Source organism: Dicentrarchus labrax, unplaced genomic scaffold (assembly GCF_905237075.1).
Source record: "Dicentrarchus labrax unplaced genomic scaffold, dlabrax2021, whole genome shotgun sequence".
Classification (NCBI taxonomy): Eukaryota; Metazoa; Chordata; class Actinopteri; family Moronidae; genus Dicentrarchus; species Dicentrarchus labrax.
Window position 1 is genome coordinate 14,143,645 of NW_026136716.1, and position 142,313 is coordinate 14,285,957.

General features: G+C 39.8%; 10 protein-coding genes, 1 long non-coding RNA gene and 1 other non-coding gene across 19 annotated transcripts in view; 8 read left to right on the forward strand and 4 right to left on the reverse strand.

The window, feature by feature from the left end:
• The first annotated feature begins 13,894 nt into the window (after positions 1 to 13,894).
• On the forward strand, positions 13,895 to 36,493 carry LOC127378872 (ATP-dependent RNA helicase DDX3X). 5 transcript variants are annotated; one of them, XM_051428192.1, is made up of 20 exons: positions 13,895 to 14,222; positions 15,563 to 15,614; positions 15,910 to 15,954; positions 16,438 to 16,497; positions 18,122 to 18,325; positions 18,719 to 18,821; positions 19,067 to 19,189; positions 19,770 to 19,869; positions 19,975 to 20,110; positions 20,240 to 20,337; positions 20,613 to 20,711; positions 20,871 to 21,031; positions 21,132 to 21,276; positions 22,846 to 22,990; positions 23,282 to 23,332; positions 25,082 to 25,263; positions 25,370 to 25,487; positions 25,868 to 26,021; positions 26,151 to 26,275; positions 27,277 to 36,493. In XM_051428192.1, the coding sequence occupies exons 1-20, from the start codon at positions 14,178 to 14,180 to the stop codon at positions 27,354 to 27,356; spliced, it is 2,226 nt and encodes a 741-aa protein (XP_051284152.1). In that variant the 5' UTR covers positions 13,895 to 14,177; the 3' UTR covers positions 27,357 to 36,493. The 5 variants fall into 5 exon arrangements, with proteins under 5 accessions (XP_051284152.1, XP_051284154.1, XP_051284157.1 ...); XM_051428194.1 differs by having other exon boundaries at positions 16,441 to 16,497; XM_051428197.1 differs by lacking the exon at positions 23,282 to 23,332.
• A 67-nt stretch (positions 36,494 to 36,560) lies between these two features.
• Positions 36,561 to 42,647, reverse strand: LOC127378961 (dTDP-D-glucose 4,6-dehydratase). Its single transcript, XM_051428342.1, has 12 exons — positions 42,615 to 42,647; positions 42,413 to 42,550; positions 42,208 to 42,276; positions 42,023 to 42,113; positions 41,748 to 41,896; positions 41,568 to 41,666; positions 41,292 to 41,351; positions 40,948 to 40,991; positions 40,189 to 40,354; positions 40,015 to 40,070; positions 39,495 to 39,592; positions 36,561 to 39,279 (listed from the first exon to the last, which is right to left on the reverse strand). Exons 1-12 carry the CDS (start codon positions 42,645 to 42,647, stop codon positions 39,185 to 39,187), a joined length of 1,098 nt encoding a protein of 365 aa, XP_051284302.1. The 3' UTR covers positions 36,561 to 39,184.
• Positions 42,648 to 43,011: 364 nt separating this feature from the next.
• Positions 43,012 to 44,624, reverse strand: LOC127378877 (uncharacterized). Its single transcript, XR_007888210.1, has 4 exons — positions 44,234 to 44,624; positions 43,915 to 44,083; positions 43,660 to 43,744; positions 43,012 to 43,196 (listed from the first exon to the last, which is right to left on the reverse strand). It is a non-coding gene; the product is annotated as an uncharacterized LOC127378877 (long non-coding RNA).
• Positions 44,625 to 45,208: 584 nt separating this feature from the next.
• On the forward strand, positions 45,209 to 53,560 carry gpr180 (G protein-coupled receptor 180). The gene is made up of 10 exons (XM_051428198.1): positions 45,209 to 45,445; positions 46,970 to 47,113; positions 47,260 to 47,354; positions 47,824 to 47,929; positions 48,756 to 48,936; positions 49,316 to 49,365; positions 49,501 to 49,658; positions 49,774 to 49,971; positions 50,059 to 50,136; positions 50,558 to 53,560. The coding sequence occupies exons 1-10, from the start codon at positions 45,307 to 45,309 to the stop codon at positions 50,711 to 50,713; spliced, it is 1,305 nt and encodes a 434-aa protein (XP_051284158.1). The 5' UTR covers positions 45,209 to 45,306; the 3' UTR covers positions 50,714 to 53,560.
• A 3,559-nt stretch (positions 53,561 to 57,119) lies between these two features.
• Positions 57,120 to 57,201, reverse strand: trnas-cga (transfer RNA serine (anticodon CGA)). The gene has a single exon. It is a non-coding gene; the product is annotated as a tRNA-Ser (tRNA).
• Positions 57,202 to 57,922: 721 nt separating this feature from the next.
• Positions 57,923 to 63,307, forward strand: LOC127378876 (small integral membrane protein 11-like). The gene is made up of 3 exons (XM_051428201.1): positions 57,923 to 58,073; positions 58,934 to 59,149; positions 62,531 to 63,307. The coding sequence occupies exons 1-2, from the start codon at positions 58,059 to 58,061 to the stop codon at positions 59,120 to 59,122; spliced, it is 204 nt and encodes a 67-aa protein (XP_051284161.1). The 5' UTR covers positions 57,923 to 58,058; the 3' UTR covers positions 59,123 to 59,149; positions 62,531 to 63,307.
• Positions 63,308 to 66,192: 2,885 nt separating this feature from the next.
• On the forward strand, positions 66,193 to 77,700 carry LOC127378875 (uncharacterized). Of its 2 annotated transcripts, none has more exons than XM_051428199.1 (9): positions 66,193 to 66,301; positions 66,986 to 67,074; positions 69,196 to 69,368; positions 70,643 to 70,808; positions 72,326 to 72,471; positions 74,286 to 74,434; positions 74,958 to 75,034; positions 75,224 to 75,385; positions 76,216 to 77,700. In XM_051428199.1, the coding sequence occupies exons 2-9, from the start codon at positions 67,014 to 67,016 to the stop codon at positions 76,353 to 76,355; spliced, it is 1,074 nt and encodes a 357-aa protein (XP_051284159.1). In that variant the 5' UTR covers positions 66,193 to 66,301; positions 66,986 to 67,013; the 3' UTR covers positions 76,356 to 77,700. The 2 variants fall into 2 exon arrangements, with proteins under 2 accessions (XP_051284159.1, XP_051284160.1); XM_051428200.1 differs by having other exon boundaries at positions 66,208 to 66,301; positions 66,994 to 67,074.
• Positions 77,701 to 84,342: 6,642 nt separating this feature from the next.
• Positions 84,343 to 96,089, forward strand: LOC127378439 (carnitine O-acetyltransferase-like). Its single transcript, XM_051427268.1, has 14 exons — positions 84,343 to 84,490; positions 85,364 to 85,642; positions 85,979 to 86,100; positions 87,808 to 87,861; positions 88,048 to 88,213; positions 88,728 to 88,902; positions 90,717 to 90,886; positions 91,774 to 91,874; positions 92,396 to 92,518; positions 93,007 to 93,129; positions 93,551 to 93,686; positions 94,016 to 94,078; positions 94,175 to 94,312; positions 94,577 to 96,089. Exons 1-14 carry the CDS (start codon positions 84,464 to 84,466, stop codon positions 94,799 to 94,801), a joined length of 1,902 nt encoding a protein of 633 aa, XP_051283228.1. The 5' UTR covers positions 84,343 to 84,463; the 3' UTR covers positions 94,802 to 96,089.
• Positions 96,090 to 98,513: 2,424 nt separating this feature from the next.
• carm1l (coactivator-associated arginine methyltransferase 1, like) lies at positions 98,514 to 111,060 on the forward strand. 2 transcript variants are annotated; one of them, XM_051427286.1, is made up of 15 exons: positions 98,514 to 98,656; positions 100,367 to 100,493; positions 101,141 to 101,266; positions 101,381 to 101,556; positions 101,650 to 101,754; positions 102,305 to 102,415; positions 104,230 to 104,407; positions 105,411 to 105,501; positions 106,736 to 106,817; positions 107,297 to 107,382; positions 108,147 to 108,236; positions 108,962 to 109,099; positions 109,273 to 109,362; positions 109,753 to 109,934; positions 110,778 to 111,060. In XM_051427286.1, the coding sequence occupies exons 1-14, from the start codon at positions 98,555 to 98,557 to the stop codon at positions 109,754 to 109,756; spliced, it is 1,506 nt and encodes a 501-aa protein (XP_051283246.1). In that variant the 5' UTR covers positions 98,514 to 98,554; the 3' UTR covers positions 109,757 to 109,934; positions 110,778 to 111,060. The 2 variants fall into 2 exon arrangements, with proteins under 2 accessions (XP_051283246.1, XP_051283248.1); XM_051427288.1 differs by having other exon boundaries at positions 109,753 to 109,919.
• Positions 111,061 to 111,419: 359 nt separating this feature from the next.
• On the forward strand, positions 111,420 to 116,093 carry cnot9 (CCR4-NOT transcription complex subunit 9). The gene is made up of 8 exons (XM_051427304.1): positions 111,420 to 111,608; positions 112,079 to 112,258; positions 112,692 to 112,807; positions 112,923 to 113,032; positions 114,092 to 114,201; positions 114,359 to 114,457; positions 114,549 to 114,640; positions 115,489 to 116,093. Exons 1-8 carry the CDS (start codon positions 111,591 to 111,593, stop codon positions 115,655 to 115,657), a joined length of 894 nt encoding a protein of 297 aa, XP_051283264.1. The 5' UTR covers positions 111,420 to 111,590; the 3' UTR covers positions 115,658 to 116,093.
• Positions 116,094 to 118,636: 2,543 nt separating this feature from the next.
• plcd4a (phospholipase C, delta 4a) lies at positions 118,637 to 138,490 on the forward strand. 2 transcript variants are annotated; one of them, XM_051427257.1, is made up of 16 exons: positions 118,637 to 118,755; positions 120,902 to 120,952; positions 121,924 to 122,082; positions 122,539 to 122,767; positions 123,591 to 123,720; positions 123,885 to 124,116; positions 124,300 to 124,501; positions 125,150 to 125,294; positions 126,277 to 126,429; positions 127,294 to 127,461; positions 132,522 to 132,678; positions 132,939 to 133,055; positions 133,898 to 134,076; positions 134,175 to 134,307; positions 134,474 to 134,623; positions 136,420 to 138,490. In XM_051427257.1, the coding sequence occupies exons 2-16, from the start codon at positions 120,928 to 120,930 to the stop codon at positions 136,509 to 136,511; spliced, it is 2,271 nt and encodes a 756-aa protein (XP_051283217.1). In that variant the 5' UTR covers positions 118,637 to 118,755; positions 120,902 to 120,927; the 3' UTR covers positions 136,512 to 138,490. The 2 variants fall into 2 exon arrangements, with proteins under 2 accessions (XP_051283217.1, XP_051283218.1); XM_051427258.1 differs by lacking the exon at positions 132,939 to 133,055.
• A 3,712-nt stretch (positions 138,491 to 142,202) lies between these two features.
• cep70 (centrosomal protein 70) overlaps positions 142,203 to 142,313 on the reverse strand; it is a 7,042-nt gene continuing 6,931 nt past the window's right edge. Inside the window, exon 16 of the mRNA XM_051427281.1 lies at positions 142,203 to 142,313. This exon is cut by the window's right edge and continues 39 nt beyond it. Within this exon, the coding sequence (XP_051283241.1) occupies positions 142,291 to 142,313 (23 nt within the window). The 3' untranslated portion in view covers positions 142,203 to 142,290.

A 142,313-nucleotide genomic window follows, 5' to 3' on the forward strand; every position in this document is an offset into this window, starting at 1 on the left:
CCTTATTGCACACATCTGTCCTGTAATACAAACAATAAACAACTTTTATTTTTATTTAATATTTGGATCTCAAATATGACACCAGAGGGTCATCAACATAAACTTAAACTCATCTTGTTTCTGTTCAGTGCTGTTATTCTTTAAAAACAAGTATGATTGCAGAAACGGCTTGTGTCACACATCCGTTGAACTGGTTTGTTTTTCTGAGAATTTGCTCACTAAATGAATTATAATAATAAATATAGAACACAAGAGTGGAAACTGTCATTTATATTTTCCACCACAAGTGGGAAGACTTTCCAAAACCCACTCACAACCACAGACAATCCTGAGATCCTCACATGAACAGGGAGTTTCCATCCAGAAACTGCACTATGCTGAGCTATAGATAGATACTAACAGCGGTGGAGGAACTATTCAGATCCTTTCTCTTAAGTAAAAGTACTAATACTACACACTCCACTACAAGTCCTGCATTCAAAATCTTAAAAAGTATTAAAAGTAGTCATTGTGCAGTAAAATGGTCCCTGATTTAATATTACTGCTCTATAATATTGCATTTTACTGCTGTAGATATTTCTTGAGCTACTATACTGTTGGCATGTGGTATACTATTTTGTAGTTTAATCTACATGATGTGCTATAAAAGTGATTGTTGATACACATCAGGCCGCGGACCTGTGTTTGATAAGATGCATTCTCAGGGATATGAAACATATGAACAGAATAGTAATTCTTAGACACTCTCTCATTGGGCAAAATTGTGAAATTAAGATTTTCCCCTATTTTTCTGGGGACCCCCAGAACCCCCTGAATGAAGGGCCAAGAGGAGAGGGAGAGACCCCGGCGCTGTTGGCAATTACTCTGCAGCATTAGAATTAATTACAATATCATTTTTGAAGCTTTTTACATCCTATTTTGATAGGGAGAGCTGAAGATAGACAGTCCGGCAGAGATGCAAAGCCCAACTTCATTATCATCAATTAACACTCAATTCCTTACATTTGCTCAAAATCAAGCTGATGTTACTGGTTTATGTCAAGGCCAAAGAATAAGACCAGGGCAGAATGACACCCACACATACCAAAACACATACAAACAGAAAAAGTTTATGGCGCACTGAATAACCACCACCATGTGCAGGTAAGGGGAAAACCACATCCAACCAGGAAACCAATGACACCAGGCAGCAACCGTCTTTCCACATTTAACACACAAATCTACACGGCCTCAAATTTTATTTGTATAGCACCAAATCATAACAGAAGTTATCTCATAAGACATCTCAGGAGACTTTTCAAAATAGAGCAGGTCTAGACCGTACTCCTTATAAAATTATTTACCGAGACCCAACAGTTCCCACCATGAGCAAGCACTTGGCGATGGCGGCAAGGAAAAACTTCCTTTTAAGAGGCAGAAACCTCGGATAGACCCCGGCTCTAGGTGGGTGGCCATCTGAGAGAGAGAGAGAGAGAGAGAGAGAGAGAGAGAGAGAGAAGCAGTGATTATATTAATAATAAATATAATATCAGTAATATTAGCAATGGGAGTCAAGCAGGACCATGGCAGGAGGCACCACCAGGATCAATGAGAACCTGCGCGACGAGAAAGCACAAGAATTCCGGGGAAGAAGTGAAGTTAGTAGCATGCATTAATGGGACATGAATGAGTGCAGAAAGAGGGAGAGAGGATGAGAGCAGCTCAGAGCATCATGGAAAATCCCCTGATAGTCTAGACCTATAGCAGCATAACTAAGGGATGGTTCAGGACTCACCTGATCCAGCCCTAACTATAAGCTTTCTCATAGAGGAACGTCTTAAGCCTACTCTTAAATGTGGAGAGGGTGTCTGCCTCCTGAACCAAAACTGGAAGCTGGTTCCACAGGAGAGGAGCTTGGTAGCTGAAGGCTCTGGCTCCTGTTCTACTTTTAGAGACTATAGGAACCACAAGTAGCCCTGCATTCAGAGAACGCAGTGTTCTAGTGGGGTAATAGGGTACTATGAGCTCTTTAAGATATGAAGGGGCCTGACCATGAAGAGCTTTATAGGTGAAGAGGAGGAATTTAAATTCTATTCTGAATTTTACAGGGAGCCAGTGCAGAGAAGCTAATACAGGAGAGATATGATCTATTTTCCTAGTTCCTGTCAGTTCTCATGCTGCAGCGTTCTGAATTAATTGGAGTGCCTTGATGGACTTATTGGGGAAACCTGATAATAAGGAATTGCAGTAATCCAGCCTAGAAGTAACAAATGCATGGATTAGTTTTTCTGCATCCGTCTGTGACAGGATGTGTCTAATTTTTGTAATGTTATGTAAATGAAAAAAAGGCAGTCCTGGAGGTCTGCTTTATGTGGGAATTAAAGGACATGTCCTGATCAAAGATAACTCCAAGATTCCTGACAGTGGTGCTTGAGGCCAAGGTAATACCATCTTGAGTAACTATATCTTTAGACAGTGAGTCTTGGATGTGTTTGACAAGAATTTACACAACAAGAATTTGTTTATGAAGTTTAGCATCATTATGTCCTTAAGACATGTTTGTAACTTTGCTAACTGATTAATTTCATCGGGCTTGATCGACAGATATAACTGGGTATCATCTGCATAACAGTGAAAGTTAATGGAGTGATTCTTAATAATATTGCCTAAGAGAGGCATATATAAAGTAAATAGAATTAGTCCAAGCACAGAATCTTGTGGAACTTCATGACTAACTTTAGTGTTTATGGATGATTCATCATTAATAAATATGACTTAAACCAGTTTAGGGTGGTTCTGTTCATGCCAATTTGATGTTAAAGTCTCTGTTAAAGAATATTGTGGTCAATGGTTTCAAATGCAGCACTAAGATCTAATAATACAAGTACAAGGACAAGTCCATTGTCGGAAGCAATTAAAAGGTCGTTATTAACCTTAACCAGTGCTGTCTCTGTGCTGTGATGAACTCTAAATCCTGACTGAAAATCCTCAAATAAGCTGTTGCTATGTAGAAAGTTAGACAACTGCTTGGTGACTACTTTCTCCACAATTTTACAGAGGAAGGGGAAGTTAGAAATAGGTCTATAGTTGGCTAAAACCCCTGGGGTTCACTTTGCACTTGGAGCTGTATTTGAATTCAGAAATTCAAAGAAACAAGTGAAAGGCACTGAGAAATACTAGTAGAGTGTTTCAGATGAAACAATGCAGTTGATTAGAAGAGTGGTCAGGAAGTAAGAGATTGTGTATTTGATTCCTTATGAGGCTGAATGATTACTGTAGTCCAGCGCTCAAAATGTAGAATTAAAAGCGCTGAGAGAGAAGGTTCCAGTGTGAAGGGAGCTTGGTGATGTAGTGGGGTTGGCCAGCTTGGTCGTGACCAGAAGGCAGAAGTGTCTGGTTTGAGTCCTGCTCAGTGCTGGCTCCTGGAGCCTTGATCCTGCTGCAGAGGGAGAGGAGAGGGCAATATAGCCTACAACAGTGGTTTTACACAAACATCCTGTCGAGGTTATGGTGTTCACTGTTTGGATCCATCATACATTTTCAGCTGTTCTGTACTGTTATTGTTATGCACTAAATATAATATGAAATACCAAAGAAATATGTCACTTGGTCAAGGGTCCTCAGTTTATGAGAAAGGGGGTCCCTTAACAAAAAAATCGAAAATGGGATTCTCATTAGAAATCTGTTGCAAACAAAATAGCCCAGATAGCTATGTTCATGTCACCTGGCACTCCACACCCTTTTAACACTTTTAGAAAAAATTAAAAATAAATCACAGCATCAGTGTCCCACTTCTTGGGCTGCCACCAGGCGTGGAGCCGCTGACTCATTGCAGGGGGGGCGAGGACCTCTAGTGGGCCCTTATAAAACCTAAACCTAAAGGCTGGGAGGGCAGAATGGAGAGAAATGTGGATTACAATCACTTATTTTCATTTAGTATATTAGAATATTTCTCCACACTGGAGTCCATAAACAATATTGCAATTGCATAAGTTGGGAGTGACTGGAAAACTCACACATAATTCATAGTACCCTATATAGCCTACATTATCAAGCCACATAATCACCCCACACGACAACTGTCACAAACCGGGCCATACGGCCATGACAAACAAAGCAGGGAGACGCACACAACAAAGCCAATTAACAAATTATTTATTAAGGAAAGAATACTTAAACTAAATTAACAGTATTATATGAAATCAGTAGGATCAGTGGCGTAAGTGAGTGCATGAGTGAAAAAATGTATGAGTGCTGTGTTGTGATAAGATGCAGCAACACAATAAAACCATCAAACCCAAAAACCAGACTGTTGTCTCAGGGAGGAGAGAGGGAGCACTGAGCTCCCAGAGGGTTTTTAAAAGGCGCATGGCACACAGGCCTCAGGTGTGTCTGATTTGCTGACGACCCACGCCCACTCAAAGTACCTGCACAGAAAAACAAGACAGGCCACGCAACCAGGAACAGGAAGAGAAGGTGCATTGGGTCGTCACAACAACAAATTAGCCTACAAGTCTGCTAGAAGCATGTGTTATGGGTAAGTGTACTTTGCGGCCAATGGATTTTTGTTTGAACTAAGAAAACCAAAATCAGGAAACAAACTGTTTCCCAACTACTGTTTTCTTATTTGCAAAACAAAAAACTGAAAATGGGTCATTTTTAGTTTTCTGTCTTTTCATCATCATCATCACATCATCATCATCATCATCAATCATCATCATCATCATCATCATCATCATCATCATCATCATCATCATCATCATCATCGTCATCGTCTTACTGGAGGATCAGATGGACTTTCAGGGACTGCCGTTAGCGTGCAACCGAACGGGGCTCAGCAGCCTCCCAGTGAACACAACCTCTGGGACAGACATAGGGTAGTTTGACGACAGTTTCCAGATGGAAATGTAAATATGAAGAAGCGAACAACTCTTTGCTTCCTGTTTCATATGTTAAACAGTGACAATGTCTTGTGTTCTGATCCTCTTAAACTCTCAGACTCTGAACTTTACACACTTGCTGATTTAAGTTTATTTTTCTGTAAATCTGCTGGTTTGTCACTTTTATAGCTTCACCACTTCAAAGTAAAACACTGACAATAATCTGGCGGTGGCAGAGTGACGGTTGTCTGTCGTACAGAAATGGAGCCATAATGGAGGGTTTGTGGCTGCTGGTGTTATACTCAAGTCTGCTCTCTGCGGTATTTTGTGCCCAGCGCTATACTTTTCCCACAACACACAGACTTTAACAGTTTCTATGTCCTTTTTAAAATGATTCTGAACTGGCTTTCAGATGAACCTGGTGTTTACCTCCATGTGAACATATATTAGCACCTGAAGAGGACACTAAACACTGTACTCAACTCTAACTGCACTGTACTTCAGACATTTATTAAATGTGCTAAATAAAGTATATAGTATATAATAAATATACAATTATTTCCAACAATAATGAATATTCACATGGATTTTTATCACCAGTGGGAAGTAACAATGTACAAAGATGTTCTCTATTTTATTGATGTCAATAATGTTTTAAAACTTTGTGGTCTCTGGCTCATAGCTGATCCAAATATGAAACAAACAGGAGGACACCTAGTGGAGAGGATGGGTGGTAACACTCCACATTTGTTCTTTGAACTGCTGTTACAGCATCTGTGTTATAACTGAATGAATCCAATGAGTCCTCTCCAAAGCAGGAACGGATTCAAGTAAATCTGCTCTTTATGGAAAAAGTCAGCTCGAAAAGTTCAAGTTGTATTTTAATGATTTACTATGCAAAAAAAAAACTGGATGAAAAATACACAAAAAATTAAACATGCATTAAAAATATGAAAAATAGGCTTTTAAAAAATACACTAAATATAGACCAAAGATACACTAAAAATGAGACAAAAACACATAAAAAGATGACAAATACACTAAAAATAGACCAAAAACATGAAAATGATCATATCCAAAAATAATTTCTTAATTTATTTTCTCTCCAAATACGGTCCTTATTACACAGCCAAAGAACTTCCAGATCCTCTTCATCCAGGTCTTCTCCACTTTGGCAGTTGGCCCTTCATGAGGTGACCCATCAGTGGCTGATGTGTCCTCAGCAGGACTGGCTGCACATTCGCTGACAGCTGATTCCTCAGCTGATCCAGTTGCATTCACAACTACAGCAGCTGCTGGTCCTTCATTTGAGCGTGACAGGTTTATGACGCCATCACAGGAGGCAGGAGTGGCTGAGCCTGCACCATTTGTACATGGTGAGGCTGAAGGCGCTTTGGTTTCTTCATCAGCCCCACCATCAGGAGGAAGTTCCTCTTCTGGGTCATCCACTGGACATACCAGCATCTTCTCAAAGGCCTCGTCAGCACTGAATTAAACATGACAATCAATCAATCAGAGTACCAATGTGTCCGTTGATCCAATGGTGTGTTTGTTTGTTTGTTTGTTTGTTTATTAAGATCCCCATTAGCTTCTGTATGACAGTCGCTATTCCTCGTGGGGTCCACACAGTTTATATGGTGACAATTCTATACAAATATACACACTCACATTATTCATCACAATACACTGACACAACACATCGTAACGCACATATACTGTAGATAAGACAATAACAATTAACTATTAACTATTTTTTTAAAACCATAAATATTGTGTTGTTGAATAATATGATTAGAAACTGACTTCCACTGTAGCATTGCTCTGTATATTACTGTATGCTGAACTGATGTGGTTTTGGATTTTGGTAAAGTAAAACAACCTCCAGCAGCGTGCCTTGTAAAATAACTATGTGTATAACATCAGTATAACAACAAAGACTCAAATTTCTTTGTTGTTATGACATTCCTAATAAAAATCCATCAGTGAATACAGTAATCTATTTTTCACTTCAAGCCAAGAAAGACATTCATGCATTCTAAAAATGTTTGTTCTCATTCAACAAGAAAGAGCTGAACCAACTGTAATTTTCTCATATTACCCAGTAAAGTATTGGACCTAACTATTTAGCAATAATCCAGGTTACTCAAAACCAAGGCTTGAGTTACTTGTTGGACAGTTTGTTGTGTCAGATATCTTACACATCTTTTAATTACAGATCAAATATTTCACATTTTACTTACTACTTTCTGTATGTTTGTCCTATAACAATTTATTATCTATGATAACTCCCAAAAGTTTGGTTTCTTCCACCTGCTTTATTAATATGTCATCTATACTGAGCTCAAGCTTTGGTTTTCAACATGAAGAATAATTTGTTCCTATTACAACACTGGTGGTTTTCGACACATTCAAAATAAGTTTATTACTGTTTGTCCAATCTACTACTAGCTTTAAATCCTGATCTAGATGTGCCTTTAAATCAGTTATTGTTGTTCTTGCTAAGTATATTGTGGAGTCATCCGCATACATTGAAATACATTACTTTTTTAAAACTAAAGGAAGATCATTGCATTGCCATTTGCCTTCTGTCGCTCAAGTAGCTTTTGTGTGGGTCCAACCGTATTGATAGCAGACCCATGGTCACTTACTACATGCTGGTGTTCCTCTCAGCCTCCAAGTGTGCCATTGTGACGAAGGGGTGCTGGAGAGCCTTCTCAGGACTGATCCTCTTCTCAGGGTCCATGTGCAGAAGACATTTCAGGAGGCTCACAAATATCCTCTGATCCTCCAGTTCAATGGACTCCTGCATCTCTGGGTAGAGCTGGATTTAAAACACAGTTGATGGTAGTTTAGTTGATCTGCTTCCTGTCTCTGAATGACACAAACTGCCGTGAGTTTATTCTTTACTCATGAATGAACCACTTACTGTTATCAGGTCATCCAGACTCCTTAAAGACCTCCTCCATCTTTTAGGTGCAGTGCCGGTGTCCACCTGGTATTGCTTTGGGGTCTACAGGAACAAAATACACAAGTCAGATATTTCTTCCTTAGTCTAAACCTTTTCCAAGAGTAGTTGTCTGACTCAGAGACTAAAATGAAAGGGTAGAGGAGAAGCAGTTAAAATACCTTCATCCACCACTTTGGGTGGTCCCAGTGCTGGTTCAGCTTGAAAAATTTGTGGGTGCTGATGCCAGCAGAGAGGAGGTGGTCGGCTGGTTGGCCCAGTGTGCCAACAATGTCGCTCATCTGCAGAGAGAATATAAAGAATCACATCAAGTTGCCTGTTGGGTTTGGAGCAGTATTTGTTTAAATCTGGACAGATCTATTCACTTACCATCTGGTACTCGCCGTGTATCGAGAACAGGTGGTTCCCAAGGTACAAGAAGGCGAGCACACAGCCAAGACCCCACATGTCTATGGCCTCGGAGAAGGGGAGACCCAGGATGACTTCGGGTGCCCTGTGTGTTGCGTACAAGAATTACAAGTACATGTGAATACTGAAGGTTGATCTGTTGGATCATTTCCATCTTAAACGTGTGAGAAGATGCAGAGTGAACCTACATGTAACCCAGAGGTTGAACCTCCATCCCACGTCTCACTTCTGAGGTAGTGAAGGACACCCCGAAGTCTATGAGTTTCACCCTGAAGGGTTTATCCAGGTGGTTTGCCAGCATTATATTGTCGGGCTTCAGGTCCGCGTGGATGACTCCAATGCCCTTCAGAGCGTCAAAGGCCGTCAGCAACTGCAGAGACAAAGGAGGAAATGTAGACGATTAAAGACACCATTGATCAGGTTCTGCTTAATTGATTTAATTGATTGCTTCTTCCTCAACTGGCAGAGTATATTGTCATTACTTGTTAACAGACAGTCTTTACCTGCTGTGCAATTGGCCGTATCTCACTGAGAGACAGTGGTTCAGAGTCCCTGTCCTTGAATCAGCTTAAACAGACTCCTGTCTAACATTTCAAAAGCTAGACAGGAACATCCTTCATGCTCAAACTTCTCAAGGAACTGAACCACGTTCTTCTTGACCGGGTCAAGAACGGTCACTAATTCGAGCATTTTGATCTGTGGAGAAAAGAGAAAGAATTACACTTTAAAGGCATACTATGCAGTTTTCCAGTTTTGTCAAACAGCTACCCCTACAGTCGCTGCGGAGTACTTGTATTTAATGTTAACTGTCGTAAATACCACTCACCAGAGCCGTCTCTATATACGGCTCTGCGTCTCTGCACTCACGGCCTGATCCCCTCCCCCCTGTATACCGGTACATGTTCAGTAGGATGGAAGCTCGGACATCGAACAGGCAAAGATAGACTCCGAAGATGTCTACTGACCAGGTAACGTCTGAGTGAATGCCTGCTAGTGTCTTCCATTGAGGCTGTTTCTTATGTCGCTGATGTATGTGACGTTGCGCCATAAAGCAATTTGTGATTCTCGCGAGATTTGGCGGGGCGCCACCTTTCAGACTTGCATTGCTGGTTCTGCCAGCGGCGTACCTCTCCTGCTTTGCTATCGGGATGATTCGCTATACTACGAGTTTGTTTACCATCGGAATGACTTCGAAGCTGTTATATTAAGGTAAAAATCTTGCATAGTGTGCCTTTAAATGACACAGCAAAGTATCAACAGTTTGTTGAATTAGTCCAAAAGAAATAAATGATCTACCTCTCTGTTAGCAACCGCGTTATCCTCAGTCTTTAGGATCTTCAGGGCCACTGCCTGTGATGTGTTTAGGTTCACACATTTGGCAACTTGGCCAAAGCGTCCATCACCGATGGAGCCCTGAAGGAGGTAGCGACTTGAGTCGCTGCTCACAGCATCGCTCTTCTTTTCTTCTGCGACTGGAGACGGAGACAAAGACAACATGAAGATCACAACATGGACTCAGCAGTGCTAAATTAAAGCATTGCAATTACTGGTGGATTATGATGAAGCAGTATTTTAATAGTTTCCTTACCTGTTGTATTTGCTGTTGAACAGCTGGCTGAACTTGAACTTTCTGGCATTTTACAACTCTTAAGGTTTTTCCAAACTTGCCACATCCTAACGTCTTCGTATGAACTGTCCAACTCTGGTTTGTAGGTGTTGTTTTCAGCTGAAGATAAACTGACCAGTTCTAAACACAATAAGATTCTTTATCAACATCAGTTCCGTTCCAAATGACTGCTTCACTTTCTGTGGAATTCTCTTTTTATTGAGTTGTTTGTTCTTAAACACTGTGTTACCTTTACACCTGATTTTGATTCAGTGCCAATCTTTCAACTAAAATCTATTTATCCATACCCTGACTTGTAGTACTGATGTATATTGACTTCAAATACAATACATAAATGCCAAATTTCATGAAGTATTCTCTGGTCTGTTTTAGCCATCTTATTGTTAAACATACTGTGAGCCACTACTAACAAGGAATATGTAGATAACTTGCAGGGAAAGGATTACTCTGGACAAGGAATATAACATTTCTCTTCTTTTACTATGGAGGATGGAAACCTTACATTTCATTAACATTACCATAACACATTATCATTTATATACTGTTATATACTGTAATCTCAACATGACTGACCTACTACTAATAACATGGGGCAATGGAGCAAAATTAGTACCATTACAAGTCCCAACTGATGTAAAACAGTAAATTATACAATCAACCTTCAGGACTGACAGCACCTAAACTGAACTGAGCTAAACTTGGTGTTATAGTTTCTTACTATTCCTGAACTGTGTGATATTTCTTGCTTACAGGGACAGTCATTCATTTCAGCTTTCCCGATACTGAGCTGGGGTCCCTATTTCTCGTCCCTTAACAGTTTTCCTTGTAGGTGGTCTTTTGTCGTCTGAGTCAAGGAACCTCCTCCTTGTGTTGTGCAGGCTGTCCCTAACCAGATGTCCTGTGGCTGGTGGACTTGGATCTGAAGTCTCTTGGGAGCTGTTGGGCCTGCTGACCCAATAGCATTTTCAGACACGCTGGACTCTTTATTATTCTTGATTACTGCTGTATTTTTGCAGTCACTTTACTATGATTTATTCTTGTATGTCATATTCTCAGACGATAGTGACTATCTCTTGGGCTCCTGTTCTGTAACCCACCAATACCTATATGTTTTTGTACACTTTAAGACTATCGTCCAGTGTCACATAAGTTCCTGTATTCCTGCCAAGTTTTGTGTATATGATCCTTTTGTAACACTTTTAAACACTCCTAATGGCATTTTAAAGCATCCACTGGGCCTGGACGAAAACAACCAATCAGAGCAGTGAAGATATAAAAATGCTTTGGGTTGAAGATGGTTAATTGAGTCTCATTCAAAGGGTTAAAAAGCATCCGTATTTAACGCCCTGGGAATGAGGCTCAACAATCACCAGTCTTTCTCGCCTCTGACTGTTTTCATTCAGGCCTGTTGGATTCTTGCAAATGTGATTAGGAGCCAGAAAAACTTTTTTTTTGTTGTTTCTAAACTGTCGTCATATTGTGAAAGTATCTGCAAATATCACCAAAGTATGTTTTTTTTTTTTTTAATTACCTACTGCAGCTTTAACTTTTATATAGGACAAATAAAACTGAATTTGTTCAAATGTTTTCAAAGCTATTCTGAAGAAGGCAATGCTTTAGATTTTGAATCAAATTTTCTAAATTGGATTTAGCATTGGTGCCTAAAAACAAGGGTCGATGATTTTGCATTCCTTATTTGTTGTGTGGTGGTCTACGCTTTCTGTTATCTTGTAATTATAAGTGTCATAAACTGCCTCTCACACTTTCAAACTTCCACAAACAAGCTCTTGAAGCTTGGAAGATTACTTTGAAACATAATTTATCTCCACATTCATGCATATACAGAACAACCAGCATGCACTGTCGAGGAACTACTGTCTAGTCTTGTGCACGTGTGTCTCTCTCTCTCTCTCGCTCTCACTCTCTCTCTCCCCCCCCAACTGGTCAAGACAGACGACCACCCACCTAGAGCCGAAGGATCTGTCCTAGGTTTCTGCCTTTTAACAGGCAGTTTTTCCTTGCCCTTGTCTCCAAGGTCTTGCTCATGGTGGTACTGTTGGGTCTCTGTAAATAATGTTATAAGGAGTTCGGTCTAGACCTGCTCTATTTGAAAAGTGTCCTGAGATAACTTCTGTTATGAATTGGCGCTATACAAATAAAATAAAATTGAATTGAATAGTCTAGATCCATGGAAGAATGGATTGATAAGGGTGTTGTCTTTGTTTTTGATGTACTTACTGACAGAGGCAACATCTGTAAATATGAAGACTGTTCAGAATAATAGCTTGGATATTTTTTGAAAGGCTATAACAATGGTATAAAAAACATCACCAAAGTTACTATTCATCATCCAAAGTGCATTGTTATATGGCCATTTGATTTGGGGAAATTATGTGGCTTTTAATTGGTGGGAAGGACCTTTCTGACTTTCCGATTAATCACCATATCAGAAAAATACTAGTGCAGTGATTTTCCCAAACTGACTTTTATTTCCCTGAAATCTTGGTAGAGAAAATTCAATTCAGTTCAATTCAATTCAATTTTATTTGTATAGCGCCAATTCATAACAGAAGTTATCTCAGGACACTTTTCAAATAGAGCAGGTCTAGACCGAACTCTTTATAACATTAATTACAGAGACCCAACAGTACCACCATGAGCAAGCACTTAAAACCTAGGACAGATCCTTCGGCTCTAGGTGGGTGGTCATCTATCTCGACCAGTTGGGGTGAGGGTGAGAGAGAGAGAGAGACAGACAGACAGACAGGTTCACAACAACAGTATTGGCAATGGCAAGGATCGATAAGAAAAATATGGTGAGACTCCAATATATTCCTCATTAGAAATAATAGGATTAAAGAAGTTCACATGAAAGTATTAGAACATTTTTAAATAAATGTAAAACAAAATTCTCCATTATGTTCTTTCTGTAAAATAGAATTTAAATCCATTTCTCATCCATTCTTCAAATGTTGCTTTATTGATTTTTTTTTTAAAAGGTATGACACACATACAGAAGACATAGCTTTGTTTCTGAATTGTAACACTGATTTACAATCCACTAACATAGCTCTTAAACGTATGTGCCTTGTTATAAATAATAAATATCTAATTTAACCACATCTAATATTCATCTTTGTGTGTTGAACTACAACATCTCTTTGACTCAGCTTCTAAATTATTAACAAATAAGAATGGTATTAAAACCTCTACAGTAATTGGGAAATTACTTTGCTATGTCTAATTGCTTAATATTGGTGGGTTAAAGTTATATTTTTTAAATGTTTCCATTGAAATACTTGTACAATGTAATGCAATGTTTGTACATTGTAAGTCTGAATTAAAAAGAAAAAAAAAATCAAGACACACAAACTTTTTTCAGAATATTTAATTCAACAACAACAAAAAATATATATTAGTATAAAGTGATGAAACACATTTTACAAACTTCTTAGAGGCAATTGAAAGTGTGAAGATGGAGAGAAGACATCAGGCTATATATATATACATATTTATTTTACTGTAGTAGCGATATCGCGAGAAACTGTGATTAAACTCTCGCGGTGTCTGGATTAACTTTTATTTGCGTCCGTCAAGCTCGCTAGTGTTAGCCAGTGGCTGCCCGGAAGTAGGGAAATAAAGTCGCACTTTAGATTAAAGTTTTGGAATATTTTTTTATTTTATATGAAACACTTGTTATCTGATTATAGCTCCCCATAACCGTGTGTGAAATATGCAACATTTGGTAACAACATGCATTCGCGTTTAGTAAATATCCCTTGAAATGGATTCGTGTTTAGAGTTTTGAACACATTTTAGTTATCAAGTATTCAAGTTACCATGATTTTGCACATACAGGAAAATATTCTGTCATAAAAGAATTAAAATATTACCAAATATTAATTCAAAAATACAGATTGAGTTATATTTGGATTGCTTATATAGCAAAATATTACAATGACTCATCTTTGTTTCACTTTTATTTTGGCGTTGCCGGATGTTTTTTCTGTGTTGCTCAACCTCGCTTAACTGGTGCATGACGGCTTGAGCTCAGCTTCAGCTGAAGAGCAAGCCGACATCAGCTGAGTTGGCACGAAGTACCATCCTTGTACCTAAAATACAGGACTTTATCAGCACGTAAAATTTAACAATAGCATTTTTCAAACTTGCGTTTAACTGTTAAGTCAAGGAAATAACTGCCATCTGTCGTAACCAGAGAAACAAGCGAGAAGCAAAGGAGAAATAACAGTGCATCAAACCCGGCAAACAAAGAGGTCCTTTTTTCAACGACAACATTTTTCCTCCATATTCTATAGTTATGAGTCATGTGGCCGTCGAAAATGTCCACGGTCTAGAGCAGCAGGTAAGCCGAGTCCGTTTATTGTGTCTTGCGGGGTCAGTTGATGAAACGTTATAACGCCAGGGAGAAATGTTAGCTTTCCGGCTAGCCGAGAAACACCGCTAACGAGATGCTATCGTGCTAGCCAGCGTTGGGTGCGCTTCAATTGCACACCCGCGTGACCGAGAGCGGCTGCGTAGAGGGGGACGAAGTGTACGACGTTAAAAACAGTTTGAGCTCCTCTGCCCTTTGACTGTTGTTTAATAGCTATATGTGTTACACCAAATAGTTGTTGAAAATGCTTTAAGAAACCCATAGCCTTGCAGTTAATGTGATAGTTAGCTTATACTGCGGACAAACTGTTCGTTACAACTGAGAGCGAAATGACCAATTACGTCGGAGTGCTTCTGTCGGTTTTCCCGTGTAAGCATATGAAACGCACCCTTTAACTATTCTCTTCACTGCGTTTGTGTTGCAGCTTGATACAAAAAAAAAAATGGAGGTATGCGGTGATGGAGCTAGCGGGACTGACACACAAACAATGCGGTGTTAGGCAGTTTAGCCCACCGGCTTTCAGATAATGCGCAGTATTGCACAGTTTTCAAGCTTCTCTTGACTGCGTCCCGCTTTGAGAAAAATGCTCATTTCTTCTGCGTCACCAGCAACGTAGTCTAGCTGTGTCTGACTGGTCAGACAGTTGGATGGCAACACAAAGTACTGTATGTTCTCAATTGATATTTTGGACGGGTTTAATTGACAAAATGTCTACGGGAGTGTTGCAGGGTGCGCAACACTGACCTCATTTAAATAAATTACACTTCCTCCTTTTGAGTCAGGGGGCAGAGAAATCTGCACTGGGAAGATTTTTTATGTAGAGTCAATCCCTCTCATTAGCCCAGTTCATTGAATGTGATGCAGTGTTGAAGAGCCCTAAAAATTCAATATCTGGAAATGGATTGTCTGCTCGGAGAAAGCCGGTCGCCCCAACATCAGATCTTTTGCATCATCACTTTGCTATCCTTTGTTGTAAAGTATCTCAGAGCAGCTGTGTGCAGTTTGCTGACCTCGCCATAATAGGATTGGTGAACTGGTGTGTGTGCCGAAATAAAAAAAAAAGCAAAAAAACCCATTTCTGTGTTCTATTCTCTTCAATCTGGACAGTTCGGCTACTGTCTGTGAGCAACGCTTTCACAGCTCATTCTGACGGATAAACAAAAACAGGTTGTCTACTTTAGTTTTCAAGTAGGCGGCAGGTTTTGCTGTCACCTGCAGCAAGAAGAGGCGCTCCGAAGCCTCAAACATGTCCAACAAAGCTAGACCCTTTTGTTCCTTTGAAAATAACTCGTGTGTTTCTGTTTCTCCAGCTCGCTGTCCTAGACTTGAGTGCAGCGGACGGACAAGGTGGAGGCACTAACAGTAAGCAGCCAACGTGTTTGTGTTAAAAATGTTCAAACGTTCCATTTTCTCTTGCCAGTGAGTGACACTCACACACCTCCACAAGTAGTAAACCACGGTAATAACACTGGGTCATAAAGACAGCAAATGAGGAAGTGCTCCATAGAGAATAAATTGGGAAGGACAGGAAAGTTGACCGCAAGGCAACCGAGGGAATATCTTTTATTTCCTATATTTATTTAATTTAAAATCAAGTCCTTTTTAAAGTTTTATAATTCACTAAATGATGTTGGACACTGTCTCTCTCTGTCTGCAGGGCGATACATTCCTCCACATTTACGGAACGACGCTTCCAAAAATGGTGTGTAGCATCAAGTTAAAGCTGTCCTGTGGAGTTTTCTTGTAAACAAACAAACACAAGTTATGTTTACATTTAGCGTTACTCACCAAAATGCATTGTGTGAATAATGTATTCCCGTCTTCATAAAACTTTATCAAAGCGGACTTGTATATGCAATACTTTGTATTGTTTACATCCATGTTAGCTAGCTAGCAGTCTTCCCTGCCTTTTGCTGGCGCATCGCTACGTGTCCATGCACATTACATTACTGCTGTCAGCTGTTGGTCAGGGTCAGTGTAGTGCAGTGCAGTGGTATGAATCAGGTCGTGCCCCCCCCATGCTTGTGTGTCTTAGTATGCATGCACGATTCCAATGAAATGGGGACCCACTTGTTAAAACATTGCTCCATAATAAAACCAGTGGTCTAAAACTCCACAGGGTATCTTTATTAACTGCAGTTGTTACTGATTAAAAGCACAACTGAAACACTGTCTTCCTGTCCAGTAGGAAATGCCTTCGCTGCTGGTCGACAAGGTGGCTACACCATTGCGCCCGCAGCCAACTGTAAGTTCCTCTCTGAACTTCTATAAAACTTCTAATTCTAAAAAAAACCTCTACTGTTCTTAAACTCCATAACATTCATTGCTGTAGCATCTCTCATTAGTATGTTTTCTGCTTTCTTACCTCCTCTCTGTGAAGTGAATAAGGGGTATTAAAGGCATACTATGCAGTATTTTTTCAGTGATGGTAGAACAAAGTGGACAGTAAATTGGAGTGAGGGGGCGCCGTTACTGAAGACAAAGCTGCGAATCAGAAATAAAAGGTTAATTTCTGATTGTTTCAGTTTCCTCCGCACAATCCTGCAGAAGGTACACAAGGCTGCACTTACCCCCGGTCAAACAGACACACAGACCGCAGCAGTTGGTCATACGTGATGATTGAGAGGGATTATGTGTGTATGAGTCTATACATTGTTCTTTTTACGAAAATACCACCTAGTATGCCTTGAAGTAGGTTTAAAAAATCTGTTTTCTGATTCATCATTTAAATGACGCAATATTGATTCATAAAATCCAGAAATTTAGCTTTTAAAATGTGTGCCTTTTCCTGAAGATGTGAGGCTTTTACCCTGTTAGTCTCGCCTGGCAACCTTTAGTTCTTTAATCCTTTGACACTCTACAAGACTTTCAAAGTTATGAGATCTCTGTACTGTACTGGAGTACTGGAAGTTGTTGTGATTTTCACACTACGTGACTGATCAGCAACAGGGTTCACATACAACAAGATCTTTCCCAACCAGTCTGACTGATCTCCAAACTACATTTCAACAGGAGTCATTAATAACAGCACATCATGTTTAATTAGCAAAGTAGTTTATAAACATGCACAAAGGGCACCCATTTACAGCATACCGCCATTAGATACTGAGTAAAAAACGTATAATTAGTCTGAGCAGCCAGCGTCACAATCTAAAGGCTGTTATTTGACAGTCTTCTTGTCAATTGGTTATCTATAAACTTCATAAAGAAACTGTATTGAGCTGTGCTCTTTCAGTGGGCAAAGAGAATGGGAATGAATGGCGGACAGTTTCAAAAGTTACTATTTCTCACAAAATTCAAACATTTCGTAACAAGATCTGGCCTCAAAGTATAGTTGGTTGTGTTTGTGGATCTGAAGGCATACAGAGAGCGTTACTTACTCAACACTTTAACATGAGAAAATGAGCTGAAACAGCAAGATAACTGGTGTTGGAAGATAGGGCGTCTCTGACTGTGGTTGAGGTGCTTTAAAGAGGCTATGTAGGCCACGGCGGATCGCAGCTGTCTATTTACAATGTAGCCTGGATCATCTGACCTGCTCAGCATGTACCTGTTGCCAGTAAACACTGCAGGGTTAAATCCTCATGTAAACATGAATATTTTTAATAATCCACCAGGTTTTACAATTTACAGCAGTAGTTATCTGAAAATCTCTCTGAGAATCAGAAGTCTAATGGAATTGGGACTTGTGCATCGGAATTTAAATTGATTTGGGAAATCTGTGGCGATACCCAGCCCTATGAAGTAATCTGTGGTTTCAGTCCACCGCTTATGGGTTACCAATAAGAACCGAAACGATAATGTCATAATCCTGCACACATTGGATACCAGGATCATTGTTTCATTATTGCCCTCTTCTCCCTCTGTAGATGGTTGGGACGGGGGGCGCAACAACTTTGTAAATGGCTACCATGACAACCGCATGACTGCTGGCAACACATTTAACCGTGGCCCACCCCGCATGGAGCGGGGCCGAGGTGGCGTCGGAGGAGGTTACCGCGGCAACAGGGGCGGCTCCTTCAACCCCATCAACCCAGCGCAGCCAATGGGCTTCGCTGGCTACGAAAATAAAGGTGGGGGTTGCTGCATCAAACCTTTGCTAATGTTATGTGCTCTCCTTTAAAGAAAATCTACAATAACTAAAAAGGTCCCAAAATATGAATTGTTTATCCAAAGCTAGAACTGAAACACTACTGAACACACTTTATAAAGCTGCTCCACTGACAGGGAATTGGAGACGTAAGGGATCCAAAAGAAAACCAGAAAACCCTTTTTCAAAGCTTCACAAGCCCTGGTTCTCTTGAAATTGTCAGTGTCTTTAGACATCAAATAAATACTGTTTCATAGCAAACCTCTCCCATATATGAGTCCAAAGACCAGCTGTGGTTGTCTCCACACTCTGAATACTGATAACACTGTATGTATGAAACTGTCTTCTAATAGTTTTGTGCTCATTCTCCTATAAGACGCCGGTGGCTGGAACACTGCCAAGGACGCCTATAGCAGTTTTGGTAACAACCGAGGGAAGTCTGCGTTCTTCAATGACAGAGGCAACGCTAATAGAGGGAGGTAAGGAGACGAGACACAGAGTGAATATCTGCTGCTACAGTCACAGTGAAACAAGTTCAGGTTAAGGAACCACGTTCAATATGAAAGTAGGGCTGTGTATTTACAAGAATCTGGCAATATTTATCATTATACAGGAATTACGATTCAATATATTGTGATATATAAAAAAATTAAAATTGTGTGATTTGTAGAGTTTCTAAAATATCGTATCATACATCTTGTACCGTCATTGTCTTTGTGTTCAGGTTTGATCATGGTGGATTTGGTGGTGGCGGTGGAGGAGGAGGAGGAAACAGCCGCTGGGTGGAAGAGTCCAGAGAGGAAGGAGACTGGTCCAAACCAACACCACGTAATGAACGCCTTGAACAGTGAGTCTGCACTTTTATCGGTCATAATGGGAGGTGTACTCAAGACGAGTAAAGTCTGATAATTGGACTAATTTTGTTACAAGACCAGGAAATATCAGGGAACGGTTCATGAAAGATGCTCGCCATTATCAGCTTTATACTGGAAGTACGGATCATGACTGAATGAATGGATTCTAAAATCAACATTAGACAATTTGTTTTGTTGGGGTTCATTGGTTGTTGTGTAATAGAATAACACAAACACATAACACATAACAGACCGTTATCCTTTCAAAGCATTATTGTACAGTAACAAAACTCCCAGGCAGATGTTTAGCCTTAGGTCACAATATTAACAGCATACCAGTATGGAAGTGTCACTCAACTTATGTCTAATATCATTAGTTTAAAAAATGTGCCAAATAATTAAAATGCAGTGATTTACTCAAGATCACAAAAACTAGCAAAGAAAACACGAGGTGTGTTCGTAGACAAAAGTGTTTAACACAAGGGTCATTATTTCAAATCATTGTTAAATGTTTTTGCGTGTCTTTTCTGAACATTAGACTAACTCTGTTTCTCCTGCTTTGCTCCTGTATAGTGAGTTGTTCTCAGGCAGTAACACTGGGATCAACTTCGAGAAATACGATGACATTCCTGTCGAGGCCACAGGACAAAACTGCCCTCACCACATCGAGAGTGTAAGCTATTGTTGTTTACTAGGGATCCATCAAGGGTAAATTATGTATCAAATTACTTTCTACTGCTCTTTTTTTTGTGTGTTTGACTGTGTGTGCGCTTTGCAGTTCCAAGATGTGGACATGGGTGAGATTGTCATGGGTAATATTGCCCTAAGTCGCTACACTAGACCAACCCCTGTCCAGAAATATGCCATTCCTATTGTCAAGGCAAAGCGAGACCTTATGGCCTGTGCACAGACAGGTAGGTTGACACACTCACCCACATACTGGGCATCATATTTCCAGAAACAGAGCAAAGTCATAAATATCTTTAAACGATGATCCTGCTGAATGCACTTGGAGATGAATGAGGTTGACTTTGTGTATTCAGGTTCTGGGAAGACTGCTGCGTTCCTGCTGCCAATTCTCAGCCAGATCTACACTGAAGGACCAGGAGAAGCTCTTAACGCAGCTAAAGCATCTGGACAGGTAAGGGGAAAGTCAAAAGATATCTTGCAGCCCCTTAGAATATAAATTGTTGACCCCTTCAAGGGGTCTCACCTCCCAGTTTGGGAACCACTGGTCTCCTGAGTCCTGATAAGTGGTGACTTGAACTGTGAACTTTGGAGCTCACATTTGAGTTGAACATGGTTCTCAGCCATCTGAAACCTTTTGTGGTTTCTTAACTTCACTTAACTGGAAAAACAACTTCATCAACATCAACTGTTGTTCGACTGAGATGTTGTGTTGTCATTGTATTACAGGAGAATGGAAAGTATGGGCGCCGTAAGCAATACCCCATCTCACTGGTATTGGCTCCAACCAGAGAACTGGCACTACAGATATATGATGAAGCCAGGAAGGTACGCACGCACGCACACACACACACACACACACACACACACACACACACACACACACACACACACAGAAACACACAAGTATGAATTCTTTAAAAAAAAAAAAAAAAAGGAGAAATATTTATCCATGTATCTCATCAACCATTTTGTTTTTCTTTGTAGTTTTCCTACCGGTCCAGAGTGCGTCCCTGTGTTGTGTATGGCGGAGCAGACATTGGCCAGCAGATCAGAGATCTGGAGAGAGGCTGCCACCTGCTGGTGGCAACACCAGGAAGACTGGTGGACATGATGGAAAGGGGCAAGATTGGACTGGATTACTGCAAGTAAGACTTGAACTGAGGGAGGGAGTGATGGACAAAATTTCTTCAACGGTTCTTATTATATACATTTTAAACCTCTTCCTTTGTGTCTTTTTCATTGCAGCTACCTGGTGCTGGATGAAGCAGATCGTATGTTGGACATGGGATTTGAACCACAGATAAGACGCATCGTTGAACAGGACACCATGCCGCATAAAGGAATCCGACAAACCATGATGTTTAGCGCAACCTTTCCTAAAGAGATCCAGGTACATTTACAGTAGTTGTCTGATGTGTATGCTGTATGTGTATGTATGTTAGAAAAAAACTAGACAAATTCAGCAATCACATTGACAATAAATTGAATATTAGAGCTTTGATGGTTTAAAGCTGGAATTGTGCTTCTCCAAAGATATCGCATGGAAAATCAAATGGGCCTGTACAGGGCTCCAGACTAACTTTTTGCATTGGTTGCACTGGTGCGCCCAACTTTTTTTTTTTTAGGTGCACCAGCATAAATAAAATAAAATAAAACATCTCCAAATAAAAGAGGACCTGATTACTACTACCTGCCGCTGAAATGCAGCTGGGAGAGGGGCCACTTTCTCTACACACTTGTCACGGCATATCGTGTGTTTTTTAGACATGTTATGTTTTTTTAAAGTTTCAATACGAAACGTTGTTGACCCTCTTAGGAATGCACTATTTCCGTCCATATTCTGACCGCACTCCTGACAGTACACGCAGTGCATTGCGTTACGTCCTTTGTTGTACCTCAGTCAGGGAAATTGTTTCAGCCAGTCCTGTCTGAAGGAATATATTTTGGCCTTTTTAATTTGGGTCTCGGAGCCGGGCTCTATCCCAGACTCGGTTGTCTCCTCCTCTGGTTCCAAGTCTGATGCTGTCGCCGAAGGACTGGGGCTTGGTATCTCACCAGGGACCGAGGGCTCCGTGTCTTGACAGGATGGACTCTCAGTAGTGGGGATGGATGGGATTATAGTAGTAGGCTTGGTTTTCTTAATGACAAAACTTTCAATATTTCTGCCTCTCTTCATTTTTCCTTGTTTGTCGCGTTTATTTTATTTTTCCGTTTGTTAGTCAGCTATTCTGGTGCTCAGGTCGCGCGCAATTTTTAAACACACACAATTTAGCGCGATGAACAGGACCACAACCAATCAGAGGCAAAGACCCGCCCGAGCTCTGTCTCTTATTAGTTTAGAACACAATATGATCCTACCATGAGTGTGAGTTCGGTCACAGGAGAACACAGAGAGACGATGCGCTTGCGAAATGTATGTTTTCAGCCGGGCAGCGTCAGGTGCACCAGTGCGACCTAGAAAAACTACTAGTCGCACTCTTAAAAATTGGTCGCACTCTGGAGCCCTGTTGTGTGTCAAGCATGTTAATTTGTGGATTCAACTGTCGTCAGGATGGAAATAGAGACCCGGGCAATCCAAGTACACGTTTGCCTATGTGCAGCCCAGAGAGGCATAATTCCAGGCAGTCATGTATAATGATGAAGATTTTTCATTAGACCTGTTTCAGGGTTCCCACACATCCTTTCCAGTCATTGAAACACCTGGAAATTGATTGCAATGAGCAAATATCCTGGAAATAATTTTAGCCCTGCAGGCAGATCTACGCCTCAGATCGCCTGCGTATTTTGTTTGAAACTTGACTAGGAGAACCTCTCAGTTTTTCTTTGTTTTGCTATAGCCCTACTATGTAAGCATCACTTATGGTGGAGTCTTACTGAAAGAGAAAAGCAAAACGGGGTTATAAGTAGGGATACTGCTTAAAAATCTACTAATAAGCACATTCTCTTCCTGCCCTTCTAGATCCTGGCCAGGGATTTCCTGGAGGAGTACATCTTCCTGGCAGTGGGCAGAGTTGGTTCCACCTCAGAGAACATCACTCAGAAAGTGGTGTGGGTAGAGGAGAGCGATAAGAGGTCGTTCCTCCTGGACCTGCTCAGTGCCACAGGTGAGACCATCATATAGCAACTCATAACCTTCAGATGTGTCCTAACACTGCAGGTCTGCGACACATTCAACATAAACTACAGCCTGAACGGTTTAGATCTATTGCTAACACACACTGTGCAGTTCTATTTCCCCCAATCCTTTCGCCATTATCATAATGTCGTCCTCCCATCCCAGCCAATACATTACTGTGTGTCTCTTTGGTACATCAGGAACATTAAACATATACAGAGTTGGTTTTCTACTGGTGATTGAGTTACATGTTGGTGGTTTGGTGTGGTTCTATTCCAAGTCATCCCCAGCGAGGTACAGGACAATACGGGAGACAACATAGAGAAACCTGGTAAGATCCTCGATGGTGAAACTTGTATCCGTCATTTCACATTTTAAATAATTTTGCTTGCCCTTTAATGTTCTTCTCAGTGGATGGAGAGTCCTTTGTTTATTCAGTTATTTTTGGTTCTGTGTATCATTTCATTGGTCAAGTTTGCTAAGCTTACATCAGACATGCCGTTTATATTTATATTTTTATTCTTAGTTCAAGAGTTTTTTGTGGCATCTTTATGTACAGTATGTTGCTGTGGTGTCTTCATGTCAGACCCAAAGCCTTGATAGAGAGAGTCTGGTTATGTTGTAGTCTCAACAGCTAGCTAGCAGTGGATATAAATGTGGGCCAATGCCTTTCACTGATCAGGTAGTAATGTTGAAGGAGCATTGCGGAAGAACTATGACCAAACTCTTTCCATCAGTGGTTCTATTCACTAGCTGCTGATTCTGTTAACTCTTTTTTTTCTCGTGATTATGTTTTCTTTTTATCCACACTGCACTCCCTGCTGCCTGTTGCACTTTTCTGTTCATAGAAAAACATCTATTGTAATGTGTTTTATACAAATTAAGGTGCATGTAATTAAGAGTTATGTATCATATGAGCCATAGCAGCACACGTATAGCCTGTCCATAGGGCTGAAAGAGTAACTGATATGATTCCATTATACACTGAAGGATTTTCATCTCAAGATTGTCAGTATGATGCAACATATTTTGTACCTACAGCTCTTTTTAAAAGAATGAATAAATAAGATACAGTAAAATAGTGCATTGCCACTCAAATATTATATTTTGTCATTTAACAAATAGTCAATTAATTGATTTGTTGATTGGAAGAAAATTAGTTGCCAACTATTTAGATAATCGATTAAACGTTTCAATGATTTTTCAAGCAAAAATTTGGGTTAGGGTTAGGTAATTTTTTTTCTGGTTTTACTTAGAAGTCTAAGGAGTTTTTGTTTTTCTTTGTGATTTATAATTGTAAATGAATAAGTCTTTGGTTTTGGGACTGGTTGGACAAAAGAAGCAGTGAAGATGTCATTTTGGGCTCTGTGACATTGTAATGAGCATTTTTCTGATTTTCTGACATTTTACAGACTAAACGATTACTGGTGAAAATAATGTGCAGATTAATTGATAAATAAAATAATCCTTAGTTGCAATCTTAGTAGAAATTAAGATATTATGTTTCCTGAAAATAATGCAAGTTTAAGCTCCCTGAAAAATGACTGAAAAGTGACTTTTGTGTCAAACATTTCCAGATGTGTCACATCATTGTTTGACATGTTGACATTGATGTTTTGTTGAGTATAAATTATCTTCCAGATGTGGTTAATTTACATAGTCTGACATTGCTGTTCATGCTACCACAATCCATTAGTTACAAGTCAGATCCACAACATGTAGTAAAATGAGAAATCTAAAACTTTGTCAGCGAGCTGTGAGGATTGCATGGTCATCTGGCTGTTTATTTCTTAGGTTCAGAGCAAGATACCCCTGCAACAAAAAACAACAGTGCGTTTCTTGTGTTAATTAAAAATCATTCCACATGATTTGGTGACCCCCTGAATTTTGTACTAGTGCAGATTAAAAAAACCCACTGGCCCTCATTCATAAAATGCAATGGCTGCAGTTTTGCTGTATTCAAAATCTGAGGTTTGAAAACAGAAATTACAGCTTTTTGTGTTAAAAATGTAGTATCCACCATGATTATCCGCTCACCTTTAATGATTAACCTCAGATGTTATTTCTTTCTGTTCATCAGGTAAGGACTCGTTGACTCTGGTTTTTGTGGAGACCAAGAAAGGCGCTGACGCCTTGGAGGACTTCCTGTATCGGGAGGGCTACGCCTGCACCAGTATCCATGGCGACCGCTCCCAGAGAGACCGAGAAGAGGCCCTGAGCCAGTTCAGATCAGGAAAATGCCCCATTCTGGTGGCCACAGCGGTCAGTAAACTACTGATTACATAAGTGTATGGTATCACTGGATGTGTGTGAGAGCTTTTTTCCTTCTGTACTTTTTAATGTTTCTGCTCTTTTTGTACATATTCAGGTAGCAGCTCGGGGTCTGGACATCTCCAATGTGAAACATGTTATTAACTTTGACCTGCCCAGTGATATAGAGGAGTATGTCCACCGTATTGGACGTACCGGACGAGTCGGAAACCTGGGTAAGCCTACAACTAATCAGTAATATGTAACACGTGTCTTGTGTGTTGCATGATATAACAAATGAAGATAGACTTACTACTATTGTCTCGCATAGCCCAACCAATCTTTATACTTCGTTTTAGCGCTGTGCCAGAGTCCATTACCATTCTGATATAGAACAACCGTCTGGCTTGTTTGTATTTTTTTAAACCAGTCACAATCTTCTGGGGCGGCGCTGAGCCCAGGATTCAGCGACAGTGCTCTTGCAAAGCAGCAGCACATAGTTGAAGGGGAGGAGAATTCCCACTGAAACAGTCAGCCAATGACAGGCTTAAACCCACAGCCTACTTACTGTGAGTCTGACTATTGATAGTATTACTTACTACTATTGTACTTGTAGGACTGGCCACATCGTTCTTCAATGATAAAAATGGGAACATTACTAAGGACTTGCTGGACATCCTGGTTGAGGCCAAACAGGAGGTTCCCTCATGGCTTGAGAGCTTGGCGTATGAACACCAGCACAAGAGCAGCAACAGAGGACGCTCAAAGAGGTATACATACACACTGTCACCTCTTAAACAATAAATGTGTTTTCTATGGATGTTAAATTCCATTGAAGGTTTGTTCAAATGCAGTGAAGTTTACTTGGATTTAAATCATGAATTTGTTTTACCCACCAGGTTTTCTGGAGGTTTTGGAGCGCGTGATTATCGCCAGACAGCTGCAGGAGGCACCGCTGGAGGGTTTGGAGGACGTGGAGGTCGCAACCAGGCAGGACATGGAGGCCCCCGTGGCTTTGGAGGAGGTGAGGATAGTGTTGGTTTCTGGTATTCCCAGCCTGGTTTGTGTATGAGTTTAAACCAGTTTGATTGGATGCAAAGTGACTAAATCTGAATTTTTCATCAGGAGCCATTCTGGCAAATTTAAAAAGAGATAAGAAGCAGCTCTCAGTAATATTTGCCCATTTTCAATATAACCCTGTCCCTGACAACCATCATGTCACTCAAGCTTATCACATCTGTTTGCTATGCTAGCAAGGTAGCAAGCCAGCTATAGTTTGTCAGTACAGTGAGTAACTTAGTAGATTGAAAGGTCAAAGCCCCGTTTTAGTCCACTCCTGTTTGCTGCATTATGCTGTTAATACAAACTCAACACTTCCTGTATCCGTTTTAAATTGAAGTCCTCTGGTGCCCTCAGTGGACAGAAAACTGTCATTTCTTAACAAGGCTTTTACTGTGAAACATTTGCAGGAATGTGTTGTTGAAAACTCAAGTCATGTGGTAAAATTCTTTATTACTGGTCTGGTATTTTGTTTAATATCAACCTGTTTTGAACCTTTCTACATTGGCCCAACCCTAGATCTGGTCTTAGGATGTGTGATATAGTTATTCTGCTTGTAGCAAGATTTTTTCTAGAACTGTTTAAGACTGCATGTATGCATTATAGAAGAGCATAAACCTTTGATGCTCTCAGTTGAGAACTAATTGAACGTTATGGCATTATAAATGGACATATCCTGTATGCTATATAACACAGTCCGTTATGAGTCATTACTCAAAATTGCTATCGCTCTCACTACTGCAATTAGAAAAGCTTTGATGTTCATCAGAGACGTTTAGCAGGAATAGGCTTACACATGTTTTCATTCATATAACATATTTAATAACCATACCACCACATTACAGGATAGGTTGTATAGGTTTATAGGTTAGGATAGGAACTTCTGGAATGAACTGCAACATGGTTCATGGGGAACAACTTTACTTTGTTAACCTTGAATTTTCTCCTCTGTTTCCTCCCTGTCAGGTGGTTTTGGCAACTTCTACACCAGTGACGGCTACGGAGGCAACTACTCGCACTCTCAAGTTGACTGGTGGGGCAACTAGGTTACTCCATTTCCTCAAACACTCATCCTTCTTTCTTCTTCTCTTTCATCCTCCTTTCTCTCTCCACACTGTTGTCTGCACCACATCTGCCCCCCCCATTAACCCCAACAGCCCATGTGCATGTTATTAAACTATTTATGCTCATTTATATAGCCCCCCTTCCATCCCTGTGCACTCAGATCTTTTAATTCATCCTTAGATATTTCTTGTCCTTTCCATCTCCACCCTCGTCCTTACAGTCCCCATCCTTTCTTCTTTTGATTTCTTAATTTCTTTCTTTCTTAAACAAGGTCACATTATAAAGGGATTGTTCAATTTGTGTTGGTTATTTCTCAACACTCGCCACAGATTTACTTGTTAGCTTCCAGCTAGCAACAGCTTTTGGTTTCAGTGAGGACATTTTGAACTATTTTCCCTCTGTGGCAAGTGCTTGAAGAAAATTAACCATGTAAATTAAAGTTCTGAGAGTTCATTTAACCCCCTAAGATTAGATGGACATGGATCTACAGTGAGTAAAGTCTTACAAAACAGCTGTAGAAGACAAGGGGGAAATCCATTTTTTTTCCTTCACTTTCGGCTTCATTGTGTTTTTGTCTGCGTTCACCCAAAGCCAGCCAGGCGTCCTGTCTACCTTCACATGTCATCTTTGTATGTATCGCATGGCCATATTGTAAATCACCTGCCAAAAACTTTTCTTAAATATAGCGCAGAGAAAGGCAAGATGTCAAATCTGAGCAAAATATGTCTGCATATAAATTCAAAAATGGGAACTGGCTGAAGCTTCTTCACTTGACGACATGACAGATACTTAAAAGCAGCCACAGAAACAGAAATGTTTTTTTTATTTTTTCACCTTTTTAAAAACATATTGAAGTATTGATTTACCGGGATCTGAGAAAGGTGTCTAACAGAGACAGAAGGGACAAGGGGCTGGATAAACTGAAACATCCAGTCAGTGGGACGCCAGCAGATGTCGTCGCCCATTAGCAATGATGCTAGCAAATAGTCTTTGGACTTGTGGTTGTTAATGTCACAACTACAAACAGCATTTTCTTTGTTTGAAACAAAAAATGGAGGGTCATTTGTTTCTGTACTGTGCCTTTAAGAATTTGAACTTTGTCTCTTATTTCCGTTGTTTTTATTGCCATAATAAGTAACTGGCTACAAGTATTGGCCAACTGTGACTAAAAAATGAGTATTTAATGTCATGTATGGGTTAAAACATGTTTTTCTTTATTTCTATTTGGATGGAAACAAACTAGGCTTGAACTAAATCAAACCTTGGCAAAAAAAAAATAAAAACTAAACAAAAACTGCGATGAGGAAACTCAAAGCAATTTCTTATCCGTCTATTGGATTTCAAATTTCTCAGAAGGTCTCTAATGAGCTGATTCCAAAAAGCATAATACCACTGTAATCATATTTAAAGATTCTTTTGATATACCCTCATCCAAAGTGACTAAAATGGGTCAATAAGAGAACACTTTTGCCTCGTTCAAAGTTGCATTAATTACTAAATAATACCTCCTATCTTTACTAGCGGAGATAACTGCTGTGGTTTTATGCTTTTTGAAAACCAAGTCCTACTAATTGACCTATAAGTCACATCTACAGCTCTGGTTTGAGCTCGAGTCTGGGTTTCTCAAGGCCATCTTGTCACTAATTGTTGGGTCACATTATGTCCGTCACAGAGCCACTGAGAAAGAATTGGGTGTATCCGTGCAGCAGCAATCATGTTATATTACAGCTACTAATCAATCAGATATGCGATTGCAAATGTAGGTATGTTCCTGAAACCTTGCAATCATAACAGTTTCAGTGTCAGTTCTCTAGGGTAATATTAGCCAAAATGAAATATATTCACAGCCTGATAATTATCTATGCTTGTGCTCTTTTGTACTTGTGACCACATCTAGCAGTGGTGTCAAAGCAAGGAGTAGCAACATTTTTGGGGTGTAAAAATTAAAACCACTATATGGCTGCTGCTAAAACAACAGTTACCAAATTGTATCACTGGATGTGGCTGTTCCACTGACTCTTAGTGCCACCATGCTCTTGGGAAACTGGCTCCGCTTCCACCTCAAACATTGAAACCCTTGTTTGCCAAAAGCTTCTTTCAAGGGGGATACACAACTAAAAGGCTAAAAGAGTTCAAAATGTTCTTGCTCACTCTATCCTGGAGAGTTACATGAAGAGTCTTCTCTAAAATAAGTCATTCCAGTTTATTCGTTGGGTCTTTAAGATCTGTCGAGGTCAGGGATAAAAGTAAAGAATTGGATAATCTATAAGCCTAACCTATCACAGCAGGGACAGCTGGGGCTTTCTAGAGGATATGCCACTCCTTCATAGCACATTTTAACCATGTCCTGTCTTACAGTACTTTGAGAAAATCAGGCACTATTCCAGCCGTGTCCATAGGACAGGACCGGCTGGAAAAGGCACTACTTCCTTGGATTATGTGTTGGAGGTTTAAGATGTGCCCAAACTTTGCTCTTCTCACTCACGGACGAAATGGAACTAGTCAGCTCCTGCTTAAGCTTGCTGGTGCATACATTCCTATTCTTCCTAGTGATTCAACATATACAAGCTTCATTGTTTTCTGTTTCTCAATGGCTTTGTAATGAAGTCCATTTCTCTGTTGCAATGTTTCAAAGTACTCAGATGACACAAAAAGCACAGACATTTCCAACTTTTAAAGGCAGCATGCCACATTTTTCCAAGTAAGCTTTTTACTCCAGCAGGCTCTTGACACGTGGAGTTGTGGACTGATGCTGTTATTCTCTTTCTTATTATGAACTTGCGACAGCACCACAGAAAAAGCACGACACTTTCCGCCTACTATACCTCGACTACTACTTCTGTATGTATGTGTTGTCAAATGACGCCTTGGCTTGCATCGTTTCAGTTAAGCCCGGCTAGGAATGTTAAAAAGATACTTAGCTCAGCATAGTTGTAAGATATAGGACAGGTAAAGTGTGCTAGTGTTAAAGTGGCATAACAGAACTGTATATCGTGTTCCAACATATTTTTTTGACGTAATCCTTGGTTAGCCCTGCCTGGCACTGCTGTGGAACCAGGCTCCAAGGGGCAGTTGACCTGCACCCAGGATGTCCATGTTTCACCCCTGATTGATCTCCTAAAAGGAACTCCACTGTACATTTGGACAGTTCAGTGGCAGAGCTCCAATCCCCCACTGTGTTAATTAGCAGCAGCAGAATAATTAAAAATAAAAAAATGCTCTGTTGCTACCTGGTGGGGGGGGGGGATCGTTATTTTTCATCAGGATCTTAATTTGTTTTGTTTACTTGAACAACTTTAGTGAAATAAAAATATAGATTCAATGTAAATAGTTCAACTCTTCTTAAAACCAAAAGAGAAGAATCTCCACTGAAAAAGAATGTGAATTGTAAATGAGAATAATTAAATGTGAATTATAAGTGGAACAACACTTGATGTGTAAAATATTTTGTTTGATCACTCTACGTTGGACCAGGCAGTGTCTGGTTAGCTTAGTTCAGTGGGCAATTTGATTGGCAGATTTATTCTTTAAAGATATTATTTAAGGAAACTGCATGTTTACACATACATAAACCAGTAAAGCCAATTTATTTACCAATTAATGCTCACAAGGAAGATCTCAAATTGCCCACTGGCTTTGGCTTTGACAAATGACAAGGCTGGACCAAGACAATAAAACATATGCAAGTGTTGTTGTTTTTTGGTCAAGGAGTTAAAAAGAAAACGCCAAGCAAATAAATACAATTCTACAGCAGGCTTCAGTTATGTTAGAACTCTCTGATATTTCCCGTCTTCTATGATTTTTAGACTACTTTTTGATCACAGGTCATGTTTGGGTCAAACGTATTTCCCTTGAGTACAGTTAAGGTTTTAGGAAACTAGTTGGCTTTTGAAGAGTTTCAGGCTGAGTGAGTGATGCTGGAGGACTCGGGATTCAAGCAGACAGCAGGTCACGTGCAAACTAGCCTTTTGGTATCTTAGTGAAAATCCACCAACTTATTGCGTTTGTTCACCTTGTAGTGGTTAAAATGATGGGCCAGTAAAATGGCATTTAAAGGGATGTTGCTACGTTTAAGGACAGTTGTCAGTGTTAGAAAAAAATGGGCAGACGCAGCACACTGTCCAACTGCTCCCCATGGCCACTTCAAAATGAACCAAAAACAGAAAATTATTTTGCATTTTCTTTCGTTAAAGTGTGGTTCAGCATTGTATAATTCAGGCTAAACTACAATGAGCACCAGTTAAAACATTAAATAAATTGTTGACCAGAACTGTGTTTTAGGTGTCCCAATAGATAATTTTAGCCATTTAACCAATCAAACATTTCGGTGGGCATGATTTGAATAACACTTTAATTTCTCCTGCAGCAATGGTGGATAGTCTCCATCTTAGATTTATTACATGAACTGTTGAAGACAATAAGTTAAAGATAACCGTGCAAAAGACAATCAATTATGAAGGATTTTTTTTTTACTCACTTTAGTTGCACTTTTTTAATAGTCTTGGGGACACCTTTACATGTAGCAATTTTCTTAACCAGCTGTCAAATTGGCAGTTTTTTTGAGAACTGTCAAATTTTAATGCACATCCAACTACTGTCCTCCATCATGGGGGAGAAGGATCTGCAGAGGCAGATAAATGCCAAACTGAAGCTCATTACCTTCCAGATGAAGATACACTCTGCTTTTATTACAGCAACCAGTGGTGTCCTTCAATCTCAAAGTTTCCACCCAGATATTTGTTGTTTTGGAGCTCAAAGCAGATGAATACATTCGTGAGGCACTGTTACAAAATCAGTCTATCTTTACATATTGACTAAATAACACAATTTTAATGCCTGAATTGTCAACTGACATTGTCATATATTCCCTCTGTGAGAGGTGATATTGTCAGCATTTGTTACTTGAATCCATGACAAATGCCTACCACAAACTTAGTATGCAGTCTTTTGTGTTTTATAAGTATGCGATAATGCCTTTCCTGCAGCCTAAACTCAAATGCACACTTATAAGAAGGATATACAGTGAGAGGCGAAGCCACTTGAATGAATCTGGTTCAGTGTGTAGACGTTGCTGTGCCTTCTAACAGCCACTAGGGGGCAGATAGAATAATTTGAATAAATGAAGGAATTACTTTTTTTGTTCCTAGCATTGTTAAGAATTGCTGATGGGATACAAGATATGAGCTAATTGTTGACTGCTGATAGGAATTGAGGAGTTACACAGCAGGGAATCAAGGAAGGTCAAACTGAAGTTTACCTCACTTTTCATCTTGTTTATAGAGCAATCTCATCAAGTAGTGTTGTTCAGAGTACACACATGTATATATGCAATGTATTTAAATCTTTTTCTAGGGCAGCTCTATCTGTCAGCTCTAATTACTATTGAACTGTGTTGGAGCAAAACTTTACTACCACTGTGCCCCAAACCCCCATCCCACCTCATCAAAATGCCCCCTGGGCACTGAACTTCCTGCAGTAAGTCCGATCAATATCACTTACTTGTGGCTTGCTTTCACTTCACTTCTTCTGTTCTGTTGAGGCCGTTTTCTGTCTGTGCTCCGTTAGGATTTGAGCACAAACTGGCACAAAAGGAATTCAGCCCAAATTCTGACATGTGCGCGGTGCCTTGAAATGACTGAATCTTGTTAGTTAGGGCTGGGTATTTTTCAATACAGATGAAAATATAGTAACAGATAAAAGTAAATGACATAGTGGGCGTGCATGTGACATCGCCGTACATGGAAGTCACCGCGGTCATTCACCCCAGAATGACAAACACACATGTTCAGCATAGCAGTGATAACCCAATTGAAACATTGCTTAAAGCACTGTGTTAATGTTTTAAGAGCTGTTGTGTCGATCAATGCCACAAACCGATTCAGAAACAACTCAGGCAGAAGTTTTTACTGACTGACAAAGGCTGAGAAGACATGACACCTGGATTCCTGGTGCTGAAACTTGGATTCCTATGTAGTTGCCATTTTGTATCGTCATTGTTACTAGAGTAAAATTCCCTGTCAATTCTGTTGGCCTTTTTTTTTAGCAATGCTAGCAGCAGGGCTCTATGGCTGTAGGTCAGTCACTTGGTCTACTACAGACTGAAATTTGTAAGAGGATGAATCTTAATGACCCCCGATGTTCCTTCTATCGCCATCATTAGGCATAATTTAAATTTGTCCAATGCCATTACCATCAGCCTCATCTGTAGTTTGTTTTACCGCTAGTTAGCATATGTTAGCGTGCTACCATGCTAAACTAAGATTGTTAACATGGTAAACATTACCAGCTAAATACCAGCATGGTAACATTGTCATTGTGAGCATGTTAGCATGCTGGTGTTAGACTATAGTCTGAAACAGCTCGCATGGCTATAGATGCTCTTGCTGTAAGTCTTGTTCAAGGTGATTTGTTTTTCTCACTGTATTGCAGCGCTTCCATTCATTGAAGCTATACCAGTTTATTTTTGCCACTCAGCAGTGTAGGGGGGTATCATGTGAATAAATACATACCCTCTACAGTAAATGAGTTTAAATGTAACATTTGTTTTAACCATCAGCTTTACTTAAATCAGAAGTAGACTGCTCAGTTTACTTCATCTGAAAGAAAATCAAAGTTCTCATTTAGAAATCCAGCACTTTAGTTTTTGGTTTTTGAATATTTTCAAAACCTTTCGATGCCTTAAATTCAAGGGTGATACCCAGCCCTAATGGAGCAGATAGTGAAGTTGGTTACACTGTATACAGCATTATCATGGAAAATGATTCTGCATCACTACAGTAACTAACTTACCAGCAGGAGTGCTTCGATTGTCAGTGAACAATTAATGGTGCTATGCTCCCATTGCTGCGGCCTGCAGGGCCCTCTTCTGTAGAAAGACTTCAAATCCCACCGAGTTTTACAGAAAATACTTTGGTTACTTAGTTTAATGTTCAATTTAAGTCTTCTCTAATACATTTCCTTCAAAACCTCTGAGAGGTATGAAGGAGTGAGTGAGTGTGTTTGAAGTGTAGTGTAGCCAGGGTTCAAAGAGAGGCTTCTCCACAGTTTTGTGTGTGTGTGTTTGTATGTTTTATGGAAAGGTTCTTCCAGATATGAAACAGTTTTTTTGTTTTTTTTTGTTTTTGGGACCAGGTGGAGTTCTAGTTAACAGCAACCGTAAACTTCAGCTGAAATTCAGCTGTTTGCACACAGAGTTCTCGAGTCTACTTTCGCTGCTAGTTTGTGTAATTTATCAAGCCTTTTTGGGAAATATTTATTTTTATAAGCTTAATACGAAAGTTGATATTTTACAAAGTGACTTGACCAAAAGACAGTAAACAAAAACACTGGCACTTGAATGTTGAATGTCATTGGTATGAGTGAAAATTTATATTTTTCTGGGGTAGTGTGAGCTTTTTAATGTTAAAGATGCAACGTGTAGGGATTTCTCTTAAAATATGTCACTGTAAGAAGCTGTGATTACATGAAAATGCAAAAAGGTCAAAAATCAAACCGCACTAGTGCTCCAGATATCTGCAAGTCAGAAATCCAAATACGCCAATCCTCTGTGTAAGGCCAACGCAAAGCAAGCCAGATCCCCTGACTTTTCAAGTTGCGATGGCAAAAATGATTTCCAATTCACCCAATCCCGGCAACATCGCATTTATTCCGCAAATCTGATCAATCACTGTAGTTTCCGACCAATTTTACCAATCATAGCAATCCCGTGATTTTCACTTTCTCCCGCAATTCCATTGCAAAAAAATGCCTAAAAACATCGCAGCATGCATCGCATCTTTCTTTAGAAATCAGGTACACAACAATCCCCCCAAAAAGGCCTGCGAAACCTTGGCGAGACTCTTCATCAGGTGAAAAGTGCCGATTATCCCGTATTTTGGCTTTCATTTCAAATATCGCAATACTCAAGTGTATCAATATTTTCTTACACCCCTAATGGTGTTGCATGACGCCACAGAGTGAAGCACTGACAGCAACCGTGACATATTACGAGAAACATCCTACACGGGTTACCTTTAAAGTCACATTGGACTCAGTATCAGATCCACAAACCTGTTTGTGCGACAGGTTCCATTGCCAATAATGATAATCAACCGCAAACAGCCATTTTTAATTGGCAAACAAAATTTGAGACAATACCACCATATATGCCAAGGTTTGGATTAAAAAATAATGTAAACGTCAACGATCAAAGACCATTTTGTAAAAAAAAGAAACATGCAGTACAAAAAACAAGTGTCCAGATTCTCTCCAAGTCTGTTGTTGTTTTTTATTTTAACTTTTTCATTTGAGTCTTTACACTTTTTTCCTTCCCGGTAATACCCTTGTTGTGAATGTCTGGCAAGTGGTGATCTTTAAAGTCTTCATAACACAGAATTAACTGTGGTTCTACTGCTATGTTGTTGTGATTTGCATATTTTCAGGCGTCAGTGTGTTGATGCTCATTTGGGGGAGCTTCTGGCCAATCAGAAATGGGGAAAAGACCACCTGATGACGTCCGTCCAGGTGTCTTTACATTAGTCTTTATCTGTCTCTTGCATGAGAATATGATATTGCAGCTGTTTGTATAGTCACTTGTATTTTTACTGTAGGTTCACTTAGCACAGACATTCTGCAGTTATACTGGCACAACAAATCTGTGTCCAACAGTAGTAGCCTCAATGGACCAGAATGCAATGCAATCCCAGCAAAGCCAATGACAGATCATAGATATGGTACATCATGATCATGACTTTACTGCCTTTTGTATGCAGACACTTAACTTTGCGACAGTAAGTTTATTGCTGCATTCTGGGAAACAAATAAAACACTGACTTCATTTTACATGTGATTCAATAAACTTAAGAGGGTTATTACAAAAAAAGTGTGTAGTCGTATTTAGGAATGATTGCTGTTTAGTAATTGAGTTAATATGAAATGAAGCCCAGTGTTGTTGCCATTACTGACTGGCCAGACCCCTGAATGTGGACACGCAGCACCTCCAGCCTGGTAGTTAGTATTTGCTTTATGTATTAGTTTAGCAGTTGTGCACGAAGAGGAGCACTGCACGAAGAAAAGAAAAAAAATGTGCATCTATTCTGATTTTACCACAAATAAAGGTTTGAATTTGCAAATGTAATAAGTGTTTTAATCTGTGTCTTACTCTGTGTATGTGTGACCTTAAAAAGTGTAGAAAAGCAGAAACAGTGTCAAATATGAAATAACTTTATTTGCAGTTTAATGCATGCTACAGAATCGTATGAAAATATCTCTATAGAATGTGTAGAAAACACGAGATGAATGGACTTTAAGCTAACTACAGTTCCCTTCTCATCCTTTTCTTCTAAGGCTACTCTAACAAAATCAAAGTATTTTAAAACTTAGCAGAATGGTTATACTGTAAAAGGTTAAACATACATTTGAAACCTTGCAGAACGTGAGCAGGAGTAACCTTGTATTTGAGTGTATGTAAAACGTGTATTCCCTGTTTTCAGTCTACCATCATAATTTGATTTTATGTATCATAATGAAGATTTTTAAAAAGATCAGTCACAACGCCAACAATTGCACATAAACCCTGGAACATACACAAATGTCAACGCCAATCAAAGTCGTTTCTGCCTGTGTTGCCCCTCAGGGAGGGACCAACACAGTAGCTGCATCAGAATGAACCCTTTATAAATCCCTCCCCTTTTTGCTCTGTGCTCCAATAACCATTGAGCAAGCCTCAGTCAGAACCTGTCAACTTCCTCCTTTCCTGTACTTATATATGCTACGTGCTAGGCTAATCTATGTTCAAAAGACAACCACATTTTGGTTTTGGCGACATACTGTCACATCTTAAGTTAACTAATGTTATCAGAATGCTAACTAACACTTCATGTAAATTGGTTAGCTAGTTAGCTTGTGTTTTAGCAAAACACAAAGTAACTAGCTAGCTAATGATTGGTGTAACTAGGCTATTAATTAGCTAGTGTTTTGCTACAGAGCAGAATTCTAGCTAACTAATTTATATCAACTTGCTAACTTAACTTGCCAGGCAGTAGATCCCCATTGTGACCCCGGAAACGTGGAGTACCCCAAGGTTTGATGTTAGAAATGTAATGTATGGGTCCCCAGCATACAGAAACTGCTGAATGCTAATTTACAGATGTTGGGCAATTTGCATAATTAGCATTAAATAGCATAATCGCCTATTTGGACAATATAGGAGTGGTTTTGGGGTTATTGGGGATGCTGAATCCATTTCTGACATTTCAACCAGCCTCATATTTTGATACATTTTTAGGTCATTTATATGCCTAATAAATAGGTCTTGCATTTTACAATTAAGTCTTATTATTATATTAAGATATTTCTATATGTTGCTTTTATCTTTTAACCATTATCAAAATTTGGTTACCATGTAGTTGACTGAGGCTTGCTAAACTGTTATTGGAGCACAGAGCTAAAAATGGCACTGCGTTTCAATTGTTGTAGCCTTTCCTAATTCAGTCTCTTATCAATACAAATGAAACATGCTATTCAAATTTCGCGGGTCCTAGGGTAACTTAGTACGCGTTGGTTAATTGTTTAATGGAGCTTTCAGATTCTTACATACTTCATTAGTGTGTGTTTCAGACTTAAAAATAAACTTAAACATTGTGCATAAAAAGCCCAAGTGGAGCAAAATAAGACCACTTGTAAACATTAGCTGAATCAGTAATGAATATCATATGGAAGCCCATTTCCGCCAATGTGACAGGGAAAAAAGGATTCTGTAAGTCATTATAATTTACCTTTTACTTTCACAAAATATTGTTTTAGTCTCTCAAAATGAGAATCTCAGTATTTAGATTTTTTCATTATTTTGAGATCTCATCTTCATCCGCTTATCCGGGATCGGGTCGCGGGGCAAGTCCAGCAGAGGACCCCAAACTTCCCTATTTTGAGATTCTAAGTCAAAATATTGATAAAGTTTCTAATTATTTTAAGATGCTAAAGAGAAAACTTCATTATGACTCTCAGAATCTTTTTTTTCTTTTCTCGTCACATTGGCGGAAATGGTCTTCCATAGCGTCAAGATAAAGTGCATTGATTTCTAGGTGAAACTTCGCTTTGGTTGAAGGAAGGCTCTGCCTTCTTGTTGTCTGGCACTTCAGGGCCTGTTGGTCCAACGATCATTTAGAGACAGAAACAGAATTATAGCTGCGCAGCAGTCAGTCGGTGGCCGGGCATTGAGGAATGACATGGAACCAAATTTATCATTAAAAGTCGTGTGTCAGCACTGTCTGTTATTATTTTATCTTGATTTACTGTGATAAACTGAAGTTTAAAGATGCCCTATTTCCACTGACAGCAATAATCTACATTCGAAATAGTGTCAAAAATTCAGCTTCTCAGATTCAAACATTGACCACACTAAATATTTTAGTATTTAGTATTTAATATTTAGAAAAACTAAGTGAGAGCATCTGAACATTTCTGCTATAGCACATACGACTGATATGAATTATCAAAAATGTAAACTTTAGATGGTTGCTTAAGCGCCACCGTTTGGATGAATAGCCCAGTTGAGAAAACTTGGCATAAGACTGAAACTATGTGCAAAACTGTGTTTATTTTAATGCATGGAAAGGCGGATTTCCTTATTGGAAGAAGAAGAGCAGAGCTGCCCGGCCCCTTATAATAAACTGTCCTCATGTGTTCAGTATTTGTTATTTGTTATGTGAGCTGTAAATCAGCCATAATCGCCTCTTTTACACAAATATCGTGAAATAATTGAAGTCACTACTCCGTGTCTTAGTTCACTCAACGTCCTGTCAGTCGAGCAGCAGGGCACAGCTGAGCCCGCTCATTTGTTGGTCGCTTTTTGGAGCTTGCCTCTGATTTGTCCTTGGTCCTCGCTCGTGTCTGACCAGAAGTCTGGGTTGTCCTGGTACCATTTTACTAAAAGACACAAAACACAGGAATTAATTGCACACATTATACAGAGGGAACCATCTCTTCATCTGCTCCCATCTATATTTAGACAGTTTGAGCTAAAATGTACTCCTTTTGTGGATCAGGGCTTTAATGTACTGACCCTGTCTCCTCGCTAGAGATATTTTTTCAATCTAGAGGCCTGTGTGTGTGTGTGTGTGTGTGTGTGTGTGTTACTGTACCAGTCTGTCGGATGCCTTCAGCCCAGGACACCTGAGCTCTCCAGCCCAGCTGCTGCAGCTTCTCACAGCTGATGGGGTAGCGCAGGTCGACACGTGGCCTACAGGGCAGAGGTCAGTGTTTGAGCTTCTAGATCAGTAGATTTCAGATGTGTCTCATGTTGTTATGGGCTTCAGCTCACGGTCCTGATTCATGAAACAAATGTATGACTTTTCCAATTGACCTAGGTAAAGACTAACGTGGAGATAATTATATTGTTATATTTTATATTAACAGTTACTCACCAAAATAAGACATTTTCACATTTTTAGAACTGGATCTTGGGTCGACTCGTGCTTTCAGGCCACGAGAGCGCAGAACTTTTCCCGTATTGAGTGTACAGCAAAGTTTTTTCAATTCCTACCAAAATACTGATTTGAAGCCTACATATAGCTACATTAAGACACATTAACACTCAAACTGAGTGACTTTGTTACCACTCTTTATGGTTGTAATACTTGATTTCTGCACTGGTTGACTCACCTGTCGGGCACAAACTCGAGCCAATCATTCACCTCAGAGTCTGGCACATTCTTGACCTAAAAAAAACCACAAAGATTGATACATCTTCTTTACAATCACTGTACCTGACACTTATAATGTATTTGTACGTCTACCGCTATACGTTTGAATAAGGAGAACGGTTCCTGAACCCACCATCTTGACAAGTTCCCTGGCCAGTTGCATGATGGGAATCTCGGAGCCTGTTCCAATATTGTAGATTTCTCCCACAGTCCCTTTCTCCAGAACCAGCAGAAAGGCGCTGACGGCGTCATCGACAAACAGGAAATGGCGGGATTTAGGGAGGGTTCCCTGGATGGTGCTGTGGCAGAGAGGAGAAACAGAAACCCAGGTTAGAATGTAGCTTTACTCTGCTTTTCTCTTAATGTATTAAATCAAACAAATACTACTGTTATTATTACATATTTGTATATATATATTTTTTTATATTCAATTCATAATTAAAAGTAATTGCACCAGAGTTTACTAATCTGTATCTGTTATCCCTTCATTTCTTAACTCATCTCATTTAGTCACACATTTATCTAGTTATAAAAGTATGAACAGATAAATAAATGTGTGAATACATTAATAAGTAAATAAATGAATGCCTCATTTAATTTGTGATTGATTTATGGGGACAATTTAGCATTTACTTATATAATTATGTATACATTTGTTTCAACATTTTATTATATAATCAAATATTTATTTAGCCTTAAATCATATCATTACTCATTCATTCATTTATTTAAGCATTTTATTATAGAATTATATATTCATTTATATAAGCATTTAAATATATAATTATTTATGCATTTATATATTTAATTTCAGCCCCAAAAACCCTCCATAGATACAAGGTTTGCCAGGAAAACTTTGTACTTATCCTACCTAAAGTTCAAACAAACCTACCATTTCTTGTTCATTTGCAAGAGGGTGAGAAACCTTGGAATGACCTGAAAGATCAAGAAGATGGTTGCTGCTTTTAAATAGTCAATATCTTCGTCACTGTAAGATGAGTTGAGTTTAAACGTGAAACGTGAAAGATCATTCTTGTTTATCTGGAGCATTTAAAACCAGAAAAACTGCAATTCCAACAGAACAAAACCAGGCAAGGACACTTTGTACAACCATTAAATGTGTCAAAACAAATGAAAAGCTTGAACAGATATCTTGTTATTATTATATTGTATTATAATTATACAAATGGAGCAATCAATGATTAAAGTCAAGTGTTGTCAGTGAGGGTGCTGTACCTTCTCAGTGTACTGCCTGGGCCCGTAGATGTTGTTGCTCCTGGTGATGATGATGGGAAACTGGTAGGAGAAAAACAGAGCAGTGTTTAAACATACAGATAGCCAGACGGAAATTCAGAATTCACGTAAGATTGAGAAAATTCTTACAACTTAGAAGCTGATACTAGTTATCGTTAAAAAAACATTCCTTAACACAGTAAAAAGCCAAGAACTAAATAAAAACCTGTTCATTTACGTCATTTAGAAGCTACCTCCCTGCCTGTGTGGTGTGTGTACCTTATATTTATCCCAGTAGGATCTGACCAGGTACTCCGCTGCTGCTTTAGTGGCAGAATATGGGTTGGAGGGCCTCACTGGACTACTCTCATCAAACACCTGCAGAGAACAAACACCCAAAACAGTCAGTAAATGACTCAAAAAGCCAACACCCCGTCAACAGACTGGCCGTTCACTGACCTCGTCCAGACTGGCTCCGTACACTTCATCGGTGCTGACATAGATGAAGCACTGCGGCCGGTGTCGGGCCTCATGGGCGGCTCCCAATAACACTCTGGTTCCATCGATGTTGACACGCCGGAAACTGGATGGACTTTCAAATGACGTCTCTGAGCGACGGGAAGAGAAAAAGACCATCAAATCATAACACTGTTTCTTCAGGTGAGACACTGCAGGGGAGTAGGGTAAAGAGTTTAACCAACAGGTACTAATAGATTTGAACAACCGCTGCTCACCGACGTGTGTTCTGGCTGCCAGGTGGAAGATCACATCAATGCTTTCTGTGTTGAAAATGTGATTTACCAGCCGCGAGTTACACACATCTCCCTGTTGAAGAAGTAGATTTGAACAGTCAGACTGCTGTTTAAGATAAAGGACCGAATCTTTCTGGTTCAACAACACTGATGTCAGCAGCTCTCACTCTGATAAAGGTGTAGTTCGCTCTGTCTTCAACACTCTGCAGACTCTTGGGGCTGCAGCAGTAATCCAACTGAAGAAATAATACGGTACATACAACACACTTAGGATGTCAACATGAGGTCAACTCACTCAGAGATGAGCTTGCCCAGATTTTTTTATATTTGAAAGGAACTGGAGTGAGGAAAAAAGTGAGAGTGGAGACTCACATTATCCAGGTTTATAATTCTCCAGTCTGGGTGTGTGCAGACCAGGGAGCACACAAGATGGGAGCCACTGGAGGGAGAGATGAGGAGGGGGAGAGAGGGAGAGAGAGGGGGAGAAACACATAAGACTCCCACATTGCTCTGATGTTTGTGCCAAAACAGATTTTAAAAAATCAGCAGACTAAGTATCGTCCTGTTCACTAACTAATGTGATGTTAATCCAATAACTAATATCCATGGCCCCTGCTAGTCACTAGTCCTGTCTGAATGTAACCTTATATATACAGTGATACAGAGTATATGTCCTATACTAATGTGTCTTTGTTTTGTCCACAACCCGAGGATATTCTATTTAATAATGACTTTTAATTACTATAATATTATTCCCTGTGATGTCACTGTGATATATGGATATAGTTATCCAGTGAGCTAGGTTTTACATGTTAATATTTCAGTATGAACTGTAGGAGTTGGTTGAAGGTGACTGAGGAGCGAGGGAGGTCACAGTTCGATGCCTTAACAAACTAAACGATGAGCCGGAAATGGATAATGCTAACCTTCCTCACTACCTCCCTCACTACCTTCCTCACTACCTTCCTCACTACCTTCCTCACTACCTTCCTCACTATCTGAACTCACTACCTTCCTCATTACCTTCCTCACTACCTTCCTCACTACCTCCCTCACTATCTGAACTCACTACCTTCCTCATTACCTTCCTCACTACCTTCCTCACTACCTTCCTCATTACCTTCCTCACTACCTTCCTCACTACCTCCCTCACTACCTTCCTCACTACCTTCCTCACTACCTGAACTCACTACCTTCCTCATTACCTTCCTCACTACCTCCCTCACTACCTCCCTCACTACCTTCCTCACTACCTTCCTCACTACCTGAACTCACTACCTTCCTCATTACCTTCCTCACTACCTCCCTCACTACCTCCCTCACTACCTTCCTCACAACCTTCCTCACTACCTCCCTCACTACCTGAACTCACTACCTGAACTCACTACCTTCCTCATTACCTTCCTCACTACCTCCCTCACTACCTCCCTCACTACCTTCCTCACTACCTTCCTCACTACCTCCACTCACTACCTTCCTCATTACCTTCCTCACTACCTTCCTCACTACCTCCCTCACTACCTTCCTCACTACCTTCCTCATTACCTTCCTCACTACCTGAACTCACTATCTGAACTCACTACCTTCCTCATTACCTTCCTCACTACCCTCCTCACTACCTTCCTCATTACCTTCCTCACTACCTTCCTCACTACCTTCCTCACTACCTTCCTCACTACCTTCCTCACTATCTGAACTCACTACCTTCCTCACTACCTTCCTCACTACCTTCCTCACTACCTCCCTCACTACCTTCCTCACTACCTTCCTCACTACCTGAACTCACTACCTGAACTCACTATCTGAACTCACTACCTTCCTCACTACCTTCCTCACTACCTTCACTACCTGAACTCACTATCTGAACTCACTACCTTCCTCACTACCTTCCTCACTACCTTCCTCATTACCTTCCTCACTACCTTCCTCACTACCTTCCTCACTATCTGAACTCACTACCTTCCTCATTACCTTCCTCACTACCTTCCTCACTACCTTCCTCATTACCTTCCTCACTACCTTCCTCACTACCTCCCTCACTACCTTCCTCACTACCTTCCTCACTACCTGAACTCACTACCTGAACTCACTATCTGAACTCACTACCTTCCTCACTACCTTCCTCACTACCTTCCTCATTACCTGAACTCACTACCTGAACTCACTATCTGAACTCACTACCTTCCTCACTACCTTCCTCACTACCTTCCTCATTACCTTCCTCACTACCTTCCTCACTATCTGAACTCACTACCTTCCTCACTATCTGAACTCACTACCTCCCTCACTACCTTCCTCACTATCTGAACTCACTACCTTCCTCACTACCTTCCTCACTACCTTCCTCACTATCTGAACTCACATGAATCCAGCGCCTCCGGTCACCAGAAGAGTCCTGGTGAAGTCCATCCTCTGCTCACCGTCAGCTGTCAGTCTCCATTAAACTCTCCTACAGACATAATAACGGCATCTTCATCGTTATCAGCCTGCTAGCAGTGAGCTAACTGTCGCACAGGTCCAGGAGTTCTCTAACGTTAGTTCCTGTAGTACAGTAGGTGCATTGTGTAATGTGCGACAGTCTCCTGTCGTTTTACGGCACTGTTGACACGTTGAAAATGGGTGGAACGTTTATGGCACGTAGCCTGGTTTCGGCTCTCTGATTGGTTATTTTACCTGGCGGCGCGAATATGCGCTGTTTGATTGCGTGAATCCCAAATCAATCAAACTGTCAGCCCTGCCCGCTGGGCTGGACGACGGTGTCAAGTGAGCGACAAGAAATATGTAACGTCCGGAACTGATTTTCAAAATAAGAGTGGTGAAATTAAAATATATTTACTATCTTTATACTTGCTTTTCGAATGTTTACATAGTTTTTGTTTAGTCAAGTCACATTACTGTTTAAAACCTTACATATACTAAAGAACTAAAATGTACTCTCAGGAAATAAACTACTGTTACACAATTCAGTGTTATAGATTTTACAATGCATTACAGCTTTAGTTTAATCCATAATTTAATATAAAATTCCAATGAGTGAGTCTTGATGTTTTTGCGTCACTCTGTATACCATAAATCTGTTTAGCTCTACTTTGTGTAAGAAAATGAAATGCGAGCTTTTACTTGAGGACAGAAACACCCAACTTCCGGTCTCATTCAGGGTGACTGTGGGTGACTTGACGCAGCTGGTTTACTTCTGGCTTCGTGGCTCATTGAATTGCTTAGCTAACGTTTATTTGTCGATAACGTTAAAAAAGCATAAGGGGAAAATGTCGTGTCTGTTAGCCACATTCGTAGCTGTGGTTCTTCTCAGTTCGGAGGCTTTCGGGAAAACCGTGACGGGACTTTTTAAGAGCGAAGTAGCGAGGCAGCAGAATGGCCAGTTCATCACTAAATTCATGTACCAAGGTAACGTTAACGTTAACGATGCTGATGTTGCGACAGGGTTAGCTCAAATTCAGCATTAACACTAACGTGGCATGATGGCGTGTTGATCCAGCTCACTGGTTTTCTTCTTGTTGCTTTTCTATTTGCTACTGGCTAACCGATTGGTGTAACTAACATGTCCTCACTTTATTTGATATTGAGCTAGATATTCCGGCAGTGTGTCTTATTGTTGAGCATTTTCACATTTAGGGTGACTTTCAGTGAGTGCTTCAGTAGAAGTGCTCCGGGACAATTAAAGTCCCCCTCCAGTCCAAAAAGAAAGTGTCTTCTTGTTCCTACAGTGTGATGTTTGGTCTTCACTGTGTAGAATGATTTATGTGCAGAGTCTGACACTAAAGGAATGTTTTCACATTTATCTGCTGAAAGTGGAAAGTTTCTCTGAGCTCACTGAACATCAGATTTTAAGAGGCGGGGCCTACGAGCATACTTTGTGACATCACAAATAGTTTTTTAGTCAAACCTGGTAAAATATGAATTTTATGATGATACATAAGAGAGAAATGCAGTAAGTCATCACATTTGAGAACCTGGAACCAGAGATAGTTAAAAATAATTGATACAATTAATTAATGTAGTTTAATAACTTTGTTGACTCACTCTGGTCCATCATAGATGTTCTGCTAGTTGTTCCCTGCACTTATCCTAATAATAAATACATGAATTACCCTAGATGTTTGGCCACAATTGGTTTTCATTATTATTTTAGTAATTTTCTCACTGACTTGCATTTTCATTATTTATCCAAATAATCACACAACAGGAACATTGTATATTTAATTAGTAGTAGCAGTAAGAAACGTTAAAAAAAATCAAAAAGCTAGAGAGAATAACAAACAAACTTTAAATATTTACAAGCTCAAAGAAACTATTTGCATACAAGCCATAAGAACACTCTGATCCGGAGAGAAAGAGCGAGAAAGAAGGTCAAACATGCCACCACACTGCCTGCATGGCTTAAGAGGAGAGGGAGAGTTTGGCAGAAGAGCCATGCAGCATGCATGGGAATGAATTCAGTGTTTCCTCTAGGACTTTTTTTAGCAGTGGGGGCAGGCCCGTCCGAACAACATAGAGGAAACACAGGAATTACAATATAATATATTTGAATATGTCTCTCACCATTTCCCTGATGATTTGAATAAGTTGCTAAATTTGTCACTTGTCACTTTTTAGAAATAAAGTTGCTGAGAGGGTCTGAAAAAGTTTCTGAATCTAACAAGAAAGTCACCAAGCTGGCAACACTGGTTCTCTCTGTGATTGATTCTGTGTGTGTAGGTGTAACTTTTTGTCATAGTGTAGAGCTCATACCACACACGATGAGCTTCATGTTTTTGGAATTTTAACTTTTGCCAATTTAAATTGTATATATTCCATAATGCATAAATGTAATAATTTCAGAGAGAGAGAGAGAGGAGAGTCTTTCTTAAGTCGAATGAAACATGTAATTTTCCCAATTGCCCATTGATCCTGTCTCTCTCTCGCCCGTAGGTGATAATGGTCTGCTGGTGTGCAGGCTGGACAACTCCGCTCTGGCTACCGAGAAGGAGTCCAGATTGCTACTGTATCAGGATATGGACTCAGACCTGGACAACCTCAGCTGCTCCGATAGGCTCTCCAGAGCCCAGTTCACCAGTAAGAACCAGGGTTCACTAATACAGAGTGCTGAGCTCTGATATGATGGATGTGTCGCAGCTGTATTGATTTATTTCTCCGCTCTCCTTCCTCCACACTGTCACCTCATCTCACCGCGTTCGTCCTCTTCTCTCCTCCTGCTTTAGTTTCTCTCAGTCAAGAAGAACACAACCAGACGATCCCTCGTCAGTCCTCGCCCACAGCCTGGCAGGCCCTGTATGCTGACAGGTACACGTGTCAGGTAACAGCAGTTGCTCGTTTTAGTTTAGATTTGTTTTGGATTGGTTTTATTCGTTTAAGAGATTTATTAGAGATCGTTTTTTTTTAATTGCAGACGGCCAAAACAGCACACTCAAGGCTTCAGAAGAACACAATATCGTTTCAGTTAGTGTTTGTTTTTTTTCTCAAGCCCAGTTTTTACTTTTATTTCAGTTACCTAAATATGATAGCCGATAAAAGAGCTGCTGATGGGGAAGCATTAATAAAAATGGGTGGGTAGAGTCACTGGTCCGACAATCACTTTTTACAGATCAAGCTAAAGAATGAAAGCTAACCTAACTAAAGGAGGTTACGAGTAGGCCTGCTAGCCAATCAGAAGCAGAGCATGGGTGGCGTCCCTCAGGGCCTGAAGACTGGTACTGGAAGTTTGTCACACTAAGTTTCCCTCCTTGTTTCCCTCTCCTCTTTCTGTTTCCTGTCTGTCTCTCCAGGAAAGTGCAGTGATCCCTTCTCACGCTGATCTCAGTTTTACTGTCTTGCTGTTTAACGCCGACTCAGCTGGAAATCCTCTGGAGCACTATAGCGCGGAGGAGGCAGGTCAGACTTCCCGGATATTCCCAGCATTCACAGCAGCTGATCAATCAATCAATCCATCAATCAACACTGTCATAATACATGAGTTAGTATCATGGATCACGTTAGCTGGGCCAGCTAAGATATGGACTCACATTTTGTCAGCGATAACATTAGCAAGCCACCAAGCGAGGTTAGCCAGCCAGCTCCAACCCAGCCACGCTGAATAACGTTATCCAGCACCGGCCGCCCTGCAACCCAAGCCGACAAATTGACCCGCAAACGGCAAGCCAACTCGATTTCACTATGTTAGCTAGCAATTTGTCCGCGTTGAAAGCAAGCTAACATTAGCCGGCTAAAACCACAGTATCACAATATATTTGGTTAGCTTTGCGGTAATGCTAGCTTTGACTCTGACTCTGTTGCGGTGGGTTTGTTGACTTAGCGGATAAACGCCAAAGAACTGGAACCTTTACATAGAAAACAGTCCACAGGCTGTTCTAAACAAGATCTCATTTTTAACGTTACGTTACAGCCAACTGTTTGTGGTTTCAATCATTAACTTTTTTCCCACAAATCTCTGCTTGAAGTCACTTCTGTCAACCTCTGTCTAAATAGAATTGTCCACTTCCACTGCTTGATGCTTGTGTGGAGTTGTTACAAAATAAGTTTGTGTTAACTGTTTAAATGATACAAAGCCCATAATGGTTTACCAGATGTTATGTTGATACTAACCCTGCACAGATGTATCTTTATAACTGCATTATAACTCCACACTGTGATTTGTAAAGAGACGTCTGCATCATTCATGTGGGGACAAAATGTTTCCTTCCTATATTCTCTCTTCCAGGTCTCCAGAGTTTTTACTTCCTCCTGCTGCTGGCCTACTTCATAGCCTGCTGCATCTACTGCCAACCTCTGTACCAGGCTCTGAGGAAAGGAGGGCCCATGCACACTGTCCTCAAAGTGCTGACCACAGCGCTGGGGTTACAGGGCTGCTCCGCTCTCTGCAACTACATCCACTTAGCCAGGTAGAGGGGTCTTGAAAAATCTTTGACTTCAAAAAAATTCTACTTGTTTAATAAAGCAACATTACGTAAGATATGCTAGTGTCAGAGTACAATACCAATGTGGTAAATATGGACAGCTGTACATTACTTATGATTACTTTACTTACTTACTTGACAACTTCTAACAAACATCAGTCAAGTGCAACAACACAAGACATTGCAAGCCAGCTAATATTACTGACAACAGCAAGAAGGCCAGCTCGCCGTCGGTCTGCAGCCTTTTATGTCACCAAGCTCTCGCCAAGAACGAAAAGCCAGTCCTACGTTTACTTATGTCCAGCAGCTTCTCTCTCCTTTTCTCTTCTTACTGTTTCCTGTTCCCTCCCTTTGCGTTCTGCAGGTATTCCAGAGATGGTATCGGTATTCCGCTGATGGGCAGCCTGGCAGAGTGTATGTTCCTCTTCTTTAAATATGTCCTTTCTTTAGTTCCAGTAAGAGGAACTTCATTTGTAAAACAGACAAAGAAATTAAAATGTTATGTTATTATGTGTCCTCTTTTTTTTTCACTCCCTGTTCCCTGTGCAGTCTGGGATATGGTGTCCCAGGTGTCCATGCTTTACATGTTGCTGAGTCTGTGTATGGGTTGGACTCTGAGCCGGGGCAGGAAGCCTCAGTCCAGACCTCTTCAGTGGGAACAGTCTCCGGCTTCCACGGCTCTCGCTGTCGGTGGGGTCGTTACACAGGTACACAGGATCAAGTTAGATTTGGGGTATTTGTCAGTCAAATCTACCTGTGCTTCTGATAGATGGATAGATAATAATACCTGAGCCACTGAGAGTGAAACTGTGTCACTTTCAGGGAGTGTTGCTGCTGTGGGAGCAGTATTCCGAATCCGAGAGTGAACACCACAGCTACCACGCCCAGCAGAGTCTGGCAGGGCTCCTCCTCATGGCCCTGAGACTGGTTCTGTCCCTCCTCCTGGCCTCTGTCCTCTACCAGATCATCTCCACTGAGAGGAGCACGCTGAAGAGAGACTTCTACCTCTGCTTCGCCAAGGTAAACTACCCACTACAATGATATACAGACAAATACTTAACTATAGTCCATCAGGTGGTCACATACTCTTCCTTGTGTCCTCTGCAGGGATGCTTCCTGTGGTTCCTCTGCCATCCTGTCCTCTTCCTCATGTCTGTCATCTTCAACGAGCACCAGAGGGAGAAGGTGTGAACACAAAAAGCACACATGTTTTATACATTTTATATATTTATTATCTTTCAGTGCCCTATAACTACTTTCTCCTTTCCTGTTCTTTGATATGCTATGTGCTAGGCTCGTCTATGTTAAAAAGGCAACCACATTTCGAGATGGTTAAAAGATAAAAGTAATATATTTAGTCACATCACAATAAACTGTAAGAAAAGCTCTGATAAACACACAGTACACATCCTGCCTGGCCAGCACCAAACAACAGACCCATCCACAAACATTTAGTAGCTAAAGGGCCAGATATGTCCCTCAGGAGTTGGTGGAGCCCAAACCAGAGCTAAAAGTAGAAGGAATGTTGGATTCACATTCATCAGGTGGACACAAACACAACTGCAGATGTTGCTGTCTCTAACTACCATGTCTTCCCTCTCTGCAGGTGGTGACTATCGGTGTGATCCTCTGCCAGTCCATCTCCATGGTGATCCTCTACCAGCTCTTCCTGTCCCGCTCTCTCTACTGGGAGGTCTCCTCTCTCTCCTCCGTGTCTCTGCCACTCACCATGTCCAGGTCAAACCACAAGGGGCGCTACTGAGCACATCCACTTATCACGCTTTGCCTGATCATCAAGAGCAAGGAGGAGGAAGACCTCCTGAACACGAAGACAAAGCAGAGAAGACAAAAAGTGCCCTAACACTGCAGGGATGGTTCTCCTTTGCTGGTTCTGTTTCCTGGGAGAATAGTAATGGCCACTAGTAAGCAGGGGAACTATAGCAGGGGTCACAGAATGACCAGAGGGAGATATTTACAGCAACACCCTACCTCTAGTTACAAATAATTTTTGAATGGAACCAACATTGACATAACTGAGCAGGATGACAGTTACACATCTATATAATGTACCAAGAGTAGGGGCACAAAGTTCTCAAGTGGTTTCTTGTACTCTCCACAACATGCTGGATGTCATGACTAACAGCCGAAACCGACCACCATGATGAGGACGGATCGGCAACATCAACATTTTAGAATGCATCTGTTAGCGAGCTAGATGTCAAGAATGAACAAATACAGTCATTCTGGAAACTTGCTTGCATACAGTGCAGCGGGCCGAAGGTAGACATGGTTGTTTGGACCTCAAGGAGGCAAACCCTCGATTAGCCAGACGTTTCTGTCCAATGAAACACAAATGCAGCCAATCACGGATTTACTGTAAAGGAAACTACAGAGCACAGGGAAGCACCACTGTTGAGTTGTGGTGATAGATTTATGGATGCAGGGATTTAATGTGGGGTACAGGGTGGAGAGCATCCTTATCCTGCTCATTGAACTAGAGTTGGATAAAACCGCCAAAGAGGTGAGAAAAGTTTTTCCTGTCTTAATCCCATAAAAAGTCAAACCCAACAATTGACCCTGCCAAATTCCCACCCGGTTCTTTGCTCTGCGCTCCAAAACTGTACAGCTCCAGAAAATACATTAAACCAACTGATGAAGAATTATGCTACAGTGAAACAATTGACCCTTCGATTTTAATCTGTGCTCCAGTAACAGTTGAGCAAGCCTCATCCAGAACCTCAGTCAACGTTCTCCTTTCCTGTGCTAAGATATGCTACGTGCTAGGCTCGTCTATATTGAACAGACAACCACATTTTAATGATTAAAAGATAAAAGTGACCTATACATAGCCACACAGTTAGCTAATGATACTAAGACACGAGGTAACTAGCTAGCTAATCTACATCAGTTGTTAGCTAGCTAGTTACATCTGAAAGCTAATGTTTGCAAATGCTAGCTAGGTAATTTGCATCACTCATTAGCTAGCTAGTGTTTGGCTAACAGTAGCTAATGTAAGATGTGACCATATATATGTTGCTTTTATCTGTTAACCATCTTCAAAATGTGGTTGTCTTTCCCATATAGATGTAGCGCACATAGCGTATAGTACAGGAAAAGAGAAAGTGTATATATACTTTGTGTATAGTCACATCTTAAGTTATCTAATGCAAAACCTTAGCTAACTAACAATTGATGTAATGTGGCTAGCTAGTTAGCTTGCGTCTTTGCTAATATTATCTGATCGAGGCTTACTCAACTGTCATTGAAGCACAGAGCAAAAAGGGGCGGGGTTTAGGATGGGCCCTCTGCAGCAGTGTGGCTCATGTGTTTTCACTAGTTTTTGAACAGTAATGGAGCTCTATGGCGCACAGGAAGAAGAGATAGCGGGCTTTGATACACACACAAGACTTGTTAGCGGGATGAGGTCATTGTAGGTTTTAGTCTTTTCAAGGAAATTGTTCACAGTAGATCAGTGGATCAGTATGTGCTACGATTGATTAGTTACTCTGGATAAAGGGATGGACGTAAAGAGACAATCGAATAGACTTCAGAGATGATGGACAAATACATGTTAAGATAGATATACTGAAGAATGTACAGGTGGAAGGATGGATAGAGTTTGGACAGTTACAGTATGTGGCCGGATAGACGAGTAAAGAAATTGATTTTCTGTGAGCTAAATAAGGATTGGTGTACAACTTTATCTTTGCATAGCCAAAGTGATTTAATGTGAGCCAAAACATAGATGTGTACATCACAGATCAAGCTGTACCGATTATTTTGTTATACTTCTTTCTTCACTATCAATCTATGAGCTGACCGCATGTGAAGCCTGAATCTTTGGAATCATATAAACTGTTTGTAGCTGGAGACACACTACTTTCTTCTTCCATGCATTGTATCACAAACACAGGAGCACACTACTCCAATGCCTCCGTTCTGTGGGAATGGGAGTCTATTAAAAAGCTACAGGCATGGCCCTTTATGGATTCCACTGTGTAAATACATTCCTGTGATATTCCCAATTCCACACTCTCACTCTCAGCTCTGGTCTGGCCCCACTGTGACTCATTAAAGCAGGGCCCTCACTAGTGGGACCAGGCCGGTAGTTTCATTTAGGACTTTGACACATTTCATATGGTGGAAAATGATGCTCCACTCAACAAACCAGACAGCTGACATGGAGTTTTGACGTATTTATTCGTTGTGTATTTATTTTTCACCGTGAATATTTGGAAAGCAACGCATTATAAAGAAGCTACATCAGTTACTGCACAGTTTCCTGTTTGATTTCCATGTTTGATTTCCACATAGAGCAGGTATCCATAAACTGACCCACACATAGATCCAAGGCTTTTAAAAACTTGACAGAAAAAGCTTAACTCAAGATACACTTCATTTTACAACTCTATCTGCTGATGAAGATGTGTTTGGAAGCTTCAGGAAAAGCCAGTAAGTGGACCTTGAGTTTTCCTGTAAACAAACAAATGTTATGTTCATAGTCAGTGATTCTCACCAAAATATATTTTGTGTATCCTTGATGTTGAACAAACATGTTGAGTCTATTTCCTACATAAAATACTTGCAAAGCCAAATATCTCAAATCGTGCATTGTTTACATCCGTGTTTACTAGCTAGCAGTCTTCTTCACTGCCTTTTGGAGAGCACTGCTATGTTTCTTTGCATCGTACCGTTACCAACTGTCACCCAGCAGATTAATGCTAACCCAGTAGGATTGTGTATTGCATCGCCAAAATGCTTGTACAAAACAAAACATGGACCCATTGTTAAACATTGCTCAATAGCACTACTAGTGGTCAAAATCTCCACAGGGCACCTTTAAGATGTAGTATTTTTTTATTGGTTTTATTGTCAGCTACTTCTGAGGTGAAGAATGCATTTTCCTCCTAATTTTTTTTTGCCTTGTAAGACTGTTTTACTACACAATTATTCAGTGGACACCACACAAATACAGGTTGTTGCTCACAGGTAGTTTCCATTGTAATATTTTTAAATTCATGCCATAGCTTTCTGAAATAGGGCTGCAACCTTTTGAGAATAATAGTATGTCTCAGAAAATATCACAGTTTCACGGTATACAGCATTGCACTATTATTATTATTATTATTATCATTATTATTATTATTATTATCATTACAGTGATCCTTAAAGGAATCAAAACTGAAGGTTTTTTGGTTGAACATACGCTTTCACAACACATTACGCCCTGACAGACATGAAGGTTGACATCAACTTGAATTTAAATAACACTAATAGGGTGGAACTGAATATATTTTTTAATGACACTAATTCAATAGAATTCAGTACCATAGATAAGCCATTGTATATGGTCTGCTAATTGTCAGTTTCCACGCCATGGTATACCGCTGCAACTGTGAAATAATCCAATCCGATATTAAAAGCTGAGCTCCTGGGTTGGCCTTCTGAATGTCCCTAACAAATGCATGACAAAGAAGAATATTTCCCACCTCGGTTATGACATCATACTTGAATATAAAACTTTGCTGGTGGTAATGTGCAATCTGATCTGTTCATTTAGCTCCTGTTATCTTGGTGTGTACGTACTGTGTGTACTAAATTTGGGCACAATAGAATGTATCTACTGTATCATTTATTTTGTCCCATTATGACAATCTTATTCCAGTAGACTTTTTCACAGCAGCCATTTTGACATGAAATAGTAGGGTAAATACAGCTGCCACCAACGATAGTAATAAGAGCCAACATACACAATAGCAGCACATTGACTCTGTTTGACCTATGGGACCTTTAATCATTAAAGTTAAAATCCTAAAACCTGTGTTATTTTGTTTTGTTTGTTTGTATTACTTTATTAATCCCAAAAGGGGAAATTCCCTTGTAACAGCAGCATTTTACGTGATAAATAAAAAGAATAAAAAAAAGGTAAAGTGGTAAAGCTATGGTGTGGTGGTAATTTGAAAAACAGAAACTACAACATTGATCAGGTGTTGTAGAGTCTGACAGCGGCAGGGATGAAAGACCTGCGGAACCTCTCCTTCTTACACCGAGGGTGTAACAGTCTGCTGCTGAAGGAGCTACTCAGGGACCCCACAGGGTCATGTAGGGGGTGAGAGCTGTTGTCCATGATGGAAGTCAGCTTCACTAACATCCTCCTTTCACCCACTTCCTCTATGGAGTCCAGAGGACAGTCCAGGACAGAGCCCGCTCTCCTGATCAGTTTATTGAGTCTCTTCCTGTCCCTGTCCGTACTGCCCCCCCTCCAGCAGACCACAGCATAGAAGATGGCTGAAGCAACCACAGAGTCATAAAAAGTCTTGAGGAGAGCCCTGCTTACTCCGAAGGACCTCAGTCTCCTCAGCAGGTGGAGGCGAATCTGGCCCTTCTTGTAGAGATCATGGGTGTTGTCAGTCCAGTCCAGTTTGTTATTGAGGTGAACACCCAGGAATTTATAATTCTCTACCACCTCAATGTCCAATCCCTGGATGTTCACCGGGGTGATGTGGGACGTTTTCCTCCTGAAGTTAACGATCATCTCCTTCGTCTTGCTAGTGTTTGGCTGAAGCTGGTTGAGCTCACACCAGCTGACAAAGTCCCTGATGACAGTCCTGTATTCCAGTTCATTCCCCTCAGAAACGCATCCAACAATGGCTGTGTCATCTGAGAACTTCTGGATGTGGCAGTGTGTGGAGTTGTGGGTAAAGTCCGAAGTGTAAAGGGTGAAGAGGAAGGGAGAGAGCACGGTACCCTGAGGGGCACCTGTGTTGCAGAGCACAACGTCAGACACACAGTGTTGGAGCCTCACATACTGTGGTCTGTTGGTCAGATAGTCTGTCCATGCAGCCAGGTGTTGGTCCACTCCCACACTTTCCATCGTCACTCTGAGCAGTGACGGCTGGATAGTGTTGAAAGCACCGGAGAGGTCAGTGAGGTGTATGCATCCTTGATGTTTGCATCCAACAAGTCCAAAGTTTTATTGTCCCTGGTGTGGCGTTTCACGTAGGGGAGAGTGGGGTAAGATGAGCCATTTTTCATATTTAGGATCACTACATCAAGGCAATCATAGTTTTGTCGCTAACTAATATATCTGCATATATTTCAGGATGTTGTGCATCCCTTCAAACAAACAGAATGAGTGTAAACATAACTGTTTCGATAATATAGCATGTCCAAATAAAGTGGTCTTGTGGCTCAACTTACTCCGTGTGTGGGGTAAATTGAGCCGTATCCCTACTTTTTGGATACACATATTGAGTGTATTTTGGCTGTAGCCACCGGCTCAACTTACCCCTGGCCAAATGGCTCAACTTACCCCAGAACTACCATTCTGACTTTATTAGTCCCCACAGCTTTAATGGTGCACTTTTATGCTAGGTTTATGAGCTCATGTTGTAGCTCATAGATACCACAACTGATGTATAAAACAAATTTTAAATGATCTATTTTGGTCTAAACACAATTCTCATGAAACTTATGATAGACTCAATTCACTTTCAAGAGTGAAAAATGATTTTTTGGAAATAAATATCTAACCACTTTACCCATGTGGTTCTTACATTCACAGACTCCATGAAATGATGCCTTCCTCCTAAATATTTGGTCACATGATCAATGTTTTTTTTTTTTTTTACCATTTCCTAGCAACAAGGGGTGGCTCAACTTACCCCACTCTCCCCTACTGGGTGAAGGTGGGGAGAGCAGAGGACAGGGAAGCATGGTTGAAGTCCCCGGAGATGGTTTTCTCTGCTGGTTTGAGGAGGAGGGATTGGGGGTGCTGGTTTGAGGAGGAGGGATCGGGGGTGCTGGTAGGAGGAGGGATTGGGAGCTGTACGAGACTTGCAATAAAAGCTGAAATTGTGATGCTACAGATTCAAGCTTATACTTAAATAAACTGTGTTGTTAAATTGTGTTCTTTGTTGTTGAATAGCAGCAAAACAGTTAACGCTTCATTTTAGCCTAAATGCGCTGTGTAGAAGAAGTTCACAGTTTAAGGATTTAACCATCGACGCGCGACGTTTGAGAGAGATGACCGAAGGTGGAGGGTGGTGTCCGTTTTTATCTGAGGTGCACTGTGCTGAAAGTGATTCTAATACTCATGCAAAACCAAATACAGTTCTTCTTTGGTCAAACACCGTTGTACAAAGACTTTTTTTTAAAAAACGTAATTTCGTCACGAACAGGATTCGAACCTGTGCGGGGAAACCCCATTGGATTTCGAGTCCAACGCCTTAACCTCTCGGCCACCGTGACTACGCATGTCAGTGTGTAAACGTTCTTATATATGGGTCAAATGAGGACTTCACATGGAAACGTGTGTATGATTTCTATCAACTTATGTTGTCACACAATGACATTATTGCATGTTGCCAGACCTAGCTACCGTTACCGTTAGAAAACATCGTGTTTTGTTAATGTTTATTTAATTTGATCTTTTTTTTTTTAAACTATGTACAAGAGAAGTAGGTGACATTTTTCCGTGTTTGTGAATAAAAACGGAACGAAATGTAATGCGTGTTTGTGTACGATGCAGTCTAGTATCTTTCTGCTCGCAGTTACTTTTGTGGTGGTATTGCTGGGAATTGGTAAACTGTAACGTGATTGTTTGTGTTGCATTACAGTCTCTATATTTTCGAGATTATATTATATTATATTTCGCTGACACGTGATGACTTTTCTTAGACTGCTAGAATCTTCAAGCAAACGCTAGTTTGTTTTACAACTGCTTGTCAAGAGTAATGATGCATTCACACAAATTGGGAATAAGCGTAAATGCATAATACAATACAAGAAGATTACAATTTAATGACATTTAAAAATATAGTTAATCACATGTATCACACGTGAACACATATGTGTTACCATTAAGTGCATGTATATTAATGTTACACTGGATGATCAGCACTAACAGGTCTATTGTAAAGTAACAGCGGACAGATTTGAGGCCATGTCGTGCTTTGTCGCATGAGCTTTGAATGCAGCACAAACTACGTCCAACGGAAACTGCATTTCGATTGGCCTGTCACTGCAAGCCCCGCCTTCTCCAGAGCAGCATAATAGCTGTGTGGCTGTCACCGTGAACAAGACACTTCAACATAAAGGAAGCTAAAATGATCAACTGGAAGGTAAGTGAGCTCAAATGTATTCATTTATTTATGTTGTTGTGAGTTCAATGGCGTATTTGGTTCTTCTCATATAGAGGCTAGGTTGCCTCAACTCTCACTAGCAGAATGCTAACGTTACCTACAGCTGAGCAGTTTAAGTGTCAAACTGCCATAAACTTCTCATTTAGCAACGTCGACGATTAAACGGTGTGTATACCCGCCATGTTGTCTTTCTCTTCCTTTGGTTGGGTCTGCTTTGTAGCCGTGAATACCCAGACATTATCATTTATTCACACTGGCTAAACGGCACACTATTGCGACACTCGGCTTGGAAATGCGTAACCAGTTAAGGTTAGCAGTAACAGTTAAAGTACTGAAGTAAATGCCACTTGATGGATGGGATGTGTACCGAATTAAAGAGTGTTCTGGGGTGATAAGGAAAATGTCTTGAAACGTATTATGGGGTGTAAAATTGAGGTCACTATGAATCGCAATTTGAAAATTGACAGATTTTCTAAAGAGGTCTGGGCAACCAACTGTGGGTGACCTGTTACAACTGCGTGGTTTGCAGCTGCTTCTCTCTCTCTCTCCTCTCCTCCCCCCCTCTCCCCTCTCTGTGACCAAATTAACTCCCACCTCCCATTTGGACAGCTGAGGCCACTGGTGGATAAGAGGGTGGTTGGAGGGGGGTATCTTCTCCAGGGTCCCTGACTGTTCCAGAGCTTTCTTTTCAAATTCTTTCATTTCATATTGAGTGGTCAAGTTCTTCTGTTGTTCTTCAGAGCAGCTCTGTTTCTCCCACAGAAAGGTGCTTTGCTCTCTGTAGTCGTCTGGAGGCAGAAAATGAAAAAGCTCTCCTCAAACATAAACTCTGTCCTCAGGCTTTGGACAACGTTCCCATCCTCCTCTACATCCTGGCCCTGAAGACGCTGCTGCTGTGTTTGGCGTTCGCCGGGGTTAAGATCTACCAGAGTAAGAAAGCAGAGGCGGCCCTGAAGAAGGAGCAGGCAGAGAAGAGGAGGTTAGCCCAGCAGACCCAGGCGCTACTCGACAACTTGAAGGAAGACTGAGCGGAGGAGAGACACTGCTGCACACCGGTACTGCGGCTACGGGCCATAAAATATTTGATACACAGCCGTTCCTTCAGGGAGGATTAACACTAAAGTAATCGACTGTTTAACAGGCGGTACTGATTCCTTCATTATACTCATTTACTGTCAGCTACCACATCATTTTGAAAATTCGGTTAGCTTGTAGCATGTTATCAGAGGCCCCCAATGCTCCCTGGGTGCTATCAGTCAATTTTATTTATGTATCCAAAAACCATTCATTTGCATGTAAAGCCGTGTGGATTTAATTCAATTCAATTCAATTTTATTTGTATAGCGCCAATTCATAACAGAAGTTATCTCAGGACACTTTTCAAATAGAGTAGGTCTAGACCGAACTCTTTAACATTAATTACAGAGACCCAACAGTACCACCATGAGCAAGCACTTGGCACAAGGGCAAGGAAAAACTGCCTGTTAAAAGGCAGAAACCTAGGACAGATCCTCCGGCTCTAGGTGGGTGGTCGTCTGTCTCGACCAGTTGGGGTGAGAGAGAGAGAGAGAGAGAGAGCACAGACAGACAGACAGGTGCACAGCAACAACAGTATTGGCAATGGCAGTCAAGCAGGACCATGGCAGGAGGCTCCACCAGGATCCATGAGAACCTGCGAGACGAGAAAGCACAAGAACTCCGGGGAAGAAGTGGAGTTAGTAACATGCATTAAAGGGACATGAATGAGTGCAGAAAGAGAGAGGAAGAGAGTAGCTCAGTGCACCATGGGAAATCCCCCGATAGTCTAGGCCTATAGCAGCATAACTAAGGGATGGTTCAGGACTCACCTGATCCAGCCCTAACTATAAGCTTTATCAAAGAGGAATGTCTTAAGCCTACTCTTGAAAGTGGTGAGGGTGTCTGCCTCCCGAACCACAACTGGAAGCTGGTTCCACAGGAGAGGAGCTTGGTAACTGAAGGCTCTGGCTCCTGTTCTACTTTTAGAGACTATAGGAACCACAAGTAGCCCAGCATTCAGAGAACGTAGTGTTCTAGTGGGGTAATAGGGTACTATGAGCTCTTTAAGATATGAAGGGGCCTGACCATGAAGAGCTTTATAGGTGAGGAGGAGTATTTTAAATTCAATTCTACATTTTATAGGGAGCCAATGCAGAGTAGCTAGTACAGGAGAGATGTGATCTCTTTTTCTAGTTCCTGTCAGTACTCGTGCTGCAGCGTTCTGAATTAATTGGAGCGTTTTAATGGACTTATTGGGGCAACCTGATAATAAAGAGTTGCAGTAATCCAGCCTTGAAGTAACAAATGCATGGATTAGTTTTTCTGCATCTGTCTGTGATAGTATGTGTCTAATTTTTCTAATATTACGTAAATGAAAGAAGGCAGTCCTAGAGGTCTGCTTTATGTGGGAGTTAAATGACAAATCCTGATCAAAGATAACTCCAAGATTCCTGACAGTGGTGCTAGAGGCCAAGTTAATGCCATCTAGAGTGACTATATCTTTAGACAATGAGTCTCTAAGGTTTTTGGGGCCAAGAACAAGAATTTCGGTTTTTTCTGAGTTTAACATCAGAAAATTGCAGGTCATCCAGGATTTTATGTCCTTAAGACATGTTTGTAATTTAGATAATTGATTAATTTCATTGGGTTTGATTGATAGATATAACTGCGTATCATCTGCATAACAGTGAAAGTTAATGGAGTGATTCCTAATAATGTTGCCTAAAGGGAGCATATATAAAGTAAATAGTATTGGTCCAAGTACAGAACCTTGTGGAACTCCATGACTAACTTTAGTATTTATGGAGGATTCATCGTTAACATGTACAAACTGAGTACGATCTGATAAGTATGACTTAAACCAGGTTAGGGCAGTTCCTTTAATGCCAATTTGATGCTCAAGTCTCTGTAAAAGAATATCATGGTCAATGGTGTCAAATGCAGCACTAAGATCTAATAATACAAGTACAGAGACAAGTCCATTGTCAGAAGCAGTCAGAAGGTCATTATTAACTTTAACCAGAGCTGTCTCTGTGCTATGATGAACTCTAAATCCTGACTGAAAATCCTCAAATAAACTATTGTTATGTAGAAAGTCACACAACTCTTTGGCGACTACTTTCTCCAGAATCTTAGAGAGGAACGGGAGGTTAGAAATCGGTCTATAGTTGGCTAAAACCCCTGGGTCAAGAGTAGACTTTTTAAGAAGGGGTTTAATTACAGCTACTTTAAAGGACTGTGGTACATATCCTGATAATAAAGAAAGATTAATCATATCCAGTAAAGAAGTGCCAATTAAGGGAACAACTTCTTTAAGCAGCCTAGTTGGGATCGGGTCTAACAGACAGGTTGATGGCTTCGATGAAGAAATGATTGAAGTTAACTGATGAAGATCGATAGCAGAAAAACAGTCTAAATATACATCTAAGTTTACATTGACAGAAGTCCCTGAACTTGGAGAGCCACTGATAACTGTTGATGGCAGTTGGTGATTAATTTTTCTCTAATAGTAATAATTTTATTATAGAAGAAGCTCATGAAGTCATTGCTACTTAAGTTTATGGGGATATGTGGCTCGATAGAGCTGTGACTCTCTGTCAGCCTGGCTACAGTGCTGAAGAGGAACCCTAGGGTTGTTCTTATTTTCTTCTATTAGTAGGATTTAGTGGTGTGTACAGTCTATGACATGCTCTATCCTTAGACCTTTTGATTTAAGGAAAAGCTTTCTCCAGAAAAAAGGAATGGGCCGATACAGATATTTAAAATAATAATTTGGCCCATAGCCGATGACCCAAACACCCACACACACGAGCGTCTCTGCATTGTTGCAGCTCAGTCTGTTTCTCTTCTAATCCAAGAAGTTGAGCCGCTCTGTCCGCGCTGCTGCATGGAGCGCACTTTGTGCCATTATTTCTTTAATATCCAAGTTGGAAATGACCAACACAACATTTAAGCAGAGTAAAATTGACACAACAGGTAAACATCGGCCACATAGGTTGGTGAAGGCCATCCTATTTGCTGGTAAGTCGATGTCAGGCAAAAGGGTGAATATCAGCCGATACAGAAAACCTTTTTTTCATGTTTTTTGATCAAAATAATCGCAACATGACGCTTTTATCATACCATGCATCCCTTTATGGATGTCAGTGGACACGATGGACAGCTGATAACCTTCAGGGCGGTTTAATTCACATCCCAACAATTGATAAAGCTGCTCTGAGTCAAGACAATATCAACAGCTAGGGGGGGCACATGCCTCTTTTATTACTAACTAGACTGTTTAACCATTTAGCACCCACTGCTGCACCCATTGGACACTAACACTTAGAACCCCCCTCATAAAGATGCAACGTAAATCAGTTGTATTGACAGATTATTGATTGTGATCCATCTGACTGACTTCCTCCTCTCCTCTCCAGGGAAACATGGTATCTGAGCAACAAGCCTCTCTCTCCAAACACGAGCCAGTCACCAGACTGTCAGCCACAGGAGGACGTTCCTATGCTTCAGGAGGTTGTTTGTAGTTCCAGTACCAGGACTGCTCACCACATCAGTTTTATATATTTATATCTTGTGTAACTGTTTGACCGAACCAGGTTTTAAGATGAGATGAAATCACAGCAGGAACCTTGTGAAGAGCTGAGTGACTGGTTTGTCTTCTAAGCAGCGATGACCTCAGTGAAGGAACCACAGCAGGCTCAGCACCAGCTTCCCAAACATCTACTCAACTCTCCAAACATCTTCTGCCGCGTTTTTAACTCACATCTGCACTTCAGCTCAGGCTGTCATCACTGAGTGCAACACTTGAGGGAACTTCACTTTGTGCACCGGAATAGTAGGGAGATCCAAGCTTGGCTTATGTCTATAAATACAGCATGTTATTCATTAATCATGTAATATTGCTTGTAAATTGTGACAATTCTTTTGTAATATTATATTGAATAGTTTGTTCCCCATGCTACAGTGTTGTTCACCACAAGTGCCACTAATGTTTTTTGTCTACTTTTGACCTAAATGCCACTCAAATGCAGTTTTTGCTACCGAATGATAATCTGCCACACAATGGCAGTGAATATTCCTAGACTGGAGGAAATGTCCATGGGCAAGTACAATGTAAATTCCTAGCAAAATCATACCAGTCTATTTTATGTATTTATTTATTGGTAAATAATAAATATTCCATTTGGATTTTACAAGTGCTCAGTTCTTTAAGGCTCTGTGTCCACTGAAGGGGCAGCGGTGCCCTCTGCTGTTTGTAAAGAGCAGTGAAAAAGCTTACAGCACCTTGTATTCCCAGGCAGCCTCCCATCCCACTACAGGACCCGGCTGAGCTTCTGAGATCAAATGAGATCTCTTGGGGAGGTATGGCCATAAGCAACAGCTGCAACTACAAACAGGCGTTTTATAGATGCTGTGACCTCACATACTCTTATATGTTGACATGTGGTGACTTTAGATTGGAAACAAATCATCTTACTTTAAAGGTCCAGTGTGTAACCTTTAGTAGGATCTATTGGCAGACATGGAATATAATATTCATAAATATGTTTTCATGAGTGTACAATCATCTAAAAATAATAATTGTGTTTTTGTTACTATACAATGAGCCCTTTTTACCTACTTCTATGGAGGCTGCCAGGAATGGCTAAACCAAACACCTGCTTTAGATTTTTCACCTTCGCACTTGAAAGGGGAGGGTGAAGCAAGGGAGTTGCAATCTGCAACTACACTGCTAGAAGCCACTAAATCCTACACACTGGTCTTTAATAAAAGAACAAGCCTTTATTCACATTCAGCCATATTATAGGTCTGTCATTGTATTATAATCACGGCTCAACACCCTCAGATACTAAAACTTCTTTGCTTGGGGCAGTAGCTCACTCCCAACGCAGAGGGAGCAATCCATCGTTTTCCTGTCTGCTTCCCAGTCAGCTGCAAACCACCCCAGTGCATGCTGAAGGTCACGGCTCAATGAAGCCAACAGAACTACGTCATCTGCAAAAAGAACACCAACACCCACTAAAAACGTGTCTGACTTTCTGCCGAGAATGCAGACACAGCTGTCACTCTCAAGAACTGGATAGCTCTTAGCAGCAGCCCCAGTACAGCAACAGTTCAGCAGTGCCGCTAACGACCATACAACCCTGAATGCACTCGATCCTGGAAGCTAAGCGTGGTCAGGCCTGTTCAGTACATGGATGGAAGACCATGCCAGGTGCTGTGAGCTTGTTCTTTTCTCTCTGCAAACAGCAGAGGGCGCAGCTGCTATACAGAGCTTTGCAAAACAGCGGCTTAAATCTGGACTTTGAAATTCATTTCTGGGTCTCTGCAGTTTATAAAGACGAGTGAAAAAGCTTACAGCATCTGTTCATAGGGGCCTTATTTTTAAAAGTTCTGGACAAGGAGCTCTGATTACATGATGCAATTTCCCCACACAAATGATAAAGACTATTTCAGGGGTGGAATATAAATGCCATACTTGCAGGTTTGAGGTACCTCATATTGTATACTCCTCTACACTGGCTTTTGTTGTCGTATCTAGGTACTTTACAGATTTGGATTTTACATTTAAAATGCAGCTTACATACACTGTAAAAGCTCTTTCATATTTATCCAACTTTAAAAGTTTCTAAGCTAGAAACTTGCTAAGGAGACTGTCTGGTAGTTAATGACCATGAGGCAATTGAACAATTGCACATGCAGCGGGTCCCCTTACTGACAAAATGTCCATACTCATGCACATGCTTTAGCTAGAATGCATCTCTGAAAATACATGTAAAACATCTTGGCAGACCTACGCAGAGAGAGGTGTTATGGGTAACGGTAGGTCACAGTGACAAAGTTAGAACAGATATGAGTGTACAAATTAATACTAACAATACAGATAATAGTGCCATAATAGAGCTCAGACAGTAAAGCCAATAAACACAAACACACACAAAAAAAATATATACATATATATATATATATATATACATATATATATATTTATATAAATAATGTTTGTAAGTACTGTTTTCCCCATTGAGCCTGAATGCATCATCAGCGAGTCTCCCTATAGGCTCACATGTGGTGGAACCACACTTACTGTACAGGCAGCACAGGCCTCGTGCCGTCTAACATTTCAGAAAACTGATCTACATACACATCTCACTCCTGTACTGTATATAAACGCTATTACAATCTCGCCCTCATTTTTGTATCTTTTGGTGGTTCTGTGCCTATATGGCAACTTTATTGAGACATCTTACTAAATCCTGACTGCACTACAAACACAGAAACTCTGATTTTAAGAGAATTCTTACTAGTCTTTGTTAATCCTTTTATTTATTTGTGAGGTTATTTTCCATTGGCCTTATGTAACCTTTATATCATTTTGGGGTTTTTCTTAGTGTTAAGTCAACCCAAAAATGTTCACATTTAAATAAAAAGGAGACTTTTCTCTTATGGGCTGTTTTATGTGTGCTGTATTAAAACAAATGGAGGTCATATTGCCACACTGTAAACCACATTTCTACAGAACTGTACTCCAGATGCGTCCCGTGCACTTCAAGTTCTGCAGTATGGAGAATATGAGAATTCTGCCACGTGCCTCTTGGTGTCCGGTTCCTGAGTGCAGATTGCCAACTAAGCACAATGTGTTGGTCTTCTGTGGCGTTTGGCAGTGCAGGCAAGTAGTTAAATTCAACCTGTCAAAAACAGGTTTATGTGTCTATTTTCAAGAAGGCCAGTGTCACACACATAGACCTAGGCTTACTAACAAATGGGACAGGAGAACATGGCCCACTTGCCACTTCTACCAACTAGGGTAGTAAAGACACTATATGAGTTTAATTGCATTTTATACCTCTTTTATATTATAATAAAATTATTAGGTTACATTAAGTACAATACATGTGTGTATGTTCAAGTGAAGAACTAGAATTAGGGACAAGTTTGCCTAGTTCTCGGTGTGTTTGTCTTACTGCTAATTTGCGAATTAGGGCTACCAACTAACATGTAATTGGTCACATACTTTTGATATTTCCCACAGCACTTGAAGGGCTCATCAGGTGCCGTACAGATTTAAAGCCCGTCTTGAAATGGGAGAAGTGACAGGACAGGAGACACTATTTAAAACACACAGGGCTGTGGCTCTGGCAGCATCAGTGCTGTAACCTTCCTGCCTCAGTGGATTCTATCATTTTTAGGTAAGACCAGTTTTTGCTTTACCTATTTGCTCTTCCATGCCAAACTTCATTTAAAAATTGTTCTTTTCTCAATCATCTCATCTGGCACCACCAGACGTAAATTTAAATGTTTGTAAGTGGTTTATAACTGCTGCACGTCTTACTTCTCCTTTTTGAGTTACAAATAAATAATTAAAAATAATAATTTGACCAAGAAATCCATTCATTGGTGATTATTTTTCCATGCTGAATTTAAGAGGAGAACCATGAATCCGCTTTAAAAGCTATGGAATTTTTAAAAGCCAATTACTGAAAGACAATGCAATATTATCAGGCCTACTAATATTTAGAAGGAACTTTGGCATGCTAAAATGACAACAAACTGCCTATCCTTTAACTATGATGAAACATTATTAAAGCTGCAGTAGGTAACTTTTATAAAAATTTGCTGAAACCTTCACTATATCCTGATAGTAGCAGATGAGACATATAATCTGTGAAAAAATCTGGTTCCTCTGGCTCCATTTTTTCACAGATTATCTGTCTTGTGTGCTATATAAAAATTGCCTACTGCAGCTTTAATATAAATATGCCAACTGGTTTTGATGTCCTAGTTTCTTATGGATTGTTTCCTTTTGTTACAAAGACTTTAAATCCAGGCTAGAGTAGGTTGACTGAATCCTGAGTGAGGCTTGTATGTTTCAGCACTGTAGGAGGAAGAGGGAAGGACAAGATGTTTCCTCTGTGTATTTTGGTGGTGTTGCTGTGTCTTCAGTGTGGAGGGGTCTACAATGGTGAGTCTGCATGTTACTTGGAGACATTTTCATCTGTTTTGTAAGGTTTATACATCAGATTATCTAAAATCAATGGTAAATTATAACTTTTATGACATTGCTTCAAATAAAAATTGGCTTTTTTCTCTCAATGACACATCTCCATCCATCAAACAGTAATGTATGGAATCATTTAATGGTAACAACTCCACTCATTATTATGAATGATTTTTATAGGACTTTATTTTGATTCAGTAATTGTAATATTGATCTTTTTCAAGTCTGTTTTTAGTCTGTATTCAGTGACAGTGGAGTTTTCCTTGCCTTCTCACCTTTCAGCCAATCACATGACCCCAGCCTCTTAAAGGTCAAATGTGTAACATTTAGGAGGATCCGTTGGGAGAAATGGAATATAATATTCATATGTGTGTTTTCTTTAGTGTACAATTACATAAAAATAACAATGGTTTTCTTTTTGTTACCTTAGAATGAGCTGTTTTTATCTACTGAGGGAGCAAATTAAAACAAAAAGCAATCAAATTAAGAAGCACAGACAGTAAATCACATATTTCCAGCACCATGTTGTATAATTAAAACAACATATAAATAATGAATAATATGAAAACACCTTAGTCAACACGTGTACTTCAGCACAGAGTTGTCAATTTTTAAGTGTTGCTGTTGGCTGAAAGCTGGATTTAAACAGACAAATTACTCTAGATTTTTGTCTGTAGAAAAAACAATACAAATATATCTCAGAGCACCATCTCAGTGTGGAATCCCCTCAGGACCTATGTGCATGGTGCATGGTCAGTGAAAACTTTTCTCAATACTCACAATGACTTTTCACATATTGCATCACACATTGCAGCATATGCACTAACTATTAATTGTAAAGTAGCTTTTCTTTAACCTTTTTTACTTGCATATGATGCACCAGGGACAGGCAGTGTTCAGAGACAGGTCCACAGTTATAGAAGCAGCCACTAACATTAGCTGGTTTGTTCTTGCACATTTTGAATCAAAATATGTTCCTCAGAAAAAGATTTAATTCAATTCAATTCAATTTTATTTGTATAGCACCAATTCATAACAGAAGTTATCTCAGGACACTTTTTAAAATAGAGCAGGTCTAGACCGAACTCCTTATAACATTATTTACAAGAGACCCAACAGTTCCACCATGAGCAAGCACTTGGCGACGGCGGCAAGGAAAAACTTCCTTTTAAGAGGCAGAAACCTAGGACAGATCCTTAGGCTCTAGGTGGGTGGCCGACTGCCTCGACCAGTTGGGGTGAGAGAGAGAGAGAGAGAGAGAGAGAGAGAGAGAGAGAGAGAACAGAGGTAACGACAGAAGGACAGAGACAGAGACAAAGGTGCACAGCAACAACAGCAGCAACAACTACACTAACAGTAGTGACTGATGATGATGCACAACTCAGGCAGGCAGCATGTGACGCAAGAGGACTGTAAAAACACCACTGAAATAAAACGGCTCATTATGAAATTAAACTTTACATAAAATACGTAAAAGTGTCGATGGGAAAATGCTAGTACAAAATAAAATCAGACTTTTGGACATTTTAAAATAAAAACATCTAATATTTTTTTTAAATTCCATAAAAAACTATTATGAAAATGAACTTAGGTTGAGTTTTGTTAACTCAATTATTTCACAATTGTTGGTTCATTTAAACATTTTATGATGATCATTATTAAGTCTTTTTTTAATATTCATCCATACTCTCCCACCTCTATCTCTTCATTACCTCACATTACATACTTCTTCTTCCATCCCAATTACCTTTACTTGTGTTGTGACCATATTCTATTTACATCAATGTCAACATGAGAAAAACAACTCTAAGGAGACCTCTCTTTCCCCGTGAAATAGTCATGAATGTTTAAGTGCCACATTGTTTTGCTTTATCTCTGTCTTACTAATCTGTTCCTTCACTCCTCTCTCCCTCGTCCCCCATCACTTTTTTTTATTTCCATACATAATTCATTTTATCTTCTTTTCCTCTCTCCTCTTCTTATTACCCCTCCCTTTCTGCCCCACTCCATCCTGCCCCGTCTTGCCTTCACTATTTTGCGTCTCATTCTTGTATCTGTGACCTCACTCTTCCCACCTTTGTGCAGCCTTTCATATAATGGACATGCTGGACCTTCAGGTGGAGTTAGGGGAGTCTGCAACCTTGCCCTGCAACGGCTCCGCCTTCCTAGAGGAGGAAGGGAGTGTCCAGTGGGAGGCGATGGGGAAGGATGTGGCAATTCTGCGGGGAGGCGAGCCAGGGCTGGGCGACAAATTTAAGGTAAGTACTGTCTTTCTTGTATTTACAATCTGAAATCTACAGTAGTTAAATCCAGTGGTTCCACTGATTGACATTGAGGGTGTATTTTTAATCATTCTTAACAATCATACAGACTTAATGGACTTCAGTGTTTTCTTCTCCCTGACACATGGCCATTGTTCTATTACAATTTACTTTACATTTACTTTTGCTGAAGTGAGCAAAACGTTGAGATATAGGCCTACAGTATATATTTTGAATGTTTTCTTATTTGTCTTAAAATCATGAAGCTTAGGCGAACCCTAGTGGGAGTTCCGACCCCCAGTGGTTTAATCAAGTCTGTCAAGGTTCTTTACATTATACATAATTAGGGCAGAGCAGCAACCGCTGTGAAGGCCTCATTGGAGAATCATTATTATTTGTAAAAATGAATCCCATTTTTTAGGCACATATTTCAGAAGTGGTGAAAATTTACATTGGATAAGGGTATTGTCCATATGTCTTGTGTCCCCTGCAAAATTTCAACAAAGCAGCCCTGGTGGCACATTTCACTGAGACATACGAAAATCTGGAAGCACACGTATCATGTCCAGACATACAAAAAAGCCTCTTTAAACCCAACAGGAAGTCAACCATTTTGAATTCAGTCAAAGTTGTGCACACTTTTCATTTTTGTAAAAGGACCAGTGTGTAGAATTTAATGGTGTCTAGTGGTTCATTTGCAGATCTCATATCTGTCACTTAACCCTCACCTTGCAAGCGCGAAGGTGAAGCTACGATAGCTGCACCGTATAAACTTTGCGGTTCAACATCACATACTCACTTTGTACATATAAACAGCTCATTCTAAGGTAAGAAAACCATAATGATTCCCATATTCAGGGGATTATACACTAATGAAAACATACCTATGAATATGAAATGTTACACACTGGACTTTCAATGGCGTGTCCAAGGCGTGGCGTCAAATCTCGATGTGTCACCATGAAACAAGAAGTAAGCCAAGTAAGCCTCAAATTATCATTGGATTTACATTCAATTTTCATGGTGTGGTCTATTCTGGAACATAAGGTATAATTAGTGGCTGTTCTCTAGCGCCACATAGTGGACACAGGAAGTGACATGTAACGTGCAGTGTTCGGGAGGAGACAAGAATCTCAAACACAAGTATCTAAAAACTGTACAAATAAAACTAAAACCTTCTGCATGGCCAAAAGGGTGTGTGAGTAACTTGGGGGAATTGACCAGTCGACTACGTCCTAAAATTGTAAATTATGATTTATTGTGATTTACAGTCCCATAATTCCTTCCAAGACCGGGTCCAGTTGCCCTCAGAAGAGCAGCTCAGGGAAGGAGACTGGTCTGTGGTCCTCCAGAACACGGTGTTTAGTGACTCTAATGTGTACGAGTGCATTTTGGAAGGAAGAAAAACCATATCAACAGTATGGCTCACAGTCACAGGTGAATTGGTGGGAAAAAGACGTGGTTCTCAGTTACTGTTATGGATGTGTAAGTTCACATTGAACAGCTGTATGTTTGCTCTGTCCCTTTTTAGGAGTTACAAAAGGATTTTGTATTTTGCCACATTTAGCTCCTCAAATCCAACACGTGGCCCAGTGTCTATTGTGTATTGAGATGCATTCAGTTCCACACATTGACAGTATATATAATGAACAGAGCTTATAGCATACCTTTAAGAGGCCTTTAAGCAATAGTGGGCATCTGACTTCACCTTCTGAGTCACCGGGCAGCTGTGGCTCAGAGGCAGAGCGGGTCGTTCCTAAATCGGAAGGTTGTGGGTTCGATCCACAGCTCCTGGTGCCACATGTTGAAGTATCCTTGAGCAAGATACTGAACCCCAAATTGCTCCCGATGTCGTGCATCGGTGTGTGAATGTGTAAGTTTCTGTTCGATGGACTTTGCCATCATTGAATGTGAATGTGTGTGAGTGGTCGGAAGACTAGAAAGGCGCTATACAAGTACAGGTCCATTTACCATTTACCTCTAGTATTCTAGGCCAGACATGTTGTCTCCTGATAACAAGACTCCAATGGAAGTCCCTACCACACTGGAAGGAATTAGAGGTGGGCGATATATATCGTTTGCGATAATATCGTCATTGTTGTTTTGACGATGTGCAAATTTCCATTAACGAGTATTTAAATTACTTCGCCAAAAATATTGAAACACACGCGGAAACTCCTCACGTCCACTTTATACACGGTACAGCAACGCTCTCTACAGCATGGCAGGATTCAGTCACACAACTGGTGGGCCGACGTGATCACGTAGCATCCTCCTTGCAACAGTTTAGCAGCGCGTTGTGATGGTAGAGAGAAAATGCAAGCACCTCCAGTCCCTGAAGCTACCGGTACTTCAGATGAGTTAGTGCCGAGACGTGGGTCTACCTCTCTGGCATGGAAATGGTTTGGTTTTGAAAAGACTGATAAGGGTCTGTGTCCACCAAACACATTTTTAGTGCTTGCAACGCCTATTTTGAATACAAATCCTATGAGCTTCAGCGTTCAGAGCGCTAAGCTCAGCGGTAAAAAGATGTCAGCGGAGACGTTTTTTTAGCGCAGCGCTCAGAGCGCATCAAGTTGAAATCTATTCAACTTTTAACACCACTGGGCGCTCGAAAATTTAGTTTTTGAGCGCTCTTAGTGCTAAAAACGCGTTTGGTGGACACAAGCCCTAACTCAGACAATTCCAATCACATTTTAATGGATATCGACTGATTATCGTTATCGCCAAAATCCCAAAAAATAACGAGATATTATTTTTTGCCCATGTCGCCCACCCCTAGAAGGAATGCATTAATTGAAAGGCTAAAATTAAGTTTCAATAGTTGACTGGTCTAATGCATTTGTTCTGAAAGTGCCTTCAAGAAGCCTTGAGACAAAAAAATGTACTTCATCCCTTTTTCTTCTTCTTCTTTCCTGCCATCCTGTTGCCACTTCCTCGACTTCTCCCCCAAGTGCCCAAACTTGAGAATATCATAGTGAATGAGGGTAACGTGGCGAAGCTATCATGCTATATTCCGATCTCCAGAAGCCAGTCCCTCGAAGGCCTGCACGTCTGGTGGACCAGGAATGGCAGTACTATAGGGTCAATACAAGATCAGGTACTGTATTCTGCCGGTGGCCCCTCATGCATACTGTAGATGCAATCATGTTTTCATAAGTGTCCAGGTATTTTCTATCTGTTGTCTGATGTGTGGAAGAGACAAATTACTTGTACAAGTATGTAAGAGGTGTCTCAAAGACTCAAACCTGCAGGTCTCAAACCATTAACCTGCTCCATCAGAACCATCTGGAAAGTTGTCACTGGAAACATTTTGGAAAAGGGCTGGTAATTGGATGAACCATCTGTCTATTAACTTTATCACAGGCAAACTTCAACTATTCAGATCAGTTAACCTTATAACATAGTCAAGTCAGGTGGGAGAAGCCGTTCTTTGCTCTTCTTTCAATATAGAAATACTCTTCAGTTCTACTATAACTGATGCTAGCATAATCTGTGCTAAACTCTTTAGCAGTCATCTTTGGTGGTTTTGAGCAAACAGTTCTCACACACCTGTAACTAATGCCGTAGCTACCAGTGCTTCTTCGAAGGACGCTAATTGGTCCAAACCACTGTGGCCTGGCAAGATAGATTCTCACATGGTCTCATAATCTTGTGATCTTGTGAGCCCAACTGCCTTGCAAGGTTAATAAACCATACCCTTCCATTGGTTTAGTTGATAGTAATCCCAGTGTTAGTGCTTATGCCAGTATAGACTGTGCTGGTAAATTGAGTTGCATTAATTCCAAACCTTTACCCTCCGTGGAATAATATGGATTGCACCAGCGTACCAGCGGTTTTAGCTATGCAGTGTAATGTGCTCAGTGCATGGCAGGCCCACCTCTATCTTTAGGTATATAGGTTAGGGATAGGTTTATATTTTATCCAAAGGCCTACGTGTGAGGTGGATACAATCTACAGGGTCATCCTGCAACACACTGTTAGCCAGTCTCATACACACATATACTCCAGAAACCTGATCCTAACCTGAATACTACACCTGTGTGTGTAAACTTGTGTTTCTCAATCCGTCTCTCATATAGTGGGAATCGTAAAGCACAGACTCAAAAATAAATTTGGCCAGAATGGGCGATAACTTTACACACGTGGAATGACACAGACATGTCTTATTCCACACTTCATACTGTTAGTTGTATTTTCACATTCAGAACCACTTTCATTAGGCAGGCACTGAATTATGCAGAGGTGACATGAAGTATGTGTCTCAGCTTTCCAGTCATTCCCAATTTATGCAATTTCAACACTGTTTAGGGACTCCCGTACACAGAAATATTCAAATACACTAGGCAAAAATAACACATTTATATCACATGAAAAAACTGCATTGTTTTTGCCAAAACCTGCATGGGATTAGCATAAAGTGGGCATTTCTGCAAAGAGGAGACTTGTGGGTACCCATATAACCCATTTTCATTCAGAGATTTTGAGGTCAGAGGCCAAGGAATCCCTTTGAAAATGGCCATGCCAGTCTTTCCACCACCTGCTACAGCCTCTGAAAACAGAGTGAAAGAGATAGGATAATAGGGTGGCAATCAGATTTCAGGTATGTTATGTGTTGCTCTCAATGTGTAGAAACAGGCATACTTTACAGCAAGAGAATTGTGTGGATTGCTAAGGGTGCTGAAATAAATATGAGTAATTTAAAAGGTCTCTTCATATACAAGGTGGATATGACCGTATACAGTATGCACAGTGTGTGTAGATTTGTGTTTGAGTAACCATACTTACATGTTAAAAAAAACAAGAATAAATAATATACAGATACAGTGGGTTTTTTGCAGGCATTATTCCTGACACATGTATGTTTTCAAAGTCTTGATCAGTCAACATCTGATCATATCTTTTCACTTACAGATTTCTGTGGTGGATTATTCAGAGGATATTCTTCGAATGTCTATACGGAGGGATGATAAAGTAGGATTTGACGACAAAGTAGGATTTCATCTTATGATCCACACAGTGATGAGTGACTCTGGAGCCTACGGCTGTTTGTATAACACCAGGTAAATTTTGGAAAAAATTAGGTTATTTTTGTTGTGGCTTAATCTGCTATTTACCACAATACTTAATAGATTAAAGGGATAGTTTGGGTACTTGGAAGTGGGGTTGAATGAGGAAGTTGTTACATACAGTAGACATCAGTCAGCGTGGCCCCAGCTTGGGGAAGCTGACAGGAGTCCAGGCACAGAAACAAAGCAAAATATTGAGTGAAATAAAGACATTACATATTTATTTAAGTAAGGTAGGTAGCCCAGAAAGGATAAACCACACACTGGCTCTAGATAGGTTATGTTACGTTAGTGAGTGAGTTGCTTTTTGTAACTACACTGCTAGACACACTAGTCCTTTAAGTATAATAACTTTAATAGCCACTATAAACCAATATAAAGGCCCATACGAAAAAATAAATAAACCATTCATGTGCCATGATTTATTTAAGGTACTATAAATGCACATAGAAACTCACAGTTTTAAAAATTGGCTTTCTGCTGCTATAACTAATCCTAATGACCATTATATTTTCAGGGATTCTGACAATCCCAGACCTGGGGAACCAGAGAGTATCACAGTCATTGTGCTGGAAACAAACCCAACAGATACTGGTGATCTTCCTTTGCATTCTTCTAATTCCAGCAACACAATATATTTTCATCAGTAGACTGTACCATCATTCAGTGTGGAATCCTATTGTGGACTAGTATAACCTTAAACCCATACTTTCACAGACAAATAGCACAATGCATGTAATATGTCAGTTGCTGTTAATACATAAATGTCACTCTTTCATGCAGTTTTCCTGCCTGATGAGACAACCACAGCAACAGAGGACTGGGTCAGTACATCACTCTTGCCTGTAACAACTTTGAGAGAAGAGGTGAATGAGGTTGAAACCACTGAAACCCCACTTGATCCCACTCCTGTTCTCCTGGAAGATTCCACACAGCCAACAGAGGGTGAGCCTTGCTCAGTGGGATATAAAAAGATATATAAAATAAGTTAAAGAGGCCAATTTATACAACAGTAGACCAAAAATTCACAATTAGTAATGTATATTATAAAGTAGATACATTACATTGCAGTACTTGAATCTTTAATCTTTTCCAACCAAAAAAATCTGTAATTCAAAAATTGGTTAAGTTTATATTTATTTATTTATAATTTACCATTTTCAATTGCAAAAATTTAAATTTCAAGCACCCAAATAATGTAGATTTTAGTTCAAAGCTCACTGCGAACAATTTTTGAAATTCAGATTTTTTTATTTCTAAAACTTAAATAAGAAGAAAAGTAAATAATCTCAACAAAAGATGGTAGGTTCCTTCAAAGTTTGAGTTTCTTTTGTTTTTACAGTATAATAATCATACACCATTTTTGCAAAAACTAGGAATTACTGCCAGTGCCAGAAAAGAAAAGTTAGCTATATGTGGTGGGGCATCAGCACAAAGTTGTGATGCATTATGCTGAAACTGTTTCAAAAATAAGATTAAAATATTATATTATGTGAGTATAACTCCTGTACCTCTGTAATAAAGTCCAACTATTCAACCATTTGTTTCACAAATACATAAATGTAATGATGTTAATGAGAATAAGTTATATATTTAGGAGCCTAGCCAGGGTTACGGTTTGCACTCAGTGGGCCCTTTATCATGGTTTATCTACTAAAGGAGCATCCAAAGGGCACTGCTGCTTTTCTACAAACATGGGGGCTGTTAGACTATCTGAGGAAGTTAGTGACTATGGCTTCAATAACTAGTTTAATGTGTACTCTCCATCCATCTAGCCCTCCTTCTAGGCACCCCAGAGACATCAGAGTCTCCCAAGTGGAACACTCTCCCGTGGGTTCGGATTGGACTCATCGCTGGAGTCTTGCTGGTCACGGTGGTGGTCCTGTGCATTCTGGGAGCTCTACAGAAAATTTAAAATCTAAAGCAGGACACATGGATTCCCACTTCTGCGATTCAGCGGACCTACGTACTCAAAAGGATTTGGGTCGGCCTCTGGCTGGGTGCACAAAGAAGAGCTTCCCTGTTTGAAGAGAGGGATTCCTGTGGTTGGCCTCACCACAGGCAATCTGAAAGAAGACAATGAACTGTGAATGTGGACAATATTCAAGCTGTTAACAAGTGCATATGGTTCAGATTTCTCCAATAATTCTGTAAACAGCCTTCAGTGTAAGGAAACAGCACCTGTAGGCAAGCCATATGTCCATCGCTGAGAGTGTTTGTTGGTGTGAAAATATTTGTGATATTGGCAGGAGGACCCAAGTGCAGATGACTGCTGGCCCATTGATGCACTGCATCATGGTTATATTTGATATATTTTGCTAAAAAAGCTATACATGAATTTGTGGATGGGACCTTGAACTGCCGGCTGACAATGCCATTGCCTATATGTACAGGCTTGGGGAGTAACAGATCACATGTAACTTACTTACGTAATCAGAATACCAAAGAAAGTTAACTGATTACAGTCAGGAAAAATGGGGATTATTACCAGGAAAACTATTTTAGAATATATTATTATTATTATTATTATTATTAGTTTATCTTTAAAAATAAACTGAGCAAGGACCCATTTTTTATGCTAAAAATCTAGTTTTCAATTTTCTTTTTCAAGTTACATCTTACAGAATACACTTACATCTACTTTTTATAAAATTTAAAATTTCTTTTCTATTGTTTTTATTTGAATGTTTGCTGTTGAGGTAATCCATAAGCAATGAAAAGTAATCACCTTACTTTCATATTGTGATAATTGGATTACCGTAATTTCCGGACTATAAACCGTTACTTTTTCAACACGCTTTGAACCCTGCGGCTTTAAACAATGATGCGGCTAATCTATAGATTTTTACGGGCTAACGTCCTCCAGGAGGCGCTTTAGCAGGAAGCGCAAGAGTGAGACAGACAGGTGGAAGAGATAATGCGCCGAGGAAGACGCTAGTTTGATTGTGTTTAGAATTAATTCAGTCATTTTGTGCATCATGCACACACCCTCATCATGGAAACCACAAGAAGAAATGCACATGATGCAGCTTTTAAGTTAAAGGCAATTGATCTGGCTGTTGAAGAAGAGCTGCTGCACATAAGCTTGGCATCAATGAATCGATGGTGAGACGTTGGAGACAGCAGCATTTATTTAATTAAAAAATCTTTCTGTGTACCATCTTTCTGTGTAAATATCTCCTGTTACAATGTGGACACCTGCGGCTTATAGACAAGTGCGGCCTATACATGTACAATTTTTTTTTTCTTTTTAAATTTAGTTGGTGTTTTTTTTGGGGGGCCCAAAATCCCGGAAAATACGGGGGGGTTACAAATAAATTTTTTAACAGGTAGTTAGTGTATCAGAACATAAGGCCTCTGATATTCAGAAAAAAGTGCAGCTTGCAGATGTGAAAGTCATGTTTGAAACTTTAAAAAAAAATTAAATTAAAAAAAAAAGAAAAATATTATTAAATTTTAAAAAATTTTTGCAGAAAAAACTTATAAGACACACATTCTTGTCCAAGCAGGTTATTTGTACATAAGTCTTTATACATGTCTGAAGGGGAACTTTAAATTAAACGCACATTTCTACAGCATTATTATGAATATATTCATTAAAATACTTGAATCGACAGCCTTTGTTCTTCAGCTAATGCAACACTGAAAAGTCCCTGACTATTATTTGAGAAAGTCCCTGAACAGATACCAGGGCCACAGTCCACTCCTGTTTCTAAATCGGAGTAGTTGCAGTTTCTGTGAATATTTATTCATGCATTTATTTTTGTTTCTCTTCTTATTTTCATATTTTTCATGGATTCATTTTACTTTAGCACTGCTGAACCATTGGTCCATGTTTTCTTTATGACATCTGAATTACTCTTGGATATCTTACATCTAGATAGTATTTATAACATTTCAAATTATGTTTAACAGATTATCTGTACAGTTGTACATGTTTAGGCGGACTATCCAAATAAAGTCTTACTGATGACGATGACTGTGTTGTCTGCAGGGTCCATGGGTAGAAGACAGGAGCCGACCTAACTCTGGTTAGGAATGAGGAACAGGTGCATACAGTTCAGAATGAAATTCAATATAGAAATGACTCAGTGCCAAACTGTGCTGTTTAAGGCAGTCGTATAAGCCATATAACCCTCAGCACCAGATCAGTTCTCAATGACCCCTATGTGAGTGCAGCCGGTATACAGTGAGCCACTGTCACAATACTGATTAATATGACCTATGTGACACTCATTGTTATGAGCTGGGGTTTAATATAAGTCTAGAATTTGTTGTTATATATTTGTTTATTTTGGATGCATTCCAATGCAAGTACACACAATTACTTTATCTTATAAGATAAAATAGACTGTGTCTGTATTTAATTTCAGTATAAAGTATTTCAGCCCATCTTCATTCCTAGGTCATTAGTATCAGAGTTTTGTCACACCCCTTGGTTATCCTGTAGTGCACTAGACACTTCTGCCAGCCGAGCTGCTAACTTCCAGTTTAGCCCTCCACTACCTGGGAAATAACTCAGTTCAATTCAATTCAATTTTATTTGTATAGCGCCAATAAATAACAGAAGTTATCTCAGGACACTTTTCAAATAGAGCAGGTCTAGACCGAACTCTTTATAACATTATTTACAGAGACCCAACAGTACCACCATGAGCAAGCACTTGGCGACGGGGGCAAGGAAAAACTGCCTGTTAAAAGGCAGAAACCTAGGACAGATCCTTCGGCTCTAGGTGGGTGGTCGTCTGCCTCGACCAGTTGGGGTGAGAGAGAGAGAGAGAGACAGACAGACAGACAGACAGGTGCACAGCAACAACAGCGGCCACAACTACACTAATAGTAGTGACTGATGATGATGAACATGAAGAAGTATATAAGAATAGAATGATTTAATCTTGAGGCTCTTCTAGACTTTCATAATGTTGTTGCAGGTTTTTTTTATTATGTTTTGGTGCTGCGGATCACATGATGGACACCAATGCTGTAATTACACAGTTTGACCACTATGTCAAATTGGCTTCAAAGCCCAGTTCTCTTCCTGGGCTTGCTTTCTTTCATCCAGGAAACTTGTGAAACCAAAAGTAAATGCTGAGTTATTTTAAGTTACGTAAGATACATGTGTCATGGATTTACATAATGTAAAGTAGTTATTTTAGCCAAACCACAATCTTTCTCTAAACCAAGTAGCTTTGGTGCCTAAAGCAGAAAGGCTTTGGGGCAGCCTGGTGGTCTCATGCAGACTCTAAAGGGTGCCATGTGCGACTATATGTATGAGGAGTGATACAGTGTCGGTATTTGATGAACTGGGATCAGAGGGGGTTGTGTGTTGTGCTGTTATATGTGCAATGTCATCCTGACATTAATTCCTGTGCAGTTCACACCCCAATCCCTCCTGTGACCTCAGTGACTCTTACGTGTTGAGGACCGTAGATGTTTAAATGCCTGGGATCTCCCCCCCAGTCAGTAGAACTGATGAGGCTTTTGACTTTAACTTCTGGGAAACTATAGAGAAATTAATTATTAGGGCCATTGAAGTCATTTTTGTCATTGTAGTTTAACAAACTCCTCCTAGGCAAGTGATTGGATCAACTTCAAATTTAATCAGTGCAATCTAAAGACATTCATGATTAAAAGTAGTTCTATTTACGACATTCAGTCAAACGGCGTGGCGTCCAATTTCGACGATTTGCCATGAAAAAGGAAGTTGTCTTAACTTCAGCGTACATGATCCAATCTCAACGAAACTTTACACGTTTGATAAGAATCCCGTCCTGAACACATCTACATGACAATATTCAGATATAGTTATAGCGCCCGCTACTGGCAACAGGAATTAAATGTTTTATACTTTCATGTTCTAGCAGGTTGATAAGATCCAGCTGAAATTTGGTCAGAAAATGCAAACCATATTGTTGATGATATGTGATTAATGTGGTGAGTTTGAAAGGCATGTCTGCGGCGTGGTGTCAAACGTGGACCCACATGAATTTGCTATAAATGGATGGTAAATGGACCTGTACTTGTATAACGCCTTTCTAGTGTTCCGACCACTCAAAGCGCTTTTACACTACGTGCCACATTCACCCTTTCACACACATTCACTCAGTGATGGCAAAGTCCATCGAACAGAAACTAACATTCATACACACTCACACACCGATGCACAGCATCGGGAGCAATTTGGGGTTCAGTATCTTGCTCAAGGATACTTCCACATGTGGCACCAGGAGCCGGGGATCGAATCCACAACCTTCCGATTAAGGAACGACCCGCTCTGTCTCTGAGCCACAGCCGCCCTTCACTTGAGTGTATATTGTCCAATCGGCACCAAACTTCAAGTGTCTGATAAGAGTCCCGCCCTGAACACATGTATGCAATAATATTCAATAATAGTGATAACGGCAAAAGGAAATGTAATTTTTATATTTTTATTGTATTTATTTATGTAAGAGGCTTATTTGCTTGTCTGATCATGATACACATGCGTACCAATTTTTTGTACATGTCGGTCATTCGTGTCTTGGGGGCTGATTCGGAGGGGCGTGGCTTAGCCATTTGGCGGCGCCCATGCACGGGTACAAAAGAATACGACCAGTTTCGCCACATTGCAATTTTGTGTTGTTTCGTGAGCTTTCGAGCATGGGAAAGCCTTCAAAAATGCGATTAAAGAAAAAACAGATACAATAGGGCCTTTGCATGGTCAGTGCTCGAGCCCTCATTATCTCTGTCTTGTCTGCATTTAGTTGGATAATTTTGCTTCATCCAGTCATTAATTTGACTGATGCAGTAAAAATCCAACAGGTGCATAATTATATTTATCTACTTTATTGTTCTGTATAATATGAAGTATTTTTTTTCATTCAATTCGATTTGATTCAACTTTATTGTCATTGCAAGTACAGGTACAAAACAACAAAATGCAGTTAGCATCAGCCAGAAGTGCAAAGTAGTAAAGTGCAGAGTAATTTACAAATGTACAGAAATATGTGAAGAAAAAGTAATGAATGTAGCTTGATGTCTTTGTTTCAATACTTGCATCATTTGACTCACTCACTGGTCTGCCATGGAAGTTCTCTAGGTTGTTCCCAGCACTTCTATCTGAATGAAAAAAATTAAATCATCCTGTATGTGTTGTCAGTTTTCATTCTTATAGTCTCTGGTTTAGTTAGCAATTGTTTATTTGTAACTGTGTGATCAATAAATGCATTACTGCAAACCTGTTTGATTGGTATACAGATTGGAAATGGAAAAACAATCACAAAATCACAAACTCACTACAGGTTCATTATATATATGGTAAGTCCTTATTTTTTTAAATCTACAAATGGAAGGGGAAGATAAAACAAACTACTGAAATATTTACAAGCTTAAACAAACTATTTACATATAGGCTAAACTATAGGAACACTCTAATCCAGAGATCTGGGGAGAAAGTGTGAGGGAGAAGGTCAAACATGCTCCACCTGCCACACCCACATATCGCTTGAGGAGAGGGAGAAACCACTGATGCTGTTGGCAGAAGGGCTGTGCAACATGCAAAGCAAGAAATTACAATACAGTATTGGATTTTACTGGACTTGATTTAACTGATATGAGCATAGAAACAATCAGCAGGGTCTACATGAAACATTTATCTTAGTCAAAATGATGTACAGTTGAGTGGTTTCATTTGTACAATTAAAAGAAACTGAATCACATCAATCAGTATATCAATACATAACTACTTTAACAGATCATAATATCACAATTAACAAATTAAATTTGATGTAGAACTTACAATTACAAAGTAAACATCATTTGGAATATCAAATAAAATAAAAATAAAATAATAATGGAATAAACTACTCCCTCAACACATTCAGGAAGGAAGGGACAAAGTGAACCCTCTCAATCAACCCCAGCAGTGTGTCAGCTTTTTGACATTACAAGCTGTGGGCACTGAATAGGTCTAAAACAACTTCATAAAGCAACCCATTAATGCTTTCTCTATAACAAAACAAATGCAATCCAATGTTATAATAAACAAATTAAAATTTGAATACCAAAATATGTGCTCATAATATTTAACATAAAAAGAAAAATTCATTACTTTATGGCACTGTAAGCGCACAACTTTGTTGTGTCATACTGGCAGTACAGCAAATCAAGTCTGATGGTTGTTGCTGTGCACCTGTCTGTCTGTCTGTCTGTCTGTCTGTCTGTCTCTCTCTCTCTCTCTGTCTCTCTCTCTCTCTCTCTCTCCCCTCTCTCACCCCAACTGGTCGAGACAGACAACCACCCACCTAGAGCTGGAGGATCTGTCCTAGGTTTCTGCCTCTTAACAGTTTTTCCTTGCCCTTTTCGCCAAGTGCTTACTCATGGTGGTACTGTTGGGTCTCTGTAAATAATGTTTTAAAGAGTTCGGTCTAGACCTGCTCTATTTGAAAAGTGTCCTGAGATAACTTCTGTTATGAGTTGGCGCTATACAAATAAAATTGAATTGAATTGAATTGTAGGGAACCAGATTCGCCAGCGTTTTGTTGCATTACTTAAACGTGTATACACTAAAATGAGTGTTGAAGCTTGTTCTCTGCATTTTTAGAACTAAAGCTGTTTCTTTAAATGTTTTGCAAGTTTGTGGAGTTATTCTTCACTACACCATGTTTGAGAAGTTTGTTTATGCACACATACAGGGGAGGGGAAAAGGGAGTTCACATCCGGCACAGGGCTCCAAAAGCCTTGGGGCCACTTCTGCAACTCCTTATCCAGAAGAAGAGAGAGAGTAAATATAGACACAGTTAAATATGATGTTAACTGAACACTCTTTAATTGAAGATATCAGTGGTACATCACACATAGCTGGTTCTGCTGTCTGAAGACTTGAGCTGGACTTGAGTCCAAGTCTCAGGGGCCGGTTGCACAAAATTCCTGAAGTTTTCACCTTAAGTTTGATACTTAAGGCTTCCCCAGCCCTTAAATGAGGGACTTAATTAATCCCTTCAAAGTTAAGGCATTTACTGCATTGAAAGAGATTTTACAGCAGCAAAGGTCCACAGTTTCCATGGAGACCATTTGTTTGCTTGCACTCTGTGCACACTGCTTGTGATACCTGTTGAAGAGGTCCATCCAAAAGTAAAAAAAAAAATATGACATATGATTTATCTGTTTTCATTCACTCACTATTTGAAGGTAGAAGTCCAATAGAAGGGGGAAAACAACTTAAAGTGAACTTACAGTTTACTTGAAGTAACGTTAAAGTTAGGCTAGGCTGACAGTAAAAGAAATGTCTGTACTCAAGTTGTTATATATAATAAAGGTGTTATTTATTGTTTTTTCTTGTTATTATTTATTACACATTAAAATATTGAAGCTATAGATTTAAACTAGACTATTTAATTAAGCGGCAATTCATAACAGAAGTTATCTCAGGACACTTTTCAAATAGAGCAGGTCTAGACCGAATACAGCAGTTCTAGACCGAACCGACTTCTCTTGAATGTGGAGAGGGTGTCTGCCTCCAGAACCACAACTGGAAGCTGGTTCCACAGGAGAGGAGCTTGGTACCTGAAGGTTCTGGCTCCTGTTCTACTTTTAGAGACTATAGCAGTAAGTTAGGGAACTTTGTAGCCTAGCTAGCTAACACAAAGCAGCCTTCTGGTTTAGACTGTTATTATTTAATCTATATTTTCTTAAATTGCGATTAATATAAAGAGGTAAATGTACAATGATCATCTTAATAAAAGACATCAGTTTTTGGTGAAATTTATAATCTTCTGCAGAGGCTGACAGTGTGTGTTTGTCAGTATAAGGTCAGACAAACAATGTTGACAAATAAAATGTGAAAGGCAAATTTACTTTAGGAGGAGTTTTGACAGTTTGTCACATGATTAGACTCCACAACAAACTGGCCTTCAGCAGGCTTTATTTTATGTTGGTGTCAGATGTTTCTCTGAGTGACCAGTGGCAGCAGAGGAGTGGACATTACCAGTCTGTATCCCTAAAACACATTTCATTAGCTTCTGTGGGAGTTTCTCTGAAAGCACAATGTTGAGATTTGGCGGCAGAGCTCTGGTGAGTAACAAACCTTCAATTAATTCTGTCTGTTTACAATGTCCATAATGTAGCTAACTGAATTAAAATAGCAAGATAATATCGTGTTGGTACAAATATTTGTTAATCCTTGTATAAAACAAATGTTTCTTACCTCTATTCTTATATATTTCTTTTTTAGTAACTGTTTTTATATTTTATATAAGTATTTCACTGGTTCTTGACCTCCTTAATTCTTCTGTTAAATTTAATGAATTCATGAGAATAAGATAAAACAGTTTTACATAACAAGGATTTCCCACCTCCTTCAGCCATCTTAGTCTGCTGCTTACAGAATATACTGTAATACGAGTGAATTTGCAAAAACATGAGCACCATTCTTAAAATGAATAAACCAAACCAACACTAGCTTGATTGATGTTCTCTTGAGTGTGAAACATTTTCCAAATGAAACCTTCATTTATGGTCACTGAACTAAAGAAATTAAGTAAAGACTTACACTTCTAGAAAAAACGCTGTCATTATCTCAGGGTTATTGGCATGACAGGTATAGTTTGTAAGGAGAAGGTGAACAGTTTTAGGTCCCTGGGAATCAACATCACAAAAAACCTGTCTTGGTCATCTCACATCTTCAACCTGGTTAATAGAGCACAGAAACAAAAGTATCTCTTAAGGTAACTTAAGAAAGTAAAGCTGTCAAGTAGAGTAGAGTAATACAAAGCATCCTGACTGGAAACATCTGACATGGGATGTGCACAGATGTGAACTGTATCTGAATTTCATTCTACAACCTTGCAATGAATTGATTCCAGTAACAAAAACACAACCATTACAAAACAGCCAGAGGCAGGGATATAACATACATGTATTTTAGTACATTCTTGTATCTGTCAGGTAAAGGTGGGGATGGTGAAGCCCTGTCACTTGATGAAACCTGTATCAGCAACTCTGGTTGCTGGCAGAAACCTGACCCAGCAGCAGGGAGTGCCCAGCCAGCCTGTACCCCCTCTGGATCAAACCTGTGATCACTACCTCAGCATCGTTGAGACCGTTGTGGAGCCAGAACAGTTGAATCAAACAAAAAAGGTGGTGGCGGACTTTCAGAAACCAGGAGGCGTCGGAGAGAGACTGCAGAGAGGCCTGGAGAGAAGGGCACGTAGCACAGAGAACTGGGTGAGCTCAACAAGTACACCAAACGCTATAGACACATTTACTGAGACAATGGGAGTGAGCTCACACATTTATTTAGCTCGTAGCGTCATTGTGCATTCAACTGCTGGGACCGTTAGACACATTCTGAATGAGAGCTCATAAACACAAGATCTCCAAGTTTAGAAAATAAATCATACTATTGATTTTTACTCAATGTTTTGCTTCAACCACACTTAAACACCATTTGACATTGTTTATTCCTTATACGCTTTTGATATTACAATCTGTAGGCCTACCAATTCTGTCTTATTAATTAACTCTGTTTGTGTGTATCTGTCTGTCACTTATTGTTTGTAGTTAACAGACTTTTACAAGAAGGCTGATTATCTCGACAAACGGAAGCCTTTGGTCATTTTTTCCAACCCTGGGGGACTCGTCCGCAAAAAAGCGATAAGGGATATAAATATGGAACAGACATGGTAAACGCATACACTCACACACAATCTCTGGTACCAGAAACACATGAGTATTGGCTTATCAAACTTACAGTAGAACAGATCCAGGTTGTTGTCCAGTTGATGGTTCTCCACTGTGCGTGTGTGACTGAGTGAACTACTGGTCTTTTACTGTTTTCATAATATGTCCTTCTACAGTTCAGTTATGTTTCTTTCTCACAGATCAGACTGCCCTCACTATTGGCTTTGACTGACACAAACTTCTCACATGGGCAGGTTTTCCCCAGGGGTGCATCCCCATTGGCTAATTGGCTAATTTTTGAGTGACAACTCAGTTTCCTGGACTTTGCTTAGAATAAGAGTGTCCTTATTCCTTACATCACAAGTCATCAAAGTTTTGTGGGTTGTCTTGTCACTTTTTGGATAAGCAAGCAAAACCCTGACCTAAAAAGTTGTTTATTTACTTGACTTTTCCCTTAACCCCAACATTAAATTATTGATATTGATAGATGTAAACATTAAGGAAACCTCACGCCTCACTGTAACTTCAACAGAGATGTTTTTTTTATTTGATCATTGATTTACAAAGATACACTACTTGTAAATTTACTGACGGCATAACTGAAACCGCGACTAGACTGAGGCACTGAGCTGTCACTCAAAAAATCCCTGCCCAATGGTGACACCGGGGGAAAAAAACATGCAAGAGTTTTGTGCCAGAACTGCAAACAAACAAGAGAACTGGCAGCAACACTGTATTATTACACTGTACGCTGTATTACACTGTACACTGTATTATGAGAACAGTAAAAGACCAATACATAACCGCACAAATATTGTTTGCTATGTTGTTTGATATGTGTGATGTGGCGAAAAGGATGATAATTTAAGAATAATATAAGAGGATAAAAGGGAAGGAGTTTTTTCTCAAAGAGAGTAAACTTGGGTGGTGAGCAGGACTGTGGATAGCCAAGGAGATACAGACACAGGTGTTCAGTTAAAAACAGGGCCCAGCTCTCATCTGCCACTGGTGGATTGTGCTGTCTGTAAAGAAACTCAGAACTGGCCGGATGCAGTTTATCGAGTGATTAGCCCACTGAGTGTCTGGGAGAAGTACGTTTACATAAACTCAGATGTCAACTTAAAAGCATGCATAAAACCACAATGTTATAAAACCAAAATGTAAAATCAAGCATAAACACAATATAAAAACATCCAATAAAAGGTATAAAATTACAATAAAAAAGTAAAAACACATTAAAGACTTGCAAACCAGTACTTCCACCCCATGACATGTATTTTATTTTTGAGATGACATTATTTTTGCTTCTCAGTGATTTCCTTCAAATATGTCTCCCAAAATTCCACTGGACACAGAGTAGAGTATTTCAGAAGTGGACTGTTTTCAGAGTGTGTTTCCTGCCATATGTTGTTGACCTGTGTATTTTGACCCTAAAAGCATTCAAAACGGTGCATTTCCCTGATTTAAAATATCCTCTAATCTACCTCTTAATAGTTGACTTCTGGCCTAGTGCCACAATGTTGATCTGCCCGTGCTGCTTTGATGCGGGTGGGTTGCAACTATTAATAGAATATTAATGGATATTGATCCACACGAGAGATAAAAAATTAAGACATAATTCAAAGATATTTTAGCGTCTGTAATCTGGAAGCACAATACTACATTTCCTCTTCAAGATTTAAATAAATAAACATGTTTTCTCTGTTTAGGTGGGGTTCCAGATTCACAGCGGCACTATTGGAGATCAAGACAAGGATTGACAAGTGAGTACTGAGCTTCAAATGTTCTCCGTTTCCCACACACAATCTTTATCATGTGAACAGCTTCAGTGACACAGGTAATGATAAATATGACTTGTGCAGCAGAAAATAGACATTGTTTTCAGCTAAAGCTTATCAATTATAAAAAAAACAGAATAAGTTATAAAATTAGACGTTGACGTTTTACAGTGGGACCCTACCAGTTGACTACATCGCAGGAAGGCCACTGTGTATGAAGGACTTCGACAATCTGATGTCATCCTGCCGTATCCCTGGTCCGAAGACAGACTCACTGGCGTTCTGGGGCAAAAGCGCCAACCCGCCGAAACACTTCACTGTTGCACACAATGGTCACGTAAGAGCTTCTGGTCCAAGTCAAACTACAACATCCCCACTTTGTCTTTGACAATCTATCTTTCTCCTCGTTTCCTGTCATCTCTAAATTCTGATTCTGAACCACCTCAACTGACTGGTTCAAAGACGAAGCAGGAGCAGTTAAACTTATCTGCACAAAGCTTGATCTTTTCTTTCAGACAACAGTTTCTGTTGTAGTTTTCTTCCTCTGCATTATTTCTGAAAATGTACACTTAGAAACCTTCGATAACCTAGTTTAAGCCATAAATTACCAAGTTAAAAAGAATTGTGTTATTTTTAATTCCTTAACCTGGATGGATGGGGTTCCTGCTTACACTGGCCATTTCTGCCAAAAATAACTCTTAAGTGAACAACAGTTTGCTAGATGTATTATTTATTCACTTCATTAGTTTTGATTATTTAACCACAAAGACAACTTGAGGCCTTGGGGACCTTTGCATGTCCCTGTTGGTAATCAAGTTGTGCTTTCATGTGTGTCCTCCTCTTGTATGCAGTTCTTTACGATGGATGCGTACAACAGTGATGGGATGCCTCTGACAACTGATCAGCTCTATGTTCAGCTGAAGAGGATCCGCAACTCCTCACTAGAGACCAACACGGACCCTGTCGGTATCCTCACTACTCAGCATCGTGATATATGGTTTAAAGTCTACACCAACCTCATAAAGGGTGAGCACAACTCACAAAAAAGCTGCATTGTATTTTACATTTAGCTTAACCCCTGTGTACGCTGAATGATACACCTGTATGTGTCATGTCAGGGACACCCAGACGCAGATGGGCAGCAGGAGAATAGACCCCCCCCCTGCAAGTTATCACAAGATTGTCCTTCTTAATTGCTGCAGAATAAGTAACACCCCACTTATCCATGAACACGTCATTTTCAGTTCAGAGTTCATCATAAAGACCAGCTGTATGTGTAATTTATAAAAGAGCAGAGGAGCAGAATCGCTTACTGACCAGCGCAGAAAAATACACTGTCATATAAACAATTCAATTCAATTTTATTTGTATAGCGCCAATTCATAACCGAAGTTATCTCCGGACACTTTTCAAATAGAGCAGGTCTAGACCGAACTACTTATAACATTATTCATGTTATTTATGTTAACATTTATGTTATGACCCAACAATTCCCACCATGAGCAAGCACTTGGCGACAGCGGCAAGGAAAAACGTCCTTTTAAGAGGCAGAAACCTAGGACAGACCCCGGCTCTAGGTGGGTGGTCGTCTGCCTCGTCAGCCAGACTGCGCACAAATTGATAATGAATGGAAATGATCTGAGACCAGGGATAGGCATATGCATACCAGTGTGTGTGCAGTGGGATGCTGGAGACGAGGACGAAATTTTGATTTCAGAGGTGGGGGGGACACAAGTATTTTTTAATAAAACTCTAACTCTTTCAGTTCACTGTGTTTTCTAGTAGTTCTACTTTTCTATTGCTACTTTTAAGGTTACTGTTGACTTTTTTAGTTTTACTGGTTGTAAAGCATGTAGCAAAACATTATCACCCAATTATGTGTTTCACCTTGTTAGTCAACTTCACTCCAACTCCACCAATTTTACACTTATTTTTGGAATATATGGTAAACAGACCTCATTTACATAGCGGATATGCTGCTTTATTGGGAGCCAGTGAAGGTGTTGCAGGATGGGTGTAACACATTTCTTTGAGTAACTTACACTTTGACTTCTAAAGAAGTCTCTTATGTCCACTTTTCTTTTTTTAGACATCCTGGCTGCGCCTAATTACCAAACACACATACACACACGCACGCTGGCACGCACATACGCACATGGACACCGATTCAAACATTAATGTAAATGAAACCTCTGATATTACAATCCTTCTAGCTGACGTGACCCAGGCACAATAAACGCCCAATTTACAGTGGCAGATTATTAAGGACTCCTGGGCAACTAGCAGACCCGTGTGCAAGCAAGATGGAGTGACAGCGGGGACGGCCAATCACACAAGAAACGGCAGAGCCAATCGAGGAGCTTGTGGGCGGTCTAAACAAAGGGAAACAGGCTTCAGCTTGAGCGGCCGTTTTCCGTTTATCCTAGTGCTTGACGGGTCTCTGTTTACTATAGCGTAACATTGTTTTTGGACGGTAAAAACTGCAGGGGACCAAAACGGTCTTTAGAAAAAGTGCAGGGGACATTCAAAATCTTCCCACGCAAGTGCTCTGCTTGCTCGTGCTCCACCAACATGCTCTGATGTAAACATACCTGCAAATATTAGATCAGTCTGCTGTGGTACTTAGTCTACAATACCACTGCTCGCAACAACTGTCAATTAAACACAGATATGCAACTCTAGCTGTTAAATTAATTAAATAATTAAACATAAAATTGTGTAAACATACATAAAGAACACTTGTGAATAACAACTGAAGTTGATGAAGTGAAAATTGATTCATTTGTTAAACTGTTACAGTGTGATGTTTACTCCATGGTCATGTTTTTTTATATGTTTAGATAAGACCAACCAGGAATCGGTGTCAACTATCGAAACAAGCATGTTTACTTTGTGTTTGGATGGAGCGGTACCCAACCGGTCTGATGAGAGCAGCCTTGTTCACCAGATGTTGCATGGAGGAGGCAGCCAGTGGAACAGTGGGAACCGCTGGTTTGACAAGGGGACGCAGGTGATATAAACATTGGGTCTCATCCTTATTTTTATTTGTATCCATGTGGCTGCACATTGCTTTTGTCAGTAAACCCCCCCCCAAAAAATTTATATGTTTTTTCAAGCCTTCCGATTCTATTTCTGATGGAATAGGTTCATGGCTGGATGACTATTGGTGGTTGTTTTGAAAAGCTGTATTTATTTCTTGTGGATCCTGGATAGTTTCAACGTTGTTAATTATTGTTGGAATAATTGTCTTTTTGTTGTATTTTGTAGTTGATTTCCTACATTTTTCTTTGTTTTGTTTCTGTATTGAAAGTTGTATTTAAATTCTTGAATAAGAAATTGTGTTTTTTTTGTTCATGATCTTATCCAGCTGGAAATTCTGGTCTAGTTTCACACCCCACACACATAAAAACCAGACGTGCACATGATATGGGTGAATCAGAGGTAGAGTTGGTTATCCACTAATCGGAAGGTTGGCAGTTCGATCCCCTGCTCATCTTGCTGCATGTGAAAGTGTCCTTGAGCAAGATACTGAACCCCAAATTGCTCCCTGTGACTGTGTGTGAATGCTAAGTTTCCGTTCTGGTGAGCAGTTGGCACCGTGCATGGCAGCCACTACCATTAGTGTATGAGCGTGGCATGTAGTGTACAACAAATTGAGTGGTCGAGACTGAAAGACTAGAAAGGCGCTTTATAACTACAGTCCATCTACCATTTGCAAAGATCAGACGCCATCAACAGAAACATTCCGCAATTGGCACAATCTCACTCCGGAAATTGACTTTTGAGACTTTGAGGGACTAAACTTACATTACTATTAAACTTACTCATTAGCTTTTAATGGCTCCTTATGAGTCGGAATGTAATGCTAATGTTTGTTTTCTATTTATCTTTTTTCAGGCTATTGTTGGACAAGATGGGACAGTGGGTATGAACAACTCTCATGCCCTTGTTGATGGTACAATCATACTGTCCTTCACTGATATACTTGTTGAACAACGGTAAGTAGACCAAAAATAACTAAGCTTTTGTCAGTGTAGGTTTTTTGCTGTTTCAACTAGTGAAAGATGGCGTAGTTTGGCCATCAATATTCATCAAGGCTGAATGAAAGAGTGACATAGTAAATACCAACAATGACAATGGGTTTTTTTTACAATCAGCTGTGATCAGCAGCTCTAACTGAGATTGTCCATGTGGCTTTTGTGGTTATTGCTACAGTTTGTTGAGGGCATATAAAATATTATTTATTTGATAGGACAGCTCAAGCAGCAAAGGCCACAAGCTGGAATTGAACCCATGGCTTCTTCAGCAAAGACAGTAGTATGTGATTTACTTGAACATTGTCCCACACCAGTCTACAGGACCTACAATGCAGATGTTGTTTGATGAGTCAGTTATTTTAGGCCCGGCTGTCAGATGGGTGTGGGTAGTGGTATTTAATGAATCAGTTCACTTTGGTTTTTAATTAAATTCCCTTTGTTTCATCTATGTATCATTTCTGTTCTCTTGCATGTAAAAACAGGGACAAGATAGAGATACAGAGGGAGACTAATATGGAGCCTTTGCCCATGCCCAAGAAACTACACTTCAACATCACACCTGAGATAAAGAAGGACATTGAGGACGCCAAGCAGCACATGGACATGTGAGAACAGCTACATGAAGCCGCAACTCCTTTTCACACTTAAAATGCACAGACTGCACATCATGGACTTCAAATGTGACCCAGTGCCTCATTTTGGAACTGTTCTTCTTCACATCGGCAGAAGTTCAAAGCGAACTGAGCCGATACTAAAAAGTGATAACACTTAAGACCACTGGTCAGAGAATTGAAGCTAGAATTATCACAGCAACCAGAATCCTATGACCACCTGGGCACCCTGGTGGTCATAATGTTATGCAGTCCCATATGCAAAAAACTGCAATGCACTGTGTATTCTGTCACCTTTCTATCAGAACTAGCATCAACCTTTTCAGCATTGTGAGCTACAGTAGCTCGGCTGCTTCTTTTTCTGCATCTAACAAAGCTTTGAGGAAATTTTTTTTACTTGCCAGGCACCATGATAACAACATAATCAGTGCTACACAAAAAAGTTCTCAATGTCCCAATTTCTGCCATCCCTACCACTACAGGCTGGCCCAAAACCTGGATGTGAAGGTTAAGGTATTTGACCATTTTGGGAAGAAAGTCATAAAGAACCACAAGATGAGCCCGGATGGTTTCGTACAGATGGCAATACAGCTGGCCTACTACAGGTAAGGTGTTGAAAAGTCGCCATAGTTTTTTTTATTGTAAACCAAGAGATATATGCAAAGGTTTCAAGTAAAAAACCTTGATCACACAGACGGACATTGTCCATTAACTGAGATCAAACTGATTGTTCAAAAGCTCTCAGGTTATCTGCGAAATGGTCACATTAGGGCAGCCCAAAACTAAAGATTTTCCTATTTGACTAGCCGTTGTACATTTATGATATGAATTTAATTATTTAAATATATATTTTAACAGCCACCTCTTCAATGATAACTGTAAAACAGATATAACATTTTTCAAATTTGTCAACACAGTATAACATCACACAAGTGATGATGTTAAAAACACAAGAATAACTCATTTAATTCTCTCTGTTGGAACATTGGGGTTGTTGAAAACCACTCTTCCCTTTCTTTTTTTCAGGTTGAACCAGCAGCTATGTCCAACGATGGAACCTATGACCCTGCGCATGTTCAGAGAGGGCCGTTTGGCACTAATGAATTCAAGCACGAGTGCCGCTGCTGCCTTTGTCATGGCCTTTGATGACCACAAAAAACAGGTTTGATGAAAAGGAAACTTACATAATATAGCTCCATGTAATGAGCTGGCTTCTCATATTTTCAATAATCACAATATCTTTGAGAAGCCAAGATCAGGTTTCCTTCACTGCCAAAGCAAAGATCATTTACTGACCACTGATGCTGATTCTTCTATTTTATTTCTATCTGAGCTCAAATCAGTATTTTGCACAGGTGGTCATGCATTTTTTTATGGATCAGCTGGAAAAATGTGTTTACATCAGCAATATGGCTCCTTTTTAGATCAGCTGTCACACAAACAAACACAATCAGGCTACAAATGATGAGTTTTAACATTCTTTTTGTACAGAACTCAGAGAAGATGGATTTATTGGAGAAAGCTATAAACACACACAGAATGATCACGCTCATGGTGAGTATCATTCACAGCACCACAACACACTCTGTTATCACAGTTGTCTTTTTATACTATCCCACCAAACAAATTGAATTGTCTCCATCCTAACAGGGAGTCAGTGGACAGTCCGTACAAGGACATCTCTTGGGTCTGAGGATGCAGGCTGTCGAAGAAGAAATCCCCATGCCTGATATCTTCACAGACACTTCCTACAGTAAAGCCTTTGACTTCAAACTCATCACAAATCAGGTAAAATGAAAAGAAAATACTGCTATGTTGCAACTGAAGAATAAAATGGTTAAATATTCTCATATTTTTCTCATTTTGCTCCTGCCCTGCAGAACAGCATGAAGTCAAATATATAACAAAACAACATTTAAAATGTCAATATAACAGGAAAAGAATGTGGTTAAAATGATGATGGAAGATCAACTCACAGAAACGCATATCAGAGGCCTCAGTGTTACAACTGGAACTAACCATAGCTTTCTCACTTCTGCCCTTGTTCACAAGGTAACATCCAGGACTGGATGTAAGCCATGTCTTGGCCCTGAAGAACCAGATGTAGACAATGTGTACTACGGTATTCTGAACGATAACATTGACTTGACAGTGTCCAGTTTCAAAAAGACCCAGAGAGAAGATTATGCAGCACACCTGCTCCAAGCCGTGGAAGGTGCACTGTTGGACATAAGGACCCTCATGGAACAAACCCCAAGAGCTGAAATGGAAAGCTAATTCAAACTTAGCAATAGACTGATTTCTTGCCAAAAGTTAAGTGACAATATCAATACCAGTCTCACGTGTGTCCTTCTAGTGTATAATAATTAGGAGGATCTATTGTCAGAAATGGTTTTCATTAGTGTATAATCACTGAAAATAAGAAATTCCTGTTTTTATCTACAGAGAGCGGGTCTGCCTTGTTGAACAGCCATATTTCTATAGTAGCCCAGAATGGACAAACCAAACAGTGGCTCTAGATAGGGGTTTTCAACATAGTTTCTCCTGAGCACTTGGAAGGCTAGTGGCATTCCGTAGATTGCAATATGCAACTTTACCACTAGATGTCACTAAATCCTTCACTGTGGTCCTTTTAAATGTAATGATACATGCAGTAGTAAGCATAGTGAGCAATAGCTTGAAACCCATTACAGAGCAAATTACTAAACAGTGACCATATGAGGTGAGATTCATTAGAATTTAAACGTAACAATAAAACCTCTTCCACAACGGCTATAACTAAATAATAACAAATTTGGCCTCCACATTGGGATTAAAGTCTTTTTGCTCAGGCAGTCACTGCCTGTCTGCTGTAGGTATGGTGTGTGGGACAGGGAAGCTGCTCATTGTGAGTACAGTTGTAGAGTTTTTATGTCGACACATTTGCTCTGAAACTTTTTCTGTAAATACCTCACTCCTGAGCCAGCAACGGGAGATTTGGAGCACAGAAAAAATATAATTTGCAAGCACATCAATTATATTTTAAAGATAGAAAGATAAGCAGAAGCAAATCCCTTTTTTAAAACTATCAATTTAGGAGTAATCTTAGAACAAGAAAACCGAATTTGTAGCTAACACTATTATCATCATAACAAAATATTACAAGTAGATGTTGTTTTACTACAGCCACCCTACAGTCTAAGGCACAAAAACTGACCTATGTCAGGAATATTTATATCTAAATATTCTAGACTCTATACTATCTAATACTCTAGCCCCTTGCTCAATCCCTTACTTTTATTTACTTTAAGCGCTCAACTGTGTCTATATTCCATTCCTTTTATCTTATTGTATTATTTCAAAATTTCAAACCTATTTTTTTTTATTTTCTACAATATCTATTGTGCTGTTACTTCCTGTGAGTAATTGGTGGTAAAATATACTGTTTGTATCAATGGAAAACATTTTTCTTCTGTTACGGGCAGGAAACCTTGCTTGAATTGTACAGCAATGAGTTTGTCATTGGGATTATTTTCCAGATGTTATAAATAAAGCTGATTTTTAAAAAAAGCCTTGGTTAAATGCAGTCAGATTCTCTCAGCACCACTCTTGACCTCACACTGTTTTCCATTGAGGTCAAAGCAAATTGGGAATTAGGAAAGGACAGAGAATGTGTGGCTCCAAAGTCTTCCTTTTTACATGGTCAATCTATCAGTGACAATATCAGACAAATAATTGAAATTATCTTTAATCTTGTCCAAAATAACCTATAGGAAAAATTACTGAACCTAAATTTTATCAATTAGTAAGAGCACTACAACTAAAGATCACTGGAGCAGATTCTGATGTAAGTTTATTATGTTTGTCTTGTCTTACCTTGTCTACCATGGTGTGAAAGTAATAGTGAGCTGGCTGAGCCTTAAGAGCCATAAGTAAAGTCAGGGTGAGGTAACTAAATGCAGTTTATTAGCTCACAGTATAAAGAGGAATAATATCGATATTAAGAAGGAAAAGCCAAATTAATTGAGGAAGAGGAAACAAGATTAATTAAAGAGGTAAAGGAAAAAGGAAAAAAAAATGTACTGTGTACACAGAGTTTCTGAGTGTTAAGAAGAGAGAAAAGAGTTATAAGCCAGCACCGCTTCTTTGGTTGTCGACTGTGGTCCTGTAATGTTCTGGCTGTCTAGGAGAGGGTGCCAGGCTGCTCCAGAGACTTTAGGGGTCTGATCGGGTAGTGGAGCCGTCAAAAAGTCGCACCTGCGGATACCACTGTTCATCTCCGCAGTACTGCAGCCATTTGTTGCACTGCTTCAGGGAGAGAGGGCTGAATGGGCAGGGGGCGTTAATAAAATAAAAGCAACCACATGCGTTGCTTGGTGGCCTACAGGACTGCGATGGCGTTACTGGCCAGAAGGAGGTAAATAGGGCTTGTACATGGTAGAGGTAGAATACAAAGAGGAGTTAGAAGTCATGGCTTAAAAAAACAGAAGAATATATATATATTTAGGATTGTAATTATAACTCGTCTCTAACAAGAACTACATGTAGCAAGGACATTATACAGTACATGCATATTAATAGAATGTGTTATAGTATCCAGCAACACAGTTGGTATACTTGAGAGAGTGATAGTTGAGATGGATTTTTTTTCTCCCCATGTCCTATTTCTTTCCCCCTTCACTGTAACAAAAAGTTGAAAAACTATTTTTAAATGAGCACATAATAATCAATGCCAGTTTAATTTTCATCTTGAGAAAAACTTGAATCATTAATTATTTTTTGGAAACAAAAAATCCATTTAAAAAATTGTTAGAACTTCATCATTCCCCTTGAAATCAATGAAACTAGGTGGTAGAAACACTACCACTTTTGTCCACAGGGGCCGCCAGAATCAACACAAAATTGAATGTGGGGAAAAAGAAAGACTGAAGAATATTTTTAGGGAATTTAATGCAAGTGACCCTGCAGACTGAAAACTATGATCACTATGATATGAATCTGTTTTTTGTTTGTGTGTCTAAATGTTTTTATTGACGGGTTTTGAACAAGGAAGCAACAACATACCTTTTTCCAAATGTCTTTTGACAGACTGGGAGAATGGTGCCACAACCACAGACATACAGTCTTAAAATGGCGGTGACAGTTCCTCATCTAATTTACTGTTTTTGTAAAACTAGATGGATTGATGTTTAATCTGTGTTCTTGCAGTGATGCTGTACACCCAGCAGAGGGAGTGTTCTTATCTTAAACTGACTGACGTCCTCCCATGAAGTGTGAAACAAAGAAGAGAGTGTTCTTCATGGACTTGTTCTAAAGGAAATTTGATCATGTTTATCACACTGATTGTCTGCCAATCTTCTGCAGCTTAAAAACCAATTCAATCAGAAAACTGATCCCAACCTACACCAAAGCCTTGTGTACCTTTTCAGTCTGTCCGTCCACCCCTGTAGTAAACCCTGGAATATTCAATGGATTAGTTCATGGTCCCCAGAGGATGAACCCTGACACTGAGCATCCTCCATGAAACTGGCATCTGTGTTTTTGAGTAAAATGTCTCAACATCTGTGGAGTGGGTTGCCATGAAATTGGCCACACACATTCGAGACTCATTCAAGATGAATTGTAATCACTTTGGTGATCCTCTGAAGATCTGAATTTGTTAGTTCATGACCAAACACTTGCAAAACTTAACTGTGTGATTGCCAGCCTAACTCATACAGATCTTCACTGGTCAACTAAAAACTAAGTTGTAAGTAAGTACTGGATACATCACTTGAATAAATTCCAAAGACCATCCATTAAAGCAACTGTGGAAATGTAAAATAGCACAGCATTGTTGGGTCCAGCAAGAACATGTTTCCACAGAGATACTGCAGATTGCTCAGTTTCTTCCAGTGTTAACTTGTTTCCCCCACTTTTCTCCCTCTTTTCACTCATAATCTGTCCTCCATCTCTCCTCCCCTTTTCCTCCATCCCCTCCTCTCCACTTCCTCCCCTCTGCTCTCTCCTCTTTCTTTCTTCCCCGCAAGCGGCTTCCTCTCACATCGCAGAATGGAGGAGAGAGGTGAGGAGTCGTCGGCTTTCTCTGTCAGGGTCTTCACTCTGAAGGAGGAGGCGAGGGCTGAGGAGGAGCACATGGAGACACACGAGGAGGTAACAGTGGAGACTGCAGAGGGCGCTGCTCTTCTTAACTGGGTTGTGACTTTATGAGATGCATTTTAAGTAAATAAAGCTGTTTCAGGGTTTGAGGTTTAATTTATGCACTTTATTCTGCAGCTATGTAACTAGTGTGTTCTGGTTTAATGCAGTTGGAGCTGAAAGGTGCAAAATGAAAAAAGACTGAGTTAAAAAGACCACGCTAAGCCAATAGCAGCATGTGTTTATATGCAGTATAAAGTGAAGTTATATAAATGTATATATGTAGTGTGTTTATTCCCTGCTATTAGCTGGAACCTGATTTCTTATATGGTTTTCAAGAAATACATTTTACTACATGTGAAACTTTCTGGTGGAGTAACCTGTACTGGATCAAAAACTGTGGTTCATAAAATGCTGTGTTAAAGTCCCCCTCCCGCCTTCTTGTTCCTACAGTGTGATATATGAGCTTTACTGTGCAGAATGATGTATGTGCAGAGACACGAGAAGGATGCCCGTCCAGGGGTGGATCTAAAGGGGGCCAGTTTGATGTCAAATGCTGTCAAATTTAAGGCATTAATTTAGATTAATTTTTAACGTATTAAAAATGGGCAATTCATTTAATTATCTGTCATAGCCACATTTTAGACTATGTGATCAGTATTTGTAAAAATGTGGAAAAAAACACAATGTATGTGTGTTATGTGTTCATGTCACGATTATCCTAGCCAAAATAATTGCGGTTGACGATATTATGGCGTAATCATCAAAATCATACGAGAATCACTTTATTTAGTTTGGAATCTGTAGTGTTTCTACACACTGGGTTTAACTTTCTTTGTAGGGATACAATGGGAAAGCCGAGCCTACAGCCAAGGTGACAGGTTTAGGATTTTGGAAGGATGCAGGCTCCCCCTTGTGACAAATCAAAAATAAATCAGGAAATCAATATTAGACTGTACGTTAGCGAGTTAGAGAACTATTTCAAGTCACTGAGGATATTCACGATTATCCCAATAATGCAATTAACTAACCTAACTTGTGGCAGGAGCACCTGCACTCATTCCAGTTACTTCCACTAATGTTTGTATAGCAAGTCTCTCAGCACACAAACCCCCAACACAGGTTAATAATAATAATAATAATAATAATAATAATAGTCCAGACCACTTAATTTATTTCTCCGCCACACACACTATTCACACAACACTTAGGCTGCTTCAAAAGTCCACAAAGATTTTCTCCAGTTGTCCTTCCTGCTGTGTGTGTCGGCCCTCCCAGGCCCAGCACACTACTGCATTAAGGTGAGTGTGATTACTCAATGAGTACCAGCTGGGATAATCAGCTCACCTGGCGCTGCTCTCACAAGCCTTCCCCACACCTCTCTCTCTCTCTCTCTCTCTCTCTCTCTCTCTCTCTCTCTCTCTCTCTCTCTCTCTCTCTCTCCTGCAGCTCACTGTAAACCACACCTACCTCCACAGCTTGTTTTGGTGATGATTTGGAAAAATATTGTTTAATCAAAATCACATTTAGGCTTTAAAAGTGTTATTTGTGTGTGTGTGTGTGTGTGTTTATTTACCTGACTGACAGACATCTCAGCCTATTAGAATCATTCTTGTTTGTCATACTTCAGGCTTCCTCCTCTTTGCCCATATTAACCTCTGGATAGACAGTGTGGTGTAGTTTGGTTTGATCTGATGACATGATCCAGTGTGTTGTGTTGTGAAGGAGGTGCGGGTCCAGGAGGAGGTGAGCAGGGAGCAGCAGGTCAGTGTGGGCAGAGAGAGAGCAGAGCAGGAGCTTACTGTGCTCCTCAACACAGGACAGGAGGCTCAGCAGCTCACTGTGCAGGATGGTGAGAACACACACACACACACACACACACACACACACACACACACACACACACACACACACACACACACACACACACACACACACAAACATACCAGGGACAGAGGCTGTATAAGTGCAAACGCATGGTAACATAGGTCTAGAGCTGGGAACTGACTCTATGGGTCAACATTTCTGCTATGTAGCTTGGGGCCAGACCCAGACATGCTTTAAAAGTGATCAATAAAATCTTAAAATCAATTCTAAAATGAAAAGGGAGCCAGTGGAGAGAAGCCAGGATTGGTGTGATGTGATGTCGTCTGTTAAAAACCAGTAAGAAGCCTAGCTGCTGCATTCTGAACCATGTCTATGTTTGCTTGTTTTCTTCTTCCCTGACTTTTGCTGGTGCATTGTTGTGTTTCCGGGCACACTATTGTAATTTTGCCATCGGCAGGAACTGTGTATTTCACTGCCCTTGTGTGTATATACAAGATAAAAACTCAATAAAAATATGCTCCACAGGTCTGGTAGTACCTTTAACACAGATACTGTAATATTGATGACTTTAACATAAAGATACAAAAAAAATCTAAAGCTTGGACAGATTAATGGTGTCAAACATAATGTGTCGTGTATTTGTGTCTGTGGTTTAAACCAATATGTTTTCAGCCAACAGAGCATCAGTCTTCCAATTTACTGTTTCCAAAGAGATGGACTGTTGCCAGGTCGGAGGTCAGTCCTTCCTCTTCACTGTCGGCAAGCTGAGTCTTCTGCTGAAATTCAAATCTCCAGCTGGTTTGTTCATGTTCAAGATGCTTAAGTTCATACTGTTTATCATCCTGGGGTTTGGTTAAGTGTGCCAGGGGTTCAAACAATTTTCAAAACATCTCGTCCTCTTCGGCTCTCCAGAGATGAAGGACTTCCAGCGGTTGTTGAAGAGAGGGGATGATGAAGAGACGAGGAAAGGTTGCACAGAAAGAGATGAGGCAGGAAACAAGGATGCAGAGAGAGTCCAAACACCTTCTAGGAGACATCCCACTACATTTGAAACAAGTTCTAAAAATTCCCCTACACAGGGCTACCAGGTAATTCTTACTTTGCAGGTGCCAGGGATGAACAAATAAGTTTGAAACAAATTACTTGAAATACAAATTGTCCATTGTTGTGTGTGTGTTTAGTTCCACAGCTGTGTGTCCCAGCAGCAGAGCCTGCTTCAGGACTACCTGAGGATCACCACCTACCAGAGAGCCATTTTGGTCAATGAGGCTGATTTCAGAGACAAGGTGACAGCACAGAGACAAGCTCCTCAAGACTTTTGGTGGAGACAGTGGCTTTAACCTGTTTATATAATAAAATCAGACCAGCCTCACGCCAAAGTGTGTAACAGACCCACTGATCCACCAGCGGATACTGTGTCAGTGTTAAAAGAACACAGATGTATAAAAGTGCAGTATCAGCAGGGGTATAAAGAGCGACTAAGTCCACATTTGGAGGAGGTAGGGTGGATGGATGACTCAAACAAACTTAACTGAACTTTCACTGCCAAAGAGCCAAAGACTCCCATGTGAAACCATAAGTCAACGTTGATTTTGTTAGATTCAAACCAGATTATCAACCCTTAAAAAACAACCTGATTATGTGATTTCTTGTGTTTCTTGGACTGACTATATTACTGACATATATTACTATTACAGCATTATCATAGCACACAGAGAGGATGGCTAAAACTCAAAAAAATAAGAATCATGATACAAATTTGGAATGATCCTTTTCTGTGTGTGTATTTAATACGTTTCAGTTCCAGTTCTCCCTTTTGTCTTCCTGTCTCTGTAGGTGGTTCTGGATGTGTGTTGTGGTTCTGGTATTCTGTCTTTCTTTGCAGTCCAGGCGGGAGCCACAAGAGTGTATGCGGTTGAGTCTAGCCCCATGGCCAAATATACACAGGTCAGTAGATTTGAAGCCTCCATCCTCCATCTTTGTCCTCATATTGTTTTACACCCGTTTTTAAACTGGTCTTCTTTTCTGCAGAAATTAAAGCATTGTTTCTCTGTAACTAACAAGATTTGAATCTCCCAACTGTGAGTTCACATGCAGAGTTTGGAGAGTAATCTTATGTGTTTTTTGGATTTGACAGAGCCTAAAGAGAAACCGCAGCAACGCACTACACACACACATAGAGTACATACATCACATGCAGAGCGTGGCATTCTGGGGAGTTAATGGGTTGCGGCAACATCTGGCCCAGAGTTCAGCGGGATAGGGGCTACAGAGAGATGCTAATGCACACAGTACTTGGTCTAGACCGATATTTGGGGATTATATCTGCCTTTTATTAAACATTGATTATTAGCATTAGATTATCTTGTACTTTACACCACAAAAAGATGAAAAGTTTGAAAAGATGGAATAGTATTGATTTTGATAGTTATATGCTTTTCCAGGTTTTGAGATGTCTCTTTCCAAAAACTGTCCCTGTTGTTCTGGAGAATTGACAGAATACACTGTCCATGGTTTTTATTGGACGTTCTTTCTGAAGAAACACCCCTAAAATCTGTGTGTCCTGTGGATTATCCAGAGCAACCACAACATTGTTTCTGGAAAGACACTCAACTGTTGAACTGCATTTTCAGTGCTGTGGACACAAACATCTTATTCTGAAAAGACATATATAGACTAGACTACATATATATATTGAGCATTCAGGGACCAAGCCTGTGGAAATAAAAGCAGGCAGAATTTAACTACAACTGCCAATATGTATTTCAGCAAGAAACCACCACTGAGCTAAACTTTCTGTTATGCACACTGTTAATGGTGGATAGAGGCTAAAGATTATGAACCACAATCTGCAGCCTTTATCAATTCACTTGAAAATTTGGAGTACATTTTAGTTGAATTCAGCCACTATCACTTCTCCATGGCAACGGTGACCAGATACTCAGAAACAAAGATTCAAGAGGTTTATTATCATATGTACAGTATAAACACAAGGCTAGTACGCGCAATGAAAATCTTACTTTGCTCGACTCCCTGAGGTAACACACAAGTAGAACAGTAAGAACATAATAATTTAAAAAATATATAAAAATTTCCAATATAAAATGCAACTAAAATGTAACATATAACTTACAACTTAAAACTTTAAGTGTAGAACATTTGTACTGTAAACGAAGAAATGTAGTAGAAAGGTGCTGAGTGACATCACATCACAGTGGGAGTGAAAGCTGAAATCAACAAAAAATGGTGGCCACAATATAAACCTATAGGATTGCTACAGTATTTGTTTGTTTTCTATATTAAGTAAATTTGAGGATATCATTGAAAGAAGAAATCAAAATGGGAAAAACACAACCAGCAGCTCCTCCTACTAATAGAAGAAAAAGTGAATCTTCCTAATAGAACATCTTCAACTCAACTCATAGATGTTGCTAAAATAGGAAAATCAGAAAGAGCATTGACATGACACATTTTTGTTCCTACAACAGATTATAAAGCTTTGAATCAGATGGTCATGTAAAGCCAGTTAAATGTATGGCACAAATAACAAATTTCTTAAAAAATAACTTGTTTCTCCAGATGTTGTCCAGAACTGTAGCCTGGTTGTATGGTAGATAGATGTACCCTTTCTATTCAAAACAATGTACTGCCTTCTGTATACATCAAGGCAAATGTATGTGCTATGGTCCTTTGGATTATTTTATAGTGTGGTTTTACAGTGCATTATTTAATGCACCACATGTTTTCTGTCTCCTTTGCAGATCCTGGTCCAGAGTAACTGTCTGTCTGAGCGGATCAGGGTCCTAGAGGGAGAGGTGGAGGAGGTCAGCTGTCCTGATATGGTGGACGTCATTGTCTCTGAGCCAATGGGTTACATGCTGCTCAGTGACAGACTCATGGAGAGCTTCTTGCATGCCAGAAAATGGCTCAAACCCAATGGTAGGCGTAGACAAAACCCCCAGAAACTGTTGAATCCATGTTTTAATAATTGTATAAATAAATAAAATACTCAAGTCATGACAAATGGATGAGAAATGGAGCAGGTCTCTGTAAAAATGTGGCCACAACAGTCTCTGATTTTCCGTTGTTTGGCCTGCCAGGAGCAGCCTTAAGTCAAACCGGGGCCAGCCAGGCACCTATCCCTGCTCTCTTCCTCTCTTTCTGGGGTGACAGCACCCGCTGTGGTGGGCTGGTCCGGCCGGTCTGGCCGGGTGGATTCTCTCAAAGTGTGCTGCTCTTTATTCCGAACCCCAGGCTTCCTTCTCTGTTGACTCTGGGGTATTTCTGTCATAGGTGATACATGTATCAGCAGTAAACAGACTGAACAAAAACAGAGAGGTTTGAAGTAGCTAGCCAAGTGACCACAGCATCTGAATGCACATTTGTTGCCATAGTCAAAATCTCCCGAATCCAGTCGATTTGAACAATTTTGGATAACCCTTAAAAATGGAATCCAGTCAGAAATCATTCAATGATGTTGCAGCAATAAAGCTGAAAAAATGTAGCAGGTCAGCCGCTATATTTACATGTGCTGCCGTTGCCATGGACGTATTGGGATTTTACTTGGACTTACCCATCTTGCCATGGGACCTGATGGTCTCGTGTTGGGACTTACCTTTCTTGACTTAACTTGGTAAAATTAGTTTGACTTGACTTGAGACTGGACAACCTTGACTTGGGGCATGTTAGTATTGACTTGGGACTTACCTTCTGACTTATCTTTCTTGAATTGTTACAGGTTTGTATTGACTTTTCTTGACATTGGTTTTGATGGGGTTGACTTGGGACTTACAGCTAATTTGTTCCCCCAAAGTCACTTGTCAGTCTAAAAGTCTGTCTGTGACTTTATTTCTATCTCTCATGTTTAATGTCTGCCTCTCACTGTTACTTTAGCTTCATTATATTCATTTTCTGTCTGTCTATCATTATTAAATTCCCCCAGGTCTGATGTTTCCCTCCTATGGTGATATTCATCTGGCTCCCTTCAATGACGAGCAGCTCTACTTCGAACACTTCGCACGAGCTAGTTTCTGGTCTCTCTCTCTCTCACTCACACACACACACACACACACACACACACACACACACACACACACACACACACACGCATACACCACCATAAATCCATGCATGAGGACGCAAACACACTGGCTCCCTTTCTTCCCCCCTCTCTGTCTCTCTCACACAGACACACATGTTCACAGGGCTTGACCTCAGTCAGGCATGTTTCCTGTTGGGTGTAAAACGCTCGGGTTCAGTCCAGTCCTGACTCATACAGAGCAGCAAAGGTTTTGGCTGATAGGATCTTTTGTAGGTCGATACATTAGGGTTGAAGCTGATATTTTGCACAAATATATTTTAGATTTCCTGTCAGGAAATTCAGTGTTTTCCCAGATCTTTATTCTTCAAATGAGGATTTGGTTCATGAGTTTCTCTGTAATCCATGTTCAGATCTAGCACAGCCTTGGAGACTAGGGGTCTGAATATTCTGTATTCTGTGTTAAAGTATACATCCAGCCTGGTCTTACTTCCAACACGTAAATTGATGGTGAGTGGATGACTCAAACAAACACAGGACTTTTACCCAGGAAGCTGCTGTTTTTGCCCTGTTTGAAACCAAAACTCAAAGTGGGCATCTTTTAAGTTACGTAGCTAATTTAAAAAACAAGTGTTTAGGATTTAGTGGCATCTAGCAGTGAAGTTGCAGAGTGGTGGTTGTAAAACTCGTGACAAGCCCTACCTAGACACTGTCTGTTCTGGGCTACTGTAGAAACACATTTTTTGGGGGTAGTTTTATTTCCACAAATGAGAAGGTGTATTCGGCTATATTCATGTATTTCTGGGAAATTTGGGCAGACAATACAACCTCTGTCATGCAGTTTGCTTGTGCACAAGTGTATGCAAGCATACCAGCATGTGTGTGTGTTGCCATGTTCTGTGCCATTCACTGCTCCACCACTATGTGGAGGTTAGGCTCAGTCAGCCTTGAGGAATGAAGGTAAACTATAAACTGATGTTGTTCACCAAAATTTTTTAGTAGTGACACTGTGAACAGACTTTATTAACTAATTGCTTTATGCCAATAAAGAAGCTTTACATCTTTTAATCCAATATTACACCCCTTTCACAGTTCTGCCTAATGTGAAACTATTGAATTTACTACTTGTTCCATGGTTGTGTGTTGTTCATCTCAGTTAGGAACCATAAAATCATGTCAATGTCAATTAGCTGACTGTGTAAATGACCTCAGTGTTCACCTTTCTCCAGGCAGCAGAGAAGCTTCTACGGCGTTAACCTGAATGCTCTTCATGGTACTGCAGTGGATGAGTTTTTCAAGCAGCCTATAGTGGTACGTGTAGCAGAACTCCATTTACTGCACGTGTCAACAACAGTAACCTTGACACAAGATTGGCGTGTTATGGTATAAATACATGTTACACAGTTAAAAATTGCTTCAAGCTAATTTATTTTACATTCTAGCAGATATCTCAACATTTCTAAAGCTGCAGAATATTTTATAAAATATAATAAATGTGTGTTAATGAATGCAGAAGGAAGCAAAAATACTTTCATACAGAACATTGCTTTGGGTTTGGTTTAAAAGAGCAGTCATGTGTATTCTTCATGGCTTGCTGATTGGCAGCCATAGAACTCTGCAGCCTGACAGGCATTACTCAGGGCGGAAAATTCCTCTTGTAGTCAATATGGTAGCAGACCATAAAAATAGTTACATCAAAGAATATTTTTATAGCTCTTATCGTTGTTATTTTAAATATTATATTGTGCTTGACAGATTCTATTCTATTCTTTATTTAATTTCCTTTACAGGACACATTCGATGTGCAGATCCTGATGGCCAGGTCGGTCAAGCACTGCATCAACTTCATGGAGGTTAAAGAAGAAGACTTACACAGGTTAGATACATACTGTGATCATGGTTGATTAGGGGAGAGCAGGGCATCTGAATGACAGCCCCCAACTCATTTGTTTAATTAGGCAGAAATGCATACAGGAAAGTAAAAAGAAGACACATAAGTAAGTTTGGGGAAATAAATAGAGGGAGACATGACACAGAAAAATGATTTAGAAACAATTAATGAAGAATTAAATAACATTAAAAATGTATTAGTCTTTATATCTATTTTTAATATTAGTTATGGTGCATTTATTGGCACATATATTTATTTACTGGGTCATTTATTCATACATTTTTTATTTCTGCGGTTTTGGTCATCCATACTGGAGCAACAACAAACAGTAAAATGCAGCAAAGAAAAACAGAGAATACAAATAGATAAAATGCTACATATTACTGAGGCAAGCAGTGATTTTAATGCTAGGATATATTTAGCTGAGAGCAGGTCACTGTTTTGGAAGTCTTTGCACTCAAGTCCCAATTCCTAAAGTTTGAGTCCAGAACAGGTAATAATTCAGTCTTCACTAATTTGTGGTTTTGGGGGTAGGTATTGAGTCAAGTGAGTGAAGTCACGAGTCATTGCTGTTGAAGTCCATGTTGAGTTTCAAGCCTTTTTTCATTTTGTCGAGTCAAAAGTCATCAAACTTGAGTTTCACTTGAGTCCAAGTCATGGGACTCAAGTCCACACCTCTGATGTTTAGTCCACATATTTAAGATAATTTGTCAGAACACAGAAAAACCTACTGATTCCTATTCTTCCAGAATGGAGATTCCCTTTGTGTTTACCCTGCTGCAGTCTGGTCTGGTCCATGGACTTGCCTTCTGGTTCGATGTGGCCTATTTGGGATCCACGTAAGAGATACACCACTCAGATTTACTTTTAGTTTGAAATAAGGTATTTCTTTGATTTATTCATGGCTTTGCTGAAACGTTCACTATATCCTGGCAGTAGAATATGAGACAGATAATCTTTGAAAAAATCAGGTTCCTCTGGCTTCTCCTAGTGTTCCTAATGGCATTTGCAAAAATCCACTGGGCCTGAACGAAAAACAACCAATCAGATTAATAATAATAATAATAATAATAATAATAATTTTTTTCTACTGTAGCTTTAATTCTCCTGTTTTGTCCCTTGACCAAGGCACTGGGGTTGGTCCCCAGGTGCTTCAAACAGATTAAAAAGAACAACTTTTATTGATCCCTGTAGGGAAATTTGTTAAACAACCCCTCTGCCACTGCATCTTCTCTGCTGCTAGGGGATGGCGAGGGGGGGTGGCAGGTTAACAAGGAGGGTGCATTTTGCTGAAAAGGAGGGTAACATCCCTGATCACCCCCTTCAAATATACTGAGTGACAGGGAAGACATGGGGGAATGAAATACATTAGTCTCTCCAAACAAATAATAAAAAGCTTAACCAGATCAACTGTTTGAATCTGAGCAATTCAAGACATTCAAGCTAACCTTTGAGATGCTTTTTTCTAACTTGTCTGTTATATTCAGACTCAAATCATGTCCTCAACATTAAATATCCACTTGACGTCAGTGTGAGAATAATGTCTCTCTGTCTATTCCTGCAGGTCAACAGTGTGGCTCTCCACAGCTCCCTCTGAGCCTCTGACCCGCTGGTATCAGGTCAGATGTTTGCTTCAGACGCCACTCTTCGCCAAGCTTGGACAAACTCTGTCCGGGACTGTCCTGCTGGCCGCTAACAACAGGTACACTTGTGCTTCCATCAGGCCTGCTGTAGCACTGTCTTATCTCTTCCAATGTCTGGTTCTGAACAGTTTCCAGATCAGTTCGTTAAACTAGTGGAAACTCTCATGGAAGCTTGTTTTCAGTCTGTGAGTGTAACAAACAATTTCAAACATTTACCTTTTCCTCATTCCAGGCATAGCTACGACATCCACATCACAGCCACAGTCGACCAATCAGGCTTCAGATCTGGAAACATCCTGGACCTCAAGAACCCTTTCTTCAGGTTACACCTTTCTGATACATTTAAAACAACATGTTTTTTATTCACAGTGGCACATTATATACAAGAAATTGTACCTTACATTCGAAGTGGATATTTTGACACCATTGTTGACTTTTTGAGTATAAATTCAAGACCAGAGAGGTGTTTCATAAAACCAGATTAGTAGTTGCAGGCTTATTTTGGTGAATCAATTTTTCAATTTTGTTTCATAAAGGAGGTTTATATAATAAGTCTGAACACACAGCTGCCCTACAGCATGCTGTCTATTGTTGATTTGTGTTGTAATATTTTATTCTAAGTGTTATATGTTTAATATATGGTGCTCTTTAGCTCAGTCAGCCATTCCTTCAGGATTATAACGTACAAGACATGATCCCATTTGCATTTCAGGTGATTTCCATCTTATCTGAATTCCCAAAATTCCGATTCTAATCAATGACAATCAGCAAGTGAAGGATTCTGTGTGTAGGACACTGTCATGATTCTACAGCTAGAGACCTCCAGACTATTGGCAACATAGAGGTCCAGCGGTTGGCCTCTCTCCTCCTGGATTCAGGGTGAGGAGAACAGAGGTAAAACTTGAGATGTGGCACAGTAAACATAAACCACATGCATAGCATATAATGGGTTTAGAGAGAAATCACTGAATTTACTTAACACTGACTTTAAAGAATAATCAAAACACAACTTCTATACTGCTTCCTGGAGGATCCACATGAGGGCAGCAAGGGGCCGGACTATTCATCTGAAATAATAACCCCGATAGAGTCAGAGTTAAATCTACTATAAAACATTCCCAGGTGTCACATATAGATCATGTGTAAAATATGTACTTAGATGTAATCTTAACACTAATTTGTCATCCCCCTTTAAAATAAAAGGAAGGGGGGGGTAAAAAATTTTTTTTTCCCCAAAAAAAAAAAAAAATTAACATCAACTGTTTGAATCTGAGCAATTCAAGACATTCAAGCTAACCATTTGAAATAGGCCAAGATATGATGGGAGATATTGTTCATTTAATTTTTCAGATGTAGAATGTAGAGGAAGAGAAGAACATACTGTACTATACTGTCAACAGATTTGTTGCTGTCAGTGTCAAATCAAAACCCAGTATAACCAGAATAATCAGAGTAAGAAAGTCGTAAGAAAATGAACTTTTTGAACTATTTACCCCCATTTCATTCTACTATGTACACCTTTATGTGATTTGTATACTGTGGATAGGGTTTGCTGTATCTCTTACTGATGATTTATCATCCTGTGTGGAGGACAAATAAGACTTAAAAATCCTAATAGCCTTTTTCTTAATGTACTGTAGTAGGAGGCCTACTATTCAAATTCAGCTTACATAAAATATGAATTATTATAAGATTATTGAGTTCAACAATAACATTATCTCTCTTTCATCTCCAAAGGGACCTCATATGGAATCATCAGATGTCACAACTCCACACACCAGAACTTTTTATTTTGCTTTTTATACATTTTGTCAACAAACATCGGTGCTGAAAATAAAATCCCTTTAGTATAAACTCCATATATATAGAGAGAGGCACAGAAGTCACAGTGCGATAACACATAATGCATTGCATGACACATACAGACATGCACAAGGAAACCGGAAACTGCCTTTTCTATGCCAGCAGTTTTCTCTGTGCATGTATTTCATTTGCTGTAATAAAATTGTCCCCTCACAAACTGTATTAATGGGAATTTATTTTTGGTTGCTACTGTCATGCGCTGCTACTGTTACATTCGTTAAATATAAATTGATATATTTACTGTATTTATTGGTGACTGTGTTGAAAATCTAAATCTGAAGTGTTAAACTCAAAACAAAACAAAACATGAAAATACATTTACATGTTTTTCCTACGTTTTGTAATTTCAGATATTTTAATTATTTCACCAGAACAGCTCAAAGGGCAGTTGCATATGCGATTGTCTAACTTGTAAAGATCAACAAGCACAGTTTGCTTCGAAAACAAATAGATGTTTTTCACATTTGAGTTGTACGTCGACGTTAATTGTGCTTTTAATTTGAAAACAGAAAACCGGAAGCGTTGTAGCTGTTAGCAGAACAGCAGAGCTAGCAGAACACTGAAACCAATGTAGCCTAATATCTGTGTTTTAGCAGAGTCATTCTGTTTCAGTTGTCTTAAAGACTTATAATTTGTGATACAGGTTTTTAAAAGGCCTTACTGGATTAAATCCAAGCGCTGCACAGAATGTTGGCTACCGGAGCAGTAAGTAGATATTTATATAGACTATTAACTTTCTAAATGAGCTAACATGAGCTAACCTATATGTCTAGCTACATGTTAGCCTGGCTATCTTATGCTAGTTCAACGATAATGATAATGCTAATCCAGAAATGTAGTCTCTCTTGTCTTCTACATGTCTGAGATAGACTGTAAGATAATACTGTTGAATCCAGCAAGACTACTGTCGCAATATTGACCTGACTTCATAGAAATTGTCAATAACTGCCACAGAAATGCCCTCAGATTTCAATCCGAAAATCTGTACATTTTATAAAGCCTCGCTTTTTTTCAGGTGTGTGCAGTGTTGGTCTTTAAAGCAGGTTCAGAAATATCTTACCTGGACCACTCTTTAATTCGGCACACATCAAATGCACTTTGCATTGCATATTCATTTACAGTTATCACTTTTGGAATAGGTTGTACTGGTGCTACATTGTCTATATTGCTTTCAGGCTGTAACCACAGCACTGGCACAGGTGGACAGAGAGAAGATCTACCAGTGGATCAATGAGCTGTCCAGTCCAGAGACCAGAGAGAATGCCCTCCTGGAGCTCAGCAAGAAGAGGGAGTCTGTACCGGACCTGGCTCCCATGCTGTGGCACTCCTGTGGAACCATAGCTGCCCTGCTACAGGTGAGTCAGGGCGCGGTTTTCTGCAGGTTCCGTGTGCTAGAGTCACACCAGGGTGGGCAGCAGAAGCACAGAGAGTGACTCGGATGCTTTTGATGCAATATTCATCGAAATTAACCAGATTTAATAAAATGTATTTTATTTTTTATAAATTCTCGATGAATTGATTAGCTGTGTGGTCCATAAAATGTCATCAACTGTTTCCCAAAGCATAAGGTGACATCCTCAAGTGTCTTGTTTTGTCAGACATTTAGTTTACTGTCATAGAGTGCTAAAGATACCAGAAAATATTCACATTCGAGAAGCTGAAATGAGAGAATTTGGACAATATTAGTTATGGTTCAAAACAACTATTTGATTAGTCGATTAATTGTTGCAGCTCTATTATAAATAAAGAACCTGGCTTTATCTCTATTTTCATCCTTGTCATTACTAGGAAATCGTCAACATCTATCCATCAATCAACCCCCCCACCCTAACAGCACACCAGTCCAATAGAGTATGTAACGCTCTTGCACTCCTCCAGTGTGTGGCCTCCCATCCAGAGACAAGGTAACTGAAGTGATATGAGCAGTACATGGTACATAATGACTGATTATGAATTAGGAAACATGCAGTACTGAAGTCAATCAAAACACAAATCTAAAAGCAGTTCTGTCATTCACAGGTCAGCTTTCCTGGCTGCACACATCCCGCTCTTTCTCTACCCGTTCTTACACACAGTGAGCAAAACACGGCCATTCGAATACCTCCGCCTCACCAGCTTAGGTGTCATAGGTAAGTAATCTTCAATCCGCTGATGACTCATGAGCAAACAGTGTAAAACTTGGTTTCAGGATTTCACTCCCAACGTTTCCTCCCCACAGCCATTGTTGTATTGTTGTCTTTATATATATATATACCGTTAGTTTGATGGCAGTTACAGCTGATAATGCTGCAGTGGTGTGTGTTCTCTGGTTTGTGCAGATCCACACTACTGAGCTGGGTGTAATGCACCTGACATGAGTGTGTCATGAATATATGTAGTCAAAATAGTTTTTCTTGAAATATATTATATTGAGAATAATATCATGAACTAACTCAGTGTTGAGTATCTACAGCAGAACATATCCCGTATTACTATTAGAGATGGAAGATAAGGATTTTTTTCCCCGGCTGATATGGTAACCAATAATTACTTGCTTCTAATGGCCGATACCAATAAGATAACGGTTAATTTCACATTTTTTTGTAAAAGTTCATAACCTGTAGTTTCTTACCTGAGGGTAAGAAAGGCTAAGACATAGTGAGCAAAGATTGATAATTTAATAATAATAAAAATGTTCCATTATTGGCCAATAACTTTTCTGCCCCAATATTTATCATGCACCCCTAATTACTATATGATAAATTAAAACTAATGTGCCTGCTCACATTTAGTTCATTATCACCCATGCCCGTACCTGTGAATTTATATAAACACGTTTTTTATACCCGTCCCACAACTGTTTTGCGGGTTTCCTGTCGGATACCTGGTGCCATTCATTATATTAGTATTTGAACTTCACCATCATATGCTATGGTATTACAGACCTAAATGTTTTGGTGTAATCTTCCTTGTAAACACGTCAATATCTGATGGCTGCACATCCGATGCGCCGACCGTGCATGCAGCCTGTTGCAGTTGCTCCTGCTCGTCTTATTATTTTTCCCAAATTGAGCTTTTTTCTGAATGAATCTCCCCGTGGCAATCAATGAAGTATTTCTGATTTCTGATTCTGATTTCTGATTACAAATGTAACTTTCATGTCTTCAAAATGTTTAGTCTTATGAGTTCCTTGCGTCAATCCTGTGTAGGTGCTTTGGTGAAAACCGATGAGCAGGAAGTGATTAACTTCCTGTTGACCACAGAGATCATTCCCTTGTGCCTTCGCATCATGGAGTCTGGCAGCGAGCTCTCCAAGACGGTACTCTGACACGATTTTATTCTTCCCAATACATCTAGTGTAGTGGAGTGGACATATTCTGCATATTGCATATTAACTCTATCGATATATGTCAGAAGAAGAAAAAGCTGAGTCAGTAATGGCCACCTTCAACTTGTGGTACAATTGTGTTTTTTAGGTTGCAACCTTCATACTCCAGAAGATCCTCCTGGATGACACAGGGCTGGCGTATATCTGTCAAACATATGAGCGCTTCTCCCATGTCGCTATGATTCTCGTAAGTTGCTCATATTTGAATGATTATATAAATGTAATACGTTAATGAGCACTTTTTCCTTTTGGCCTTACAGTCTGTTTCTCCGTTTCAGGGCAAAATGGTCCTCCAGCTCTCCAAAGAGCCGTCAGCCCGCCTTCTGAAACATGTAGTACGCTGTTACTTACGCCTGTCTGACAACTCCAGGTATTTTTTATCACTGAAAGAATAACTCAGAATCAGTGTTTCAACATAACAGAAAGTAAACGACACCTGTGGGTGTAGAATCCCATAAGGCTATTATCTACCGGTCAGAATCCCAACACAGATGTCGGTTTCAGTACCAGAGCTGTCTATTGAAATCGATAGTTAACATTTCTTACATTAGATCTGGCGACACATGGGATGCACTTGAAAGCAGAACGTCAACAGGCAGCGTGGGCATCCTTGACCCCACCAGTGGGAGAGCGTAGATAGAAACACACGATGCAATGTGTCATATTGACTTGTCATTTATATCTATGATGGAGAGACCGCTGATGATGACGACAGCAGCCTTTCCTCAGGTTAGCAAATATTAGAATATTTGTTCAAGTTTGAAGCTGGAGATTGTAGAATACCAAGTCCAAATGCATTTTACTGTTATTAGTACTGTAAGTGTTATTTAGTGTTAAATCATTATATTTGGCATTAGAATTTGTTATAGAAATGAAGTGTTTTGTATTTTTTTCTATTAATATATTATTGAATGGGAGGCTATCAAAAAGAAAATATTATAGAAAAAGAGAGGTACCTTTAATACCATTAATGCAAAAATCATGTAAAAGTCCGATATTGCCATCAATCCATCATTGGTTTAAACCATTTGCCATATTTAACAGTATAGCCAAATCTCTAGGTAGACACGTTTGAATCATTTTACAGTATATGCCATCATATTGCCCACTCATAATGATGTGATGATTACGTAAAAACATGTCTTGGTGCTGGTGGGAGCGAGACCGTTGGGGCAGTGTATCCATGCCTTACCTGTGTCTGTGTCTTGTTTGTTTCAGAGCCAGAGAAGCTCTGAGGCAGTGCCTCCCCGACCAGCTCAAAGACACCACCTTTGCCCAGGTCCTGAAGGATGACACCACCACCAAACGCTGGCTGGCCCAGCTGGTGAAGAACCTGCAGGAGGGTCAGGTCACTGATCCCCGCGGCATCCCTCTCCCCACACAGTGACTGCCCCCCCCGCTCCTCGACCCTGAGGAACACCAGCAAAAACTGCCTATCAGACGAGCCTTCAATCATGGACACACGGATGGCACTGTTTTTGTGAGAGACTTTCAAAGGAAAGGCTGCTGCCTGATTATTTTCGTGTTCAGATGTGCAAGCGAACAGCTTGAGCCTCTGCACTTCCGTTGCCATGAATCAGAGACATTCACATTTGTTGCCTCGCCATGTGTTCTGCAACTGTTTATAGATCTACAATAAATTGTTGCACAACGAAAAACAGCTTCAGCACATTCACTCTGCTGCAGTAACTCTGCCAAATACATTGCCATTAAAAGTATTTAATATGCTGGTGGTTTGTGAGGCCTTCTGTATGACCTGTAGCTGTGTGTTACTGATAAGATATCTTAATGGAATATTTCAGTATTAAAGTACGCTAATGTTCTGGAGAGTAGAAGCTTTTTGCAGATGAATGCTGTCACCAGCTCCAGCGGATTAGCTAGTCTTCTTGCTTTCATTGGTTGGTTGGTTAGGTTTAAGTATGAAGAGTGAGATTGGTAAGGGAATGTCAGGGTAAGCCAATCAGAGGCAGAGTAGGGTGGGTCATGATTTCGCCATCCTGGTGGAAAAAAAACAAAACAGGAAAGGCGTAGATTGACTGAGGCTTGCTCGACTGTTATTGGAACACAGAGCAAAAAGGGGAGGGACTTAGGAAGAGTCAATTAGAAGGAAAATTCAACAAGCGTCCAAAGGTGCTGTTCCCTCAAAAAACAGAAAAAAACATGGTAGAACTGTTCCCTCATTTGGTGTTTTGGAGTGGCGCTGTGTTTCTGCACTCATTTATTCAGCTCTTTACTTTGTTTTGGACTATTACATCAACTAACCACTGTGACGTGTGGTGTAAATTGCTTCAGGTCATCTATTGTAGAGGTTGCTGCTGGGAACTGTAGTTCTTTCTTTCCTCAGTGGAGGTCATTGTGAGGGAGCCCCTCCATTTTAGTCTTGGCTCAGTCTGTGTAATTTGAGCCGGGAAGCTGAGCTGAAGCTGTGGATTATTAATGCCGTCAGAACCCGAGCAGGGAACACGGATGAAGACCACAGAGAGAATATTAAAATTCAGAACATACAAACTAATGTGTGAGAGCTCTCGGGTGCATAAGTGATGTGAGTAATGACTCCAGTGGTGAGCTGGTAGCAGTTTGTTAATTTGACAGTGAATCTCTCCCCCAGTGTGCTGTCCTCGTGGCCTGTAGCTAAACTGGCCTGATCAAAGTTTGATGAGCGGGGCTTAGTAACATTAGCTGGGGCAGAAAACACGCTGACTCTCTGGTGGAGCTCTGCTGGTCCTCCACCTGGCATGATGGGAGAGAGGTGGTCCAGGGCCAAATCTGGGGGGGAAACGGGCTGATTGTAATCCTCTGCCAGTGAGTGTCAGACATGCTGCCAGACTCTTGTGGAAAACACCAGTTTGGCCAACATGGCAGCCATAGTGGGTCGTTGCTGTAAGTGTTTATACATGTAACTGTAACAGGTTTAGTCATTTAGTAACTGGGTTCTACTGAGTTGAAAAAAATTAAACTGCACAATAAAGCATATTTTAAGTAAATATTTGAATTCACAGAGAATTTGTCTGATTAAAATTATTACATGAGCTTTGATATGATTGTGCTGCGTTAGTACTCAGAAGAAGTGGGAATTTGAACATGAAATCGTAGGGTAAACACGTGTTACTAATGATACGAATTAAGGTTCCTTTCCATTTAGTGTAGCAGAGCCTTTGTGGCAGGGGGCAACATGCACAATAGTACCCTGACTATGTTCACCCTACTATTTCATGTCAAAATGGCTGCTGTGAAAAAGGTCTGTTGTTGCTTTCTTCATTATTTTAAATCAATTTCACACACACATACTGTATATATACATACAAACATTCACTGTCCTGCTCCACAGAATCCTGTTGTCCAATATTATGTACTAATTCTCATTTAATTTACCTTCAATATATTTAGAATTAAGTCCTACTTGTGCACCTGAATATGTAACTCAACAGATCATCAAATTACAATCTTTTTTCTCAATTTTCAAACGCCCTGTAGACTATATAGACTCAAAATAGCCTATGAGTTTCCACCATTAAAGGTCCAGTGTGTAACATTTGGGAGGCTCTACATGCAGAGATGGAATATGATATTCATTGGTATGTTTTCATTAGTGTATAATTACCTGAATATAGGAATTGCTGTGTTTTCATTACATTAGAATGATACGTTTTTAATCTACCTCAGATGCTGCAGGTGGCCTCCCATACTCCCATCAGCATAGCCATCTAGTTGGCTACATAATAGTTCGTAGCACAGATTATGTTTGTATGTGTATGAGTATGTGAGTATGTGAAGTTTATAAACGGAAGTAGGAGGACATTAAATACCAGAAACTCTACAATTCACCTGAAAAGTAGAGGTAAGTTGTGGATGCTGTAGATCATGATCTTGATCTACAATCAGAAGATTGCCCTCCTCTATACTAAAGTCTGTACTGATGGAAGCTCTGCCTCTAATAAACAGCTCAGGATGTGTGGAGGTCCTCCCTCCAGTAAAGCGTTCACCCCAACCATGTAGAGTGTTTAAATAGAGTTTAAAGAATAAACCTCAAGTCCATACAAAATATATCAGAAGGCAGCTTTCTTCACATGTAGGGCCAGGTGTGTGGTACTGTATGCAACACACTTCACTTTCTTCCTAAAGCAGTCCTAAACAATAATCCCTCTTATCATCATCATTGTGTTTAGACGGGTTTAACCTGACTACTCTCCTCATCCAAGGTAATGAAGATGCAACTCTGAGAACAGTTAAAGCAATGCTAAATAGGGCCAAACAGGTGATCAGGCAACAGGGCAAAAAGGATCTGGAGAGAGAGGAACGGGGAGGAGGGGAGGGGAGGGGTGAGCAGGTGAGCGTCACAATGAGTTTGACTCTGGCTCCAGTTGTTGCTGGCTTTCATCAGTGCAGCACGCGGAGGGACAGCAGCAGCTCCTGGGCCATATGATCTGTTCCAGCTCTGCAACAGCCAGCAGCACGGACCGGGACTCAGAGATGATCCTGCCACAGGTCAGACCCACCTTTTAGATCCTCGCAATGACAAATAATGCTGCTTTTTCTTCCTTTGGCTTATTTTACTTAAAGTATAAAGGGCTGTGAGGGAGGTGTATGTTGCAAAACAGGAAAAGACAGTGTGACACTTCAATGCACTTGATGCAATAGTTGGACCTTTAATATGCGTGGATGTTTGACGATGGTAAAAGTAGGAATTGTAGAAATATTGAGCACAATTTTGCTTTCAAAATAAAATACTGCCCATTATCAACATTTCCTTGCACACAATATATTGTCAACATTGTTGTGTAGTTTTCTGTCTGGTCCTAAAGTTGTTGAACTCTGTAGATGTACCACATGTGAGAGAGAAACAGAATCTGAATTCAAAACCTTGTGTACATATCTGCTTTTTATTCAATTTAAAACCATCTCTCTTTTTCTATCTCGTGTATTTGGTGGGTTTTATTTTATATTTACTGTGGCATATTTTTTTGTGTTGGCTTTACTTAATTTTGCCTTTATACTGTGTGATTAACAAAAGTGGTTTTGTTGAAATGATATCCTTTACAGCTCAGATTTTCTACATAAGAATGAACATTGTGAATGATATAAATGACAAGTGTTGGACCATCACAGAGTTAGTTGAGGTCATGAGTGAAAGGAATGCCGAGACCATGACAGGGATTTGGGGAGATTAGTTGGCTTACTGAGCTCAACATAGAGACAGAACAAAAAGTGCAGGACAGCGCAAAATGCCTTGAAAACAATAACGGAGCAGCAAAAAAGAGCATCCAGATCAGCTTAGCAAGCTGTGCGCTGACACCGTTCACAGCGCAGGGCTGAATAATGAGGCTGCTATAGTGCTGTGTTAAGTAGGCACCTAATGCAAATACTCCCAGAGAAAAACATGGTCTTGGTCTTTGTTGAAGGGAGTGATTCTATACAAAAGTCCCTATATTGCTGCCTGAGCATTTCACTCATACCTAAACAGTTCTTTAGAACAGCATGAAGGTAAAGAATATATGCTGATCCACATAGAACTGTCTTTGCTATACAATATTTAAGGTGTCTTTAGTGCAGCAAAAGGCTCTGTTAGGGCTTAAACCATTTGCTATGGAGTGCTGCAGGGATGACATATTTTTGTAGGCCAACCCAGAAGTCAGCATCGCCCTGGTTCCCTTGACAAAAAAACAATTGTATTTTTACATTTTGTATTATTGCAGGAACTGTGGCAAACAAAGGTTTATGATACTTAAATCCTCACAAATGAACACCACTTTCACGATATTTTAAAACGTGAATGTGATCGCTTGTAGTAAAAACTTAGTTAGTTAGGCTATAACCGAACTACACCGTGTTTGCATTACTTCAACGTTACTACCACTAAACTTCCAACATATTCAAACTTGTAACTAAAATCTACAAGTTGTGAAAGTTTGAGTAGGAATAGTTAGAATAATAAACACAGCGAGGCTGTAATAGTAGACCAGTGAGTGCAAGTCTCAGTGTCTGCCGTGCTGACTTAAAAGCTTCAAAATGTATTATTTTATGTTGTAGAACAAAACCTGAAAATCTCTTAAGCTAATGTTAACCACAGCCTTTATTTCAAGCATCTAACCAAAAACCCATTAAAAAATCTTCAAGAAGAGGGAACTGGAGGTGCTGAAATGCTAACTCATTTCTGGGTTTTTGGACTCATTCTTGCAACACTCTATACTAAGCTTTATTTAAGAACATGTGAATCTACCATATTGTCTAAATAAGGAATTAATCATAATCATTGAAACCTATGTACTACTGACTAGGTTTAAGGCACTTGCAGGGGTTTCCCCAATGTTACAGTAAACAGTTTCAGGGCATCCAGCTGGCATCAGAGGACCAGATAGGTGTATTCCTTACACTCATCTCACGGACTGTTGGTAATCAAAGCCAAAGTCAAACAAGGGTTTATCTGCGTATAAGATCTTGTTAAAGACAAAATGACAAAATCAAAAGACCAAAAGTTTTGAGGTTATCTTAGAAAAACCAATAATTATTTTGCTGATGAAATCCCCGCCATGTCTAAATGTCCTAAGCTTGCAACTGTAAACTAAATGTCCCCAACTGAAATCACAGTAACTGTCCTTCAAGTGTGGCATTCCCTGCTTTGTTCTTTTTCTAGATGGCAGAAGTGTGAGACAACAACGAATGGCTTCCACAGGGAGTGGCCTCCGTAAGTCGTTTTTTATGTCCTGCTGTGGGATTATGGTTTACTTTTCAAAATATTAAACTGAGGGCAGTTCCTGTACATTTTCCACCAGTTTAGTTCATTAAAATGTTAGGTAATTGATGTCCATTTTTATTCATGTCAGAACAATATCTGAATGAATCTCTGGGCAGTTTAATAAACCTTTAAATCTAGTCTGGTCAATGTTGTCCACCTTTAAGCAAAAACATTACTCTATTGTTGTGGGTGGATTTTCAACAAACCTAGGCATGCAAAAGATACACATTTAAATATTAAATATTGACTCAAAGTATGACTCACAGCTTCAAACATATCTTGCAAAGTAGACATCCTATTTTCATTTTTTTTTAAATTCATTTTACACACAAAGAGTACAAGCTTTTGTAAGGAAGTTCAGGAGTGCAATAGAAAAATATAGTAATTTGATGATGGGTGATAAAAATGTACGTATAATAAAACATTTTCATGTTCAAATCATTGTACAATTTGCATTAAAGGTGCAGTGTGAAACATTTAGGAGGATCTATTGGCAGAAATGGAATATCATATTTACAAGTATGTTTTCATGAGTGTATAATCACCTGAATATAGCAATCATTGTGTTTTCGCTAACTTAGAAGTAGCCATTTATATCTACCGACACAGCAGGTCACTTTCCATGGAGTCGGCCATGTTTAACCACCATGTTTCTACAGTTGCCCAGAATGGACAAACCAAACAACGGCTGTAGATAGGGCCTTAACGTAATTTCTGCAAAACACTTCACCACCCGTTTTCATTCCCAGGTCGTCAAATACACGAGCAGTGTTCAGTTAGCTACAGTCAACAATGCAACTTAACCGCTTGATGCCACAGAATCCTACACACTGGACCTTTAAAAACATACTTTTGAGTCAAAGTATCATCTAATGATACTATTTTTATTTTTTTTTATAATAACGGTGTCCTCTTTTCAGGCATCCGGGGGGATGACAACCTCCAGTCCATGCTTGTGGGGACGGTAATGAGGAAAATCAAGTCTCGTACCTGGAAGAAACAGCGCTACTTCAAACTGCAGGACGACTGCATGACCATCTGGTACAAGTCCAAGAAGGCCGGCAAACCCCACTCCACCTGTAAGAACACATGATTTACTGATGTGATGGACCTCTCTGCTTAGACTCTGAGCCCAACATGGCGATTATGATAACCCAAATAGAGATGTTTAGTACAAGACATCACCACATTCAATATAGTAGAATTCAGTGATGGATAAACTCAGTTTATCCAATTTTCCGGTACCTGATATTTACACCCTTAATATTATATTTATAGTTTTCAACATGGTTTTCAACCAGTAAGAAGAATCAAACTGATAAATCAATTATTTATCCTCAAATTCTCAAATCACTCTAGAGCAAACTATTGGTTTGGGACAGGGGGGTTTGTTTATCCGTTTATTTGTTGAAATCGTTTTTTGCATATTGACCATTTTTCTTTTCATATAAGCTCATTATCGCAGCCTTCCTCTTAGCGATGTAATTGTGTGTTTTATCTTATGTTTTTCATCCTATGTCGGTCTTTGTGTCTAGTTTCAGTGACCGATGTGGAGGCTATACGAGAGGGCCACCAGTCTGAGGTGCTGCTCAGCATCGCAGATGAGTTCCCAGCTGACCGATGCTTTACCCTGGTCTTCCGTGGTCGCAGGGCCAACCTGGATCTGGTGGCTGAGTCAGCTGACGAAGCGCAGTCCTGGATCAGAGGCATGAGGAAGCTGATTGAGAACCTGGAGAACATGGGGGAGCGAGAGAAACTAGACCAGTATCTTTCACTCAGTGTTTTCATTCACATGCTGTTAATGCCTTCAGTGTGTTTGCTGGTTTGCAGTCCAACTGAACTCTTCACTAGGCACTTCCACTGACTGTTTTCCTCCTGTTTGGTTGGAGTTGTGCTCATTAGCAAAATGATACACTGACAACAAAGAGACTAAAGCCCATCAAGTATTCAATAAAGGCTGCATTTGACCCGATGGTGGCACTTCAGAAAACATTAGGGGGTCACCACACCAAAAACAGTAGGATTCATCCTCAGACAACCATGAATACCATTTATTTCATAGAAATCCATGGCACATTAAAAATAATTCCATCCAGTTTTTAATATCTTGTGCCAAAATTGAGAGTCTGACCCAAGGATTTCATTGGCATTTTGGTCAAGTATTTGGAATTCATCCTTTGGGGACCATAACTATTCTTACCAATTTCAATGGAAATCCATTGGTTAGTTCTTGAGATACCACATTAAGGACAACCTCCTTCCATAGGTGAGACCTGTAGCTCACAAGGTTGAGCAGCAAACCTGCAGCCAAAAGATTCCCAGGGCATCTTCTTGGCAAATGAGCCTTTGGATTTATGATACAGTCAGAATGTTTCTGTTACAATACACATTGTCAATACACATTGAAATGCAATTGTTTGGGAAGTGAGTAAATATACATTACTTACTGTTACGTCAATTCTGCTGTGTTCCTGAGCAGTCAGCTTGTCAGTTGTCATTGAGTATCTCTTTCAAAGCTCTTAGAAACACAGTCGAGTGTTTAATCCACTGTTGAATGTGACACTCTCCTTATAAGTGGCGTACCCAGATGGATTGGTGACTGGTTCAGGAAGGCAGACAAGAACAACGATGGCAGGATGAACTTCAAGGAAGTGCAAGATTTACTGAAGATGATGAATGTGGACATGAATGAGCACCATGCTCTTCGTCTCTTCACAGTGAGAGCCTTTGAGCTAAACACAAACTATGGCTATTCTTGTGATTCAGGCATTCAACATAGAGTGTTTTTTATGGCAATTTTCCTGAGACAACTTGAGGCTGCCTCTCGGGTTTTGATGCCTCTATCCATAGAGCTACAGTGTGTTCCCTTCTCTTCTCTCAGATGGCTGATAAGTCCCAGTCGGGTACACTGGAGGACGACGAGTTTGTGCTCTTCTACAAGATGTTGACCCAGCGGGATGATGTCCTGAGGGTTTTCCAGGAGTACTCGGTTGATGGCCAGAAGTTATCCCAGAGCGACTTGGAGGACTTTCTGAGGGAGGAGCAGCTGGAGGGGGACGACATCCAGCAGCATGCCAAGGAGCTCATTGAGCGCTATGAGCCCTCTGATGCAGGTACATGGACAGTGAAGAATATACTGTACCTATACTACTATACCTTTGTCTGATTCTATGTGACATTTAATTAAGGTTGTTGTGAAATCCTACCAAGCATACCTTGGTATTGGATAATGTGCTATTAAGGGTTGGATTCCAACACTTTGTGAGAAGGTTGACACTTTCCTTCTGTATTTCCAGCCAAGCTGCTGAATGCCATGACATTTGATGGTTTCTTGATGTACCTTGGCTCAGCTGAGGGCTCCATCTTCAACCCACAGCGCCGGGGCATCTTCCAGGACATGAGCCAGCCTCTGTGCCATTACTTCATCTCCTCCTCCCACAACACTTACCTGATGGAGGACCAGCTTAGAGGACATAGTAGTGTGGAAGGATACATCAGGTAAGGCTGCTGGGTTAACTTTCTAAGCTTATTCTGGCTATATCATGTGGCTCTGCTTGAAATGTCTTTGCAACGTTCCAATGACTGCAATAAGTGCCTCACTGATGGCAAAATGTGTCGCAACAAAATTAATTTGCACATCCTTAAATAGTGGTATCTTTGCTGTCCATTGCACGTGTCCATCCATAAATCTGCCTAGAAAAGAAAAGAAAAAAAGACACTTTTAATTCGGACCGAGACCTGTCACTTAACCATTTCTAACTAAAGTAATTTAAAAGATGATTCTATCCAAATCCACTTCTGAACCATTTCATAAATTTCCGGGTTTCCCTTAGCGGAAATCCCTACCTCTACTATGCTCCATTGAGCCTCACAGGGGTAATGAGATTTACTGTAACGTTGCTCTGAATTAATCTTCCCCCTTTCATCAGTTTTACAAAATTAATTAATAAAATAAAGTAAGATTTCTGACGTCAAATTCTTTTTAAGTGATTAATTCTATTTCATCAAATCTATTAATGCAAACGTCAGTCTGATTACTAACAAAATACATTAACTCAGGGCCAGTGTAACTTCTACCCCCCCTGTGACCCTGAATGAAAAAATGAAGGATTGAATGTGAAAGATTGGGTTGTCTTTGCTGCTCAGGGCTCTGTGTCGTGGCTGCCGGTGTGTGGAAGTGGACTGCTGGGATGGTGCCAACGGAGAGCCCATCGTCTACCATGGACACACTTTCACCTCCAAGATACTCTTCAAGGATGTGGTCAACGCAGTGGGAAACTATGCGTTCAAGGTAGCATCACCTGCCTGGTTGTTTAACTATGTTGATTACTGACAGTGTCTAAGTGGATGCCAACTTTATGTTTGATTCAAAAACAAAAAAGGACCCCAAACATAGTGAAGAGCCTGCAATCAAAACAGTCATCTCAACAAGATGTTTTAATACAAGGATCTTGCCTTGTTCAGACATGTTTGTGACCCTTGTTAGCTTGAAACTTCTATCAGCAAGCAGTTTCAGTTCTTGTCCAAAGTTCTTGTTTTTGTCCATAGCTTGAAACTAGAACATTTATTAGAGGACGACCTTTCAATCTAACCACAGATTGGTCATCTCAGGTCTTTTTTAATCCTTCCTTGCCAGAGCAGAACATTTGATCATAAGCTTTAAGCAATATGCAGAATTTGTTCTTTCTTGAGTATGATAGCTTTCTGATGACATGTCATTCAAGTTCTTTCTGAAGACAGTGTTATTTGGAACAACACTCTTGATTTCCAGTCCAACTGGAAAGATGATCACACTGGTCTGAATGTGGCTTTTCAAGTAGACCAAGCATGTTTTGTAATCCCCTCATGCTGGCATTGCAATTGTTTTTGCTTTCATTGTCCTGTAAAGCTGTATCAACAAATCGCTCAGCATCTCATTGTAAATTTATAAGAGGGAGTACAACTGGGCAATGATATTCAAGACATAATCTGAAAGCCCAATAAAGTGAGCTAGCCAGGCATCTGCCACAGAGTGCAGCCTCATGCCAAAGTAAGCAGCTGCCAGGTTCACGTGCATGTCAGAGCCTGCTGTGTATGAGCATCTGTCTGCAACTGAATATTGTGGCCTCATGACCCCTTGTCCATCCATCTGCTGGTCTTTCAGCCAGCCAAGCAAAACCACAGGTATATGGCAGCAGGCGTATTAGCTTTCCCCTATGATAATGCTCTCCAGTGTTAAATTACGAACTTACTCCCTCCCTCCATCCCTCCGCCTCCTCCTCTCCCCCGTCCAGGTATCGGAATATCCAGTCATCCTGTCCATCGAGAACCACTGCAGTGTTGAGCAACAGAGAGTCATGGCCCAACACCTCAACCACATCCTTGGTGACAAGCTACTGAAAAGCACATTAGATGGCAAGGCCCCCATAGGGCTGCCATCTCCTGAGGTGAGCACTACAGTCCGTTGTCCTAACCCTACCCCACTCTATGTGGACACGCTGGCTTTACAGTAAAAACAGTGTTTAAGGCTATGTTCAGACAGACATTGATGCAATGCAATGTCATCCAGATGACATTTCTGGTAGGTTACTTTGAATGCTGTATAGCTTCCTAACCCCTTTAGCAACTGGCATTGCTGTTGAGCAAACAGTCGTTTCTCACACACCTAGTGTTAAACGATGCCCTGTAGCTGCCAGTAGTTCCTCATAAGACACTGATTGGTTTGAACCACCTTCGGTTTGGACACAAGCTTGAAGCTTGGCAAGATGGATTCTCAAATGTGATCTTGCAAGACCAGCTGCATCAGTTTCCTGTCATAAAATCTGTTGTAAGCTGATCTCAGCATGGCTGTTTGCAACTGTAGTGTGGTGGTGGTGTTAACAGTGGTTAGCTTCTGCTTGGCAGCCCTATCTCACTGTCACCCAGAGGGTACCTTCACTTTCACCCCAAAGCCTGTCAGAGCCTCCTGGGCCATATGATCTACGTCTACATGCAACACTGGCACCCTGAATTATTCAACACCACAATATTTTCCTCTCTTGCAGTGGAGAATATGTGGGTTTTTTTCCAGGGTCCCCCCCTCTGGAGGTAGAGCGGGTCATACTCTAATCAGAAGGTTGGCGGTTCAACATGGCAGCCTCTGCCATCAGTGTGTTAATATGTAAATGTCACATGTTGTGTAAAGCGCTTTGAGTCATCGGAAGACTAGAAAGATACTAAGTACAGTCCATTTACCATTTACATAAATTCTTCTTCTAAATTAAACTGGATGTGAAGGATGACCCTGGGGTTTTGTTTGACCTTCTTTTCAGGATCTTAAGGGAAAGATTCTGTTGAAGGCTAAGAAAATTGGCGGTCTGGAGGAAAGTTTCAACGGGATGGTGGAAGACTCTCTGACCGGAGAGTTCAGCGATGAAGATGAGGTGACTGAAATTGACGAAGACAACCTCCACCGTGAGAGTGTACGCCGCAGGGTTAGGGTAGGTCAGATTGTTTAACACACTTTGGTACATCTCTTTGGCCTCTGACCCAGACAACCTATTATACACAGTCTGATGAGCCAGCCTCATATGGAATCAGGATCCTCTATTTTAGTCATTTTTAGATTGATTATGGAACACTGAGGCCAATCAGGAAGTGGATTTCAGTGAATGGAACGCTTAATAGATTAAGCTGACTAACCCAAAATAAATGCACTCCTTTTGATTAAATGCATCTTGTTAACTACAGTACAGTTGGTAGTTAGAATAGTCCTTTCACTGCACAGTCCAGGTTATTTATTTTATCTCTAGACTTACAACTGTGGGATGGACTGGAAGGTTGCCTGTTTGAATCCCTATTTGACCCCCCTTAAAAACCCATGTCAAGGTACCCTCTATCACTCCGGAAGTGCTTTTTGATGGCCTCGAGTAGAAGATGTTGTACTGGGTAGTTCCTAGTTTGAATGTGTGTACCTGTACGAGAAATAGGATATTGAAGAGCAGAGCAGTTGCCTGACTATTATAGATTATATTCAATTATTAGTATTGATGATGATTGAGATGATATGTATTGACATCAGCACAGTTACCCCCACTACCACAGACACTCCCTCACAGTTCCATCATACTGTTTGTCCCACAACATTTTGGACAAGTTGTTATTGCCTAAAAGCTTGGGTGGACCCAAGTGTAAATCTATCGCGGCGTCACCCCTTGGGTTTGGTATTATGGCCGTAAACATGTTGGAGTTTTGGAGCCAGCGGCGGTGACATATTGGGAGTTGAGCCTACTCACTGGCTGCACAGTTTCGACTCGTCCTTAGTAGTAACAGAATCTTGATTCATATTTGATCAGCACTGCCTAGTTTGGTTTGAGAGTTTGATCTGAGTTTCATGCATTGTGCTGGACGGACACACTGAGAATGACTGGTCAATCACAGGGTAGCCACGTCCTAAAGCATACCCTGCTTTATCATCTATTTTACTCTAAATGTGACCATAATTTACAAAATGATAACGCTGTATTGAAGAAGACTTGAAACTAGTGTGTTTGTAGAGAACTGGAAGCTCTGTCCACTTACTATATACTGACAATGGGCAGACCTGAGTAAAGGACTGCAACAGTAGTCTAACCTGCTCAAGATGCATGAACATTGTTACAGTTTCTGTCTTTCATTATGGGCACCAAAGACGATCAGCTCAGTTTTGTCTTAACTTGGCAAGAGATATTTCTGGCACATCAATTCATTTATTTCCTGAATGCACTGATAAAGTAAGCAAATGGGACCATAGTCACCCAGTGAAAGAGAAATGTAGTGTGTGGTTGTATACTTATACTGTATACTTTATACTCACTCCTGCATATTAAACCTCTGACATTATATGCATGCTGTGTTTTTGTGTCCGTGATTGTCATGATTGTAATGTGCGTATCTGCACTACATTCCACAGGATATTCCTTTTGTATTGTCTGTGCAGCGCATGTAGTTCGGGTTTTCTCAGGTCTTTCTCCCATGCAGTCAGGTTATTTTCACTGTCAAGCTTTCCGTGGTGACTACACAAGCTCTTTTAATCTGCTGCTGTTATTTAACTGCACATAAAGACTCAACCATCTGTCATTTCTTTTGCAGTAACATACACATTTAACAACACACCTCCCGATTTTGTTTTACAGCACAGTTAGTGCAATTAGCCTGGATAACTGCTTTTGTTGGACGATATATTGTACCAAAAATAATTGCAATAAACTATATCATTGTAATTTTAATACCATTTTATGCCACTGATTTACTACAATACACTAAAATAATCTTGATATTTGTTCTCCTTCCTTTGTTGTCAGTTTGCTTGAGTGTTTTGTAAGCCACTCAGGGACGCCCAGAAATCTGGTCACCTTTTTATCCAGCGGAAAAGGATTGCATAAACTTATGTCATCCCTCATGAAAAATACAGAGGATTGAAGGGCAGGGAGCAGACACTGGGTGTTAGATAAGGTGATCTGTTTACACTGTGATAGCAGAGAAAGACAGAGGCAGGGAGGAGAATGAGGCTTCAGCACTGTGCTACCACTCATGACACCAATGTCTTCTAACCCAGACATCCAGATCTGAAATGAACTTCATTGAAAAAAAGTATTTTAAAGCTTAAAAACTCAGGCCTTAGAAAAATAATATTTATCTTTGGACACCTTTCAACTATAAAAGATATATCAGCTATTACATAACTACAGGGAATGCACATCTTCTACCACTGTACACAAATGTTCAAGTAGACAAGACAGATACAGAAAAAGGAAGCACAATAGGATCTCAAGCTTTCTTTTTCTCCCATTCTGTCGTGACAAGCCAGACTACGCCAAACTAGGCTAAGTTCCACAAGGTGAAGGTTGTACAGTCTCTTCTAAAATGGGATACTCGATACTCTGGACAGCACTAATTGCAGTCAGTAATCACCTCTGTTGGTAAATACTGAAGTGTAGAGTCTCTAAGTAATGAAATATCAAGTGTAGCCTTTTTGGCTACATTTCTGAATGCATTAAAATAAAACACTTTAAATGTTGGCTTTTTGAATAGTAACCATTGACAGTATGATAATAACGTAACTTGTCATCAGACATGGTCATTAAATGTAATATTGTGTCATTAACAGTAGTTTTGTTACATAATACATTTCATTTGGAAATTGAATTTAAAGAGAGGTTCCTAAAAGACTAAACGAATAATTAAAGCCATCATAAATATATAATGAAACTGATAAGGAATTTGTCAGTAGCCATTAGTCAACCATTTGACCTAGCAAAACTTTGAAACTGCAGTCTTTAGAAGGCAAATTTACTAGTACTGTATACTGTAAGAGATATTAATTCAATTCAATTCAATTCAATTCAATTCACTTTTATTTGTATAGCGCCAATTCATAACATAACAAGTTATCTCAGGACACTTTTCAAATAGAGCAGGTCTAGACCGAACTCCTTATAACATTAATTACAGAGACCCAACAGTACCACCATGAGCAAGCACTTGGCGACAAGGGCAAGGAAAAACTGCCTTTTAAGAGGCAGAAACCTCAGACAGAGCCTTCGGTTCTAGGTGGGTGGTCGTCAGCCTTAAAATAGTATTAAAATTCCTTTTTTCAATTTTGATTTTTTTTATCATAAAGGTTAATGCAATTGGCATACATGTTAAACACGTTACAATGTTAATTTAGGAACAGCTTTTTCCAGAATTTTCTATCATATTTTGTATGGTATGCATGGTATGATATACTTTGCTGCATGTCATCCCCTCTCTCTGTCCCCCTTTCCTGTCTATCTTTGGCTGTCACTATCAAGTAAAGGCAAAAAAAAAAAAAAAAAATGCTAGGTTGTCTGGCAAAAAGGTCAATTGTCAGTTTTGAAGATACTGCATACATGCATGGAAGGCTGAGCTGAATTCAAATTGTTGCAATCTGCTACTTCACCACTAGATGCTAAATCCTACACGCTGGTCCTTTTAGGGTACAATATGCAACACTGTAAGAGATTTTAGAGCTTAACATAATTTGCTACATTACACACGTCTTAGCTTTTCAGGTCTAATAAATAAACAAGATAAACTTACAAAATATCAAGAAAGGACATAGGAGGGTGCTGAGCTAGGTTCCACTGCCCACTCGCCCGCTCTGGTGCCCATCCCACATACATAAACACAAAGGGAATTCCATTTTTTCAGGTCAAGAATGCAAATGCTCTGTAGTTGTAGATTGAGGTGTTCAAAATGTTTCTGCACATTGCAAAGTTCATTTTGAAACTATTTGAGAGAGTTGGGGATGGGGGACAAGTCCTGCTCAGGGCCCCATCTCATGCTACTACTTTTCACATCCGTAGGATGGATTTGTATTTGTTACTCTGTAGAGGATAATGTTTGATGTTGAATGTGCATCTATGTCCAGTGCAGCAAACTAGGTGTGTAAAGGAATCATTGGGCACTTAAAGTCATGTTTATTGATAAGCATCTGAGAAGCATGAAATGCCACACTGGGACTCCTGTCAGCACGGTCACCAGAGGTGAGGCCAGCATCGAGTTTGGCAGTGATGTGAGCTCGGCGGTGCCTCTACTGATGGTTTGGGTGTCTGGAGTGATGGCTGTCTTGCTGTCTGGTAGACGGGGGGGGGGGGGGGTTGACACTCTGAAGCCTGGGTAGACCAGCCAGATCGGCTTTCATGTGGAAGCAGGTAGGCATGCATGCAGAGGTGCTCTGCAGGTTTCACTGTCATAGTAGTGTTTGGGTCTGATCTCTACAGTCATGGAAGCTACCCTGGCAGCACACCTGCTTTTCTTTGGCATTGTGGTCGAGGATCACTTACACAATTCAAAAGGGGGTTGTCTCAAGGTTTGGATATGCCCAGCGCTTCCATCCATGACAGGATTCCTTCGCATCACAAGGGTTTACCCTATCTCGTGGGAGCGATTGAAATAACAATCAGTTGACTAGCCAGTTCAAGAGTCAAGCTCAATGAGCATCATGTGACTTCAAGGTGTTAATGGCCCAAAGAGGTTTAAATGCCTCTTTCACACATTGTCAAGTCTAGAACAGAAAAAAACAGGCCTTGACTAGTATCCTCTTTCCAGACCTTTGCCTTTGAATCTTTGCCCACATCTCAGATTTGTTCAGCAATTCAAGTAAGTCTGGTGTTGCACCTATTAGCTGTTTCCCCTGTCGGAAAATCAACACTTCACAGCTTTGTAGAAGCATTAAGAGTTAGCAACAGGAAAATGGCAACAACACAAATGCTTTCATGACTCTTATCCTGTCCCTTTTACCCCGTCCTGCCTCACAAACTTGCATTTTGATGATACCGATGATGCTTGGTGCTCAAACACAGACAAAGTAGATGGACACTGTTTCTAACTTTTTATGTTAATATGAAACCATACTTTTGATCATTGTCTTGTCTTGTTGCAAATTCAAAAATGTCTAAGGAAAGGTTGCTGATGACTTTATAAACTACCCACATATATTAACCAAATGCATTTATCAGTGTCTTACCTTTTTTATCTGTTGTCTTCTTGTTTCCAGAGGTCAAAGCAACGTCTGTCCAAGGAGTTGTCAGACTGTGTTGTTTACTGCAAAAGCGTCCACTTCAGTAGCTTCAAACACTCTCGCATCCACTCCAAGTTCTATGAGGTGGCCTCTTTCACAGAGTCCAAGGCCCGCAAACACCTGAGGGAGGCTGGTGAGTCTAGTCTTATCATTCCTCTCTGCCTCAGATATTAAAATGTAAAGCTTATGATAGATACAGTAATTTAATACATGTTATGTCAAGGTGAAACAATTAATACCTAAATTAGGGGTTAGAGTTTTCAGAACTTTTCAGTATGAAAATGACTAAATTTGACTGTGTTTATGATCCACACACAATAACATGTATCAGGGGCTTCAGTCACACCCTATTTGTCGACTTTAATTATATTTCTGATATTATCTCCATTTCAGGGGCCGAGTTTGTGCACCATAACTCGCGGCAGCTGACCAGGGTTTATCCCAGTGGCTTCCGAACTGATTCCTCCAATTTCAATCCTCAGGAAATGTGGAACGCTGGGTGCCAAATTGGTGATTGAAACTGAAAGACAGACATGACTTTATCTCAGGCGTTTAGACCTCCTTCCTTTAATCATTTGTATTTCTGTCTGTACTATTTTTTTTCACTAGTAATGCTGTATTGGGTTACAGTTTGCATTAAGAATTCCTTCTTATCAACTTAAATCAAGACAAAATGAGAAGGAACTGGGTTATACAGCAAACAACTGCAGCTCCCAATAGGTTTGGATAACAGAAAGGGACACACAGGACCTTACTCCAGGACTAGTTCGAACGTATGATAACAAAATATTACCAGGGTAGTTGCTTTATAATGTCCATGTCATGTGCCTTTTATTCTTTTTATGGCAGTCATGTGAGTTTTGATCCTGAAGTGACACCAAACATGCTAGAGCACTGAAGTCAGGACAGCGTAGTCAATGCTCATCTTTCGCTGCAAAACCCGCCTTCTTTGACAACATCGTAACAACCATCGGTAGCACTTACTCTGTTCTAAAACCAAGATTGTGTACGTTGTACCACACAATTCCTTGACGCTAAACATGAACTGTGGTCTGTAGGCAACATTATACGTTATATTTACTTTTGCATGCCTTGGCAAGCTAGCATACCCGTCTAGTTATTACCATTAACTGCCGATGCTTGTTCTGTACCTTTCCTCTCAAACCACAAGCTTTTAAGTCTAGCTCTATCTCATCTTTTTAAAGTCTTAATATCTTAGTTCATATCTGAGTGTCAGTTTGCAGCTTTATAATATTTTCATTCTCTCAAAGTGCCTGAAAAACAGTGGGTTGTGAATCTAAATAATAAAAAAAAGAAGCAAAAAAGTACATCTTCTTTTCCTTTTCATTCAGTTGCGTTGAATTACCAGACTGCTGGGGAGGGGATGGATCTGAACGATGGACTGTTTAGTCAGAACGGCAACTGTGGCTACGTCCTAAAGCCCAGTTTTATGAAAGAGGCGGAGAAAAGATTTGACCCTGAGACGCCCCAAAAACGGGACGGCTACCAGCCTGTTGTCCTCACCATACAGGTATGAACCACACAGGAAGTAAGACAACATGTAGGCCTATGCCTCCAGTTTATTAGCTATTTCATTTTTCTGTTGAGGACACTCTTTCTGTGTTTAAGGTGATCAGTGGTCAGCAGCTGCCCAAAGTCAACATCAAAGAGGATTCTATAGTGGATCCTCTGGTCAGAGTGGAGATTCATGGTGTTCCTATGGACCAGGCCAAGCAGGAGACCAGATACATCGAGAACAATGGTACAGGAGATTCTGTGGACCCAGACCCTGTAGAAATAAATGATAGAGGGAATGAATGAATGAATGAATGAATAGATGGATGTCAGATTTGGCTTGGTTCTACACAATTGGGATTTAGCAGCAGGAGTGCTGACACTGGTTTGTCAACGGTTTGTCCCTTCTGCAGGGTTCAATCCTGTGTGGTATGACACTCTGCGCTTCACCATCCACACTCCGGAGCTGGCCATGGTGCGTTTTGTGGTGGAGGACTATGACAAGACATCTAAAAATGACTTTGTGGGGCAGTATACACTTTCTCTCAGCTGCATGCAGCAAGGTAAGGATGAAGAGCTGGGTTAAGTTCTTATAGCTTCTTCTAGCAAACTTTTTCTCGCTGTCTAGTACCTTTACTGCAGAGCTGGCTCTGCCTATTAAATGATATAAGCAGTTGCTTATGACTGGGGCAATTTTTGCCAACAAATAGTTGAATGGACAGTATGTAACTTACTGTCGCCTCCCAAAAAAAAAAAAAAAAAACACAATGAATTAGACAAGTTAAACAAAAGCAAATATTGATATATGTGATAGTTAGTTCTGCCATCACTTAAAGTCTCCATGCCACCCCGTGAATATTTCTCTAGATCTGCCCCTGCAGAACTGCAGCTCATGTTGTGAATTAAATAAATTACATTTGGTCAGTTTAGACTACATTTATGATATGGAAAAATTCCATAACATTTGTTCTGATTTGTCTAAACTCTTGAAATCTGGTGCAGACATACTTTGACCAAGTATCTTAACAGTACACCGTTGACATTTTTATATCACATGAAAAGTCCTACTTCTTAAAATACTACTTTTACTGAAATGGTAGAAAATGCCCTATAATAAGCAATACAATGTATGCAATTTAATTATTTTCAGTACACACATGCAAGGGGCTCCTGTCTATTCCATATGGAAAAAAAAGAAAAAAGTTGCACGGAACTATTAGTAGTCATACAGCAGGCAAAAACATTCACTTGAGGGGCACAATGTGTTAAAAAAGTGATGAGTTCTTTTCATATTGCAACAGCCATATGTTGTGTCACTACATGCCTGTATGGTGGATGTTTCAACCAGTTTGGAATTCGCTGTGTCATTACAAATGGTTATATTTAAAAGTTCCTCAAAAGAAATCATAAAGAACAGCACAAGTGTACTTTACACTCTAGTATATGAAAGGTCACTGTAATAATAATCATTAAAAAATAGAAATGATGATTGATGAATATGAAATAAGACTTAACTACTTGCCTAGAGTTTTCGTCAACTAAAACAAATACAATTTAGTTAATTTGTCCATCATACATTTCATACAAGTGGCAACAATGAGGGTGGCCCCAAAACCAAAAGTCTGGGACCGGTCCTGCTATCCGGTTAAATTATTTGCTTATTTGAGAACCTAAAGTTTTGTGGCTGGCCCAAGCATTTAATTCATTTCTGTGAAAACAACCAAATGAAAGAGTTAGTTTTAAAGTTAGTTAGTTATACATTCCCTCTGAGTTAAATATCAAATGCTTCTTCTAAACTCAAACTCACTATATTCCAAACTTAGTTTGTGTAATATAAAAATAATTAGTTTATAAATTATATATTGTTAATTATATGAGCCCATTTGAATTGTGATCATCAATTGCAACTTTATCCGAATGACAGTTTATAAACATTACATAGATAGGTGGAATAAATATTTGTAACAGTTTGTTAATAATTAGTTCGTAGATTTTTGTTTATTATTTCTTAAAGGTATAAAAATAATTTGGTAACTTATCATAGCTGATAAAATGTGTGCAGTAATGAACTGTTAATAAATAGCTTACTAATGTATTTAGAATGACTATCTCTTATCAGCTATAGACACTATATAAAGTTAATGATAGCATTTAATAATAAATGTAACATTTTACAAATAACAGCATTACTAGCAATTAGTAAATATTATTAATGATCATTTCATTGTTTGTTAACATTGGTATCTGCCTATTAACTTTAATTAAATTAACTATTTACCATTTATTAATGACAGTTATTATAATAAATAAGTCAAAGAACCATGTTCTCCTAACCCCTGTGGTTGTTTTGTGTTCTCAGGTTATCGTCACATTCACTTATTGTCCAAAGATGGAACCAGTATTCCTCCCTCCTCCTTATTTGTGCACATTCGGATCACGGACCTGGAATAAACCTCCTTCATTTTCCAAACACAGCAGAGGTACTGAAAAGCCTCAGCACATATTATTAATGATGAGAGTAGAATCCTTCCTTACTATAGAAAATAGTTCCTGAAATAGTATTTAATATTATTCTTATTTGATGTGAATAAATACTACGCCAAATGTTTAGTGGTTCTTAGGCAGCAGATGTGTATTAGATATGCATGTTTTTTGTTTTATCCACTATAGTGTGTTAACTGTGACTGACTTGAACTTTGCTGCTCATGTTTGGTGTACTGTGTCTGTAGCATAAATATTTGTTTCTGCTGAAATATTGTGTTGTAGAGAAGAATGTGCCACCATTATGCTTAGATCAGGATGTGTATTCTCTGTCAGTATTTTCCTTTAAAACAGCACTTCACAGACACTGTCATTGTCAATAAGGGCGGATTCTACCAGCAAGAAAAAGATCAAATTGATGATGATACTAAACATTTCAAACTCTTTTACAGATTAAGACTCTGAGACGTTTCATATGGAAAAAAGCAAATTAGAGATTTGACATATTCTCTGCATTATATTTATTCATTTAGTAAGAGAAGGTTTGCTTCACCAACACTTCTTCACTTTCACTGTTTTATGTTACGTGTCCACACGATCAGTTGTTTGCACGCTTTCCATTCATTGTCTATGGGAGATGCTAGCTTTCTGGCAGTACATATTGAGATTGCTGCTCCTCATTTGCATAAAGTTGAGGTCTAGGCTACTTTATGCAAATCAGGGGCATCCTCATCACAACCACAGCTTTCTACCATCCATTGAACAGCTGCACTGGAGCAACAGGAGGTCGAAGGTCAAGGCATTATGACACCTCCCAATGTTCCCAATCAGATTAGAGATTTGGCTCATGGATGCTTTTCTGCTCTTCTGCATGTCATTCTTTTAAAAAAAGGCAAAAGTGAGTGTAGTTCAGCGCTCTTCATTTGCTTGAATAATATGATTTCCTTATGAATCTGCACTTGTGAGTAGTCTTGTGTCATCTGATGTTATTTTTGTGGTATGTACATACTAGCTCATGGTGTAAATGTGTTTTGATATGTCTATTTTTGTATACACGCAAACATTCATATGTACTGTACAGTGTAGCACATTGTAGTGTTAAATGACTATTTGCTTGTTTTTTATTGTAGAAGACCTCATATTCATTTGCCACATCCACCTGCAAATAAATATGATTTTCACTTAATCGTGCAACTATTATTCCTTCATTATCATCTTCGTATTGAGCTGAGTTCTTACTTTAAACACACTACAAGGAGTTTTTAACTGGTTTTGAAACGGTCTCAATCTCAAGTGTGTAGGATTTAGTGGCGTCTAGGAAAAACTAATAAAAACATACCTATCACTTATACCTTATCTTACAATAGATTCTGTCAATAGATCTTCCTTGATGTTATACACTGGACCTTTAAGAATTTAAATCTAATAAAATGGTAGTGTTAAGTTCAATGAAGAGTACCTGTCAGTGGTCAGAGTGATACACTGCAAATAATATAGAATGCAATTCCTTCAAAAATTGCAGGTGTGAAAGCTTGCTGCTGAAAAGCTTACACTAAACTGAACTGCTGGCTTTGAAATTGTGTGAAAGATGTGGAATATTTGAAGGTTTGTTGAAAAGCTCATGCTAAATTGAGCAATTCAGTTTCAGATATAAAAACTGAATAATATTGAAATCTGTAAAAGGTGGAAGATTTTAAGATTTTAATGAATTGCTGGCTTTAATTTGTATGAAGTAACCTATTAAGTATTCTAGTTGGAAAAGTGGAAACCTTATGATATATAGTCCTATTCATAGTGATTAGTTTCCAAATGATGAATTGCATAAATTGCATTGGTTGTGAGCTAATCTGAGCTGTTGGATTTCATTGAATTACTATAATTGAATGATTAGACTGAAAAATTGAATAAATGTCATAAAGATGTTAATAAACTATATGTTTTGAAATGGGTTTAAAGCTTGAAAAATACTTGAAAATGTGTTTGTGTCTGTCTGTCTGCCTGCCATGTATGTCAAAAATATATAATCTCAATCAGCTGTGTACTCCTAACTCCAATTAAAGGTTGCCATGGTGATGGTATCTGCCTAGTGACTCCTGACTCAGAGTTCATTTCATAGACATTTTAGCTGAGCAAAGCTTTCAGCATTCACACCCAGTGTTTAAGAAGTTCACTCGTGTTACTGAACTATTTATGTATTGAAGGTGTTGTTGATTACTGATAAACATAATCGTAACTCAATAACTCAACATAAATATTCATTTTTTTACGGAAAGAGTGGTGTCACTTTTTGATTAAATTTTTTAAGTTTCTGGGTTTTACACATGCAAGTGAATTACATTTGGATCTCTTGTGTACTTTGTGGATGTGCATACACTAAAAAAAGATTTTTTTAAATAAGTCTCACTTATGAATGGTAGAGATATATATAAAAATATTCTGTGTTCCTGTTAAAGTCTACTCTATCTACTATGTTAGGCCAGTGAAGTTTTTTTTTCAAAAAAAGAATTCAGGCACAATAATATTTGATGTGAGTAATAGTGTGTTTTACTATGGTTATACTAGTTTTTTTAATAATTATTATTATTAGTATTGTAGAGCACAGATAATATGAAGCTGCAAATAAATACAACTTTAAGACATAACTGGTTTAATTGTGTGACAAATGCTTGGGTGTGTATATGTGGCCAAAGTGAGTTCTGTTTCAGTGGAAATTACAAGTAGAAGTTCAAGTTTAGTTTCATTCTTTAAGTGGATTAAAGTGTGTTAAATGGCTTCCTGTGTCAAGCTCACTTCAAAATACCACCAGACCACCTCAAATTTTGTATGGAGTATAGAAGTAATGGAAATGGACAGAAATAAGACCATTTTGACTGTCTCTGGAAGTGGCGACTGGAAAGATTGAAGTGTTTTTGTGTGAAACAGCGACTGTTATGCTGATTGTCCCAGTTGTCCACAGCTGTGGTGTCAGCGTCCCCCCAGCACACCCTGGAGGCAGGAGGAGACAGAGTGCAGGTGATTAGTACAGACATGGAGCCATGGAGGACATTATCCAGCTGTCCTCTTTATAATGCAACAAGTTTTTTAAAAATGGAGAACTGCATGATGCGAATGCTAATAGTATATGACAATATAGCCAATAAGCTATTTTCCCAATGCCACTACATGGCTGTCAAGTGACAAGCTTTGGTGACCTCTAGTGAGGGTCCTGACCCCAGCATAGTAAAGAATACAGCAAAGTGTGAGATGAACAAAGTTGAGCTTCATTTATAAGCTATCTATTCACAATGCCTCAGCCGAGACGACAGTATGCTGCAGCAGCATTTCATTACCATCAAATACAAAAAGCACATTAGTGTGACCTCCATGTGCAAACTATGAAGAAGTAATGTAAGACAAATAGAACTCCATCAAAGTTTGAAACCAAGTGAAAGTATGCCACTTGCAAAAATAATACACATTAAACAATACAGCAAAGCATGAGATTAACAAAGATACATTTCTAAACAGCTGAGAAATATAGATAGATTGCACCATCTTCTACAAAAAGCACATACATATGACTTGCATAAAGGAGTAATGTAAGATACATACCAGCATGACAGTGCAAGACAGTTACAGCAGCATGTGGCTGGAGCTTTAGTGGTGGGTTTTGGGTTAGAGGAATCTGAGGGTCCAGGAGCTGTGGCTGGCCCAAGAATTTCATTCATTTATGTAGAAACAACCAAATGTTATTTTTAAAGTTTAATTATTATTTAAGATGTAAACTTTGAAGACGTGAAGACAAACTATATTCTCTGCTAAACAGCCTCGCTTCGGTTTTTGGTTGTATTTTGTTGTTGAGTGCAATTTCTCTTGTTTTTTTCTCTCAGATAGAGCGAGACTGAACTCTGACAATTTGTGACGAAGATAAAAGAGACACAATGTTTGCTCTGTAGGGCGGTATAGTCTAAAGCATTTCCAAAATCTTTGCTCTGTAGGGCGGTATAGTCTAAAGCATTTCCAAAATCTTAATTAAAGTGATGGTAGGTAATGCAATTCTAATCCAATACACTTTTTTTTCAAATTGAGTAAACATCTCCTCATGGTCTGCTAGCTTTGCACATGCAAAAATGGGAAACTAACAAAGTGGATGGGAGGGAGCCAGCCAACACTAACTTGTTAGCCATTCCAGCCAGGATTTGTGTGTCAGGTAACGTTTAATTCCACATAGACACTTAGTTTAAACTGCAGTTTGCCAAGACGGCTCAGACTGGGTCTGACGATGTGTTGCTGAATCCTTGTAGGCACTGCAGCAATAAGTGCAGTCAGCTTGAGCTGACCCGTGGAAGGGTCGCGGCACCGATTAGTAAGTCTACCTCTGTGTGGTTCTTGGTTGATCTGGATTCTGGGTAAGATTGGGTTACCAAATCCATATCCCGGGTCCAGAATTTAAATCCTGATCCTACCAAACTGGGATATGGATCCCAAAATGTTGTTTTTAGGTATTTGAAACCCCTAAGGTGATTAGGATAGTTTGTATGCTAAAAATCGGGATGATCTTGATCCCACTGGAAGGGTGGCTCCAGCATGGATTCAAGTAGGATGTAGAGACCGAGGTCATTGTAATAAACTCAAACTAGGCATGAAAAAACAATTAAGTGAAATAAAAATGAAAACTAGCTGAAAAGAGAGAGAAAAATTAAAAATCTGAATGCTAACAATACAATAGTGTTCAGTTCAATAAAGAGAGCCCTCCAGTGTTCAGAGTGAATAACTGCAACACTATACAGCAATTCAATATCACTAGTGAACTGCTTTAATATTAATTCATGTTGTTTATTTATTTGAAGTTATTGTTGATTACTGATAAATGTAAATGTAACTCATAACTCGACATGAAATATCATTAATTTCATTGAGGAACAGAGTGACGTCATTTATTCAATATGAATGTATTTATTAATTTAATATTTTCTGAGTTTTACATGTGCAAGTGAATTGCATTTTGGAGCTCTTGGGTGTACAACACACAAACTGCAAAGACCTTTTAAAATCTGTCTCACTCATGAATGGCTACGAGTAATTATTTTATATATATATAAAACAAGCATTAGCGCACACTCTGACTCCAATATGTGTAAGTTGCACAGAGCTGGAACATGGGGGGCACCTTCACTTATTATCTATCAGCATGTAGTTGTGTCATATGGTCCAGAGTTATTCCAGTAATCATAAAGCTACAGCTAATTACTGACAGAGCAAACAGACACTGTACCAACCATCAATATATCTCTGAGTAACCTTAATGCTGCCATTACTGCTTCACAAGAGCAACGTTAGTGTTTAAGCAGGTAGTCCTGGAATAATGACCTTCATCAACCATATCTGAGCAGGAAAATTCAATGTAATACTCTTTGAGCCATGATGTCTTCTTGGTGCAAGTGTTTATGTGTTTAGTCTTCATTTTTGGTGTTAGGCAGAGCAGCGCTTAGTTATTTGCATTAGAACCTACACACCGGTCTTTTTCATTGAAAACTCGGCAGATGAGAATTTTACTCATCAACACTCAAACCTGTGCTGAATCTGAAAGCTGCAGTAGGTAACTTCAATAAAATATGTAAGTAAGTATGCTCCCGTCCTTGTTGTTTATTCTCCAGGAACAATGCAGATATTCACTGTGAATCATTTATCAAACAGTTTTTATTAAAAACAAAAATCACTCCACAATTATTACATAGAACAAAGCACAGCCCTGAGATCAGTCAGTGTGTCACCGTGCTGTTTGTTTCAAAG

Coding starts and splice junctions, on each gene's coding strand:
- plcd4a (XM_051427257.1), top strand. CDS start 120,928: ATGGCTTCCACAGGGAGTGGCCTCC. Junction 122,768..123,590: donor GAGCGAGAGAAACTAGACCA/GTATCTTTCACT, acceptor TGGCGTACCCAG/ATGGATTGGTGACTGGTTCA. Junction 134,077..134,174: donor CTGTTGTCCTCACCATACAG/GTATGAACCACA, acceptor TCTGTGTTTAAG/GTGATCAGTGGTCAGCAGCT.
- LOC127378961 (XM_051428342.1), bottom strand. CDS start 42,647: ATGGATATTAGTTATTGGATTAACATCACATTA. Junction 41,352..41,567: donor CCTACTGGGATAAATATAAG/GTACACACACCA, acceptor TTCTCCTACCAG/TTTCCCATCATCATCACCAG. Junction 40,992..41,291: donor CCAGGCAGTACACTGAGAAG/GTACAGCACCCT, acceptor TTGATCTTTCAG/GTCATTCCAAGGTTTCTCAC.
- carm1l (XM_051427286.1), top strand. CDS start 98,555: ATGGAGGAGAGAGGTGAGGAGTCGTCGGCTTTCTCTGTCAGGGTCTTC. Junction 107,383..108,146: donor AAAGAAGAAGACTTACACAG/GTTAGATACATA, acceptor CTATTCTTCCAG/AATGGAGATTCCCTTTGTGT. Junction 109,100..109,272: donor CTGCTGGCCGCTAACAACAG/GTACACTTGTGC, acceptor TCCTCATTCCAG/GCATAGCTACGACATCCACA.
- cnot9 (XM_051427304.1), top strand. Junction 112,808..112,922: donor GCCTCCCATCCAGAGACAAG/GTAACTGAAGTG, acceptor TGTCATTCACAG/GTCAGCTTTCCTGGCTGCAC. Junction 114,641..115,488: donor CGCCTGTCTGACAACTCCAG/GTATTTTTTATC, acceptor TGTTTGTTTCAG/AGCCAGAGAAGCTCTGAGGC.
- LOC127378439 (XM_051427268.1), top strand. CDS start 84,464: ATGTTGAGATTTGGCGGCAGAGCTCTG. Junction 84,491..85,363: donor GATTTGGCGGCAGAGCTCTG/GTGAGTAACAAA, acceptor TGTATCTGTCAG/GTAAAGGTGGGGATGGTGAA. Junction 94,079..94,174: donor ACAGAATGATCACGCTCATG/GTGAGTATCATT, acceptor CCATCCTAACAG/GGAGTCAGTGGACAGTCCGT.
- LOC127378872 (XM_051428192.1), top strand. CDS start 14,178: ATGAGTCATGTGGCCGTCGAAAATGTCCACGGTCTAGAGCAGCAG. Junction 21,032..21,131: donor ATTGGACTGGATTACTGCAA/GTAAGACTTGAA, acceptor TTTTCATTGCAG/CTACCTGGTGCTGGATGAAG. Junction 23,333..25,081: donor AGACAACATAGAGAAACCTG/GTAAGATCCTCG, acceptor TCTGTTCATCAG/GTAAGGACTCGTTGACTCTG.
- gpr180 (XM_051428198.1), top strand. CDS start 45,307: ATGTCGTGTCTGTTAGCCACATTCGTAGCTGTGGTTCTTCTCAGTTCG. Junction 47,930..48,755: donor CTATAGCGCGGAGGAGGCAG/GTCAGACTTCCC, acceptor TCTCTCTTCCAG/GTCTCCAGAGTTTTTACTTC. Junction 48,937..49,315: donor AACTACATCCACTTAGCCAG/GTAGAGGGGTCT, acceptor TGCGTTCTGCAG/GTATTCCAGAGATGGTATCG.
- LOC127378875 (XM_051428199.1), top strand. CDS start 67,014: ATGTTTCCTCTGTGTATTTTGGTGGTGTTGCTGTGTCTTCAGTGTGGA. Junction 70,809..72,325: donor AGTATGGCTCACAGTCACAG/GTGAATTGGTGG, acceptor TTCTCCCCCAAG/TGCCCAAACTTGAGAATATC. Junction 75,386..76,215: donor TTCCACACAGCCAACAGAGG/GTGAGCCTTGCT, acceptor CCATCCATCTAG/CCCTCCTTCTAGGCACCCCA.